Source organism: Alnus glutinosa, chromosome 9, assembly GCF_958979055.1.
Source record: "Alnus glutinosa chromosome 9, dhAlnGlut1.1, whole genome shotgun sequence".
NCBI classification, from domain to species: Eukaryota; Viridiplantae; Streptophyta; class Magnoliopsida; order Fagales; family Betulaceae; genus Alnus; species Alnus glutinosa.
The window spans coordinates 5,566,939-5,698,148 of NC_084894.1; the positions used below are offsets into that span (position 1 = coordinate 5,566,939).

The following is a 131,210-nucleotide window of genomic DNA, read 5'->3' on the forward strand; positions in this document are numbered from 1 at the left end:
CCACGATTTTTTTTTTTTTAACACCCTCCAATCACATGTAGGTATGTTCAGTAAGTTGTAAAAGAATTGTAAAACAGTTATAAGTCCAGCATTATTTGAGGAGATAATGAAAATATTAGTCATTCTTGCGTGCTTTCTGTTGGAAGTTGCTGATAAAATTAAGGTTATCCCTCATTCTTTTGGTGATGCCTTGTGATACCAGTTTGATGTTTCAATACTCTAGTTTGCTCTTTGATGTTTCATCCTGTAAATTGAATATAATCAAACACACATGATTTCTTCCTCAAGTCGGTACTTGTTTGAACATGTTTTTGTTTAACAGATTTGGAAACATAACTTTTTGATGAATGTAGGAGGACATGGTTTACAGCCTTCACTTAGAAATAAGAATTTGCGCTTCTCCTTCACTTAGAAACAGAATTTTCTTATTACTAAAAACTGTCCTCTTCAATTTATTTTTGTTTTTATTTTTAAAAATAAATAAAAAATAATAAAAACTTAAATTATAAAATAATAAAAAAAAAATTGAAAACTATAGGGTGGCCAACCACCACAATGGGTGGTCGGCCACCCACGAAATAGCCAGGGGGTGGCCAAACCACCCTCGTGTGACCCGCCACCCCGAAATCTCCCCGAGTGCACCACCCCCAAAACGCCTTGGGAGTCCACCACGATGCGTTCCAAGGGTGGTGCGACCACCCCCGGAGACATATGTGGCTGGCCGACCACTCATTCCCAGCCACTGTTAAGGGGGGGGGGGGGGGTTTCGTTTTTTCCCTTTTTTTTTTTGAAAAAAAAAATTGAAAGAAAATAAAAAATAATAGTGTTTTTTTTTAGAGAATCTAGTATATTCCCATTGGAATAGCTATTCCTCTCATTTTTTAGAGAAATATGTATTTTTCTTTGTAAGGAAATAGGTATTCCAATGGGAATAACTATTCCAAGGAATAGATCCCTACCAAACATAAGAATGACTATTCGTATGGAATAGTCATTCCATTCCAAGGGTCTGGAATTTTACTATCAAAAAAACCATAATTTTAGTTTTAATCCATATAAATTAAATCACATAAAATATTCCCAGATGTGTAGTTTAAAATGGAAAGAAATGTAAAGAGAAAAAAGTAGTAAGAATAAAACCTGGATTTTGATTATCAAAGCATTACTAGTAGGATTAATAGTAATAATCACTGCATGATATTGTTAGTGCGAACCAAGTTCAACGTCATCTCCCTCCCATCGAGTTTAAGGGGGCGTGTTAAGGATATTTCTGTTATATCATCTCATCTGGAGTCCAAGATAAGAACGGAGCAAATCAGAACATCCTTTGTTGAGTTGTTGTATAGTTTATCTTTTGTACATGATTATCCTTGTAACCGAATCATATATATATAAAAGCCGAGTTCTAACTTAGAGTTAGCATAAAATTATGACACGTGGCATGAATTCATAATTTTTAAACACTAAACTGATATTTTAAGTAAAAAAACCGGTAAATTATAAAGATTGAACCAGTTTTATCATGTTTTAATAAATTTATTGTACTTTAATGAAAAGATCATAGGTATGAATCTTCATGAGATCAAAATAAGGATTTTTTTTCGCATTATAACATTAAGTGTCGTTATAGCCGCATTAAGTGGTGAGGTTTTATAAAAAATTAAAAAATTAAAATTAAAAACAGACTACATTGAGTACCCATATTCGACCAAATAGGTATTGCATGCATTAATTCTAACTAGTGAGTTTTTTTTTCTCCAAAATTTTACTTAAAAAATCTTTATATGGGATTTTATTAAGTTCAAAATTTTAATATACAATATTATGAGTTTCAGAATTTACTACTCTCCAAAACTATAGAGAGAAAAATTTTAAAATTAAGAACATATTGCATGAACTACCCATAATTGACCATATAGGTATTGCATATGTTAATTATATATCTATATATAAGGATAATTGCACCACTGGTCTTAGGGTATGCCATAATTACGAATCACTCCCTATAATTTAAAAAGTTCATGGGAGGTCCTTGTGGTAAACTATAATTACAAATCGATCCCTGGAGTCAAATTTCATTAAAAATTTTGACAGATTCTGTTAAATGCCATATCAACGCCACATAAACCAATAAAATGGTGACACGTGTCCATCTTAATACTTAAATACTTAAAAGTAGTAATTTTCTCAGAGAGTAGAATACTCGCCTTAACTGCGTAGGACTCATGAGTCGAATATTCCCCCGTGTTCTAGTTACTTGAATTCTACATTGGAGAACAAGTTAAAGTCTCCAAACATGACACATGCCTGCAAACATTTATGACGTTAGGCTATGCTATTGAGCATTTATGACACATAAACTTCCCGCATGCTCACACATCGCATCACCTGCTTCTAAAGCTAGCTAGGTACCCTTAGTTACTATTAAGTTAATCATAGGTTATAGGTTCGTATCTTATCTCACTTATTACCCTTAAGACACGTTTACTATTTTATTAGCTTATTTATTATTATTGTATCACATCATCATTGTTAATCCATTTTTGTAGCTCGTTACTTATTTACTAAGTTAACAATATATTTAACTCATATGCATGCATATGTATATATATATATATATATATATATATATATATATATATATATATATATATATATATATATACACAAACACATATACAACTCTTAAACTTAATCTGATGATACACTTAAATACTATGTGTTCATGGATAGGTGAATTGGTTACTAAATTACTTCTTGTTGGATTCAAAATACATTTATGTATTTCTACATTTTTACTAATTACTAATCATCTAAGTAGTTTAGATTATAAAACCTTAATCTTATTCAACATATTAATTTAACAACTCTTATTAAACTAGATTACAATTACATTTGTAATATATCCATTTACCAAAGCTTGAAATCTATACAAAGACTCTAAGCTAAACATTATGCTAAGAATTGATTCATTAATAATCCATATTTCTTATGAACTATATTTCAATATCTAACTTATCTATGTTTATTTGACTAACTTGATTATCAATTCTTGTATTTCTTTTATATCCATTTATTCACTTATTACACTTTACCTATTTATTCTTTTCTTTAACTACTCCATTTTCAATTTATTCTATTAGACATCACAACAACCTATCCTCTATTTCATCTGCATTTTCCCTTTAAACTATGAGGATCTAAATACACCAACTTCAAGCTTTACACTTAACAACATTCCACAATCTAACACCAACATCATAAACCATTCCATATTAGCTCACCAAAACACTCCAAATCAGAATTTAACCAACCACAAGCATCAATCAAACACCCTTTCAAGATTACCTCCATACACGGCCACAAAAAGAGACTAACCAAACCCTTCCAAAACTCAAACCAATCGGTTCTAACTTTCATGGAACCTAATCCAAATTTCAGCACATATTCTAGAATTTTAACACAAAATAACACTACCAAAATTCCAACATCAACATGTTAATCAACCAACCCACAAATCCAACTCCAAATTCGAATTCAACAAAATACACCCATAAACTTCCAAAATTACAACTAAAAATCAAACCTTCCCTCGATCGGTAAACATCAAAATAGATGAACTAAATCAAGCTTCAAAACCCACGAAATCTATACCCATTTCGGGTAGAAACCAAAACAAGAGAGAGAACCCATAAATTTCCACCCAAACTGAACCATAAATTCGAACCCATACAATTTTCTAGTTCTAAGATCAATGGGTATGGTGAAATTACAAGAAAAAGCTAGAGATTTTACCTCACATACACCCCATGGCCGGAACCCATTTATTTCACCATTTTCTTCTTCTTTCTCTACGGTCTACAAGTCTTTCTCCCACGGCTTCGATCTCTATCTTGGCTCATCGTCTCTCTCTGCATCTCACTCTTTATGTGTCTCTCTCGGTCTTGCGTACGTGTGTGTGTGTGGGGGACAAAGGAGAAAAGAAGAGGGACGAAAGGGAAAGAAGGAAAAATAGAGGGGGCGTGAGGGAGAAAGGGAGAGAAAAGAAAGAGAAAGGGGAAGAGAGGGAGTGAGTGGGACACTTGTACAATTGTGGGTGGTTGGGAGGAAATAATATTATCTCTTCCTACCCAACCGTGTGCTGACACATGGCAAGGGAATCACCTTTTTATTTTAAAACCCCAACTTCTATTAATTACATCAGGACCCTCATTTCTAATAATTTTATCATTTAACAATTTAACCTTTGACCCCATATTTGATCTAATTATATTTTTACTAACACAGTTAATTATTTATTCAACTAGGACCATACCTATTATTATTATTTATTCATTTTAACTCCATTATTCTATCTTAAACTCACTATATTTCCATAATGTAAATATTATCACCTAAAATATAATTACTAGTCTCATTTATTTAATAAATATAATTTATTAATTGCTAAATTTTCTATTTGTTTTCTTGGTTTTTACAACATGAATCCATCATAATTAAAGTCGGTGGTACCATTACTTGTTTGTGTTGCTTTGAAGTTTCCTTGCAAATTTATGTGAGGAGTGTGAAGGGCGGCTCAATAGATTAAGATGCCTAAAGGCCAAAAGTTTGAATGGGGACTATTTATTTAAATAATAATTAGTTGTATTGATCGATCTAAAGTTTATTCACGAATAATTAGTTATACTCCCCATACATGAAAATCCAATAAATCATGAAATAATCATGGTGGGTGACTTTGAGTTCATACTTGATCGGGAGTATTAGAATGTTAATTTAAAATTATTGGATCCATCTTGACTTCATATTTTATCTTAATTTTAGTTAAATATTTTAGTTGTTGGCCAGGCCTTACTTATTGATAGAGAATTTGAGTCCACATATGAGGATGAGTGTTAGAATATTAATTTAGAATGATGGTGATTTAACATAGTTTAGTTCTCTCATTTCAAATTTGAGATATTTATCATATTGATAAATAAATGTGCATGTTAAATACTATCCAAATGAATCCATAACATGCACATGGAATATTTCAATGTCATGAGTAGGATTTTTCGAAGCAATCAGAATTGTTGATGCAGATCACCACATGTCAAAACCCCAATCGAGAATACCTATAAAAGAGTCGAAGGTAAGCATACGTGCTTGCCGGATATGTTGGCGAGGGATGTCTCCGATGCATAATTCAGTGGGGGTACTTTTTGAGAGTATAGAGCAAAAGGAGTTTTTTTTTTTGGAATAGATATTCAAAGAGTATCCTTACCTGCAATGGGTGGCTTTTTCCACTTATACAGGACATGACTTCCTTCTCAGATAATCATTTTGGCAAGGTGTCACCTTAAGATTGGGTAAGCTTTGGTTGTACGATGCTTGTCGAGTAATGAAACCATTTGCCACTAGTCATTTGCCAATCACCCGTTCTCGTGAGAGGGCAACAAAAATGCCCTTTACTCTCTAACATACTATAGCTGCCACCCTTGTCCTTTCGTGGACAATTATTTTGATGTGGCTAAGCGATGATTCACCACAAAAAGAAAACTTGTTTTTTAGCCATCTGCAGTTAGCCACGTGCATGAGGGTCATCCATGTGGCTAACTGCTAGCCACGTGTAGTTAGCTACGTGGGTTCCGCGTGGTGAATCTGATTGTTGCTAAATGTACATTTAGAGACGTGGCCTTTTATATATGTGGTTATTTAGCCACGTGACGTTTAGCCACATGCCACCCTAGTTGGCTAAATGCAATTTTATTTTTTAAAAAAATAGGCACTTTTAGCCATGTGCAATTAAAGCCACGTTGCTAAAATTCTTTATTTTTATTTTTTTTTAAAAAAAAAGGAACAGAATATCTGTTCTTTTTTTTTTCTCCCAATATCGTATATATATATATATATATATATATATATATATATATATATATATATGATATTTCTGGTGTACATCTAGGCCGAGACCGGCAATCGCCTAGTCCCCGGATTCGAACCCATCAAACCAAAAATACAAAAACCCAAAATGGGGAAAACCTAATGACATTAGATTCAAAAAACCAAAACAACAAAAACCCAATCGCCGGAAATCAAACCAAAAAAAAAAAAAAAAACCAATTCGCCGGCCATCAAACCTAAACAATAAAAACCCAGTCGCCCACTCGCCAGAAATCATCAAACCAAAACAACAAAAACCCAAAATAAGATTCAAAATCTGACCGGTCCTCCGATTCCTGCATCACCGAAACATCAAAGGATAAGAGAGAGAGAGATCAGCACAAGAGAGAGAGAGAGAGAGAGAGAGTGAGAGAGATAGAGACAGAGTACTTGTGGTCGACGGATCTCCTCCATCTCTGAGAGTCGTTCGATCTCGATCTCTACCTTTTTGAGTCGCCCGATCTCCTTGGGTGGTGGCGTGCTGCCAAGCCGGTGGGGGTGAGTGGTCGACGAGAGAGAGAAGAGAGTGAGAGTGAGACGGAATATCAGAGATTGACGAGAGAGAAGAGAGTTTTGGGTAGTTTTGGGGTGAGTAGTCGACAAGAGAGAGAAGAGAGGAGAGAGAGATAGCATTAAATGTGAGGTAGCCTTTTAGGAAGAAAACAAAAATTGAAAAAATTAATAGTAAAGTCGAATTTGAAATCTGAGGACACCACATATTATTCCATGCTGAGCATGTGACTTCTGTATAATGATTGGTGTTATAAAAAGTAGTGTGCAATAATGATTGAAATAATATTAATTTATTATAAAAAAATATTAAAAATTATTATTTAGTATAAATAAATATTATTTAATTGTTTAAAGGGTGGGACCCACATGTAGAATAATTTTTGGAATTGACGGGCTTTACACCTTTCCTTGGAGACCAGCTTTATGCGTGGAGTGGGACCTATGCGTAGAATCAAATTTCTCTTGAATTTGGGTGTAAATCCATGTTGAACTGGGTTAAAAAAAAAAAAAAAAAACACCAAATAGAATCATGATTCAACTCTTTTTCCAAACAGACCATTAAACCATTTGGTTTTTTTTTTCTCAAATAATATTTTTTTTATTATTCTTTTTGCATTCCTTTCTATTATGATTTTTTTTTTTTTTTTAAAAAAAAAAAAAAAAAAACTGTATTTTCAATTGTATTAATTTTTTTTTATTTTTTATTCTCATTTACCGATATATACAGCCCAAAGAGTTCCGGAGGTGACGTATTATTATTGATGTTATAGCTATAATGGTATTAATAACAAGTTAAAAACCCACCGAAATACAGAAATAACAACTTAATTGTTTTCTTGTCTTTTCTTCTATTTTCTTTTTCTTTTTCTTTTTTGCCAAGAAACTGATAATCATCGTGAGTCGGGAGGGCGGCGTTGAAATTCACGTGTTTACAGCATGCATTTCTTAATTTTCTTCTAATTAAGTTGTAGGGCGTGGAGTTTAGGCCCCGTTTAAGGCCCTTCCCCTCCCCCTCCCCCTTTTCTAACTGTTTATGTCAGTACGGATTTGAAATTTCAAACCAAATTCTTGACTTCTTGAAGAAGCCCACATGCATGTGTTGATTTTCAACTTTACCCTAGTCATTATTGGAAGGAATAACGTACGTTTACAGCATGGATCATGGATGTCATGAATTTGGCAAGCTATTTCGTGGTTGTTGACCTTTGGCCATGGTTTCCCACCCAAACTCTCGTTTGACATAGCTCTGACCCTTCAGAACCAAGACGGCGCCTCCCTGATAGTCCAGTACCAGTTCACAGATTTAGAAATTAGATCTATTGCCTAGCTTGTGCCTGCAATCCATTTTAATTATCTAATGCGCTCTGAAATACAAACAAATCAAAGATGGAAATCTTTGATGTCCTTCGTTTGGTTAGACCGGCCTATTTTGATCCCGTGCTTCCGTTGATGACCATCTCTTCTTCAGCTCAGTCGAGACTTTTGATACGATCTGTAAATTCGACACAAATCCAATACGAAATTAAACTTATCGAGTTAGAATTGACCTATATTGTTTTATACACATGCTTTGACATGACTCGAACCCAACACGCGGCCTGATGACAAACAATTTTTTACATAACCCGTGAACCCGGCCAATACGAACCCAATAAAAAAATTCGAATGTTAAGATTAAAGGGTTTAACTCGTTTAATTAAATGGGTCGGGTTATGGTTAATCTATATAATCTTATACCCATGCTTCGGCATGACTCGAAACCGACACACAAGAACAAATTGCCACTCCTAGCTGACACCAAAACCACCTTCCGCTTTTTTATTAGAATATTAATTAAAATAATTAAACATACTATTTTCTATCGGTTTATCTTTTGGAATAAGGGGTCACTTATCATAGTATCATAAAAAAAATGTCTTAAGTTTAAGCATTGTCTTCATAATTCACTTTTTATTTAAATAAATATTTTTCTATTGGACATCACTTATCAACAGAGAGTTTTAGACTTAACATCTCTATCCTTTTTTTCTTTTTCTTTTTCTTTTCTTCTTAATCTTTTTTTTTTTTTTTTTTTTTCCTTTTGGATGATATATTAACAATTATATAAAACCGCCAACCAATTACACAATCTAGCAAACCGCTAGGAAAGCAACTCAACTACAGATATATCGGGAAAAAAAGAATCTATTTTTTCTTGAGCATCTCTTACACGTTGTTCATAACAATTGCGAGTGTGTGACATGCATGCAGTGTAGACGTACCAAACAATTTTTCCGCCTACAAATTAGTGAGGACTGGTTTGTCACAATATATATATATATATATAGCTCCCAAGCCGTCATCTTCTTGCACTATCTCTTGTCGGCCTCTTCCCGCATCATTCTCTCTCAACTACTGCAATATTGTTTCCTTTCAACGCATAGCATGAATATTGAATCTCTAAGTCATAAAAATGGTGGACCTTTCACTCGTGCATGGGGATGGCTCAAGGCCTTGCCTGAGAAGTTATGGGCTAAGGCAGTCGATGTTGCAAAGAAGATGAAGAAACTCGGAGAAGATGATCCAAGAAGAATTATCCATTCGCTAAGAGTAGGACTGGCTCTCACCTTGGTTTCCTTATTCAACTATATCAGACCACTCTATGATGGTTTTGGTGACAATGCAATATGGGCTGTTCTGACAGTCATTCTTGTCCTCGAGTTTTCTGTTGGTAAGCTTGCAATTTGTTTCCAAAAATTCTGATTGATGAATTTATTTACTATGAGAAAAACTAATATACAATAGAAAACTTATGACATGGGGCTAACAATTCTGATTTTGGCATTTCCTTTGCATCTTTTAAAGGAGCAACACTGGGAAAAGGCTTGAACAGGATGCTGGCAACCTTATCAGGCGGTGCTCTAGGTGTTGGAGTCCATTACCTAGCAACTCTGTCGGGTGAGACAGGACAGCCCATAGTAATTGGGTTCTTTGTCTTTATGATAGGTACATATGTACGTAACAAGACATTGGCATTATTTAATATTTGGGAAACTACACTTGTCTCTTCAAATTGACACTTCATTTTTTAGTTATCGTAGCTACCAAAACTACAAAATGTGATTAAGTGACAATCGACCCCCTCAAACTAATAAGCACTGTCCATAGAGACTCATGGCCAGACCATGAGTCTCTGCCATTGAGACCCACAATCTGGCCAATTTGAGTCAGGTACGTACGGGTCACATGCATGATGCATTTTCCGTCAAGTTAACAGAAAATGCTAATAAAATGAACAACTTTAAAGTGTTTGATAATTTGAAGGGGTGTATTATCACTGTTTAAAGTTTAATGGGGGCATCATGATTGCAAATCGTGTGAGTGTAGTTTCACCTTAATGTTTAGTTCAAAATTTGTCAAACTCATTTGATTGTTGGAGGTGTACGTGATGCAGCTGCAACAGTAACATTTGTGAGATTCATTCCCGCAATGAAGGCAAGATACGATTATGGGCTATTGATATTCATATTGACCTTCTGCTTGATATCTATATCGAGTTACGGAGAGGATGAAGTGATAGAGATGGCCCATCAGAGGCTTACGACAATCATCATTGGTAGCTTTGTTGCTATAGTTATATGCATATGTATATGCCCTGTTTGGATTGGTGAGAATCTTCGCAATCGGGCAGCTACCAACATGGAAAAGCTTGGGACTTTCTTAGAAGGTGTATATATATTTATATATATATACTTCCAAAATAATATCGATCCGTATATACTACAAGCCATATATATAACTCCTTTCTATTTTATATATTTTACAGGATTTGGGGGTGAATACTTCAACATACCAGAAGAAGGGCTGTCGAATATGGATGATAAATCATTTCTTCAAGGATATAAAAGCATTCTCACTTCAAAAGACACTGAAGAAACTATGGTGGGTATAAATTATGTTGTCATCGTCATCCTCGTTATATCTCTCCAGTACCAAACATGCAAAAGAAAGCTAGATTTAAACTACCATCTTTTGTTTGCTGATATATATGGATCGATTTTAATGTCTCATCAGGCTAATCTAGCGAGATGGGAGCTGTGGAACTGTCGTTTTGGGTTCCGTCATCCTTGGAAACAGTACCTTAAAATTGGAGCCCTTAGTCGGGAATGTGCCTACAAAGTTGACGTTCTTAACAGCAACCTTAACTCTAAGATCCAAGTAAAATCAGCAATGCCCATTTCTAAATAGATCATCTCTTTGTAGACATGTCATGATGTATATCTATGACACTTTTCCCCACAGATCAAGTGGATTAAAATTTTATTTTCTTCCTTTCAGACACCCAGTGAGTTCCAAAGCAAAATCCAAGAGCCATGCGCTAAAATTTGCTCAGAATCTGGCAAAGCACTGAAGGAAATAGCAGCAGAGCTCAAAAAAATGACACAGACAACAGCAGTTAATCCCCATATTGTAAACTCAAAAATGACCGTGGAGAACCTGAAATCCTTGCTCAATACGACGTGGCTTTGGAAAAATGCCAATCTCCAGGAGACCATACCAACTGCTGCAGTAGTTTTGATTGTAATGGATATTGTACCATACATCGAGAAGATTTCAGAGGCGATTCAAGAATTAGCATTCCTTGCACGTTTCAAGAGGGAGGACGCCAGAGTGTCACCATAGTAATCACATGCGTATATATTTGCTCCATCGCAGAACAACACAGCCACTTTCCGATGATTCATCGATCCTATCGTACGTCTATAACAAGTGGTTGTGACAGGAAATAAGAAGGCTTCATTTAAAGTCATTTGTATTACCTTAAGAAAGTGAATGAGCTCTCTGTATATGTTGAAGTGTGACATGAATCCATCGTAATTAAAGTCGGTGGTACCATTACTTGTTTGTGTGTGAAGGGCAGCTCGATAGACTAAAATGCCTAAAGGGGAAAAATTTAATTAAATGAAATCTTTTTTATTTATTTAAATAATTATTATTTATATTGATCAATTAAATAAGGAAAAACTACAATTTACCCCCTCGATTTTTACACCAATTTGCAATCTTAGTACCAATGTTTAGATTGCTTCAATTGCACCCAAGAAAGTTTCAAAAATTTGCAATCCACCCCCTTTTGTCCAATTGTGCCGTCTGAAGAGACGAAAGTGACCTCACGTGCCGCACACATGCCTTTTTTGGATGAAGGTGGACAAAAATACCCTCATTTAAACGGCACCGTTTTGTCCAAAAAAACCCAAAAAATTCATCAAAACACTTTAGGCCTCCCCAAACCATAGGATATGAACCTGGAACACGTGTCCCTCCTCAGAGTCGTCCTCCTCTCTTCGTCTATTTTATGTTTAGAAATAGTTTTGTGTTTTCTTGTTATTCGGCCGGAGAAGCTTGAGCTTCTTCAATGGCGTCCCGTTCTCTCTAACAGGTTCACCATCTCCTCCGAGTTGTCTAGCTCAGTGGCGACGTGGAGGAGTACTGACTGGGCTTCAACGGGTTAGAAATCGACTAGGATAGGTCTTTGCCACTTTTCGACCGTCCCCTCGAACACGAAGCTCATCGTCATTGTCGGGAAGCTCGTTGGATGTCCCTGTTATTAGGGAATATAGTAATATACACATATACTGGCCCTTTATGAAAATTTGTGTCTATGTTTATAACTTTGTTGCACTAATTAAAATGATTCATTTCACTTGCCTCTCTTAATACCCACTCCATAATAGAGGCTCTGTTCTCCTCTGTTTTAACAAACAAAAACAGAGTCCCTACGATTCGCCCTTCTTTGACGCAAGTGATGGCTTCCACGTTTACTTCCCGTACGGCCTCGACGAGTCCATCATCAAGACATATAAGTTGGCATATACAGTAGTCGACGGTGTAAAGAAGGAGAAACCACCGTTGGCATATTCAGTGTAAGCCAAAACAAGACATATAAGTTGAAATCATTCGTACTATTGAGGTGGCTGCAACGTTCTCTAACTACAGCAAGATGTCTGCAACGTTCTCTAACTACAGTTAAGCAAACATGCTTCATCAGATATTCATATGCCCATTGTACCTCTGAATAAGGAAAGCTAAACAGCAATCTGGTATCAAAGGATTATGTTCATGTCACAAATGGCACTTGTGTTAAGTGGTTATTTTAGTGATTGCAGTAGAGTTTTTCAATAATGAGTGTAGCGTGATTATTTCAATGATTCCTATTGTAAGTTGAGAAGGAAGTCGTGGGTGTACGTCTTTGATCGTCTTCTGCTTGGAAGTTGGGGTGAACATTCCTCTATTCATCCATGTTTTACCCAACCAAAATAGAGGTTTGTTCACAATGGCATGGCAAAAAAGTTAGACTAGTCAGGATCACTTTCCATCTCTGCTCAGGACCCAACCAAGCGGTGGTCAGGTCTCTAAACGAGCTTGCATTGATTTGGTTAGATGTAGTGGGTGCCATTAGCGGATTTTTGGGTGACTTACTCCATTCCCTGAGGTATGGGTCGGAGTGATTTTTGGGCATGGCCAAGTTTTGAACTTGCTGGTTCTGTGGGTCGATTTCGGTGTAGAGAATGACTGGTTCGCCGGTGGGGAGGATTGTGGTGGAACCCGACCAGCAACCATTGAATAAGGTCATGCAATGGTTAATTAGTTTCAGAGACAAAGAAGACGACGGCGACGTGGACATGCATGGACGAGTTTCATTTTTTGGTGTTTTACACTAAATGTTGCCATTTAAATAAGGGCATATTTCTAACTTATAAATAAACGATTCGCCTTTTTTTTAGGGTATTTTCGTCCGATTATCTGCATATAAGTCACATGCCGCGCACGTGGGTGCATTTTCGTCTCATCAAACGGAGCAATTGGACAGAAGGGGGTGGATTGCAAATTTTTGCAACTTTCTTGGGTACAATTGAAGCGATCTAAACATTGGTATCAGGATTGCAAATTGGTGTAAACATCAGAGGGGTAAATTGTTGTTTTCCCTTTAAATAATTAGTTATGCTCCTAAAAACTCTAAGTTGTTTTCTTAGCCGGTCTAAGAGAAAAAAACTCTTAGAAAATAGATCTAAGAGGAGGGAGCAGTCCCTTTCCCTTTCTGCTCCCCGCTCCTATCCTCCCCCTCCTATTCTGATTTTTTTCTTTTGTTTGCAGGTGTTCTCCGACTATATCAACAATTTTGGCATTTCTGCTATGCATATATCCATCTACCTTTGTATTGTGCGGTTCATCTCCTCCATGACCACTGTTGCTGTTTGCGGGTTGTGTTTTTGCTTTGAATAAGAGTTTTCTTCTCCATAGATCTGCCATGGACGATCTATAGCATAAATGTTAGTCAAGTATAAGGGGTTATCCCTCATAGCCTGGATAGTTCGATGTGATGGGTTATCTCTCATGGCTAGTTTAAATAAATTTTTCTAGGATATTTGGCTACCGTTGTCTTAGATCTAGTTTCCTCGGAACAAATCTGCTCTTTAACTATTTTAGTACATAGATTAGATGGAGATGAAAGTCATAGATAGCACTTTATTGTAAAAATTTTGTTTGTATCTATGCCTATTTAACCCGCATGTGGCTATGATTTTGCAGAGCTTTATGCTTTGTAATGCAAGAGCTTTATACTCATGATCTTTGATCAATCAAATACTCAGATCTTTCATTAAAAATTAGTTATACTCTTCATACATGAAAATTCAATAAATCATGAAATAATCAAATCAAATCAATTAATAAAGCAAGTGGTTGAGTGAGTTTGAGTTCATATGTGAGAGGAGTATTAATTAGAATGAATGTTAATTTAAAATTATTAGATACACTTTGTATAATGTCCTAGAAAATATTTAATTGGTTTATTAGGATAAAATAAAAATAAGTCTATTTGGTGTGTTTTTATTTTGATCCTATAGACTTGTAAATTGTAGTTAAGAAAATAAAATGTAAGAGAATATTTTTAGTTTAAAAAGAATTAAGAATTTCAAAAGAAATTACAAAAGAAATAAGAATTGAATAAAAGAAGAGTAAATAATAATAAAAAAATGGGGGGGGGGGGGGAATATATATATATATATATATATATATATATATATATATATAATGGGCCGCACGGCCTTTCCTTTGAAAGGCCGTACGGCCACACAATGAAATGGCCATTCGGCCATTTCATGTACTGAAGGGCAAAGTTTAAAAAATAAATAAATAAATAAAAATAAAATAAAATAAGAACAACGTGAGGCGCATGTGCGCCTCACTTAAAGGGAGAAAACAGGGATGAGGCTCCTCTATGCGGCAAGAAGGAAAAAGGGAACAGGGAGGAATTCTCTTAAACACCTATTATACAAAATTTGTGATCTACGAAGATCCAACGGTCGGATTTTCAATCCGTTTTTGGAAACGTGATCCTTGCACTCGGATCTACGTTCTTACCGATTGTTTTAAGGTAAAACACTAAACTCATAATTTTGTAATTTTTAGGTAAAATCCTAAATATGAGTTTAATCATTTATATCCTTTAGGTGTTTGAGCTTATTGGAGCTTATTTGAGGCTAGCCAAACTTTGGGTTGGAGTTTGGTGAATTTGGGTAAGTTTTTCCTTGAGCCTTAATTTTTGGGTATTTGATATTTGTGGATTTTAAGAGATTAACTTTTAGTAAATATGATTGTGTTTAAAATATTGTTATTGGGGCTAAGTTTGGAAAACCCTAATTTGATGGACTAGATTAACTTGAAGTTTTTAATTATTTAAAATTAGATTGTTAATTTGTGGGTAAATTGTGGGAGATAGTGATGATTAATTTCAAATTAACCATGGGTTTTGTAATAATAAATATTTATGAGGTTAGGTTTTAATGTAGTAACTTATATAAAAATTAGGGTTTTATTTATAAGCCTAGGGATACTGTTAAGTATGAGTTTAGGCAACTGTCGAGTAAAATAGTCTTTAAACGATTCATGAGATAGTGTAATTATTGGATGGAAACTAAATGGGTGCAATATGTTGTATTCAGCGGCACTTTGGGGGAGTGAGCCTAGGACTTGTTAGTGTTGGTGTGCAAGCAGTCAAGGTGAGTATTCTACTCACTGAGAAAATATATTTTACGTTTTTATAGAAATGCAAATGATATATGATTTTCTTACTGAACTAACGATATGTTAACACGTATGTTTTGGATGTTTTAAGTAGATTCAATTATGTTGAAATATCAATGATGTTACGAAATGATGCATGAATGAAAGGTTTTGAATTGATTTGAAGTGTGTTGCAGTTGGGATTTAATTATGCAAAGTAGAATGATGAATTTTCATGTTGATTGGTTCATGGTATTTGAAGAAAGCATAATTTGCAAAGAATAGGAATATAGAGTTAGAAAGCATGATTTGCAAAGGATAGGAGTATAGAGTTTGAATTGTAAAGCATAAAGCATGAACACATAATAATGGAAGAGAGCCTAATGCTCATAATAACGAAGAGAGCATAAGGCTCATAATAATGGAAGAGAGCGTAAGGCTCATAATAATGAAAGAGAACGTAAGGCTCATAATAACGAAGAGAGCGTAGGGCTTATAATAATGGAAGAGAGCGTAAGGCTCATAATAACGAAGAGAGCGTAAGGCTCACAATGAATAAAAAGACTATCATGAGCATGCATAACATTGTCTAAATTGTATGATGTTTTCATGATAAGTATATTGTAGTTTTGCTAGACGTATTAGTATGCATAAGAGTCTTGATAGAAAAAGAACTTATGTATATTGGTATCGGATAGTTGCATGATTTAAATGCCATTGTTTTCTATAACGAATCTCCTACGAATAATATTAGCTGCCTAGTATGTTAAAATGCTTTTTATTTGTTAGTGTATGCTATATTAGCTATGGGGATTTTTAAAACAGAAGTTTATAAAATTGGTAGCTGATAAGCGTTGAATGTTTACATTCAAAGCCCCTTAATTTACATATGTTAAACCCTAGTTTGTGTTGTTAAATAACGTGTTAGTATGTTTTAGTGTTTCATCTCTTTTTTAGGTCTTAATTGAAAACAAGAAAAAATCAACAAGTTAAGCCTAATGAAGATATGTGAAGTTCAAGTGTTTCTGCCTAGAAGAGAAAAATCAATCAAGTATATTCGATCGATCGACATTTCCTTGAGAAAATAAATCGATCGATCTACATTCGATCGATCGAAATCTCCAAGGCAAAATAAATCGATCGATCGACTTCGGATATTTCAGAAAGATCTGCAGATGTCGGCAGCTTTTTGTGTGGCTCAAATTCATCCTCAAGTTGTGCGGTTCTAATCAGAAGTTGTCACCATCATTTTGTGCTGCTGAGAGTGATTGTTTAAGCTTGGTTTTTCGTACCAAATCCTCCATAAATAGAGGATGGACGTGTGGGTTAAGAATATAGTTAGTTTAGTTGATAAATTGTATTTTGAGCTTTTGTGCATTGAAGTGATGCACTCTTTTCTTCATGTTTTCCAGAGAGCTAGTTTCAAGGTATGTTTGTGCTGTAATTTATTCTAAACTCGTTTTTATAGTAAAGTGAAGTTGGAGTTTAATTTATTCAAGTGTTCTTATTATTTTCTTTATATTTCCAGCACTTCTTTCTTCTTCTTCCTTTTGTTTTATGTTATTTTATGTTGAAAACAATTCTGGAATCCTTAGATTCCAGAACCCGTAGCTTGTTCTTTAATGTTCTACTTAGAGTTTCTTTTCTTTAAAACTTGTTTTTGAGTATCTTTTTAGTTGATAAGGTAGATTCAATAATTAAAGTTAGTAGTTTTTACATCTTATTAGTGTGGGTTGTAGTTTTTATATCCTCTAGAGTAATGGGTTCTTCTTCTTCTATAAGAGAATTCCATAACTCCATGAGTAGCTAATTTAATTGTAGGGTGTTGATGAACTCTCTCTAAGGGCCATGGGGTAGATTGTGTTGTTCTTGGATTTCCATATAAGTGTGATGATTACATAACCTAAGGATGGTTGTGTAATGGTGCTTATGATATAATTTATGTGAATTTGATAAACTCATGCTAGGGAACACATATCTCTCCACACTCTTTTTAGTTTAATTATTGCTTAATTGTTTTTTCCATTCTAGTGTAAGTTTATGTGGAGATTATGTGTTTAACTAAGATGGTTTATGCTTTTTCCATGAATGTATATGCTTATTAATAGACCTTATAATCCATACTAGGAAGCATGAATCATTCAACCCTAGATTTGAGTTGAATGACTTGTGTATGAATAGATGGTTTATCATTGTCTTTAACTAAAGTAATTTCATGTTGAGGTCGTCGTGTGATTGACAATCATTACGCGCTCGTATTACATTTGTGAAAGAAATCCGGGAGGAATACAATATACCATGTGCTTAAGGATTGAGTGAAATCAATGCCCTACACTTTCCTTATTCTTAGACTTTTCATTATTACTTGTTTAGCTTAGTGTTAGAACAAAACAAATCATCTTTTTCATAATTAAATTAGGTAACGTTTTAGGTACTTCATAACTTGAACAACCTTCCAATCCTTGTGGTACGATACCCTCCTTAGTACTATACTACAAAGTCCCGTACTATTGCGAGTGGTTAAAAATATTAAAATCCACGTAGTTGTGAAAACCGATTAAGTGTAAAACCAAATTCCTATTTTTAAATCATCGGTTGGATCGCTACCAGTAGCTGTTATAGTGTACGCATGACTAAAAATGAGAAGTTGGTTCTTTGCGAAAACTCAGTGAATAATATACTTCTGAGGTCTTAATGTATTTATTTATGCTAAGACGGTGGGCTCATAATTCCACTTATACGGATGTGGCAAACCCCCACAACCGTATAGATGAAGTTCCTGTGACTGCAGGTACACTTGACTTGGAGGACCCCGTAGCTGCGTATTTGGGATACTACGACTGAAGCTCTCTGCGACAGTCATATTGTGTTGGACTATAGAGTTCACTCCTTTGGGGTATTTTGTATATGGCTAGTAAAGTAGGTGTCACATATTCTTTTGTGTAGCCATTCTTTTGTATTAATAGGTAACTGTAAGCCTTAAGCAGTTAGACAGATACACAGCTATTTTGTATGGACTACCAGTTATTTTAGATGTGCTTTCTGTTATAATTGTTATATTACAATTATTCCGCTTTAGAAATTACTCTGAATATCAGGTACATGGTGTAGAGCGTGTACGTATGTTGGTTGAGCGACATGTAGTTGTGTCACTGTGATGACTCGTTTAATGTTTTACATATGTTTTTTTGAAAGAAAAAAAAAAAAAAAAAAAAAAAAAAAAAAAAAAAAACGGGTCGTCACACTTTGACTTCACATTTTATCTTAATTTTAGTCAAATATTTCAAGTGTTGGCCGGGCTTTATTTATTGAGAGAGAATTTGAGTCCACGTATGAAGATGAGTATTGGAATATTAATTTAGGATGATGGTGATTTAACATATTTTAGTTCTTTCATTTCAAATTTGCTTAAGGTATTTATCCTATTGATAAATAAATGTGTTAAATACTATCCAAATGAATCCATAACATGCTCATGGAATATTTCAATGTCAAAGCGATGAGAATTGTTGATGTAGATGATCACCACATACATGTCGAGACCCCGATCGAGAATGCCAACGAAAGAGTCGAAGGTAAGCTTGGGTGCTTTCCGGGTATGCTGGTGAGGGATGTCTCCGATGCTTAATTTAGTGGGGGTACTTTTTAAGAGTATAGAGCAAAAAAAGATTTTTTTTTTTTTTTTTTTTTTTTTTTTTTGTGGAATAGATATTCAAAGAGTATTGTTACTTGCAATGCATGGGTGGCTTTTTCCTCTTATTCTGGACATGACTTCCTTCTCAGATAATCGTTTTGGCATGGTGTCACCTTAAGATTGGGTAAGCTTTGGTTGTACGATGCGTGTCGTGTAATAAGACTATTTGCCACTAGTCGTTTGCCAATCACCCGTACTCGTGAGAGGGCAACAAAAATGCCCTTTACTCCCTAACATACTACAGTTGCCATCCTCGTCATTTCGTGGACAATTATTTTGATGTGGCGAAGCGATGATCCTTTGTAGTACATCTGTTAGAATAAGTGGCTCATATTTCTTTTAAACATAAAGAGTAAAACAAAAAGTATTAATATAGTAGTCAGTTGGCGGAGCATCGCGACATATCTGTGGACGTACACATAGAATGGTACAATACAGGGTATTTTTGGAGTTTTCCATATCTGTCCATATAGTAAAATTTTGTTATAAATATGTTATACTGTAATCTTAAATCATTATTAAATATTTATTGAGAGAGAATTTGAGTCCACATATGAAGATGAGTGTTGGAATATTAATTTAGAATGATGGTGATTTAACATATTTTAGTTCTTTCATTTCAAATTTGCTTAAGATATTTATCCTATTGATAAATAAATCTGTTAAATACTATCCAAACGAATCCATAACATGCTCATGGAATATTTCAATGTCAAAGCGATGAGAATTGTTGATGCAAATGATCACCACATATATGTCGAGACCCCGATAAAGAATACCAACAAAAGACTCGAAGGTAAGCTTGGGTGCTTGTTGGGTATGCTGGCGAGGGATGTCTCCGATGCTTAATTTTGTAGGGGTACTTTTTGAGAGTATAGAGCGAAAGAAGAATTTTTTTTTTTTGTTTTTGGTGGAATAGATATTCAAAGAGTATAGTTACTTGCAATGCATGGGTGGCTTTTTCCTCTTATACTGGACATGACTTCCTTCTCAGATAATCGTTTTGGCATGGTGTCACCTTAAGATTGGGTAAGTTTTGGTTGTACGATGAGTGTTTTGTAATAAGACTATTTGCCACTAGTCGTTTGCCAATCACCCGTACTTGTGAGAGGGCAACAAAAATGCCATTTACTCCCTAACATACTACAGTTGCCACCCTCGTCAGTTCGTGGACAATTATTTTGATGTGGCAAAGCGATATGATGATCCTTTGTAATGCATCCGTTGAAATAAGTGGCTCATATTTCTTTTAAGCATAAAGAGTACGTAATACAAAAGTATTAATATAGTAGTCAGTTGGCGGAGCATCGCAACATATCTGTGGACGTACACATAGAATGGTACAGTACAGGGTATTTTTGGAGTTTTCCATATCTGTCCATATAGTAAAATTTTGTTATAAATATGTTATACTGTAATCTTAAATCATTATTAATATAGCTGCATTCCTGTGGATGTAGTTATATTGCTGAACCACGTAAATGTCTTGATTTCTTATTCTCTCTCTTTTTCATTCCATATTATTCATTATTATTGTACACGATAACAACTGCATCTCTTACTAATATCAAAATGGCAAAAGGGCCAATATACCTCGCTATTGGGCCATAGGGCCCAGGCCTTGTTTCTTGGCCCGACAAGCCTCTCGTAATTGGGTACACCAAGAATAATTGTACTAGAGATAACACTCAAGATCATCTAATTTTTAAGCGAGCAGGAATTTACGCCAAATTGACCGGGTTGGAGGAAATTCCTTCAACCCAGCCTATAAAATTGTCATGTGTCCACTACAAAAAAAGGCGTAAATCGCCGCGTGTCTACAGTAGATGTTACTGTAGACACGCGGCCAGATGGCAGCGTGTTTCTCTGGACACGCTGCCAGATGTAGCGTACAAACAATTGGCAGCGTGTATAAAATACGCGCTGCCATCTGGCCGTGTGTAGAAATTACACGCTGCCAGATGGCAGCGTGTATAAAATACACGCTGCCATCTGGCAGACACGTGTAATTTAATACACGTGGCTAACTGAAAAACACTTTTTTGGAATTCCCTTTTTTTTAAAAAAAAAAAAAAAACAAATAAATTGGAGTATAAAATTGCTATGTACCCTATACCAAATTAGAGTATATAAACTAATTAGTTTTATACAGTACTTGTATTTAAATTTTTTGGAATTTATTTATATTAAAAATTCCTATTATATACCCCAACAATAAATTTGTGCTACACATACTTATATAAGTATATATAGTTATGTTTTAGGATTTACATGCAAGTTGAGTTTCTTGAATATGGTTTATGCGTTAGGACTTAATTTATTGTATGTGTAGTACATACTCTCAGGGTTAGGGTTCGTTGAACATCCATCTGAATGTGTTCGCCTTGTGGTCCCGATCATTATGGCATACCTTACACAAGTATAAAATTGCATGCCTCTATCATTTGATCGAGTTCAATGTTCAAAACTTGGTCGAACTATATATCATTTGATCCTAGAGTTAGGGTTTATCACTATACATATAGTATATATATTTAGGGTTAGGGTTTATGGCTTACATATATATGGTACATACACTTAAGATTTGGGTTAAGATTATGGGTTTTAGGGTTCAATTTTATGGTCAGTGTTTAGTATAGTATATATATATAAAACTAAACCGTAAACTATAAATTAAAACTAAATCCTAACCCTAAGTATAGTATATATATATATATATATATATATATATATATATACTTAGGGTTAGGATTTAGTTTTAATTTATAGTTTACGGTTTAGTTTTATGACTTAGGGTTTAGCAAGAATGTACATTACATACACTTAAGGTTGCATGTGTCTGTGTTTGTATTTGTATTTGTATTTCAAAACTATCTTGTCATATTATGTACATACATATATATAATATATGCATGCATGCATGCATGCATGTAAACGGCGTGCCGAAACTATATACCTTTATAGTTACTTGTATACACCCTAACATTGGTGTTTATGGCTATATATATATATATAGTATACTTATATACCTATATTGTGTATAGCTATATATAGTATATATATACACTTAGGGTTAGAGTTTATAGATATATATAATAACGTTGTATATACCCAAATTTGGGCTACAAATATATGCATAATTATACGGCGAGGAACAAAAATAAAAATATGCAACATAACAAAGTACATACACTTAGGGTTAGGGTTTATGACTATATATAGTATATAGACATAGGGTTAGGGGTATGGGCTACGTGCAATATGTTTATAGTATATTTACGTTTTACGTGTTGAGTACTTTAAATATATATGGTATACTTATAAGTAAACCCTAACTCTAATTAGGATTTACGTTAATGGAATAGTAATCTAATAAAACCCTAACCCTATATATATATAGGACCTATATATATATATGAAACTTAACACAGACTTAAGGTTTAAGAATTAGTTTTAGGGTTACCGTTTAGGGTTTAGTTTTATGGGTTAGAGTTTACGTAAACCTTAACACTATATATATTACATACACTTAGGGTCGGATTAGGGTTTGTGTTTGTGTTTACAAATACAAAACTATATATATATATATATATATATATATATATATATATATATATATATATATATATATATAATCTATATATATATATATTTATATATATATACCATTTTTCGTTTTAAAAAAAAAAAAAAAAAAATTAAAAACAGATAGAGACGTGTATAATAATACACGTCCCTAATTGGCCGGGTGGCATTACGCCACGCGGCCAATTTTTGGCCAGGTGACCTGCGCGGGACATTTCCCGCGCGCCACCTGGCTAATATTTCAATTAATAAAAAAAAAAAAAAAAAAAAAAAAAAAAAAAGGGTAGCTTCCAGAGGAAGCTACCCTCGATCCCCGCATTTCCCTCTCTCTCCCTCAGCTCGATCTCTCTCAGCTCGCTCACTCATCTCTCACGCTCACTCAGCTCTCTCTCTCTCTCTCTCTCTCTCTCTCTCTCTCCCTCTCCGTCCACCGACCACCAGGATCTCCGGCCAGCTCCCTCTCCGGCCGTGACTGCACCACCCGTGTTCGGCAATTATTACGGTGCATGCTCTCTCTCTCTCTCGCTCTCTCTCTCTCTCTCTCTCTCTCTCTCTCTCTCTCTATCTCTCTCTCTCTTTATCTCTGTCTCTCTCTAGCTCTCTCTCTCTCTCTCTAACCGAACCAGCAACCCTAACCCTAGGTCCGGACCTATCTCTCTCTACACCTCCCTCTCACTCTCTCTCTCTCTCTCTGTCTCTCTCTCTAGCTCTCTCTCTCTCTCTAGCTCTCTCTCTCTCTCTCTCTCTAACCGAACCAGGAACCCTAACCCTAGGTCCGGACCTATCTCTCTCTACATCTCCCTCTCGCTCTCTCTCTCTCTCTCTCTCTCTCTCTCTTTCTCTCTGTCTCTCTCTAGCTTTCTCTCTCTCTAGCTCTCTCTCTCTCTCTCTCTCTCTCTCTAACCGAACCACAGACTAAACCCTAACCCTTTCTTTCTCTCTAGCTTTCTCTCTCTCTGACACTATCTCTCTCTACATCTCTCTCTCTCTCTGAAACCTCTCCCGGTCTCTCTCTCTCTCTCTCTCTCTCTCTATCTCTCTCTCTCTCTCTGCCTTGTACGTGATTAGTATTTTTTTAGTTGTTTTGGGATATTATTTTGGGACTAATATGTTTTAATGCAGGTACATTTTGGCAAAGGAGCATACAAATCACAAAAAAAAAAAAAAAAAAATTGTGAGTAATTTTAGCATTAAATTTTTTTCTGATATCTTTTGGCTATAATAAACTTGGTGCATTTAAATTAATTTGTTTAAAATCTGTTTCTAACTTTTTTAATAGTTTCATATAATAATTGTGGATTTAGCAATTAATAATGGTCTATGCAATGCTGTTAATTTTGTTGGGTTTGAATATCTATTGTTGTGTAATTTTATGTGTTTTGATGTGGTTGGTTGTTATGCATGAAAAATATTCTTACAGTTGTGGTATTTTTTTTTTTTTTTGTAATATGTTTTACTGTACTACGAATTTGTGTGTGGATTATTATTTGTCACAATTATTTTATTAACTTAATCATAAAATAAATTATCAAAACCAATAAAATATAAATAAGTATTCGGTACTACAAAAAACAATTTTTGGGTTTTTTAAGAACAAAGAAAAAAAGTTTAATTGTTCATTTCAGGTAATTTTTTTACAAACAAAAAAAAAAACCAATTCAAAGTAAACTCGCCATCATTTCACAATAAAATGATCGTATCTAACGATTATTGGATAGATACAGAAAATTAAATTTGGCCACCGTCTACCATTTATAATTATTTTTTTTATTATTCAATTTATAACAAAGGTGTAAACAATTTTCCCTAAACCCTAAATCAAAACCAATATAAAAATGCCTATGATCAAATCTCAAAACCAAACCCCTAAGCTTTATACTCTAAAAAACAAGCAAAAACCATAAACCCTAAACCCTAGCCCAAATTACCGTTCACCCTAAAAACCCTAAACCCTACAAAAGAGTGAAATTTTTTTATTACTTTTTAATTGTAGTTAAACCCTAAACCCTAACCTTAAAACCCTAACCCTAAAAACTAAACCCTAAAAACCTAAATCCTAACCTTAAAACCCTAACCCTAAAACCCTAAATCCTAAACCCTAAACCCTAAATTCTAACCTTAAAACCCTAACCCTAAAAACTAAACCCTAAACCCTAACCTTAAAACCCTAACCCTAAAACCCTAAACCCTAACCTTAAAACCCTAACCCTAAAATACTTAAAACCCTAAAACCCTAATCCTAACCTTAAAACCCTAAAACCTAAACCCTAAACCCTAAACCGTAAATTCTAACCTTAAAACCCTAACCCTAAAAACTAAACCCTAAACCCTAACCTTGAAACCCTAACCCTAAAACCCTAAACCCTAACCTTAAAACCCTAACCCTAAAATACTTTCTCCCTAAAAACCTAAATCCTAACCTTAAAACCCTAAAACCTAAACCCTAAACCCTAAATTCTAACCTTAAAACCCTAACTCTAAAAACTAAACCGTAAAAACTAAACCCTAAAAACCTAAATCCTAACCTTAAAACCCTAAAACCTAAACCCTAACCCTAAAAACCCTAAAACCTAAACCCTAAACCCTAAATTCTAACCTTAAAACCCTAACTCTAAAAACTAAACCGTAAAAACTAAACCCTAAAAACCTAAATCCTAACCTTAAAACCCTAAAACCTAAACCCTAACCCTAAAAACCCTAAAACCTAAACCCTAACCCTAAAAACCCTAAAACCTAAACCCTAAACCCTAAATTCTAACCTTAAAACACTAACCCTAAAAACTAAACCGTAAAAACTAAACCCTAAAACCTAAACCCTAACCCTAAAAACTAAACCTTCAAAACCTAAACCCTAACCCTAAAAACTAAACCTTCAAAACCTAAACCCTAACCCTGGCGACGCGTACGAGCAAGCGGTTGGGCGACCCGAGTATGCGGGTAGGGTTCGGCAGGTTGGGCCGAACGTTACTCCTGTTCGCGGGACTTGTTTCTCGTATAGGGGCCGCACACGGGGGGGACCGGCCGAGGGCACGTCTCAGGATTGGGCTGCTCACAAAATCGCGGAGTTGGAGGGCATAGTGCGGGCCGAGAGAGAGCGGGCTGACAGCATGGAGCAGCGCATACGACAGATTGATGATATGGAGCAGCGCATGCGACATTTTGAGGCCTTCATGTCCTCTACAGGATTATCGTTCGTATGCCCTGGTGCTCAGCAGTCTTCACCTGCACACGTCGGTAGTACGTCATCTGTTAGTAGTGCGCCTGCAGGTATGGTTCATATTATGTATACACTTAGGTTTATTTTTAATTTGTTCTCATTACTTGTTTAAATTTGCATATAATATTATGTAGGTTAATTATTTTTAGTACTTGCAGGTAATGCGACAACGGTTGGTCCGTTGTCGCCTTCTGGACAATTGCTGAGCCAACAATCCCCTCTCGGGACTCCTTCGCCCGTTACACCATCTCTTGCGGGACAATCGACAGTTGGCGAGCTCACGCCCGGGACTGCACCTCGTGATCCGCAGAGACGTCCTCCAGATTTGTAGATATTTTGTGTATTTTTTTTTTTTTTTAGTACCGAATAACTTTATTAAATTAAGAATCTCAAATTTGTTGATATTGTTGTGTAAGTAGTTATATATAGTAATGAATATATTTATTAGTACATGGTATTCAAATTTTTAAAAAAAGTTGTTTTGATTAATTTGTGCAATTTGATTTTGTGATATTTTTGGATAAAATAAATTTGGAGAATTTTAGTAAAATATATATATATATATATATATATATATATATATATATATATATATATATATATATATATATATATTTTAAATAAAAAGAAATTAAAAAACAGAATTAAAATATATATATATATATATATATATAAAATTTACTGCGGCCAACATCTGGCCGCGTGTATTAATGTACACGCGGCAAACATCTTGCCGCGTGTATTATTATACACGCGGCCAGATGGACGCGTGTATTAATGTACACGCGGCCAGATGTTGGCCGCGTGTACATTTACACACGCTGCCATTTGGCAGCGCGTATTAATGTACACGCGGCAAATTGGCCGCGTGTATTAAAATACACGCTGCCAAATGTGCAATTAGCATTGCCCAAGTTTGCCGCGTGTATCTACGCTGCTAATTACACGCGGCGAACTGTTTGCCACGTGTACAGTTACTGTACACGCGGCTAACTGCATGTGGCGATTTGCAATTTTTTTTGTAGTGGTCCCTTGAGCATGCGAGAATCACATTCTTTTAATAGTTCTATTATAAAATAAAATAAAAAAAAAATGTATTTCTTGCATGCTAACTAAAAAAGTATATATTTTTTACCTGCTAAGGGGGGTCGGGATACATGCTTTTCTGATAATTCTATTAAAAGACCATGCAATTCTCATAAGCTAATTAAAAAAGTATGTATTTTTTTATTGTTAAGGGACACGTAGCAAAATTATAGCTTGATCGATCAGTTGGAAAAAATTTCCTTAAACTCAATTTGAAAGAAATTTTTGTTCCATTTAAGCACGTACATATCTAATTATATTTTTTCCATATATTCTTCAATGGAATATCTTATGACGAACAGTTTATAATTAAGATATCTAATTCTCGAAATTATTTTGATAATGGGAAAATATTTAAAGAAGAAAAATGAAACTTCTAAGATCCAAATTAACGAGCTTGAGTAGGACGTACGTACTAGAAGGGTACGTTGGATGATAAACAATTAATATTATAAACGCGATCTGGTAAGCAAAGGATGTTTTTCTTTTGGTCAAATAACTATGTATGAAAATGACTTCAAAAAAATAAAAACACGTGTGAAAACGACAACGGTTATTCATTCTGATGAAATATTCTTTTATTCGAGTCAATTGTTTTTCTTTTCTTTTCCGATTCTTACAAAGAGATAATAATTAATCAATGAGAGTTTTGATGACCAAAGACCAAGTGAGAACACCACATATTCAAGGCTGAGCATGTGAATTCTGTATAATGATTATTATTGTAAAATGTTGTGTGGGATAATGATTGAAATAATATTTATTTATTATAAAAAAAATATTAAAAATTATTATTTAGTATAAATAAATATTATTTAATTATTTAAAGGGTGAGATCCTAGTGTAAAATAATTTTTGGAATTGATCGGCTTTACCCCTTTCCTTGGAGACCAGCTTTATGCGTGGAGTGAGACCCATGCGTAGAATCAAATTTCTCTTGAATTCGGGTGTAAATCAAGGTTGAACTGGGTTTAAAAAAAAAAAAAAAAAAAGAATTCAACTCTTTTTCTAAACAGACCATTAAACCATTTAGTTTTTTTTTTTTTTTGGTCAAATATTATTCTTTTTGCATTCCTTTCGATTATGTTTTTTTTTAAAAAAAAAAAAAACTGTATTTTCGATTATTTGAAGGATTATAACGCACGCATGATGCATGGATCATGGATGTCATGTCATGAATTTGGCAAGCTATTTCGTGGTTGTTGACCTTTGGCCATGGTTTCCCACCCAAACTCTCGTTTGACATAGCTCTGACCCTTCACAACCAAGACGGCGCCTCCCTGATAGTCCAGTCACAGTTCACAGATTTAGAAATTAGATCTAATGCCTAGCTTGTGCCTGCAATCCATTTTAATTATCTAATACGTACGCTCCGAAATACAAACAAATTAAAGTTGGAAATCTTTGATGTCATTGGTTTGGTTGGACCTATTTTGATCTCGTGCTTCCGCTAATTAACGACCATCTCCTCTTCAGTTCAGCTGGCATTTTTGATACAATCTACAAATTCGACACGAATCCAACAAGAAATTAAATTTGTTGAGTTAGGATTGGCCAGTATAATTTTATACACATTTGCAAATCCACCGAAAATCATTGGGTTCACCGTTCATCTTCCTCATTTGTAGCTCTAAATATCTCCCTCATTTGCAAACAAAACTTAGCACCGAAAATCTCTGGGTTCATCTCCCAAAAGAATCACTAGGTTCATCTCCGAAAATCACTGTCTCTTCAACTTCAACCGATTTCCCTTCCTCTTCATTCGATTTCCTTTCGTCTATAGCAGTCGTTGTCTTCGGTGTACATTTTTCTTCGTCTCGTCCGAAGCATCTGCCCAAAACTCAAAGCACAACAATGAAGACCCAAATATTTCACCCTATTTTAGTAACCCAAAGAAGACCCAAAAAACCAACAACGAAATCACACCCAGGAAGCAAACCCATGCTAAAAATAAGACCCGAAAATCAACAACAAGAATAAGGGAAAGATTTGGGGGAACCGGCCGGCGATTATACCAATCGCTGTCAATCTTCTTGAAACCTAGAAAGCAAACCCATTCGCTGTCAATCTGCTTCAATTTCTGATTTTGGACTCTTGAACAAGCAGAGTTGAAGAGGCTGGTTGAATGAAAATGAAAAGGAATGCGCAGATGTGTACAGTTAAGGGTTTTTAACGGAAGTGCACATATCAAAAGAAACAGACGGTTGTGATTTTGGTTGGGAAAAAAATTTGATGGATGTGATGAAATTTGGGGGCATCACACAGATTGATGACATGGCATGGAAAAAAAAAATTCAGACGGTTTTTTTTTTTTTTTTTGAAACCTTCTAGAACTGAAATTTATTATGGACGGTTTGGTAAAAACCGTCCATAAAACTTTAGACGGTTTCGGAAAAAAAAAAAGTCTATAAATTTATAGACGGTTTTTATAAAACTGTCTGGAAATATAAATTTCCAGACAGTTTTAACTAAACCGTCCATCATAAATTTTTTACAGACGGTTTCGGAAAAACCGTCTGCAAATTTTGTTTTCTAGAAGGTTTTAGAAACTGTCTAGAAAAAAACCGTCCATAAATGCCATTTTTTTTGTTCTGCATGAATTTTTTAAGCTGGAACTGCAGGGGGCTTGGAAAACCCCGGACAGTCAGAAGTCTTTGCCAATCGGTGAAGATCAAGAAGCCCTTTTTGGTGTTCCTAATGGAAACCAAAATCATGCAAAGCAAAGCTAGTTTCTTGAAATCAAAGTTAGGATTTGATAATATGTTTACTGTTGATAGCAAAGGTCTCAATGGTGGCTTGATGTTACTTTGGAAATCTGAATTGAGATTGGAGGTGCAAAATTTTAGCCAGAGACATGTAAACGCCATTATCCACCTTTCCGAGTTTGGGCCCCCGTGGAAATTTACGGGCTTCTATGGGAATCCGAAAACTGCAAAACGTATGGAATCTTGGTCTCTCCTGGGGTTTCTCTCTGGCTTTCAACCAGTTCCTTGGTTGTGTATTGGAGACTTCAATGAGATTGTTTCCCTTTCTGAAAAGTCTAGTTCTACTAGAAGATCAAATGGTCAGATGTATTTGTTCCAATCTGCTTTGATTGACTGCAATTTGCAAGACTTACGCTTTAAGGGATCGGCTTTCACTTGGTCTAATGGAAGAAGTGGCAAGGATCTTACCTAGAAAGACTGGATACGGCGGTTGCGAATTCTGAATGGAGTTTGATTTTTGATGTGGTGGAGGTGATAATTCTTCCCAGGTACCAGTTTGACCATAGCCCCTTACTCATTTCCTTTAATAATTCTAGTAATGTACCTTGGCCGAAAATTAAAAGGTTTCATTTGAAGCTAGCTGGGTGAAACATAAAGATTATAAAAAGCTAATCAAAAAGGTTTGGAGAGTTAAGGTTGATTCAAGAGATAAGTGAAAGGCTCTGTGGAGTAAGCTTGATTGCTGTAAAAAAGAACTGAAAAGTTGGGCGAGGATTAATAGTGATATGGGTGATATGAAAATCCAGAATTTACTGAAGGCTCTACAACATGTACAACAAGAGGTAGACCAGAGAAAGGCTGAGTTAGAGAAGGTTTTAAAGGAAGAACTGGATGCCCTCTTGGAGATTGAAGATTTGAAATGGAGGCAGAGAGTCAAAGAGAATTGGCTTAGATATGGAGACAGAAATACAAAGTGCGTTCATGCTTGTGCCTCCCATAGAAGTTGTCGAAATCATATTATGAAGGTTATTGATTTGGATGGGAAGCATTGTTTTACCCAGAGGGATATTGAAGGGACTTTCATCAACTATTTCCAAATGTTATTTACAGTTGGGAATGATCGGGATGTTGATTATTGTGTTAGAACTGTTGATCAAAAAGTCACTCCCCAAATGAACCAATCTCTGACTGCTCCTATTTCTTTGGAGGAAATTTATGCTGCTCTCAATCAGATGGCTCCCCTCAAATCCCCAGGCCTTGATGGTTTTCCAGCCTATTTCTTCCAACAAAATTGGGATATCTTGCATTAGGAGGTATGTGATGTAGTGTTGTATTTTTTTGAAACTGGTATGATGGATGAAAGGATAAATTCTACATGTATTGCTCTGATTCCTAAATGTCAAAACCCTCTTTCTGTGACTAACTTTAGGCCTATTAGTCTTTGTAATGTGACTTGTAAAATCATTTCTAAAATTCTTGCTAGTAGGCTTAAGAATATTTTGCCTACTATTATCTCTGGATGTCAAAGTGCCTTCATTCCTGGTCGTTTAATCATCGATAATATTATTGTTGCCTATGAGACCATGCATGCCATGCAAACTAGAATGTGAAGTAAAGCGGGTTATATGGGCATTAAGCTTGACATGAGTAAAGCTTATGACAGAGTTGAGTGGTCTTTTTTGGAAGCAGTTATGGGTAAGCTAGATTTTGCTAAATCTTGGATTAATTTAATTATGGCATGTGTTCCTTTAGTCAATTATTCTATTATTATCAATGGGAATGTAGTGGGGAAGATTTTTCCTTCTAGAGGGATTAGACAAGGGGACCCCATTTTCCCTTATTTGTTCATTATCTGTGCTGAAGCTTTTAGCTCACTCTTGCAACATGCAAAAGGGAAAGGTGCAATTTCTGGTGTTCCTACTTCCAAGAAGGGACCAAAGATCAGTCACTTATTTTTTGCTGGTGATAGTTTGATTTTTTGCAAGGCTAATCAGGTGGAATGGAGAAGAATTCTGCGTATTCTTGAAGTCAGTGAAAGAGGGTCGGGGCAAAAGATTAACTTGCACAAGACTACTGTATTTTTTAGCCGCAATACAAGTTTGGCTAGAAGACAGGAGATTTTCTCTCTCTGTGGTTTGTCTGAAGCCAACAGATATGACTCCTACTTGGGCTTGCCTACTTTGGTCGGTAAATCCCGGTTAAAAGCTTTCAAAGATATTAACGATAGAGTGTGGCAAAGACTTAATAATTGGAAGGCTAAATTTCTTTCATTTGCAGGCAAGGAGATTCTTTTAAAGGCGGTTGTCCAAGCCATTCCAACCTACAGCATGAGTGTTTTTCTTCTTCCAGTTTCCCTTTGCAAGGAATTGAACAGATTGATGCAAAATTTTTGGTGGGGGCACTTGGCTAATGATTCAAAGATTCATTGGATGAGTTGGACAAAAATGGGGAGATCAAAGACAGCTGGAGGCCTTGGTTTCAGGGATTTAGTCATGTCCAACAAAGCTCTTTTAGATAAGCAGTGTTGGAGATTAATTCAGAATCCTGATTCTTTAACTGCTCATATCATCAAAGCTAAATATTACCCTAAGTCTTCATTTCTAGATTTGGAGAAGTTTCAATTAATGCAGCAAAAGATCTTCTTTCTCAAGGTATTATTTGGAGAGTTGGTGATGGTCATTCTATTAATATTTGGGGTGATAAATGGCTTTCCAATTCTAGTTCTAACTATTCCCCGGTCTCTATCCTCCATAATGATGCAAAAGATTCTGATCTTATTGATCCTTCCTTGTCGGGTTGGAATAATACTTTAATCAATAATATTTTCTTTGTTACTGAGGCAAAGATCATCAAGGGTATTCCTATTTGTCCTTCTCTACCCCCTGATAAAATTATTTAGAATGTCACTTCTTCTGGTATCTTCTCTGTTAAAAGTGCTTATCACTTAGGGATGGATATGTTGAGAAGGTTGGAGGGAGAGTGTTCTAGTAGATTTGATAGAAGTGATTTTTGGTAGAAGCTTTGGTTTATTAAAGCTCCAAATTATGTAAAGTTTTTTCTGTGGAGAGCATGCCATAACTTACTTCCTACTAAACAAAATTTGTTTAGGAGAGGTGTGGTTGATGATAGTTGGTGTCCTTGCTGTAAAATTAAGGAAGAAACTACCATCCATGCTTTGTGGAGCTGTCCTAGTGCACAAGATGTGTGGAGTTGTGGCCCTATTCTATTTCAGAAATGTCCAAACAAATATTGCAAATTTGGTGGATTTATTGGTTCTGCTCTTAAACAGACTGGATGAAGGTTTGACTTGTTTGATGGCAATTTTGGCTCACCGTATATGGTGTAGAACAGTAGAAGGAATAGGGTGGTTTTTTAGGATAGTTTTTCACCTCCTTCTATGGTCTATTCAAAAGCCTCTAAGACTTTTGATGAATTTCTGCTTTGTTCTTGATAGGAGAAGGATGTTGTGGTCTTAAATGGTGAAAACTCTACTAGTAGCAAATCTTGGAAGGCCCCTGGTATGGGATTTTTTAAGGTTAATTGGGATGCCTCTCTTAATAGAAGGACTGGTTTCATTTGATTGGGGTGTGTTATTAGAAATTCTGAGGGTCAGGTTCTGGATGTGAAATGCAGTGCGTGTAAGGTGAAAGTGGATCCTACTTTGGTAGAGGCTATGGCGGCTCTTCGTGCTATTCTTTTTTGTAAGGAAGCAGGCTTTAGAAATATCATTTTTGAAGGTGATGGTTTACAGGTGATCCAAGAGATAAATGCTTCTCATTCTCTTCATGCACGTATTGGTCACTTTGTGGATGCTATTAAGCAAGAGCTGAGGTGATTTTCTTCTTGTTCTTGGGCTCATTGCTACAGAGAATCTAATTGTGGTGTCCATGTGATTGCTAAGGCGGCTTCTTCTGTGTGCTTTTCTAGGACTTGCTTAGAGGAGATGCCTTTATTCATATATCATGTTGTTTGTAAAGACCTTGCTTGTCTTTAAACTGTAATTTGATCATCTTTTATTGGAGAATGTATATATATATATATATAAACAGAGAAAAAAAAAGAAAAAGGTTAAGAGGAGATAATTAAGGTCAAAGGAGCCTGATTTAATTAGGGTGGTTGTAGCAATTAATGCCCATAATTGGGCAGCCCAATTGAAACAAAATAATAAATGGTGGAGTAATTAACCACTAACCACAACATTAGGCATAAATGTGTAACTCATGTAAGGTTTCAAGGTATATTTATATAATTATCATTGCAAGTGTGCAAATGGTTTCGAGTGTGTGCATAGAAAAGAAAACCTTGCAACATTGTGAGAATATATGAACGAAAGAAAAATCCCTATCTATCGTTTTCTAGCTTGCAAATGGTATTGGTTGGTGCAACGTGAATTTCAGTATTTGGTGATTTTTAAGCCGGATAAATTAAGCATCTAAATTATGATTTTGGTGGAGTCTAAGGTAGCTCTTTTCATATCAGCTACCTCAAAGGGTTATTTTTTATTTTTTAATAACTTCAAAGGTATTTTAGAGAGAAAAATATAAAAATGTCTAATTCGAAACACAATGATAGTTCATAGGCCTCAATGTCATTTTTTTAAAAATTTGAAGGTGTAAATAAAAATGTGATGGTAATTCAAGGGGTTAAAAGTATATTCCCCCCAATAAATAAATAGATAAAGTTTGGTCAATGTACACTGGTTTTCTTTTCTTTATTTTATTTTTTCAGATTGAGTTGAGACATTGGGCTTGTTTGGCAAATATTTTAAATTTTTTTTCTTAAAAACATTCAACTTTTCATATCACATTATTTACTTTTTAGAAATAACTTCACTTAAGAGTACCAAACTTTCACCATTTTTTACATAAGGTACATGAACTTCAAAACGTCTCAAATAAAGGTATCTATTTTTCAAAAAATCTCAATAACAGGTCATCTGTTAAGATTTTCCATTACATCTTGCCAAAATTTCTAAAATACTCATTTTTTTTTTTTAGAAAAAGAAAAAAAAATTGTTAGGATTTAGGTGTTGGTCAGAATTTAACGGAATTTGCAAAAATACCCATGTCTGAATCTTTGAAATTTTTTATAAGAAATAAACACAAGGGTATTTTAGAAATTTTGGCTGGATTTAATGGAAAATCCTAATAAAAAACCCATTATTGAGACTTTTTGAAAAATGGATACCATAGTTTGAGACGTTTTAATGTTCATATATCTTATGTATAAAAGAGTAAAAGTCCAGTACCCTTAAGTGAAGTTATCCATACTTTTTAACAAATTATTATTTTTTTAGATAACTTCACAGAATGGTATCGAACTATCGCACGTTTTGACGAATGGTATCAAACTCTCATTTCGATTGAACTGAGGTGTTAAACTATCAAAAATCATCACATAAGGGTATCCTGTCAAAATTCGATGTTAAATTCTGATAGAAGTTGAATCATGTGACTTTCACATGATTTTTTTAACCTCTTCTCCCCGTTTTGCCTCTCTTTTAAACATTTATGTTTTTCACTTAACTTAACTCGTACATGTGCCATGTTTTCTCCCTCTTTGTTCGTTTCCTTCATTTTTCTCCCATTTTTGCTTTGTTATTTTTCCTTTCCTTTTTGTTTTTTTTTTCTTCTCTTTCTGTTGACCGCTTGGTTTGCAAGGAAATGACAGAAGACCAAACGCCATGCCTTTTCTTGCTCTCTTTCTTTCTTTTCTCAGTAACCAAAAGGAGTTTTAACTTTGCAGTAACTTGAAATTGAGTTTCGAGATGGAGCTGAAAAGAGGAGTGGTGAAGATATAGTAGGGAGGACGACAAGCTCTCCTTGTTTGGCCGCCAACGAGTGAAGCGATATGTGAACGATGGCGATCAGCATGAAAGTAACGATATACATTTATGGAGAGGAGGACCTAGATTGTGCCAGCTCTGGTTGTGCAACCAAATCTTGCCGGAGGGGCAATACCGGCCGTTCATGCTGGAGGATAACTGTCCTAAGTGCATGCACACTGAGAAAGAGACTCTATTTCAACTATAACAATTCAACTAGACTGGAACAAATTAAGCAGAAATTCAATCAGAAATTGACACGAAATCCTAAGTAGCAAAACCTCTAGGGTTTGAATCGAGGCTTCGTTCATAGCCAATTCAACTTTGTGACCTTTAAACTCTTGCTCATTGGTTTCTTTTCAGTGCTTAGCGTCTTCAAGCCTTGCATTTGCTGTGTCAAGCTTAAACCGAAGCTCTTCGAATCACTTCTTTAAGCCAACTACTCCTTCTCTCCGAATATATCAAAACATGTACAGACAAAGATCAATGGTTACTTTTCAAAAAATTGAGAGAGAGAGAGAGGGAGGGAGGGATGCATCATAATAATCCAAACAAGAACCAGATGGGATTCACCTAGCTCTTGATCGGCCGGCGCACACAAAGAGAGGGAGGAGGGGGGGGGGGGGGGGGGGGGGGAGAGGGAGGAGGGGAGTGAGAGAGACAGAGAGGGACTGGGGGCAGTTTAGGTAGTTTTGGTTAAAAAAATCACGTGGAAGTCACGTGACTCGACTTCCGTCAGGATTTAACACCGAATCTTGACGGAATACCCTTATGTGATGATTTTTGATAGTTTAACACTCCGGTTCGATCAAAATGATCGTTTGATACCCTTCTATCAAAACGTATGATAGTTCGATACCCTTTTGCGAAATTATCCATTTTTTTTTTAAAAAAAAAAAAAAAAAAAAAAAAAAAATCAAAACATATTTTTAGTTTGAAAAAAATACAAGTTACTACTATCATTTCTCCAGATGGCCTCCCAAACTACCAAGGCTTGCACTCTAGCCTCCTAAACTACCCAAATCTTTGAAAAATGCCCCTTTTTGGCGAAATATCCCCATAATACCCATGCCACGTGTCATTTTTCAATTAAAAATTAAAAAAAAAAACTTAAAAAAAAACTAAAATTTTATTTTAAAAAAAATATTGCGATCGACCGGATGACGTACTATTTCTTTCCAGCATCATCGTTGGGCATGATGCAAGCCTGCAGCTCGGCGAATTCGTCCCCACCTCTTCAAACGCGGACATGACTAATTTTCTATCCTTTGATGTCTATGATATTGATCTTTTGAAGGTTATGAATGATTCCAATCTGAATTTTGTTTTGTTACAAATAACGAGCAAGTCTATCATCATTGTGGAAGATCTCGATTGGTTTCTGACAGAGAAATCAATGACCGTGAGCTTGTTTGTTGATGTTCATATCCATTTTCCTCTCTGTGATTTTTTGGCATTCAAAACGTTGGTTAATAGCTACCTAGAGCTCAAGGATCACAAGCTTTTCTCTCAAGTGGCTCGGCCGAAATCAGTGAGCTGATGATTGCAAATCGAAACTCGCCAAGCCGGCCTATAAAATCGGTCATCATGGCATTGTAAATGGACGGTGACCGGAAGGATGTTGGGAAAATCGAGTCTCGGTTAGAAAATAATGCCACCCCAAATACCCATGTTTTTTAAAAAAAATTAGAAATAAGAAATAAAAAATAAAAAATTTTAGTTTATAATTTTTTGAATTTTATTTTATTTTTTAATTAAAAAATGACATGTGGCAAGGGTATTATGGAGATATTTTTGCAAAATGGACATTTTTCAAAGGTTTTGGTAGTTTGGGGGGCTAGATTGCAAGCCTTGATATTATGGGGAGGCCCTCCGGAGAAAAGATGATACTTTGAGAAGCTAAATTGTATTTTTATCTTTTAGTTTATATCATATTAATCCATTTTTTATTATTATTAAAAAAAAAAATTCCTCAAAAAACTTGAGATGGACCGGCACCAGAGATCACACCAGCCGCGTTTGTCATCGTACAAATCGATTCCGATAATGTGCAGTTTACGCTTTTAGTTCAGTGTGCAGTTCGAGGGTGGCACAATCTTTTTACTTTCTCATCAAACTGGAATACTTCCATGCATGCTTCTCCTACTCCTACTCCTACTCCTACCCCAATGGACCGCATAGATGCCTTCTGGCACGAGGGGATGCTCACCCATGACAGCGGCAGTGGCGTATTCGACTCCGGAATGGACCCGGGCTTTCTTGACGTTCTGGAGAAGCACCCGGAGAACGCAGACAGGGTCAAGAACATGCTCTCCATCCTCAAACGAGGCCCCATCTCTCCCTACATCTCTTGGCACTGCGGCAGACCTGCTCGCATCCCCGAATTGCTCTCCTTCCACACTCAAGGTACGCGGGTAATACTTTGCTTGCTTACGATTACAGTTCAATCACTTTCAATTGCTCGATTCTTCTTCTTGTTTGATTTTTTAAAATTGTGTGAGCCCTGATTGTTTGATTGTTAATATTCGGCTGAGAATCGTAAACGTAAAAGCTAGGTGATGATTTTTGAATGTTAATTCATTATTAAAACTTGGGTTTTGGAGTGAACCTCTGTTCTGCTTTTTTTCTTAGTTGAATTTTATTTCCCTGATGTGCAAATTTAGTAGAAAAAAAAAAATTAATTAACAAGAGAAGCAAGATTTCCAAACTACACAGAAATGGATTTTTGCATTTCCTATAATTTGTAGGAAATTAAATAATATGTGGAAGAATTATTGGGGGAGGGATTATTTTGATTGATGAAAATTTGTGCAAGTTATTTCATTATAAAGAATGTTGGGTATGAGTTATATCAGAGTCTGATATGTTGATCTCCCAGAATACATAAATGAGCTAATCGAAGCTGATAGAAATGGAGGGAAGATGCTTTGTGCTGGAACTTTCTTGAACCCTGGATCATGGGATGCTGCGCTGCTTGCTGCTGGTACTACAATGTCGGCAATGAAGCATATACTTGATGGGCATGGGAAAATTGCATATGCATTGGTTAGGCCTCCAGGTCACCATGCTCAGCCTACTCAAGCTGATGGGTACTGCTTCCTTAACAATGCGGGTCTTGCTGTTCAATTGGCTTTAGATTCTGGGTGTCAAAAAGTTGCAGTTATTGATGTTGACGTTCACTACGGCAATGGAACAGCAGAGGGGTTTTACAAGTCAAATAATGTTCTTACCATCTCCCTTCACATGAATCATGGGTCGTGGGGTCCTTCTCATCCACAGAGTGGATCGGTTGATGAGATTGGTGAAGGACAAGGGTTTGGTTATAATATGAATATACCTCTACCAAATGGAACTGGTGACACAGGATATGCGTATGCCATGACCGAGTTGGTCGTTCCAGCTGTTCAAAAGTTTAAGGCTGATATGATGGTTTTGGTTGTTGGCCAAGATTCAAGTGCTGTAAGTTCCTCCTCTGTGTGTGTGTGTGTAGGTTTCTATTCAAAATATTTATCTTAACTACTGAATTGTATTTGAATAGTATATCCAGAATGAGACTTGCTACACAGGGGACGCTCATCCGTCCCCTGTGAGCATTTTATTATAAAAAAATAATTTTTTATTATATATGGGTGATGGGGGACGGATGAGTGTCCCCCATCCAGCATTTCCCATCCAGAATTGAGTGTTATTTGCTTATCTTTGAATTGAGCCAGCATAAGACCCATGGATTACTGATTATTCAGAAAAGGACTTGACATGAACCGTGGAATTTCATGGGGATAGACTGTTGAAAAGGGAGATTTGAAGTGCTAAAATGACCATCATACAAGAGATTGATGTCTATAATGACACCTAATTATGTTCTTTCTTTGGGGGGGGGGGGGGGGGGGGGGGAGAGTGTTCAAAATTGAATGTTATAAACAGTTAAGGATGGAAGCGTTGCTTTAAAGATCAGTAAATGGACTAAACTGTGGATATGTGATAGAAAAATATGCTATCATTGGTCTACTTGGTACTGCCATTTGCTGGGTTTGTGTATATTTCACTTATTTGAGGACTTTGGACCATTTCTGTGGTTAAGCTTCAGTACCTAATGTTTCTTGCTGTGATAATTCAGGTGTCTTCAGTACCTAACATTGCTTTAAAGAGCACATTTTAAGGAATATTACAAAATTAACTGACCAGATCATTCACATATAAGCCATATCAACTAAAATGTTATTCCTGATAGGCAATTCAGATCAAGGATCAGCTCATATCCTTTGCTTTGTGGCTGCAAAAAAGTTTTGAGTTTGAAGTAATTAACAATATAACACTTCTTTCAAAACAAAGAAATCTGAACATTCTTACTATTCTCTAGTTGCAGTGCGCTCAAGGCAAACAATGAGATGAATGTGGATTTCCTTGATTCAATAGTGGTTTGTATTTGGTCCTTGTTTTGTTTATCAGTTTGTCCTTTCTTTAGATGAAGCAAGAGAAGCTGTTTTGCAAGAATACATACAAAGATGACAAAGATGTTTGGATGAATTAAAGTATTCATAAATAGTCTCAGTTTATTTAATAGAAGTTGATGAGCTACCTTGAGCTTAAATGCTGTAGACAACAAATCCAGATACAATAAGCAGTGGTGAACTATTTAGGAGAAGAGTGGACTCTAAATTTAGGTTAATAATATGATCTATTCATATCTCATTTTGTCTTGCATACTTTGTTGAAGTCCTCAGAAAATGAACACATATGGTAATCTGTTGAAAATGTTGTAAGAGCAAATTAGACATTTAAGTTTTTCCAAGTGCATGTAACGGGTTTTCCTTGTTGTGAAGAGATAGAGTAATGCTAGACCTACAACTCTTTTATAATTTGTTGACGTGTCAGAATGTGAAGCCACTTTATTTATTTTTTTTTTTTTAACACCCTCCAATCACATTTAGATATGTTCGGTAAGTTGTAAAAGAATTGTAAAACAGTTATTGGTCCAGCATTATTCGAGGAGATAATGAAAATATTAGTCATTCTTGTGTGCTTTCTGTTGGAAGTTGCTGATAAAATTAAGGTTATCCCTCATCCTTTTGGTGATGCCTTGTGATACCAGTTTGATGTTTCAATACTCTAGTTTGCTCTTGAGGTCATCCAGTCATTGAATATAATCAGATACACATGATTTCTTCTTCAAGTCGGTACTTGTTTGAACATGTTTTTGTTTAACAGATTTGGAAATAGAACTTTTTGATGAATGTAGAAGGACATGGTTTACAGCCTTCACTTAGAAATAAGAATTTGTGCTTCTCCTTCACTTAGAAACAGAATTTTCTTCTTACTAAAAACTGTCCTCTTCAATTTATTTTTGTTTTTATTTTCTTTTTCTATAAAATCAATGGTGAAAACTCAGCTGCAATATCAACATCAAGAGGCAGCCTACCTCAACTATGATCTCTGTAAACAAAATTGCAAAAATTGAAATTTAAAATGGATCATTAAACTATTTTCTCCTTTTAAGTCTGGATTTTTAAATGTTCTTTCGTGTTAACTTTATAAGAGATTGACTGTTGATGTTGATAGAGGTTGGAGTTTCTTATACAGTAACACTGCTTGTGATTTAGTTTGATCCAAATGGAAGGCAATGCCTGACAATGGAGGGTTATCGAGAGATTGGACGGATAGTTCATAGCTTGGCAGCTAGGCAAAGTGGTGGTCGCCTTCTTATTGTCCAAGAGGGTGGATATCATGTTACATATTCAGCTTATTGTCTTCATGCAACACTTGAAGGTGTGCTCAACCAACCACTTCCTCTGTTATCTGATCCCATAGCTTATTACCCAGAGGATGAGGCCTTTGCTGTAAAAGTAATTGAATCCATTAAGCAGTACCAAAAGGACACCTTCCCATTTCTAAAAGGAGCTTAATTTGGAGGTATTTGCTTTACATTTTGTGCTTATAATTTGTTTTCCAGTGGTAAATTTGTGATATATGATATTCTATCAAAAGCTGCAGCTAAAATAATTCTTGATGTTTGTTATTTTAATTGAAATGTTGATTATTGACTGCTATGGCTTCATGTTTTTGGTTTGTGTATACTAAAAATTAGAAATTAATCATGAGGGGGGCCATAGCTAAATTTGAGAAATATTTAAGTATTGTAGTAAATATGTATTTTCTATGTATGTTACTATGTTTCAATTGTCTTTTATGAGACAATATCTAAATAATTCTTCATTAAAATGATTATTATAGTTGATTTAACAAGTCGAAAGGCTTTATCCTTCGGGGTTTCACCAAAACAAAGTTCAGTTTGGGGCCATAATTTAATAAATAATTTTTTGGGAGAGTGGGGCATACTTCAATTTTTATTTAAAGGAAGAATGATCTCCTTAATTATTGAGAATAGCTCATAATCCGCGCTATGCACGGGATTCTTCATTATAATTTAATTTAAGAACTTAAACACATCTTCATCGTACTTTTTATTATAAGTTAAAAAATGCATGTAAAAAAAAATATCACACATCCTTCAATAAAAAGACAATAAAAAGACATTAAAAGTTAAGACTCTTAATTTTATTTTAATCCATACAAAATAAAACTTTTTAAAATCTTTGTTCTCATAGGTGTAGAAAAAAACAGCAAGAAGAAGACATGTATATTATGATTATCAAAGCATTAATAAAAAATTAGCAGGAGTCTCTAATATTATTTAACGCAATCAAATAAATCATCACATCATGTTCAATGCTTAATATTTCTTTGGTGTTTCAAAAGTATTTATATTCCTTTTATGCACAACAATCAAATAAATTTTTGCCGTGTTTTGCTTTCAAAAGCATAAAAACACTTTCCAAAAATGGCTGAAAAATGGAGTAAATCAGATAAACGGAAAAAAAGAAAAAAAGAAAGAAAGAAGGAAAACATAAAGAGTCTTTATCTTAGTTTAATCGATACATTAAAACATGTTTAAATCTTTGTTCCAGTAAGTATACATGATTTAAAATGAAAATTATAATGAAAAAAAAAAATTAGCAAGAAGAATACATGGTTTAATCTATTTATCAAAGCATTAATACAAAATTATTCGGAATATCTTGGTGTGATACCTATTATATGTCAATACAAATAAAACAAATAATTTTCATAAGAAAAAAAAAATACAAAGAAAAGTAAACATTTTTTTTAATGAAAATTTATTCTCATAGGTATACATGGTTGAAAACGGAAAGTATAAAGAAAAAAAATATAGCAAGAAGAATATTTAGATTCTAATTATAAAAATGCATAGATCACAAAGATACAAAACAGAAACAAAGTTTTTGATTAAATAGAAACTCCAGACTGAATCAACGCCAAGTAAACAAAACAAAATAAAATTATGTACTTCAACACTCTGTTCTTCTCTTGAATGTCGCTGTTGGATGCTCTTGATTTCACAATTCAAGATCTTTCAAGCCCTAAAGAGAGAGAGGTAGAAATAACCAATCTAAGAGAATAATATGACTTTTCAGCTTACTTGTACGGTTTCTTTCTTCACTGTTTTGTTATATGTTGAAGCATTACTAATATGTCAAAAAAAATTTATAATTTTTTTTTTGATAAGTAAGATTTCATTAAAAAGCGCAGAGGGGCGCAACCCTAGTACACAGGAAGTATACAAAAGAAGCCCCTATACAGAGGAAATAAAAGAACAAGAAAGTAAAAAGTCAGCGAACAACATACTACCCGGGCTATGCGCTGACACCCAAAGATATAACATATTAAGCACATTTCTACAAAGAGCCCCAACCGAAACCTCCACATCCTCAAAAAGCCTAGAATTTCTCTCACGCCACAAGCCCCACAAAACACATAAATGAACTTGCTTCAAACCTGCTTCCAAATACGGAAACCAGGACCACGATCCAGCACAGTGCCCCAACCAGTCAATAAATCCAACACACTACTAGGCATAACCCACTCCACCCCAAACAAGCTATAAAAAAAACTTCAAACAACCCGTGCCACATCACAATGAAGAAGGAGGTGATCAACGGACTCCCCATGCTTCTTACACATAACACACCACTCTACCACCACTCTACCACGCCTACGTAAATTGTCATGAGTTAAGATCTTTCCTAAAGCCGCTGTCCAAACAAAAAACGCCACCCGCTTCGGAGCTTTAACACGCCAAATACCCTTCCAAGGAAAAGAGGCCGCCGAGTGACACACTAAAGCTTTGTAGAAAGTCTTCACCTCAAAATTCCTCCTCTTGGAAAGATTCCACACCACCCTATCAACCTCTCCATTCCGAACCCGAGTAGAGTATAACTGATCAAAGAAGGACATCACCATCTCCACCTCCCAATCCTGAGCATAGCGCGTAAAGAGAACATTCCAATGAATCACGCCTCCTACCACAGACAAATTATCCACCACCCAAGCATCTGGAGAACACGCAATAGAGTACAAAGCTGGATAACAGAGCTTGAGAGGCTTGTCCCCACACCAAAGATCATGCCAAAAGCGAATATGAGACCCATCACCCACCTCAAACCGCAAAAGCTTGGCAACACTATCCCACCCCCTTCGAATAAACTTCCAAACACTGACACCATAAGGCCCCGTAATTGGTAAGGAACATCAACCTCCTCTCACACTCCCATACTTCACCTCAATCACCGATCTCGACAAAGCATCGAGCTCCTGAGAGAACCTCCAAATCCATTTCCCCAATAAGGCTTGATTAAAATTAACAACATTACGAACACCCAATCCACCAGCCTTAATTGGAGTACAGACTCGATGCCAATTAACTAAATGAAATTTAGTCTCATCACCCAAACCACTCCACAGAAACTCCCTTTGAAGCCACTCCAGTTTCTTAGCTACACTCACAGGAATAGGGAACAGAGATAAGTAATAAGTAGGAATGCTAGATAGAGTACTGTGAATCAAAGTCACCCTTTCACCCTTGGAAAATAAAGTTTCTTCCAACTAGCCAACCTTCGTTCCACCTTCTCAATAACCCCATTCCAAATAGAAATAGATTTGAACGACGCCCCCAACGGCATACCCAAATAAGTCATCGGCAGAGACCCAATTCTACAACCCAGAATATGTGCCAAAGACTCTACATCTTCCACCTCGCCAATAGGGACCAATTCGGATTTGCCTTAATTGATCCTCAACCCTGACATTGCTTCGAAACATAAGAAGGTACACATCAAATTTCGAACATGCTCAACCTGTGCTCCACAAAAAATTAAGGTATCATCCGCAAACAATAAATGATTCACCACTAAAGCTTCATTACCCCTGAAGCCCACTGAGAAGCCTGAAAGTAAGCCTTGGAGCATAGCCGCATTCAACATCCTGCTAAGCGCTTCTATAACCACCACAAACAGTAGAGGAGAAAGAGGATCACCTTGCCTAATCCCCCGCGAGCTCTGAAAGAAACCAGAAGGGACGCCATTAACCAAAATGGAAAATTTTACCGTAGAAATGCAAAATTTTATCCATTCTCTCCACCTCTCCCCAAACCCACACCTCTGAAGCATGTAAAGGAGGAAATCCCAATTCACGTGATCATAAGCTTTCCCCAAATCCAGTTTGCACAATAATCCGGCCTCCCCTGACCGCCTTTGGCTATCTAGACATTCATTGGCTATAAGAACCGAATCCAAGATTTGCCTTCCACCAACAAAAGCATTCTGAGAGTTCGAAATAATTTTCCCCAGCACTGATTTGATTCTATTAGCAAGGACCTTAGAGATAATTTTATAAACCCCTCCCACCAAACTGATAGGCCTAAAATCCTTAACCTCCAAAGCATCAGCCTTCTTAGGAATAAGGGAAACAAATGTTGCATTCAAACTCCTCTCAAACTGGCAACTATTATGAAATTTTGAAAATACCGCCATAATATCTTTTTTGAAAACCCCCCAACATTTCTGAAAAAAAGCCATAGAAAAACCAACAGGCCCCGGTGCCTTATCCTCATTCATCTCCTGCACCACCTCCCACACCTCCTGCTCCTCAAAGTCTCGTTCTAACCAAAGACACTCATCCGCATCAATAGAGGAGAAAGAAATTCCATCCACCCTAGGACGCCACGAACTCTGCTCTGTGTACAGTGAGTCATAATAATTTACAATATGATCCTTAATTTCCCCCGGATCAGAAGACAAAGCCCCATTGATCCTCAAAACTCCCACATGATTGTACCTCTGATGCGAATTGGCCACCCTATGAAAGAATTTAGTGTTATTATCCCTTTCCTTCAGCCATAGAGCCCGAGATTTTTGCCTCCAATTAACCTCCTCGAACAGGAGAGTTTTTTCCAGCTCCTTGATCATGTCTGACTTCTGAATCCGCTCCTCCTCCACTAGCCCCCGAGCTTCTTCAAAACACTCTAGCTCTTTAATACCTTCTAATAATTCCTTCTTCTTCCCCACGTCACCGAAGACCTCAGCATTCCATATCTTCAAGTCCACTTTTAAAGCTTTCAACTTGCTAGCCAGCATAAAACTCGGCAGACCTCGAAAAACATAAGACTCCCACCAACGTTGCACTTGTTCTACAAAGCCAACAGATTTGAGCCACATGTTTTCAAATTTGAAGTATTTTTTCCCTTCTCTATGCGATCCACAATCCAACGTCAAAGGAAAATGGTCTGATAAAAGTCTAGGCAAACGACTTTGTGACACATCAGGGTAATGTTCTTCCCAATCCGGAGATAACAGAAACCTATCAATTTTAGACCATGCCTGATTATTGGACCAAGTGAACTGCCCACCTTGGAGAGGAATATCCACCAAACTCTGCCCACGTATGAACTCCGAGAAATCGTCCATAGCAGCAGAAAAACCACCACCTCCCGATCGCTCACTCGGAAACTGCACCACATTGAAATCACCCCCAAAGCACCACGGTCTATCCCACCAACTCATCAAGCCAGCCATCTCATTCCACAAAACCCTCCTCTCCCCATCATCATTAGGCCCATACACACCTCCAAAAGCCCACATAAAATTATCAACAGTGTTACGCAAAGAAACGGCTAGAGTATACCGACCCATGCATTCATCCACCTTCTCCACAACCCTCCTATCCCACATAATCAAAATCTCACCTGAAGCCCCACTAGCCCTCATATAACACCAATCCACATGATGGCAACCCCATAAACTTCGAACCACCTCTCTAGAAATGACTTCCATTTTTGTCTCCATCAAACACACCAAATCAACCTTCCATTCTCTAATGAGCCCTTTGATACGCAATCTTTTATCTAGCTCATTAATCCCCCTTACATTCCAAGAAAGAATTTTAAGCTTCATTAACACAAGACATACCCTTGCCCTTTCCTCTCCTTCTATAAGATTGCTCTCCCTTCTTTTCATAGTTAATGGAACAATCCAGCCGCTTAATCTCCCTCTGGCCTTTTCCTCCTGATACAGAGGTAACCAAAGCCAAATAATCAACCAAGGATTGGTCCCGCTTGGCTTCAACTTGTTCAAACAGAGCTAACAATTTATCTTCAAATTGGTCACAAGACACTCCTACTAGTTTGTAGTAACCCTTTACCCTCTCCATCACCCATCTAGGAGACACATTCGAAGCAGAATCCTTGTCCAACTCCACTGCCAAAGGCAAAATCAATAATGGGCCCAAACCCTCCACCTCATCCCCTACACCACCCTCCACATTTACAGACCTGAAATCAGAATGGAAAAAGGAGGAGGACAACTCCTTTGAGCCCTCCTTTTCTCTAGGAATGCCCACAGAAGACACACCCTCCCCCTCAGAAATAGAAACAGAAACCAGCCCATTCCTAGGCATCGAACCGAAAGGGTCAGAAACCAAAGAAGGAGCAGAGGGGGAAAAATCCGAAACAACCAAAGTGTCCGAACCAGCCCCGACCACCAACGCACCTTCTGCATTCATCGGAGAGTCGACCAAAGCAAGATTAGCCTCCGGACCCTCCAGACCAAGAACGGAAGACACAACCCCAGAAAAAAGTTCCGGATGAGAGACCAAGCTGGCCAAATCGTGAACACCCGTAGAAGAAGACGACCCACCGAAACCCTCTGGAGTCACCGGAAAAGTACCCATCCTTACCGACGAACCCACTCCATCCTCCCTAGCTGCTGCGACCGAATCAGGCCGATGGCCCAGCACGGGTCTGGAAGACTGGTTCTCCGGAGCAGAGAAACCGGACGTTCGAGACATGGGACACGACCCACCGAGAGGCTCAGAGACTGCCGGAGGATATTCTGAACCGCCGCAGTCCAACGCCGGCGACGGACCTACCTCAAGACGCCCTACAGATTCCGCTAAAAGGTCACAATAGCTGGGTTTCGGGCCTTTCGGAACCCAACGCAGTCTTCTCTTCCTATTCTTATTTTTTTTTCTTCCGCCCAACACACTTGGACTTAGAGCCAGGCCCAAACGAAGAAAGCCCATCACAAACCCTGCTAAGAGCTTGATCCACATCAGCCTTCAGCTTCTCCAGCTGGCTTTTCCACAACAAAAGAGAGGGAAACGTGTGCCCTTCTCCTGTCAGCAGATAATCTGCAGAAAGATCACCACAGAAGCTACCACCCTTGCCTCGAGCAGCAGATTTCATAGGCAACAGACTGACACCCATCCCATCCTTCACGTTCTCTGCGCCACAACGGTTACAAAAATTCTTCTCCAATGGCTTCTCTGATCGGGACAGCTCCTCCTCAGCCGAGTGATCACGGCACTTCTCACCTAACGGAGCCACCGGAAGAAACAACTTCTTCTCCACCTCCGGACCTTTGGCACCTCTACGCAGGACTTCCACGAAGGAAGAAACTCCGTTTTTGCCGGGAGAACCAACCGGAATAAAGGGGATAGAACCTTCATTATCCTCACCACCTGCTCTCCGAATCCTCTCTGGAACTGAAGCTAAACGACCCGTGCCATGCCCATTCGGGATATTGAGAAAATCTCTGACCTTACCCAGCTCAAGAACAAATTTGCTCCAACCCCTCCCCTCATATCCTTCAGGAATGCAAATAAACCCTCTCCGGCCACCCATAGCGTAGACTGCCACTTCGAGAAATCTACCAGCTGCATTACCACCTCGTCTAACAATGAGAACCTTTGACCCCTCCCTGAAAGATCAAACAAAATCCTTATCCCCCGGAAACCACAACAGACTCTCCATCGTCGAAGCTAGCCACCCAACACTTTGAGCACTAAGCAAAACCAGCCTGAAAAATTCCTCCTCCTTTCTTCCAATCTCACCACCGATGCTCCTTCTACCACTGAGAACACAAACGACTTCGCCTCCTCCTTTATAATTAATGCATGCAATAACTATATGGTCAATTATGGGCAGTTAATGGAAAATTTTCTTAATTTTAAATTTTGTCTTTCTATAGCTTTGGAGAGTAGTAAATTCTGAAACCATAATATTGTATATTAAAATTTTGAACTTAATAAAATCTCATACAAGGATTTTTGAAGTAAAATTTTGGAGAAAAAAAATCTCACCAGTTAGAATTAATGCATGCAATACCTATTTGGTCGAATATAGTTAATGTAGTCTGTTTTTAATTTTAATTTTTTTAAAAAAATCTTACCACTTAATGTGGCTATAATGCGAAAAAGTCCTTATTTTGGTCTCATGAAGATTCGCACCCATAATCTTTCTATTAAAGTATAATAAATTTATTAAAATCATGACAAAACTGGTTTAACCTTTAAAATTCACTGGTTTTTTTTACTTAAAAAGACCAGTTTAATGTTTAAAAATTATGAGTTCACGCCACATGTCATAATTTTATGCCAACTCTAAGTTGGAACTCGGCTTTTATATATATATATGATATGATATGATATGATTTTTTTTTTTTTTTTTGGGGGGGGGGGAGGGGCATGAAAGAAATATCTGCCTAGAAAGCCAATTTTTACTGTTATTTAATGAATAAATAGAAAAAGGTTTTTATTTCATGACATGGATACTTTTCATGGATAGATTATTTCATTATCATAAGATAAAATGGTATATCCATAAAGTAATTTTATTGTTAGTGATGGTGATTACAAGGAGATATATGCCCTAAATTCATTGTAATCTACAGAGCAGGAATGAAAACCTTGCTTGGTGGATCAACCTATTTGTTTGGCTAGCAAGGACAAACTAATTGTGAACGATAGTCGTGTTTTGTACTGTTATATGGGATGGGGTGGTCTCAGCCACCAGAGTAGGCTCTTAGTAAATATCGCATATATTTGGAAGAAGATAAATATTGAACTGGACCAATGTAAAGAACGCTGTTGGACCTCCTACTGTCATTCAGAATTCTAACCACAATTTATAAGAAGTATTATGATCAACCTGAGGATGTTACTAAGTCTTGGTTAGCTTTCTGAATGACTCTGTGAGTAGTTGGTAAAGTATGTCTGTGTCATGTAGGAATTGTCATTTACTGCATACGAATTTTATTTCTCGATTAAAACTGTTATGTAATGCAGGTCTTGGTGCAAATCCATATCCTATGTTGGCTTTGTAGGTTTTCTAGTAGTAGATGCTATCATCAGGTTAATTAATAGACAGCTTGTGCTTGACTCGGATCCTTGCCAAGTTGTGGATCTTTTCAACAGGGAGGAAGCCTCGTTATGTACTGCCTTGGCTCCTATTCCCCTGTTGTGGTGGGGAAATCTGGTCGTCTTAGGTCGGACTACTCAGATTGGGTTTTGCAAAGAGCAAAGGAAATCCATCGTGTTGTGGGGGTTCGTGTGTGGGCTTTGAGGAGCATTTATGGCGATGTTGACATTTATTGAGGTGGGTCGTCTTCAAAAGGTGTTGGGTTCCAATTCTAAACTTGGCAGCAAAGGAAATAGGGAGTTGAAAAGGTTGGAATGCTTTATTAATTATGATTCTAAATTTGAGACTTCTAGCCATGGAATTGGAAAGGAGAAGGGCCATTCAATTTTTAATGAAGTTGAAAATCTTATCTTCGAATGTGAGAGGGTTGAACGAGGGGAATAAATGCCTAAGGGTGAGAAACTTACTCAAAGAAGAAAGTTGACATTGTATGTTTTCAAGAAACTAAGCTGGAGGTAATGTCTCGTAGAGTAGTGCGTAACTTGTGGGGTTACCATCATGTGGATTGATGTTTGGATTCTAGAGGGGCTTTAGGTGACGTTTTGATTATGTAGGATAGAAGGGTGGTAGAAAGATCGATGAGTGTGTGGGAGAGTTTACCCTAGCTTTTGCATTCAAAAACGTTGAAAATCATTTCACTTGGGCCTTTGCTGGTGTCTATGGCCCTAATTCTTTTATGGACAAAACGCTTCTTTGGGATGAGTTAGTTGGCATGCTCAATTGGTGGAACTTGCCTTAGTGCATTGGAGTTGATTTTAGGTCACCCTATTCCCCAGTGAGAGATCAAAAGTAGCTCGCTTATGTCTCCAACTATGATAAAGTTATCTGACTTCATTTATGATCAAGGCTTGATGGACTTTCTTCTTATTGGTGGTACTTATACTTGATCAAACAATCGGGAGTCTCTCTCGTGGTCCAAGATTGATAGATTTCTTGTTTCTCTAGCTTAGGAAACTCAATATCCGAGTTTGTCCCAGAAAAAGCTTCCAAGACTTTGCTCGGATCATTTCTTGATTTGCTTTGATTGTGGTGACTTTCATAGGGGAGGTAAGTACATCAAATTTGAGAACATGTGGCTGAAGTTTGAGGGTTTTGTGGATAGGGTGAAACATTGGTGGGACTCTTATCAGTTCCAAGGCTCTTCAAGTTTTATTGTGGCTAACAAGCTCGATGCTTTGAAAGTTGATTTAAGGAGATGGAATGTAACGACCCACTCCCAATGATATAATATTGTCCGTATTTTTACTCCACCAAACCAAACTTTCCAGTAGGTTACCCATCTTGGTACTTAAAATGCATTGTGTCAAGAAAGGTGCGAATATAGATATAAGCACATCCTCATTCCCATACTCAAGCGATGTGGAACGTCACAATCACCCCCCTATTGGGACCCAACGTCCCCGTTGGTGACCTTCATGGGATCACCCCATTCTTGGCGTCCCAGTGAATGCACACTAACAACCCTCATGGGCTTGTGCAAGCTCCCTCCATATTAGGCTAGGCAATAACTTTGATATCATTTGTAACAACTCACCCCCAATAACACAATATTGTCTGCTTTTGGCTCCCCCGAACCAGACTTTCCAAGAGGTCACTCATCCTCGTACTACTCTCGCATAAGTACGCTTAACTGCGAAATTTTGATAGGTTCATGGCTATCACGGCTTTAAAATGCATTGTGTTAAGAATGGTGCGAATATACAGATAAGCACATTCCCATCCCCATACCCCAGGCGATGTGGAACGTCACATGGAATGAGTTGGTGTTTGGCAATGTAGGGAGAAAGAAAAAGATCCTTTGGGAAGAGCTATGTGCTTTTGATATTATTGAAGAAAGAGAGGGCATTAGGCAATGAGGAGAGAATGAAAAAGGCAGAAGTATTAAGCGAATTAGAGAGATCCACTCTCTTGGGGGAGGTAAGTCAAAGGTAGAAATCTAGGGCGCCGAATACAAAGCCCTTGCAAATGTTGCTGCTGAAATCACTTGGTTGAAGTCTTTTCTACATGAGGTCGGCATCACCAGTCCAAACCTCCCATTCTTTGGTGTGATAACATTGGAGCTACATTCCTTTCCTCCAACCTTGTCTTCCACACCCGCATCGAGCATGTGGAGATAAATTTTCATTTTGTCCATGGCATGGTTGCCAATCATTCTCTTGACATTAGGTCCTTATCTAGCCATGATCAATTGGCTGATATCTTCACTAAGCCTCTCTCTACATCAATATTTTCTCTCTTGTGAACCAAGCTCAACGTCATCTCCCTCCCATCAAGTTTAAGGGGGCGAGTTAAGGATATTTCTGTTATATCATCTCATCCAAGTAAAACAATTCAAATTACTCAGGATCATGCAGAACAAAGTGAAACCTCACCATCAGATAAACACAATCACGAAGGAGTCCAAGATAAGAATGGAGCAAATCAGAACATCCTTTGTTGAGTTGTTGTATAGTTTATCTTTTGTACTTGATTATCCTTGTATATATATATATATATATATATATATATATATATATAAGCTGAGTTTCAACTTGAGTTGGCATAAAATTATGACACGTGGCGTGAATCCATAATTTTTAAACACTTAACTGGTATTTTAAGTAAAAAAAACTGGTGAATTATAAAGGTTGAACCAGTTTTGTCATGTTTTAATAAATTTATTGTACTTTAATGAAAAGATCATGAATGTAATCTTCATGAGACTAAAATAAAGACTTTTTTGCATCATAGCATTAAGTGTTGTTATAGCTGCATTAAGTGGTGAGATTTTTTATTTTTTTATTTTTTTTAAAAAAAAAAATTAAAATTAAAAGCAGACTACATTAAGTACCCATATTCGACCAAATAGGTATTGCATGCATTAATTCTAACCGGTGAGATTTATTTTTTTTCTTCAAAATTTTACTTAAAAAATTCCTCATATGGGATTTGATGAAGTCAAAATTTTAATATACAATATTATGATTTCAGAATCTACTATTCTCCAAAACTATAGAGAGAAAAAATTAAAAATTAAAAACATTCTGAATGAACTACCCATAATTAATCATATAGGTATTGCATACAATAATTATTTAAAAAAAAAAAATTAGACATATTAGTAATGCCTTAACATATAATAAAACAATGAAGAAAGAAACCGTACAAGTAACTTGAAAAGTCATATTACTCTCTTAGATTAGTTATTTCTACCCCCCCCCCCCCCCCCCTCTCTCTCTCTCTCTCTCTCTCTCTCTTTAGGGTTTGAAAGATCTTGAATTAAGAAATCAAGAGCATCCAGCAGCGACATTCAAGAAAAGAACATAATGCTTTTGTACATAATTTTATTTATTTATTTTGAAGGACTTTGCTTTCTTTCTTTCTTTTTTCATTTTTTTTTCTTGGTTTTGTGGAGGTTGAATTTGGTGTTGATCCAGTCTGGGGTTTCTATTTAATCAAAAACTTTGTTGATTTTTTGTATCTTTGTGTTTTATGCATTTTTATAAGTAGAATCCAGATATTCTTCTTGTAATTTGTTTTTTCTTTGTACTTTCCATTTTCAACCATGTATATTTATGGGAATAAATTTTCATAAAAAAAAATGTTTACTTTTCTTTGTATATTTTTTCTTCTAATGTTCAGATTTATTAACATTTTATTTGTATTGAAATATAATAGGTATCACACTAAGAGATGCCTAATAATTTTGTATTAATGCTATGATGATTAGATTAAACCATGTATTCTTCTTGCTATTTTTTTTCTTTATAATTTTCATTTTATATCATCTATACATATGGGAACAAAGATTTAAACATGTTTTAATGTATATGTATTAAACTAATATAAAGACTCTTATGTTTTATGGGTTCTTTTCTTTTCTTATTCTTCTTCTTCTTTTTTTTTTTTTTTTTTTTTTTGTGATTTACTCTATTTTCAGCCATTTTTTGAAAGTGTTTTTATGCTTTTTAAAACAAAACAAGGCTAAAATTTATTTGTTTGTTGTGCATAAAAAGAATATAAATACTTTCAAAACACCAAAGAGATATTAAGCATTGAACATGAGTGATGATTTATTTGATTGCTTTAAATAATATTAGAGACTCCTGCTAATTTTTTGTTAATGCTTTGATAATCATAATATACATGTTTTCTTCTTGCTGTTTTTTTCTTTATGCTTCTTTTCATTTTAAACAACTCATATGGGAACAAAGATTTTAACATGTTTTAATTTATATGGATTAAAATAAAATTTAAGGTCTTATTTTTTAGATTTTCTTCTTGTAATTTATTTATTTATTTATTTTATTTTTTATAGGTCTTAATCTTTAATGTCTTTTTATTGAAGGATGTCTGATAGTTTTTTTTTTACACGCATTTTTTAACCTATAATAAAAAGTACAATGAATATTTGTTTTAATTTTTAAATTAAATTATAATGAAGAATCCCTCGCATAACGTGGATTATGAGCTAATACTCTATAAATACAAAGCCTTCACCTTGATTAGGTTAAGGCAGTCACAAGACATACATTCATAGTGTGAAAACTTCTTCACCTTTCAATGATACATGCCCATTATTTTTTGTCTTGCTTCAGTTCTCCACCTTCTCCTATCATATTGGCCAAGTGTCCTCTGCACCATAGGTTTTCTGGTGGCTATTCTATCACTGCTCATAAATTGTTTGATGAGAATTCTGCTGTCTGATTTGATGACTGCAGAATGCTGATTCTGAAGAACTTCTCCAAGGAGCCAATTAAAATGGGTTTATTGGTGTCAGCTTATTGTAAATATGATATTTATAAGAATTATTTTGATAATTAGATCAGGGTAATTTCTTTGTTCCAACCACTAAAATAAATTCTTAATTCTAATTAGTTCGTTCCATAGTAAAATGTGAGATTAGATTTTCTTTCTTTCAGTTGTTCCTATTATAAGAAAACATGTTGGATTTAATCTGTGATTCATTTCTTTCCCTTCAATTTATTGATTTGTTTGAACATTTTTATAATATTTTTTGGATTTTCTAATTATTATTTTTTTTTTCTTTTTGTTTAAGCTTTTTTATAGTAACAGTTTTAAAGAGTTAAATACCGTTTTACTATTTGTGGTTTGCAGCTTTATCAAAAGCTATCTGGGTTTTTAAAAATGACAATTTTACTACTTGGATTTTAAAAAAGTAATATTCTTTAATATTGTTAATCATTTTTTTTTTTTAACACTTCATCTTTTTAACCTTATTTCATTAATCCCATAAATTTAAACAAATTTCATGCTTTTATTGAATTGAACCTCAAATCTCATTCTGGAAAATGAAAACAAAGATCATTGATGAGCATGGCACATTAGTAATGTGATACAAATCTTATGTAAAACTTACAATTGAAACCGGCTCACAAGGAGTGGTGTCCAAGAGTTTATATACACATAGTTAAGATTGTACTTAAGCCATGTGAGAGGAATATCGCTACCAACATTCATGACGGCCAACTGTATCGACACTAACCCGATGATAACATTCTCTTTTGGCGGTTCCACTCATCTATCAATATTCAATGACTTAACACTGTGACTATACATAGTAGAAGACATTTTAATTCAACCTATATTATAAGTGGTCCCTTTCTGTGGCTCGACTATAAAGCTACAACTCAGCTCGACATAAAATCTGGCTATGATACCAAATGATACAAATATTGTGCAAAACTCACTTTTCAAAACCGGTTTACAAGAGAATGATGCCCGATAACTTATATACATACACGTAGTTAAGATTGCATTTATTAACATAACATAATGTTTCCTTTACATGGCTTTTGATTAAATCTGTCTCTCTAATCCATGTTTTCGTAAGACATATTCCGGCGTCACAACCAAGATGGTGAATTGCCGACGAGTGAAGATGGCTACTTTTAATTTTGACGAGATGGGGCCACTTAGGCTTTGTGTGGTTACCAAATGGACAAAGCAAATGACATCTTCATGCACATGTCCTGTCGATGATTGAAAATATAGTGATAGTGAGAGCCGTTCAAGACATAACAAGGCTTCATAGTAATGTGGATTTCATTTTTTTGTCGGTTGGTCCATTTAGACGCCTAATAGTTAGGTGCTACTTCTTTATTCTCATAGATAAAAGATATGAAGAGTATAACACATCAGTAAATGTGTGATTATGGGATCATGGCATACATTTTTGATTCATATTGAAAGAATCTGATTAGATTATCTTGAATTGGTAATTGATTGAATTGGATTCTAAAAATGTCTTTCTATTGGTAGGCTATTACAAAAACGGGAGATATCATTTTGCATTGGATTAGGAACTCTTACAATTTCAAATTACGTAATTTTGACTCTTTTTAAGGCATCGAAACGCTTGAAAAATGACACGTATTAAAAATGTGGCATGTTATAGTTCATAATTGAGTGCATTTTTATCAGATTCTTGCTCTTTATGTTGTACAAAAAATTTTGAACAAAAGACTGTCTTTTGATTTTACGAAAAACCATCTTTGCAAAAGTGAAGAGGAAGCCTTTTGGGAGGGAAATTCATTCTGGCTGCCTTAATAACATCCCAAATTTTTAATACGTGGCATATTTCAAATGTTTTGATGCTTAAAAATGGCTTAAATTGCGTAAGTTGAGAATCTACAATTTCTTTAAAATTGTAAGGAATCTTGATCCACTTGAATCAATGCTCGAGACCTACAAATGAAAAAGTATTATTTGACCATCAAGGATTTGTTTAGGAATAACTTTATTTACGGTTAGTAAATTAAACGGAGTGATTCAAGGGAGGAATCAAGCAATGGTCATATTTATGCCAAAACAGGGAAGCTTCATTGCGAGTTCATGTCCATGTTTGGTAGTTGGTGGCTGCGCCGGATAGAACTTCAAATTCCGGCCGCCCCCCTTGAGATCAAGTTGATCAACCATTGGATGAGATTAATTTTCTCTTTAATATCATGGTTTTTGTTTGGATGAGAGTTAACTCCATGGGTGGCTTCAAATCCTTCCCATGAGAATAAATGGCTAATCGGATTTTGGGGTATCTTGGAGGAGATGGGTCACTCTCTCTTATGGTTTTTCTGGGATATATTCCTAAGCTAGTATAATCCTTTTTATTTAATAAATGAACTCTTACCTACCCAAAAAAACATATAATGTTTCTTCCTTGTCTGGCTTAGGTGAACGATTAGGCGGATATTTATTTTTGCATCAATCCATTGAGATTGCATTACTCCAAACTTCAACCTTCAGATTATTTCCTAGAGTTATTATGGAGGTAATTATGCTTAGTAAACCGGTATACAACTGTTATATAATTGAAATGATATAATAGTTAAAGTTATATTTTTTATTTTATTTTTTACGATGATTAATTTTTACTATCATACCATCAAATTATATAGCAGTTGTATAAATTGCATTAATTTAATACAAATTTCAATTTTAGCTATATTCTCTTGATTCAAGACTTTAACTAATTAACAATGGCTTTGACAGTTGAATTTGATAAAAACGGATTGACCCAAATTTTTTTACTTATTATCTTAGTAGTTAGATTAGTACAGTTATCAACTTTAAAACCAAACACCACAAAAGATAATCACCAAAATTCAAACAAGTAGGAACACAAGAATTTTGGTAACCAAGTGGAAACTTTTGAAAAACTCTTCAAGAGAAAAACTATTGAGGAGCTAGCCAACCTCAAAATTATACGCTATAGAAAATTTGTATTACAACTAGTCAACGTACACCACCCTTATAAGCCTTAACTCAGCATGCAACCCCGACAAACGACTTGTTCACCTCCTACCGTAGTAGATCCAGGACCTCTAGCCTTCTTTTACATGAATTACCTTCACTAACTTTTTCGGTTGCAACCCAAAATTCTAGAGGCTAAAGGCTCTTTTTAGTGGTTTGATTTATGAAAAATTAGGAGAACAATAACATTTGTGTAGGCTTAATGGAGTTTAGAAATCTCTTAGAGAACAATGAATTGCACCCTCTCTCCCTATATGAAAATCATAGGTCATTAGGTTTATATAAGTAGGGAAAAAATTGAGATTTAATGGCTAAGTCAGCTAACAATTAATTTGTCTGCAGCCAGTTTAATCAATCGAACTTTAGAGTTTCAATTTCAATCAAACCAACTTCGAACGAAACTGCAATCGAGGTTCTCAGGTTTTTGTATTGCACACTTCTAACAACCAAGCTTTGGTCGAACTTGCGATCGAGCTTTTCTAAAAGTTATTTAAAACTGCTACATCACTTCGATCAAACCAAATGCCATTGAAGTTGCGATCGAAGTTTTCAAATCTTCAATTTCAACTTTTCTTGAATCCCAATTTATACGGAATCAACCCAAAACTAAAACCTAAAATATGAGTGATATGAAATTCTCAATATTAACAACATAAAATTCAAACTTCCTATAGAAAAACGGCCCAAGTTTGAAGTGTCGCATGGAGTTGGCGACTTCTTTTCTTTGACAAACTATTCTCAAGTCTTCTTTTCGGGCAGCCATCATGATCAGGAAGCTTAAAAAGGCCAATCAACGGGATTTTTGTGATGAAGAAAACGACCACAGCAACCTTTTTCCATATCTTCTTCACTTGATTGTCCGGCTGAAAAGGCAGTGATTAACTTCCAATTTCCTTTCAGCCTTTCAGGACCGGATTATAAGGATCCTCTAAAATTTCAAAAAAAAAAAAAAATTAAATTCTCAAATTATGTAAATTTATGTCATTTTTTACATCGAACGGCTTAAAAAATATTACGTATTAAAGATTGACATTTTATCGAGGCAACCAAAAACAAAAAAATCATTCCAAAAAGTTTTTTCTTCACTTTTGAATAGACTTTTTTTTTTTTTCTTTACTAAATAAAAAGACAGTTTTCTACTCCAAACTTTCATACGACATAAAGTGTAATAACCTGATAAAAATATATTCAATTCTCATTATTAACATGCCACATTTTTAATATATAGCATTTTTCATGCCGTTCAATGCATGAAACGACCTAAATTCACATAATTTGAGAATTTACAATTTTAAAAAAAATTGTAGGAATCCCGATCCAAAAGGACCTCATTCTTTTGGGTCCAAAATTATAAATGCTCCAAGTGTTTTGGGACACGCCGCTGTCAATGCCACATTAAAGCAATGAATCCTACCCTAGTGCATCATAATGTTTCTAACAAGACTATAGCAAGATGATGAATTTGATGAGTGAGCTTTACTTTAACTCAATGTCTCGTCTTTTTAAACCTAAAATGTTTTTTTGTAGTACGGAAAATCAACTAATATATATATATTTTTTTTTAATATTTTTATATTATTTAAGAAATTGCGAGAGAGAAAGTGTGCGAGTGTAAGACGCATTCGGAGGTGGGATTGAGATTCAGTGCGATTATTTGCCCAAATTGTAAGCTTGTTCGGGCAGGTAAGCCCCACAAAGAGCATCTTACTATTACCCGCTCTGAGGTTTGAGAGAACGGTAGAAAATAATTTATGTAGATGAGAAGCGTACAACTCATGAAATATGTATTTTTTATCAAATGAAAACATTTTTAAGTTTACTAATATTTTAAGAAGAATAGCACCACTATGATGTATGATAAGGGAGGTACTCAATAATAAAGGCGTGATTGACACTATATCTAGATCTGCAACTGAATTTAGAGATTTCCACTAATAAAAGTGGGAGTACCAACTATGATGATTGAAGATTTAAAGAAAAGGAGAAGAGATCGATTTAATTTGTATGTAACAACACTCAGTACCGTTTTCTCTTAACTTCATTCAACCAACGGAACACTTTTTGGTCTACCATTCCAAGTGGCGTTCAAACTTCAAACGGTGCTTTAATGGGACAACCTTTTGGTCTACCATTTAAACAAGCTTAATTAAATTAGAAAAATAAAAATAAAAATTATCCTCAACATAATAATAATAATAATAATAATAAGTTAATAATAATATTAAGTTTCTCACAATGGATTATGCGACTCTATTGATAGACGTTTTGGAGCAAAACTCTAAAGGGACTCTCTTTCAATCTTTTTTTCTCTTAAATTGCTTCATGGGGCATTTTATACGGGTCCGGAATTCGGGTTTTAGGAGTTAGTACACAAAGTGACCTTGCTTGGAACGTTTTTGGTCATTTAAAAAAAAAATAATAAAAAAAAACAAAAAAAAAAAACTGAACAGGAGTTTACCAAGCATGTAACCTTTTTGCCCTGCTCCATGTGAAGTGTACTCAAAGATATGAAGAACGTCTAAAAAGCCAAAGTTCTCATTGTGTTTAGGCATGAAATTGGAACTCCATAGCCTTCATTATTGGAGATATAACATTTTTTTTAGAGAAAATTCTGCTTGTATCCGTAGTTATTAATTATCTCCCCACCAATATCCTGGCAGGATCATTCCAGCCAGCATGTCTAGTGCATTAGATGAGGCACATAATTGTAGCAACTCGAGTGCAATTTATATACGTTGGGTTGGGATGTAGGTTGTTAATTAACTTAGAGATGGAAAAACTTTAGAGTAATTAAATTAGTACCGACCGGGTAGAAGTACTAGAAGCTGTTTTCTGTATCAAACAGCTTGAAAAATGCTTCCCACTAAAAAAGAGGGGCATGTTATCGAGGCATATATATATATATATATATATATATATATATATATATATATATATTTCAAAAGGTTTTTTTTTTTTGTTTTTTTTATTTTTTTTTTTTTTTGACTTTTGAAGAGACATTTTTTCTTTAGTAATCTTAAGGACAGTTTATTGCTTAAAGTATGCTCAATTCTCATTAGCAACACGCAACCGCCGTTTGAAATAAAATAAAAAATAAAAAATAAAAAAAACCTTTAATTCACATAATTTGAAGATTAGAAAAAAATACACATATCTCATTCAAATTACCACTTATCAATTGTCAATAACCTCCCAAACTACTGATTGTGTCAATATTTCCCCCTCAACCTACCAAAACATGTCAATGTTCTCCCCTAAGACCAACAAAAAGACAAAAATAACCATAAATTTTTTTCAATAAGACAAAAATGTCCTTATAATTTAGAAAAAAAAAATAAAAACTAAAAATAACTTTTTAAAAAACAAATTAAAAAAAATTAAGGAAAAAACAAAAAAGAACGAATTTTTTTTAAAAAAAAAAAAAAACCGAAAAATTATATAAAAAAAAAAAACGAAAAAAAAAGGAAAGAAAAACATGTTTTTGTTTTATTTTTAATTTTTTTTGTATAACTTTTTGTTATTTACGATTATTTAAAATAATTTTTTTTAGTTTTTTTTTTTAATTTTAATAATTTTGTGAATGGTATTTTTGTTATTAAGGAAATATTGACATTTTTTGATAGTTTAGAATGAGAGATTGCCACAATTGATAGTTTGAAGATGACATTGACAATAGGATAATAGTTTAAGGGAGTTATATGTACTTTTCCTTTAAAATTTTGTATGAAATATTTATCCATCTATGCCCTCTTTTAAGTTTATTTAAAGAAAAAAATGCTGAATAGTTAGGTTACAAACTTTTATTAATCAATAAAATGACAGGACAGTCGGGCCAAAATTTCAAGTCGCGGTAGAGAAATGCCTATCCAAGGTATTTAACTATTTATCATTTGTAGGGTTCAACCTTCAAATATTGTGTCAATTTTAAGGATTATGATCATTTATAATTACTTTGTTCGAATTTAAAAAAATTCGGGCAGATGATTGTGAGAGATCACTTATGGGATTACCTGACTAAATAAAAATTTGATTATCCAACCACTTATCCGATTAGGTGGGTTTCATAAGTGGTCTCTCACAATCACCTACTCGAATTCTCTCAGATTCAGATAAATAATCATAGAGAATCTTAATCTCAATTTTAATGCCCAGAATGAATGAATTTTTAGGTAGACAATAGAAACAAATAGACAAAAACATTTTAGCCTGTTGCATTTAGTGTTTCAATTAACACTAGTTGTGTTTTATCATTTAGTTTTTTGTCGGATAAAATCTTAAGAATATCAAACATTAATATTTTTTATTAGCTTCTTAATAATATTCATTCAAAAAGAAAAGCCTGTTGGAGCGAGAAAGACGAAAAATTAAAATAGAGAATTTTGAGAGACGTACCTTAGAAAAGAACTCAAGATTGAGGGTTTGGGAATCAAACACAACCATATTCCAAAGAAGATTGAGGAAAAAATTTAGAGAGTCGGAGAGAATTTTTTCTCCTGCAAAGCAAAGAGAGAAAGGAGAAATGGAATTATGCAAAGTGCGGATGCATTTGGAATTGCGTATTCGTAGGTAAAAAGTGTGATTTTAAACTAAATCGTTAAAAAAAAAAAAAAATTGTAAATTACTTTTTTTAAAAATTGCAATTTAAAAACGCATAAAATTACCTTTTTAAATAGTAGGCAAAAGGATTTTTTTTTTTAAAAAAACGCAAAATTTTAAAGGATAACCTGTGATTTTAAAGGCCAAACTGCGATTTTGTCAAACGCTTAATTACATTTTTAAAAAGCATTTTTTCAAATCGAACATTTTAAAATCGTGATTTTTAAATCGTATTTTTTGAAATTGCAAACCCAAATAAATCCTAAAAGGAAAAAGTGAAAGGGTTTCTAAAATTCGTTTATACATATATTATGTCATTGAAATATTTAAAATAACATGACACTAAATACATCATTAAATATAGGGAAAAGCTATGATAAATCCCTGGTAAAAGTGCAATTTGAAATCACTTCCTCACTTTTAAAAAATCAATTTTGCTGTTTAAGTTTTTCGCGAATTTAAAATCTATCCTTCCATAAGTTTTCCATTTATTTTTGCAACTTCTGTTAATGCTACGTCAGTCTTTACGGTGACAACCACACCCCTCGGGGAGGGGGTGACTTGCGAGCCACCTCGAAATGGATCTAGGGGTGGCCACGCCCCACCCTCCAGCCCTGCCCCCTCCCCATAACCCCCACCTTCATTTTTTTAAAAAAAAAAATAATAATAATAATAAAATCTTAAGTTTTTAAAAAATAATATAATAAAGAAAATATTTTAAGATGGTATAGCAAAAAAGCTAACGTGATATTAACGAAAGTTGCGAAAATAGACAAAAAACTTACAGAGGGATCAATTTCAAATCTGTGAAAAATTGAAGCAGTAAAAATTGATTTTTAAAAAGTAAGTGAATGATTTCAAATCACGCTTTTACTCGAAATTTATCATAGATTTTTCCTTAAATATAACAAAATAAAATAGAATTCCAACAAAATTCTCTAATTACATTGAAAAAAAAAAAAAAAAAAAAGAGAAAAGAAAAAGCATTTCGCAAATTCTTTTGAAAAAGTTCTACCATGGCAAGCAGTCTGGAGCAGAAAGCAACTTCTTAACCGAAATTAGCGGAGCACCATCCTCAAGAAGCCGCCATCAGACACTGTAGTCTGAGCGGGACCCACAGTTTCAGCTGATTTAGGATTATATCAAATCTTTCTTTGGGATAAACAAAAAGCTGATGATAACTCCACTGTAGGAGGAGCATATCTCTGTCGCTGTCTAGGGGTCCCCACCTAGTCCGGGGTAGTACAGTCATTTTGTTATTTCTTTTTATCAAATAAAATAAATGTGTAATTGGATTAGAAACAAAAAGAAGATCGACGAAAGAGAAAGAAAAGCAAGCGATAGTGAGAGAGTCATGGAGGACTACTATATTCTTTTGGGTTCGTTCCCTCAGGAAATGGATAAAAACCTCCTAAAGTAGAAGCTGATCTCTATATGCCCACCCGTCTCTCTCTCAGCTTGCCACCTCCATTTTTCCAAACCAAATCTGGGTCTTTCACCATTTTCCATGAAACCTGTCCTTTTCCGTGCCTATTTCCTGGTAAGTCGAAGAAAATAATAATAGCTCTCAGTTCACTCCGAGTTATCTTTTCCATTCACTCTGTTTTTCTTTTTCTGAATCTGGGTCTTGGTTTTTATTTCGGATTTTGGTGATATGAATGGGTTAGCTTTAGCAGTCATGTGGGTTTTAAGAGGTACATTGGGATTTGCTCTGTTCTTGATTTCATTCTCTAAAAAGAGAGTAGTCATGGAAGGTGGCCAGAGGAGCCTGTGCCTTTTTGTTGCTTTGTGCCTGTTCACTGTGGCTTTTGGTGCCACAGACCCTAATGACCTCAAAATTCTGAATGATTTCAGAGAAGGGTTGGATAATCCAGAGCTTCTCAAATGGCCTGCCAATGGGGACGATGACCCTTGTGGCCCGCCTTCTTGGCCTAAAGTGTTCTGTTCTGGGGATAGAGTGTCACAAATTCAGGTTGAGGGTGTTGGTCTCAAGGGTCCTCTGCCTCGTAACTTTAACCAGCTGTCGAGGCTCTCCAATGTCGGCCTTCAAAGAAACAAGTTCAATGGGGCATTGCCGACATTTAGCGGGTTATCAGAGTTGGAATTTGCATACTTGGATTTCAATGAATTCGATTCCATCCCATCTGATTTCTTTGATGGACTTAGCAGTATTCGCGTCTTGGCTTTGGATTACAACCCGTTTAATGCGAGTACTGGATGGTCTCTTCCTGATGAGTTAGCAAAATCAGTTCAATTGACAAATCTTTCTTTGGTGAATTGTAATTTGGCTGGACCATTGCCAGAATTTCTAGGCACGTTTTCATCTCTCTCAGCATTGAAGCTTTCCTATAACCGATTATCCGGTGAGATTCCAGCGAGTTTTGGACAGTCTTTGATGCAGATTTTATGGCTTAATGATCAAGATGGTGGCGGGATGGCAGGTTCAATTGACGTAGTTGCGTCAATGACTTCGCTGACACAGCTTTGGCTACATGGAAACAAGTTCATAGGGCCTATTCCAGAAGGCATAGGAAATCTGACATCTTTGAAAGATCTCAACCTCAACGGAAACCAATTTGTTGGTCCGATTCCTGAGAGTTTAGCAAGTATGGAGCTTGAGATCTTGAACTTGAACAATAACCGGCTAATGGGTCCAATACCAAAGTTTAAAGCCGGTAACGTTTCTTATGCTTACAATTCCTTCTGTCAACCTGCTCCCGGGCTTCAATGTGCCCCAGAAGTTACTGCACTTTTGGATTTTGTTGGTGCTCTGAATTATCCCTTGAGCCTTGCTTCTGAATGGTCTGGTAATGAACCGTGTAAAGGGCCATGGCTGGGGTTGAGCTGCAATTCGGATTCCCAGGTTTCTATTATAAATTTGCCAAGACGTATGCTTAATGGTACTCTGAGTCCTTCAATTGCAAAGTTAGATTCCCTGATTGAAATTAGGCTTGCAGGAAACAATTTAAATGGTACAATCCCTGATAATTTTACAGACTTGAAATCCTTGAGATTGTTGGATTTGAGTGGAAACAATCTTGAACCACCACTACCGAAATTTCGTCAAAGTGTGAAGGTTTTAACTGAGGGAAATCCTCTGCTTGTTGCTAATCAGACTAGGGTGCCTCTAGTACCTGATAAAAACCCACCACCTATGATTCCACAACCTCCCTCAAACAACCCACCATCAAGTTCGAGACAACAACCTTCATCCTATAGACCACCTCCCCCAGTTAATCCTTCTAGTGTCCCAGTGCAATCCCAACCCAAAAGCTCCAAAAGAATGAAAATGGTAACGATTATGGGTGGAACTTCTGTTATTGCAGTTGTGGTTCTCAGCCTTTTTCTATATATATGCTGCTGTAAAAAGCGGAAACGCGCTGCTGATGCTCCTAGTTCCATTGTTGTTCATCCTAGAGATCCATCTGATCCAGAAAATATGGTTAAGATTGCGGTTTTGAATAACACAACAGGTAGCGTATCAACTCAAACTGGGACTAGTTCTACGAGTAACACCAGTGGTGGAACTGAAAATTCTCACGTGATTGAGGCTGGGAACGTGATCATATCTGTTCAAGTTCTCCGCAAGGCGACTAAGGATTTTGCACCGGAAAATGAACTTGGCCATGGTGGATTTGGAACTGTTTATAAGGGTGAATTAGAATCTGGGACAAAAATAGCAGTTAAGAGAATGGAGTGTGGGACAATTGGCAACAAAGGATTAGATGAATTTCAGGCTGAAATTGCTGTTCTTTCTAAGGTCAGGCACCGCCATTTGGTATCCCTGTTGGGGTACGCTACTGAAGGCTATGAAAGGCTTCTGGTGTATGAGTATATGCCTCAGGGTGCTTTAAGCAGGCATCTTTTCCATTGGAAGAGCCTGACACTGGAACCATTATCTTGGACTAGGAGGCTCTCAATTGCCTTGGATGTTGCTAGAGGGATGGAATATCTTCATAATCTGGCACGCCAAACCTTTATACACAGAGATCTCAAGTCTTCTAATATTCTTCTGGATGATGACTTTCGGGCAAAAGTGGCCGACTTTGGGTTGGTTAAACTTGCTCCGGATGGAGAGAAATCTGTTGCTACAAAGCTTGCTGGGACATTTGGATACCTTGCACCTGAATATGCTGGTAAATTTTCTTTTTCTTTTTGCTTTTTTTGAATCCCCTGTAAATTCTTAGTTCTAGCGTTGATAAGAAAGTAGTTCTGGGATATTTAGAATGCCAAAAACTGCATTTGCTATGATTTATTATTACTGTAAATATGATCTTTCCAACCTTATTGCGTTTTGCGTATATTTTTTTAGTCAGTATGTGTACACCTTATAATCTATCAATTCCCCCTTTTAAACAGAAAGATAAAGTAATTTTTGGTGTGAGTTGTATATTGTTTTTAAATTTGTTGATCCTGAGTAGTTGTCACTAAAACTTCGTTGAGTTGAATTTGTTGCAACTTAGTAAAGAGGTACTGTTACCAAAAGATATGGAAGCTGATGCTGAAAATTCACTACCTGCTGAGTACTTGGGCCGTCTTCAACTCAACAACTCTGAGTACTTTGAATGAGTATTAAAGTTGCAAGCCATAGAGGAACATGGTGCAAAATGTTACGTGAATTTAAAACTATGTGCATCTGATGAGCCCTAATAGAATGCTTTGAGTTCTGTTGCTAAAGTTTAGATGCAGGTTTTACTCTTGCATTTTGCACTAAATGCAAAGATCCTGTTTGCTGCCTCTTCTTGTTAGTTACGCCTATCTATGTTTTATTTAACCAAGAAAAACCTTTCTTTGTAATATGCTTCATTTCTGAAAAATCTCCAAGGTGATTGACAACCTGCAGATCATACTCGTTCCAAGCTTCTGTTTTCTGCCAAACTGTGTTGAAGTAGAGATGACAATTAAACTAAAGATTGCATGGAACACGATTTTACACAAATATGTAGTGTAGAAAAGTGATCTACCACCAGTGAGTATGATCTAGTCATAGAGTTGTGACTTTGTGATCCTTGGTGTATGTATAAACTAAACTGTTCAATTGTATTTGAATTCCAAAATCAATTTTCTTGATCACCTAATTGTGGGAATCTTTGGATGTCCTTAAGATGAACGTATTTTTTGGAATTTTCATGTCTTTTATATACAAACAATCCGATGCATTTAAGTCTCTTTTTCAATTCTCTGTGTTTCAGTGATGGGGAAAATCACCACTAAGGTTGATGTGTTCAGCTTTGGAGTGGTGTTGATGGAACTTTTGACCGGATTAATGGCGCTTGATGAGGGACGCTCAGAGGAAAGCCGGTACTTGGCGGAGTGGTTTTGGCGAATCAAGTCAAACAAACAGAAGCTTATGGCTGCCCTTGATCCAGCTCTTGATGCAAATGAAGAGACCTTTGAGAGCATCTCCCTCATTGCTGAACTTGCTGGACATTGTACTGCAAGGGAGCCAAACCATCGACCTGATATGGGCCATGCAGTGAATGTGCTTTCTCTACTGGTTGAGAAATGGAAACCAATTAACAACGAATCAGATTGTTTCTCTGGAATTGATTACAGTCTACCCCTTCCACAGATGTTGAAGGTTTGGCAGGAAACAGAATGTAATGTCAGTCATACTAGCCTTGATGACAGCAAGGGAAGTATTCCAGCAAGGCCTACTGGATTTGCACAGTCCTTCACTTCTGCTGATGGTCGATAAGTAAACCAAACTCCAGTGCAAGGTTTTGTTGAATTCTTCTTAAAAAGCTGGTTGTCTAGTTGCTCCCAATGGATCTATCTTGTCTTTCGAGGAGCATCTCCATTGATTGTTGCATACAATGAGGTCATTGTCAGAATTCTAGGGCGTGCCCATGCACTCTTTCTTGGTGTTTCAGGATTTGTTTCTTGAGCTTCTGAGAACTGGCGAAGTGATATACGTAGAAAGCAGTTGATTATATACTTCTTTGTTTGTCATTCCTTGAATTACGAAGTCTGTTTTTCATACTTAATTGATGTTTCTGTGTAAAGAATTGATGTCATTTTAAAATGTATCAATTTATACCATATCCTTATTATAACTCCTTGGTTTTTCCTTTAATGCTCAGTTTCTTTTCCCCCTTAGCCAGTTGTGGGAGGCTGGGAGACCATACAGCAACATGGTCACCAAATCATATTTTGCTGTTTCTTGAGCCAACCCATTACAGACAAGATTAACATGGACATGAGTGAATAGATGCGTGGTTTTAGCAATGTTTGTCATCAATTGTTTCAGTTTGGGATATGAATAGATAATTTGATTAATATAAGCATGCAGAGATATATTTATGGCTCTGAACAATGCAACAAGCTGGTAGAGAAACATCTAAACCAGAGTTTTGAGAGGGATAAATACAGAAAAGCCATGAATATTGTCACCAGTTGAGCAACTTACTTGAAAAACGGATTTTGAGAACTGTCTTTACCACTTCGCCTACTCTTCTGAAGTAATTGATCATTCCAAATTCTGTGATTATTTTATTGTCCTTCCTAAAGAGTTTAGTGATAGAATTGATGGATATGCTTCCCGCTATCAATATGTGGGAGCTGTTACTTGTATTTATAATGAGATTGTACAGTATAACTTTAGTTACACCAGTTACAAATTTAAATATGAATTACATGATCTTATCTTCTGCTAACACGTTGTTATCAGTATCTTGTATTTGAGTTGATGGCTTCTTATCTTTATCATCTTCCTTCTTGATTTGAGTTGATGGCTTCTTATCTTTATCTTTCCTTCTTTGAATTGTTCTGTTGGTTGATCTTATCAGAAGCTGTCTCAATACTTCCTATGATCCATTCACTGATAAGCTTTGACTGTTTTTAAAAGAGAAATGATATTTTTGCATTCTCTCAACATACCCGGTTGACGTGACATGATCAATCCACCCTTAAATTTGTTTATTTCATTTCTAATTAAGATTGATCTAAAGGTAAATTGACCATGTCATGTCAGCTGAGTACACTGGAAGAATGCAAAATAGCATTTCTCTTTTCAAAAACGTAGTTAGCATTTAAGAAAATTTGTGAAAGAGTACAAGCATAGGGCCAATTAAGAGTTTGTGTACTTTAAAATCTGGTGTGTTTAAAAATGCACTCCTTGCTTATTGTGTGAAAACGTGAACTTTTTCACGTTTCAAAACGCACTTTCAAATAAGGCATTTTCGGTGATTTTGTTTAAAAATACGTGTTGGTGTGCGAAAGAACAAGGTCAAAAGCACTCATTGTCTTTAATATCCCCACCATTTTTCTTTTCAATTTCCTATTTATTGTGCAAACCCTTTTTGGTTGTTTAATTTAGAAAGAAGAGATGGCAGGGGCACGAAGTTCTTTTAAAAACCCTAGTGCTAAAAGAAAAGCATCCACCACAATCAAAGATTGAATATTCTAATTACAGTTATTATATAAATTCGCATCATAATTAAGGTATAAAATGAGTAATACTAGAAGTATTTCTTGTGTCTCTCTAATAATGATGTGACTTTTAAAATTATCATTGAACTTGCGAGTGATTATTATTAAATTTTAATTAAATAGTAATTTTAAAAGCCACCTTATTATTAGAGAGAGACTTATAGAATTACTCGTATAAGATCATAGCGCACAAGTATTGTTAATAATATTTCAAGTGAATCAGTATCAACCATCCAAAAACCAGATTTAAACAATAAAATATCTTAAGATATTACAAGCCTTATTCTATACAATATAAACTTCAAATAAAATAACCATTACAATTTCTCCAAAAATGTTATATACAAAATTTCTATGTCACAATTATTCCACAAAGTTGATGTGGTATTTCCAACAAACACTTGTAAATTTTCTTCTTTTAACAAAGACTAATCCAAAAGTTAGGTAAAACTATCACGTTATTTTTGTAGGATAGTTGTAAAATAAAAATGAAATTTTTTTACAAACTAATTTGTAAAACATTTATGTAAAAATAAATAAATAAGAAATTTAGAAAAATGCCATTTTGTATCTTCCTCTTTCTCTCATCTTCTTTTTTTTTTTCTTTTTTTTTTAAATCAACATTTGTTACTTTTCACTTGTAAAATAATAATAATAATAATAAATAAATAAATAAATAAAGGATAAGAGAAAAACTGGAGCATACAAAATAGCAGGTCTATACTTTGATTCGTGTTAGTGTGTTACTACCGTGCATGAGGCAAATGGTGGCATGGTGCTTCTTCTGTCTCTAGACGGTATTTTGAACAATGAACATTCCTGCGTGCACAGCCGCTCCAAGTCCGACCCAACTCTCTCAACCTCCCAAAGGACCCAAACCGCCACCACTCCCAAACCCAACCCAACCTTTCTTCCCTAACTCAAAGCGTTCTGTCTCCCTCAGACAGAGCAACAAACACGTAGACCCTGTTGTCTTGTGGACCTCTTCCATAGCGCGGTCCTGCCGGAATGGCCGAATAGCCGAGGGCGTGGCAAAGTTTGCACGCATGAGACTTGCCGACGTCGAACCCAACCATATCACATTCGTTGCGCTTCTTTCGGGTTGTGCTGATTTTCCACTCGAGAGTGTGATTTTTGGGGCTTCGGTTCATGGGTATGTTCGTAAATTGGGCTTGGATAAGAACGATGTGATGGTTGGTACAGCACTCGTTAATATGTACGCAAAATGCGGCCGTGTGCATCTTGCGAGAATGGTTTTCGATGGGATGGGTGAGAAGAATTCGGTGTCCTGGAATACGATGGTTGATGGGTATATGAGGAATGGGGAAGTTGAGGTTGCCATCGAGCTGTTTGATCAAATGCCTAAGAGGGATGCGATTTCCTGGACCGCTTTGATGGGTGGGTTTGTCAAGAAAGGTCACGTTGAGCAAGCGTTGGTATGGTTCCGAGAAATGCAGCTCTCCGGTGTGGAACCAGATTATGTCTCCATTATTGCAGTCCTTTCGGCGTGTGCCAATTTAGGAACACTTGCTTTGGGGTTGTGGATAAATCGATTTGTTATGAAGCAAGACTATGGAGATAATATTAGAATAAGTAACTCGTTGATAGACATGTATTCCCGATGTGGGTGTATCCAATTTGCTCGTCAAGTCTTCGAGAATATGCAGAGGCGATCGTTGGTATCGTGGAATTCAATCATTGTGGGCTTTGCTGTTAATGGCCATGCAGAAGAAGCTCTGGAGTTTTTCAATTTGATGCAGAAGGAAGGGTTCAAGCCAGATGGAGTCAGCTTCACGGGAGCTCTCACAGCATGTAGCCATGCTGGATTAGTTGATGAGGGGCTCCAATTCTTTGATGACATGAAGAGTGTTCATAGACTTGCCCCTAGAATTGAGCACTTTGGTTGCATAGTGGATCTTTATGGCCGTGCAGGGAGGTTGGACGACGCGTTTAATGTGATAGAAAGCATGCCGATGAAGCCGAATGAAGTTGTCTTGGGGTCGTTGCTGGCTGCCTGTAAGACTTGTGGAAATGTCAGTTTTGCTGAAAGATTAATGAATTATCTTTCTGAATTGGACCCTGATGGCGATTCCAATTATGTTCTCCTTGCTAATATATATGCAGCCGTTGGTAGGTGGGATGGTGCAGGCAAGATTAGAAGGACAATGAAAGCCCGTGGCATACAAAAGAAACCGGGATTTAGTTCAATTGAGGTTGATTGTAGCATTCACGAATTTGTGGCTGGTGACAAGTCCCATGCTGAAAAAGATCGTGTTTATACAATGTTAGAGCTTCTATTCCTTGACCTGAAACAAAGTGGTTATGTTCCTGAAACTGTAGAAAAAGAAACTTACGAAGATGATTGAAACGTCTTATTGAGGTCTATCGAAAAGAAACCTGTTCTTGGTAGATAGAAGAATGTAATATGTCTTGAAACTAATGAATTATGAAGCTAAAGAAATCAATTTTTTCGTTCTGTTTTAGATGAATTGCATGTGAAACTTCGATAGCTTTTGTAATTTAAGACCATAACGATAACGATTGTAACTAATCGAAAATACAATATTCCCAAGTACATTAACCAACTTTGGTTTATGCAACCGTAAATGATCTTTTGGCATTGAAAATAGCTCCTTACAGAGCTTGCTTAGACACAATAGTTTTATGACGTTAATAATTGCCATTATCTCATATCAATCATTAAAATGCAAATGAAAAGGTTGGAGTCACAACATTCAATCCTTAAAAAGCATCAGCATCCAACATAACATCTTTATAAGTAAATAAATGTGTCACCTTAAAATTTAAAATGTATTCGTTACAAGTATCCCTGTATCTATTTTGTTGGCTTTGCATCAGTTGACCGTAGCTAAACTCTCCTGACACTTCCTTTGCCCAACTTTCGATATTTTTGTTCTAAATTCAGTACAGCTATTCTAGTATCCACGGAATGTCAACCTTTTTTATTTTCTGGGCAACACAACAACTTGTAGCATGTTATCACCTTCTCAGTGATCAATTTCGCAAAGCATAGATAGCAAGACCATCAAGAGACAGTTGGACAGCGGAAAAGAAGAGCAGAAAAGTTGTCTTTATGGTGTACTACTGCATGACATTTCCAACACTGCCACAAGGAAAGGCTTCTGTTCCTTGGCTAAATTCTTTAGCTCCAGAATTATCTTGATTTCCCTGGTTACTTCTGGATTTCATAGTAACTGCTTGCACATATGGTATTCTCCTTTTCCTTTGAGACAGTTTTCTATCGAGTTCCTGCTTGTCCAAACTTGATCATTAATTTCGCATGGTATATTCAAACAACCCATCATGCCACCAAGAAGCAACAATCTCAAGTCCATATTATGGCAAAGTAATGGTGCGTTTGGGAATTAAATTTTTTGAACTTAGAATAGAATTCTAATTCATTGCGCGAATTTCAAAGTTTGACTTTGTGAGATAAAATTTGAAAAAATTTGAAAGAATTAAATAAAATATAATTTATTTTTGAAAAAAGTAGAGATAAATAGAGAAGAATTCTGATTCAACTCTGTTGACAAAAACAATCTCAAGTCCACAAAAATAATTCACACAGATGCTACACCCAGTCTCTTCTCAAAATCATTTTCTGTAGATGCTAGACTCGGTCTCTTGCCAAAAACCTTCTCTGCCACCCTCTCAGCTACATCCACCTTCCCATGAATCTTACAAGCCCCCAGCAAGGCCCCAAACAAAGCTTCGTCAGGCTCCACCTCCATTCCCAAAATCAACTTCTCTGCTTCCTCCACCTGCCCCGCCCTTCCCAACATATCCACCATAGAAGTATAATGCTCCAGCCCTGGTCTCACGCCAAACGTCCCTTCCATCATCTCAAAATATTGCTTACCCTTGTCCATCAACCCCCCATGACTACATGCTGTCAGAACCACAGTAAAAGTGGCAGGATCTGGCGTCTCTCCCGCCCCCACCATTCTATCAAACAACTGAAACACCTCACCAAAATCTCCATGCATTCCATACCCCGCCATCATTGCTGTCCACGAAATCTCATTCCTAACCAGCATTCCATCAAACACTTTACGTGCATTAACCAAATCGCCACACTTCGCATACATTGACACCAAAGCATTTGAATTCGCCAAATCTAAGGCAAACCCATTAATCAAAACCGCTCCATGAAGTTGCCGACCCAATCGTAGAGCCGATAACCCGGCACAAGATTTTAGAACAACGGGCAAGGTGTGGCGGTCAATGGGTTTGCCGGCAACGAGCATTTGGCGGAAGATGGAAAGGGAGTCAGAGAACAAATTGAGAGACACATAGGCTCTGATAAGGACATTGAAGAGGAAGGTTGGTCGACGAGTGGCGAAGGAGAAGAGCACGTTGGCTTTGTGCAGTTGGGCACACGAGGCATAGGATGAGATGAGCTTGGTTCGGATGAAGTCATAGGGGGAAATGCCGAGTCTTATGGTTCGGGCGTGAACCCGTTTGAGTTTTTGGAGGTTCTTGGTGGAGGAGCAGGCGTCAAGGAGAGAGGCGTACAAGGGTATGATGTCACGGGTGGTGGCCATTTTGCAAACTGTCCCGTCCTCAGCCCAAAACAGTCTTGATGCCGATCCTATTTATCTTCCTTTATATATATATATATATATATATATATATATATATATATATATATATATATATATATTTCTCTTTTTCTGTTTTTTTTTTTCTTTTTCAAAAACAAAGCTACTCCTAATTTACAGAAAAACCGGAATAAGGATTGCCTTACTCCCCTAGCCAAACAGCCCCAAGTGTAACCCCAAACCAAATGTATGAATATCCTATTCCTATTGCGAAACACCCTTTAATTTGGATAAGAACAAAATTGTCCACCAACCTAGATAAGAAATTTGTGTAGCCAAACAGCACTTGTCTTCTTCCTCCTTCAACAGACTGCCTTCCTCCTTGCGCCGCCACACACGGCCTTCCAACACTCTAGTCACCTAGTGCCACCAAGCACGACTTGTGCCTTGCACGGCCAACACTTTGCACAACTACTGCAAACAGCCTACCTTTCCGTATAGCCACCACTACACCACCCTCAGGCGGCCATCATCAATCTACTAAGCCCAACGTCATTACCGCACACTACCACGCAACCGCTCCCACCATTGAAGACGAAAACCCCTATGGGCAGCCCTTGGGGTTGCCAAAACACCCCCCAAATGGCCCCTATATAGGGTTGTCGTAGCCACATTCTTTTCTTTTTTCTTTCACTTTCGTTGTTTTTTTAGAAAGAAAAAAATAAAAATTTGAGTATTTTAGACTTTTCATCCCCTAAAATCGCATATGCGATGCACGTGAGTCATCTTTTGTCAAAGAACACAAATTTTGTTAATGGAATGTTTACATTGACCATTTCAGAAATTTGGTGTGAGTACATTGCCAATTTTTAAACACTTGAAGCAAAATCAAAAAAAATTGTACAACTTCGGGGATAGAATGTATTTTTCCCTAAATCATTCCAATGAAATGTGCACTAGCATCATTTACCTGGAGACAAAGCAAAGTCATCCAAATGACATTCAAAATAAGCAGGCAGAACAATAGTCACTGAAAAATACATGGTACGTAGAATCTAAGACAAAAATCAAAGGAGACAAACTTTGACTTGTTTGCAAAGGGCGTCCCATGAGTTCGGCACATCCATCATAGAAACAGAACTTTTATGCACAAAGAGAGAGTTTCTAACATGAGTTAGTTTGGGGAAGTAATAGAGAGCTCAATGCATGAGTTTTTGAGAACTTTCTCTAATATTTGGTGAAAAGTTTAAAATGAAGAGTTTGATACAGATGCTATAAACCATTGTAGACTTTGTGCTCATACTTTGGTTTTACTCTTGCCATTCTTGCCTTAATTATTCACAAAATCAATGCCATAAGTTTTCGTTCACCAAAACAACCAAACATATGTCCATTACCATTTCTCGGGAAACAAACACAGCAAACATGTAAAATTCTCAAAAAAACCCTTATATACCAAATACTCATGAAAGCCGACAATTTTACCAGCAACCAAACAGGCAAAGAGGTAATCACTGTTTCTCAGAAAACAAACCCAAGAAACTCGTAAAATTCTCGTAAACACTTATACCATATACTCATGCAGGACGACGCCGTTTACTAACAACCAAACAGGTAACTTGTACAAATAAAAAATACAAAGCCAAACAGATAATCATAGTTTGCCTGAAAACAAACATGATAAACTCGTAAAATTCTCAGAAAGAATCATAGAAAGTTGAGGCCTTTCTTGTTGTCTTCGTTTTTGTACGAACTCTTTGGTGGCCTCTCTTGACCACGACATTCTTTCATGGCTGGTACGTACTATTTTTGTAAGTAATCCTTTTGAAAAAGGAAAAAACTTCTTATCGCCTGCCGCAAAGACTTAATGAGAAAGTTAGGGTGAAAAATAGTGATAAGATACTATATAGAGAATAATAATAATCCATGTCATATATGGAGTGGAAGTGTACGTTCTCTTCCAAATTAATGTTGGTTTCCAACTACATTGGATACTTAAAATACAAGGCCTATAATTTTATAATTTTTTTGGAAATTATCAAATTGGCTAGGTTAAATCAAACCATGTTTGTGACATTACTTACCTATTATCCTACTCAATATACTTATGTGATTTTCCACATTGATAATAAAATTAAAAAAGCAACTTAAGAATATATTTTAATTTTAAATTACAAAATATTTACTGAATTTTGAAATGATGTAATAGTGCACAAGACAAGTGATTTGTGATTAGTTAGAAAGAATCATATAATAATGACAAAAACATGTACCCATGTCTCCTTACGATGAGCTTTTATTAAAATTTCGATGATAATAAGCTCCTACTCATAGCTAATAGCATATTCCTAATGATAAGCTCTTGCTCATAGCACCATAAAAATTTTGTACTAGCTAATAATCATATTCAATGTGCATTTGGTATTTTATTTTTACTAAAATCTTGATATAATGAGCATTATTCTTCCTGAGATCTCATTGGTGATGAGCTCTATCCTAAACCATTGTGTACTTTGTGATCATACTATGGTATTCCTCTTGCGATTCTTGCCTGAATTATTCACAAAATCATGCATTGTTTCTATGTGACATGTATTTTTTAGTGACTATTGTTCTCCGTGCTTATTTTGAATGTCATTTGGTTGACTTTGCTTTGTCTCTAGGTAAAAATGCTAGTACACGTATCATTGAAATGATTTAGGGAAAAATATATTTTACCCCCGAAGTTCTACCATTTTTTTTGGCTTCCAATGTTTAAAAATTAGCAGTGTATCACACCAAATTTTTGAAATGGTCAATGTAAACATTCCATTAACAAAATTTGTCTTCTTTGACAGGACCTCATCATTCTAACAGCTTATATGACATTTTGCATGTCTTGAAAATGGCATTCATCATAGATGTTTTGCGTGCATTTTATTTTCTTGATCCTTTATAAAGCTGGCATATATGCATGTCATATGAGACAATATCTCATTTGACATGCTTTTTTAAAACTCTTATATATATATATATACACACACACATATAAATAAGTGAAATTAGTAATGAGATATGAGCAAGAGCTTATTACCAATGCGATCTTAATAAGAGCTCATCACCAATGAGATATCAGGAACACTACAAAAAAATTACTAATTATGGAAGGTTTTTAAAAAACCTTCTATAAAGAAATAAATATGGACAGTTTACAAAAACTGTCCAGAAAATTATTTTTAAAAAAGATATCGATCGCGATCTGATATTTCCTCACCGCTCTCTCTCTCTAACCCAGCCAACCCCTTCCTCACCTACCTCAGCAAGCTCTCAGGTTCTGACACTCTCTCTCACTCAGTCCGGCTCTCTCTCTCTCTCTCTCTCTCTGTGTCAACCCCACCCCCGATGTCTCTCAAACCTGGAGACCCACCCCCGACGCCCAGTAAAGGTAATTTTTTTTTTCTTTTTTGTCATGTAAAAGAAGTTTCCTTTGGAATAAAATGTTGGAAAAACCATTCATCCTTTAATTTGAATTCATGGGCGAAGGCGAGAAAACAAAAGGAAAATTTCTAGGGCTAGGGCTTACGTTGTTGGCTGCTCCTCGGTTTAATTAAGATTTAAAAGTAGTAGGTGGTATAAGGAAAAAAAAATTACAAAAAAAAAAAAAAAAAAAAAAAAAAAAAAAAAAAAAGCTGTCTTTATCAAAAATCTGCTTCTTTTATTGATTGCCCTTTTAAATCCCATACCTACGCCAGTGTGTTTTCGTTCTAAATATGATGGTCTTGTAGTAAGAACCTTAGATTTCAGCAAGAAATCTATGGGAATTTGCGGATATGGAAACTGGTGGAAAAAAAAAAAAAAAAAAAAAAAAAAGAAGCCCATTTTTAACCCCAAAACGTGCTTTTGTGTTTATATTTTGTTTTCTGCTTGAATATTCTTTTTAGTTTTGGAATCAAAAACCTAAAGACGTGTTGATCTATTAACAATATTCTCCAATATTTAGATGATAAATTACAAGTATTATGGAAATTCTTTAACTTCTTGAGACCCATATATACAACTTTGATATTTTTTTGTATATATATATTTTTTTGATGATAGAGACACAGCTAACATTCCTATCGATTTTATGTAAGGACAAAGTCTTGTTAATTTATTTGTTTATCTTGGAGATATTTCTATTTTTATACGTGTTTTAGGCTTTGGCTATGTCAATGGATCATTGTTTCATTCCTATCCATTATGGGAATAAATAAAGGCCTTGCATAGTCCTTTTATATAATCATATTTATATCTTACACAAGAAGGTTTTGATAATATGAGAGAATTTTCAACACTGTTGTTGTTTACCCATCTAATCTGCATCTTCTACTCTGTTCCAATTTGCGTATACTTAGCGTGTGGCTTTTGCTTTCTAGAAAGTATATGAAAAGAAAAAAAAAAATGTGATGTAGTTTTGGATGGTAGACAAAAAAGTTGAGTAGAAATCAGCTCTCCCTTGCTATTCTTGTTAGCCTTGATCATCATCATCTATAGATGAACACCCATAATGTTTCTTTGAATATTGCATGGGAGTTAACATAAATGAAGATTGAAGGTTGTAAAGGAAACTCAAGAAGAAGAGATAAAATAGCAATTAAGAAGAAAAAAAATTCTTAATCACTTTAAAGAAAACATAAAATAACTTTGAAATTAAAGGGAACAAGCGATGGCTGCTGAGATGGAATGTTTGAAAACTTTGTACGAAGCGCAAAACGTCCAACTTCAAGAGCAAAACAACAAGTATGAAGCGGAACAAGAAGAGCTAGCAACCGTCAAACGTATGGTAGCCATGATTATGACGGGGAAACAACCATCAATGGTAAACAACCAAGAATGTGATGTTTTGGTTTAGTCTTAATTTTTCATTAATCAGTCATTAAGTGGCAAAGAAGCATAAAAATTTCATTGTTGTACTCTTTGAAGAGATTTGAAGACAAACCTTAGACTCTGTAATGTACTAATGCAAGGGAAGCCGATGATGATGATGAGATAGGACAAGGTGGCGCATAAAAGGGATGGTGTTTGTTGGCTATGAGTATGTTTTCTCACAATCCCATTTATGCTCATTATGTTCCATTGTTTTAGGACCCATGAATAATATAAAAAACCCATATATAAATTAATGTTTTAGGTTAAGGTGGTGAGCCAAACCCAAGTGACTTTTTATCTACATTAGCAAATGATTGAGAATTACTCAATAGTTTTTGTTTAATTCTATGCTCATTATGTTTCATTGTTTTAGGTTTTGATGGGTAGCTTCTTGGATGCAAAATAAATTTCAATTTGTATACAAAATCTTTTGGTTTACTAGAGAGACGTTGTTTTTATTGAATGCGACTATTTTGACATGTATTTGGATCAATTGTGAAATGTATTTGGATTTTAATTATGTATTTGGATTTGAATTATATAATAGGTAAGTCAGTAGACTGTTGTTGTGAAGAAGTGCGCATTTTGAACCTTGATTTGGATTGTGCAAGTTAATATAAAAAAATTTGTATTAAGGATTTTCTTGTGAAAATGAGATTAATATTAAAAAAAAAAATTATTTATTCTTGATGGTTTTGCCCAAACCGTGCAGACATTATTCTAAACAGTTTGGCCGAATTCTGAACGGTTTGACCCAAACCGTCAAGAATAAACTGTCTGGACTTTATTCCAGACGTTTTTTTACCATTTTTGGATGATTTCAAACAATTTAAACCGGCCAGAAATCGTGAATCTTTTGTAGAAGAACAATGCTCATCGCATCAAGATTTGAGTAAAAATAAAATATCCAAATGCTCATTAGATATGATGTTTAATTAACTGGTATAGAAATTGTGTGATGTTATGAACAAGAGCTTATCATTAGGAAGATGCTACTAGCTATGAGCAAGAACTTATCACTACTGAGATATCAATAAGAGCTCATCATTAAAGGACATGGGTACTTGTACAACAAAAATATGGCAAAATGAAAATTGAAAGGCCTCAGCCAAAAGAGGAAATTCAAACAAATATGACTGATACACTAGCCCTTATGGCTTCTTGTATGAATTTAGCCAAGGAGACACCAGGGATGTTAAAGCCAAAACAGAACAATTCCAAACTATTCAATTATTTTATAAATGGATACTTTGCTTCTTAAAAGCTAAATAGTACAACATTTTTTTTTCTCCATTAGCCACATTTTACCAGCATCCAAATAGGTAAAATTGATGTTCGTCACCATTTTTCGGAAAACAAACGAGAAATGCGATATAATTGATTTTTTTAAATGAATAAATTTCATTACTAAATAAACAAGAACAATACAATTAACCACAGCAGTCATATCCTATAGATTTAATTGATGATTTAAACTGAAAGTACATTCACTCGCCACATGCATAATCTCATAGGCATAGTGTACGTATGCAATGACTTAGGAAAAAGTGCTAGCAACACCAGTATTATCACTCTAAAAGACTAGTCAATTTGAAGTCAATTTAAAGCTTTTCTAAAATTCTTTATAAAGCTCAATTTCACCTAATAACTACGCAATGTGGGACTTAGTACTCATAACTATCTTTATAAACCATCCATTTTACGTGGGTTACGCATCTTCCCAATATGGAATCAGGGTGTTACAAACTCTTCCTCTTAAACTCATGACGTCTTCGTCAGGGTTACGTCATGTAGCACTCCAATATCATATGGCTAGACATTACTAGGTGGCTCTAATACCATTTGTGACGACATACGAAAAAGCGCTAGACATATTTACGCTATCACCCTAAAAGAACTAGTCAACTTGAAACTTTCCTATAATTTTTTATAAATTTTAATTTCACCTAATAATTAGACAATGTAATCTTAACACTCATAATTATTTTTATAAATCATGTACCAATTCTACGTGAGCTAATCATCTTTCATATACGCAATGTTCCACGTAAGCATTCCGTATAACATTAAAGGATGACAACTGGATCCCATCACGTACTCTGGCTTTCACTTTCTACTCTCTCCCTCCTTGGAGTTGCAGTCACACCATGACTTCCTCAGCAAGAAACTCGTCGGACCTGTAGAGCCGACTGGGCTCCACGGACCGAGCAGTCTTGTTGAACGCGTTCAAGGAAGTCAAGAGCGCTGAACACCGCCTCCACTTAAGCTCAGCGTTGTCCCCGCCTTGGTCGACGCTCTACACCACGCCCGTGCCGAAGCCGAAGCCGAAGCCGACCTCTTAGCCTAGTGCGCGAAGGCTCTCCTTCCAAGCCGTCACCGAAGCTCGCCTCTTGCTGAAGCTCATCGCCCTCCTCTCCCTCCTCTCCTATCTAGATGAGAGGGTATGACAAGTATTATAGGATTATTTTCTAGAATTTTACGTGTTTATTGTGTTTTTATTTCAGAGAAAATGGAAATTTTACGGTTTTTTGTGTTACTTGAAAAGATATAATAATCCATCGTAGCATGGAAAGGAAAATGGCAAGCAGTTGCGTGCAGGAAAATGGTACAGATAGTTCTCAAATTTTTTGTTTTATATTTTTGTTAAAAAAAAAAAATTATCTTTTGCTTTTTTAACTAAAAACATAAAACACTCGTAAATATACAAACAAAAATAACAAAACACACAAAACAACCCTCCCCATTTTTGGCCCAGCTTGACCAAATCTAATTCGCTTTCAAGCACAGTTTTATTCTCCAATATTCTTCCTTCTCAGCAGAGACCAGTTATTTTTCTTATTTTCCATATTTTTTTATAAATCTAATGGTTGAGTTGAATAATGTAGGTCTAACAGTTGATTTGAATAATGTAAATCTTACATATTCATTGATTTTTTTTTTTTAAAAAAAAATTACATATATATTTAATGGTTGATTGAAAAATAAAAAAAAAAAGAAAAAAAAAAAAAAAAAAAAAGAGAGAAAAAGGATGGAGATCGAGGAGAATTAAATAACCATTGTTACTAATATCTTTTCAGTTTTCAACGTTTGAGATGAACCGCATTAATGTCCTATCTTAATATTCACCGTTTACCGTAGCACTAGCGTCAGCACCGTCCCATCGGCTCTCCATCATGCATAGATTTGGAAGGTTGAGGTTAGTTATTGCAAAACATGAACCGCATTAATATTCACCGTTTACCGTAGCACTAGTGTCAGCACCGTCACATCGGCTCTCCATCATGCATAGATTTGGAAGGTTGAGGTTAGTTATTGCAAAACACTTTGATTAATTCTGTAATTCCATTCCAATCCAGAAAAAGGGTGCATGAGAGCATAAACGGTCATGTTTTACTGCATGTCATGATGTCTGTATCCCCAGCCCAAAAAGAATCACATCCATCCCATTGATATTTTTACCTTTATCTTTAATTCCTTGTCGTTGGTCTTGTTCATGGCAAACCAGTTTTAGCCAAAAGTTTATTTATTTTCAAAACAAAGAGAAACAGCTTGAGGAAAGTTCAAGCAAAAGAAAAAGAAGATATATATACTAGCAGAAACCATATATATATATATATATACATATATATATATATATATATATATATATATATATATATATATATATATATATGTCCTCCAGAAAGAAAGAGGTAGTAGAGCTTAGTATTCCTCTATGACAGCTAGGCATGCTTGAAAAAACATATTTCTAAGTACAAGCAAAATGCGATCTTCCGTTGAGATCGAGCGAGGACAGGCTTTGTTATGCGATATTTAAGGAGTTCTAGGCTTTTTGGGGCTACCACCGTTGTGGTGCAAGGGGTCCGGGCCGGAAGGAACTTTCCTTAACTCCCAACCGACAAAGCTCCGACCATTTCTACTGGTTGCTGATCCTTGCTGGCCACCCTTCACAGCCTCTTTCTTCTCCTTCAAACCAGCCAGCAGCTACACAAACGGAGTGGAAATTTCAGATCAAACATCAACAACATGTAGGCAAAGAAGTTCAAAGCATATATGTGTTAAAACGGACCTTTCTGTTCTCAGTCTTCAAGGAAGCTGCGGCCTTTGAGTAAAAGCACCCATACCCAGCACCGCAATCTGCCAAATAAAGCCATTTCAATCACTAAAGCAAAAATACGCAGCTATCAAAATATTGCTCACTTCCGTTCCACATTCCTCGTAAAGAAGCGTTAAAAATGGATATATATATATATATATATATATATATATATATATATATATATATATATATATATATATATATATATATATATTTGACAAAAAACTTAAAAAAGCTGATCGAAAACTAAAAAAAAAAATGAGGCTTTTAATTGAAGGCTCTATTTTTTCTATTAAAAAAAAGTACTATTATTTTCATGCAATTCCAAACAGGTCCTTAGAAGATATGTGGGTGCCTGTGTAGGTGTGTTTGTCTGAGAGAGGGCGTGTAAATGAGAGAGAGGAAATGAGACAGACCCGAAGGTTCCTCCATGAACACCAGACACAAAACCACAACGCAAGCCACACACAAAAAAACCGACTTGGAGAACATCTTGGGGAAGTGAAAGTAGGTTAGAATTTTTAATTTCTACGAAGAGTAATGCAACTTTCTTAAGGGTAGTGTTTGTGAAGCCATACTGCGGGGATAACCCAATTTATAGAAGCTCCACAAATGATTGCCCATGCAGCCATTTGTGGAGAAATGATTGACTTTTTTATCAGATTAATTATATGTGACACGATCACCCCCTCAGTCGAAGCAAATATTTATTATAAACCTCTCAGATGAATGACAGCGCCGTCTTCAGTGACGTGACTGTCTGAGTGACGTCGTCCGTCACAGACGTCTCTCTAGGCACGTGCCAAACCCTGACCCTCCCACCTGGAACCCATTGTTGCAGAAACTGGCGTCATGGTTTTGACACAGGAACTAGGAAGCGCAGTACGTCGACCGTATGTTTTCCGTTATGCCTTTGATTCCCCTACGGCTAGTCCTTGTGCTGCCTATCTGGGATTTTTTCTCTTCTTTTCGAGCAGCAGAAAAGCCTCGCATGATCAGGGAGAGATTCCTTTTACACTTGCCAGTCTCACAAGGCAGAACCAACAGGGGTTGGGGACGACGGACCAGCTGGGAAGGGGATGATGGGTACATAACTAATTGGTGCAATCGAGGAGAAGATTTTGCATGATGGAATAAGATACTGATTGATTTGGTGTTTTGCTTCCGTATCATTTGCTTTTATTCGACTTAATAAACGCATAGACGCGGTGGCCAAGTTTCTTTTCTCTTTTTTGTCTTTTTTTGAAATAAAAAAATAAAATAAAATTATTAGATCAAAACAAACAAAACATCTCCTTAATATATATATATATATATATATATAAGAGTTCTTAAATTAGGACAGGGTACAAATCCATCGTAAATTAGGACAGGCTATTATGAGGTTACTAGCCATTTACCTTTCCAACAGACCCTTTAAAATAAAGGTTATCATCTAATTTGCTGCGGTAAATTTCCACATATAAAAGTTTACTGTAGCAATTTCTACTAATGTAATTTAAATTTTATCTTTTTTCTCTCTCTCCCTTCCTCCCTCTAGTCCTTCTTTCTCTCCTTCCCTCCCGTCCTTCTCTCTCTCTCTCTACTGGAGATGATCTGCGCTATTTAACACACTTACACACTAGCTTGCAAGCTTGGGAACAAGCGTTGGCTGGAAAGCCTGGAATGTGTAAAATGGTTAATTAGCATATAGGGTAGATTCAGTATATCAATAAAGGGTATCAAAACAGGCGAGAGAAGAGTCAGTCAACCATACATGCATGGACGCGATTCATGTCATTCTTTGTAAACTGAATCATGTTACAAAGATGAATCACCTAACATGGTAGTAATATTAAATAATGTTAGAAGTTTATCTTCTGTCACTTTAAAAATTGTATAACTTTTAAAATTATCAATTAATTTATAAAAGATCGTTATTAAATTTAATAATAATTTTAAAAATTAAGTTATTTTTTAAAAGACACAAGAAAAAAAAAAAAGAGCTCACGTGTATATATATATATATATAAAAAGAATTTTGTATGAGTAATATATACGAATCCCTTAAGAATAATACCAGAATATATATACTACCATATGCATACGTACGTACGTAAAGAAGCATATATATATATATATATATATATATATATATATATATATATATATATTATACGTGAAAGAAAACGCCGCATATGGAAAGGAATTTTGTTGGGGCAGGCCAAGATGGAGGCGAAGGAGCTAGCCCGACGTCATAGTTGAGTATAGTAACGTTAACATAGATTTGAAAGTGGAGCCGCCCAGGCAGCCAAATGAAGAGCATGATGTCATGTCAAACTATTACTGCAACCACATCTTCTGCGTTAATAAAAAAACCCAGAGTCGTAAAAGCAGAAGGGGATATGGCAATTATTTATTATGGAACAAAAACTACGTCAATCACTCACTCCGTCACTTCCGTCATGCAAAATCGTCCATAAAACCCAGTAATACCGTCATCAATTAACCACATTTCATCACCACCTGTCGCAGCTGTACTCTCTCACCCCATTAATGTTCAAAAAAACAAAAAACAATTATGAGAGAGAATTATAAATGAACGATAGCTACGTTAGACAGGGGGGATACGGTAGCTAGGTCTCCAATATTTTAAAATTTTAAATACTTCTTGAAATTTAGGGAATTAATTAATTTCATTTCTTTTAGTGCATATATATATATATATTCCTTGTTATATATTGATAATTCAGATTTTTCAGATTTTTTTTTTTTAATAATATGAACCATCACATCACATGCAATGTTATATTTGCCTACTAACATATATTTAGAATATACGTATACATATATGCACATATATATACAGATATACTTATAAATATAATAGTTTAGAGAAATTATCTATTAAAATATATGCGTATTGTCTTTTTAGTATAATAGTAGCAATCTATAGGGGATTTATAGTCTTATCTTTATAACATAATACGTGGTAAAACAAGAGATCAAAGAAAAGAAAAGAAAACGTTAGCTTGAAAAGATATTACATATATTAGTTCTTCTTTTACTTAATATAATATCTCTATAAATTAATGTTTAGTAAAACAATACGTGTTAACACCTCTAATCCATTAAAATTCATTGACACAGTTTGTATGCGGAATAGATTCCTACGTAAAATGGTTATTTTTAAAAAATAACTATTTTTTTTTCGGCTGCATAAGGGCCATTCCAAATAATAGTTATTCTCATATTCCTCTAAAAAAATAAAAAAAAATAACTATTTCTCGAGGAATAAATAAATTTTTTTTCACATAAACTCCTCCAAAAGAGGGCCGGTTACTTCATGTATCCACTCCGATCAAATAAACTTTGGATCAATACAATAAAGCAATTTCTCTACATAGATTAAGTGGAGATTTGAACCTTAGACTTAATAGATGCCACCAACATCAAGGCACTCACCACCTGAGTCAATCTTTTGTGCTTATTACCTATTATTTTTCTTATTGGAATAGCCATTTCAAGCACCAAACTTGCCCTTAGCTAGATTTATTATCATATATAGACCCTCGTAAGCACGAAAATAAGACATGAAGCTATATGATCCAAGATCGTATGAGTACCAGATCCTGGACGAATGATCATGATTTAAAATAATAAGAGCTAGCTAGCGTGTAGTCGATCACCACCAATTATTCATGAAATTCTATGTGTGATTCGATGATCACGTATATCAATAGCTAAGATTAAAAAGATTTCTACGGTCACATCTCTTAATTTCTTAAAGCTATACAATCGATATTTTCAAACCATATATATATATATAGCTTAGATTAAAAAGATTTCTTCGGTCACATCTCTTAATTTCTTAAAGCTATACAATCGATATTTTCAAACCATATATATATATATATATATATGAGATCAAGGGGTTCAATAATGCGTACGTGGAAAATATGTTATGTACCCAAAGATCACGTATCATTATAATATAATTCTAGAAATTATGTTTATGTTACTCTAAAATTGATGCGCCTTTTAAAATTACTATGTAATCAAAATTCACTAATGCATTATCATAAATCAAATTGTAATTTTAAAAATTACATCATTTTTAGAGGGATACAAAAAAGACATGAATATGACATATAGAATTAATTATCATTGTGTGATTCCACATCATTCAGTGTGATCAATTTCATAAGGAATATTTATTGCTCAGAAAAAAAAAATTTAAAAAAAAAATTAATTAATTAATACTTGTTGTTTGTAGCTTTGTCAAAAAGCTAGGTTTCAAAAATAACAATTTTACAATTTTATACGACTTTACCCAAATTATTACTTTCATCAACTTTTCATCCAAAAAAAAAAAAAAAAATTAATGCTAAGGATCATTTTTTTATCGTATTTTTATCTTCTTAAAGTTGACTCAACTTTTAAAATCACCATTAGATTTGAGATGGACCACTATTAAATTTTGATCAAATGATAATTATTTTAAAAGATATATCAACTTTAAAAGGATATAAAGATAGTTTCTAGCATTACTAAAAAAAAAAAAAAAAAACGGTTATGTTCCTGAGTGGGCAAAGAACTACGTCATCTTCTATAAAATTTGTGTTGCATGTACACCATGCCATTTCATACTTAATATGTCAATTACATGAGGGAAATGTGCTGGCATTCGTGTGTTGTTCAAAACCTCATATTTTTTATTCAATCATATATAGCCGAAGCTTTTAATTTGTAGCTTGGAAAGGTTGTGGAACTTCAATAGAGATTTGAGACTTCAACACATCATAGTTGAGGGAGATGCACCTGAGGTAGCTAGTAAATTGAGGAAGGAAGGAAGGATGTTGCTAGAGTCGGTAAGGGGAGCTAGCTGATTGATGACACAATGATGGTGCTGAACTGTTTTGAATTATGTTATGTGGGGCACAGGATACATGCATCCACAAGGAAGCAAACTCTGCACCGCCTAGCAAATGCGGCTATTCAGTTAATCTTTGGAGCAAATTTAGATGAAAGAATATTATCCTATTTTTATTCGTGATATTTTACTTCTTCATCGAGTAAGTTGTTTAATTCTCTTTGATTTTTAGTGAAAGTCTGAAAGCTTTAATTTACTTCAAAAATAAAAAAATAAAATTCAATTACATCACTCACGAGATCAATATTTAACATATTAATTAAGTATGTAATAAGTGGCCTTATGTTTAAAAAAAATGGACATATATTGAGCCTTGGATAGTTGGATCTCCTCTCATTTATTCACACCCTTTTATATATAAGCTAGGGGTTGGCCGGAGGTGCGTTGCACTGCTTGAAGATCGATGGCCTCATTGGTTTCATTTCATATATATATTTCATCAATTCCTATGGGGTTTGCTTTGCATTGCTTGACGACCGATCGGCCTCATTGGTGGCTGGCCGGGTTTGATGTTTTAAGGGGTACGGTACCGGTAGAGATGCTGATTCCGGTGATTTGTGGTGGCTAATTAATTGTGTGGCATCTGAGTTTCAATCCCAAAATGTTCTAGCCCAAAGGTAATTTGTTACTAATTTTATACGTAGGAATTAATTGATAAAATCAAAAGTTCATATGATCGAACTTGGTATGAATTAATAATATGGAAAAAATACAAAATCAGTCCACGTGGTTGCATTTATTTGCAACAAGTATCATATGGTTTAAAAAGTGATTTAAAACTCATGTGATAAGTATAAATAATAATTAAACAGCTCCTTATATTGGCTTATTGTTTAAAATCATAACGGAACCGTTAGTATGTCACGTCAACCCTCATCATAGTTTGACACATGTCTTCTCTAATAAAAATATAAAAATATCAACATTCATATTAAAATAAATAAATAAATAAACAAGGGAGTAGTTCACCCCTAGAGGGAGCCATGGGCCGGGGTTGGTTTGGCCACCCCCACTGGGTAAATCGGGGGTGACCAAACCACTCCTTGTGGCCAAAAATGGGGGATGATTTGGGTTGGTTTGGCCACCTTCACTGAGTGAATCAAGGGGTGACCAAACCACTCTTTTTGGCCAAAAATGGGGTTGGCCAAACCACTCCCATAGACTTGAGGGTGGTTCGCCCCCTTCCCCCCTTAAAGGAGAACAAGAACCTATTACCTAGGGGTAGGAATTCGTGTTTGCGTGTCAGATTCAGACCTCCCAACCCTAACCTGCTAATTTTGTATTGGGTTTATTCCGGATTTATGGATCGTGTAAAAAATTGTCAGCCTTACATATTTTCCTCCCTTTTTTCCTTCTTTTTTTTTTTTTCCTTTTATTTTTTAATATTTATATTTATATATTTCTTAATTAGAATAGACATGTGTCAAATTCTAATTGGTAATAACGTGCCATACTAACGATTTCCATTATGATTTTAAACGGCAAGTCAACATAGAGAAATATTGGGTCATTTATGCTTACCACATCCCTAAAGAATTTAGTGCAAATCAATGCGATCTGCACGCAAAGACTAATTTTGCTTCTTTTTTTTTTTTTTTCCTAATAACAAACTCAAACGGTGATATTATAATCTAACAAAAAAGATGCAAACCTAATCACGAGCTTGGCAGCCCAGTATCAATATGTCAAAAATTATATTCGAAGTCTTGTAGCAACAAGAATACAAATAAAAATAAATAAATAAAATAAAATAAAATAAAGGCTCCGCATTTTGGCTGAGAGATTCAATTTTTTTTTTTTTTTTTTAAGCAATAATTTTGAGTCCTAAATTTAATTCACACCATCACACTCTTTGAACATAATCATGTTCAACAAAAGAGGTTCTTGTTTTGCATGTATAAAATACAAAGCCATTCACACACTCATTGAACTTCAATCATGTGCAACATGAGGATCTAGACCCATTTCCTTTCTTGTTTTTCCCACAAACAGATCCCCAGACTTGATCCAGCCAGGGACTCTTCCTATGATCGTCGTGAATGGGAACTGCGCCACCCCGTCTTTCCTTCCAAGCGAAACAAGTGCAATTGTTGAACCAGGCTTATAAGTTGCCATTTTGCTTTCTTTTCCTCCCGCCATCAATAGCTTCAAGTTCTTCGCAGCCACATGAGCATGTTTATGCGCCAAAAAGCCTTGTTTGATTTCCTGAAGTACCAATTTTCATGAAACAATATTACACAAGATTGGTTGCAAATTATTCAATGATACTTCTCTTATTAGAAGATCCATTTGTTTAACGCACAGAACCAATATTTTTTCTGCAAGAATACATTAAAATGAATAAAAAGAAAAAAGAAAAAAAAAAAAGGAGCATCTTCCATTAATAGAATCAGGATGCATGTTTTTGAGATTATGCACATCAAATGAAACACAAATGAGTACTTCATCCTTAGAATTGTAACCCTCTCCTAGCGCCTCGTATTTTTTAAATTCTAATCCATAATGTATCCATACTATTTTTATCTAGGCCTTTTTTTTTTTTCATTTCATTACTGCTTTTTCTGCCGAATTTCTAATCAAATGAAACACTTAAAACTGCCCCGCATTGTGTAAATTCTGTTCCATACATTATCAATTGTCTCACATGATATAAATTTGAACAAAGACATGTAAATTTGTACTGGATATGACAATCCTATGGTGTTGCTGAATATACCAAAACAGACCATAACATACCAAAAATATGGGCATACAAGTTCCAGCCAACATGGAGCATCTCAGCCAAACAAGGCATGAACAGCACAAGATTAACAAACTTCCTCATATAGTGAATGATAGATATTTTAGTTAAGGATGCAATGATGTGATTAGGTAGTTTCTTAATCATAATTATCAAAATTTCACAAGCTAGTGTCATTACGTCAACAAATACCATTTAACTCAGCTAGATTGGGTAGCAAGTCAGCAGGAACCAAATTATTATGGACATCGCAGACTTGCCGTATGGCACACTTCATTCGCCTGGTTCAAATTCTTGCTTCGTTCACTTTTATTGTACGTTTCAAGACTATTTGTGGGAAATAAAACTATTTCAAGATTAACTGTATTCTTCTTACCTTATATGTCTTTCGTGTGTGTGGCCACACTATCAGTTTGAGTGCAGAACAACTAGAATTTTAAAAAGATTACCCATAACAAAACTTAAACAAAGCCAAATAATAACAGTGTGATAATTGGCACTTACCGGAATATCAGTAATATCTCCAATCGCAAATATGTTCTTTCGACCCTTGACTCTCAAATTCTCATCAACCATCAACCTTCCACGACTATCTATGTTATTCTTCAACATAGTTTCCTTAAGCCATACTGAACCAAGTGGTGTCCCTGTGCACAGAAAATGGCAATCTGCACTGATAATTTCTCCTTCTGAAGTTTCATAAGTTTTTCTTTCCTCTGAAACAGAGTCCAAATTCACTCTTTGCTCCAATTTCACTTCAACTTGCTTTGATTTCAACCAATGCAGAGTCTTGTTAGCAGCTTTTGGTCCAATGAATTCCAGCAACCTTGATCCATTATGCACCAGAGTAACCTTCTTATCTGGGAAATCAACAGCAATTTCTCCAGCAAGTTCAACACCAGTGGGGCCACCTCCAACAATTAAAATGGAACCAGCTGAATTTATCTTTTGATTTTCTGCAGGTACAAAAATTACATCGTTAAGCATAGGTTCAGAGTAGTATACACTATACAGATGCTCCTTTTTCTTAGCCCACTATAATTGAAGTTAGTTTTAAACAAGTTAGAATTCCATTGACTAGTTATTCTGAACTTAAGAATTTCCTTTTCAAGGTTGTTTGAGGGTTATCAATTCCCTTTATAGTCCAATAGTACTCCTCGTTTCAAATGGCATAGGATTAGATTAAAAAGAGGGGGCTGGTACAAGAGTTTTTGTGTTCATTTTTTCTTTCTATTCTAATGGAATGCTTAGCAACATCGGGAACATTAATAATTTAACCACTACTCTAATATTCTTCCCTACGTATGGACTTAGACTCTGCCTCAATGAGTGGAGCCCAACATATGAAATTTTTTTAATTTTAAATAAGAGGTAAAGTAATGTCAAAGATTAAGATTTTGATATCACAATAAATCACCATTTATTTCAAAAGTCTAAACTGATGTGAAATAATGAATTTAATTACTTAATCATTATTCTAACAGTGAAGTTCATTACTTAACAGTTAACAGCATTAGTTTGCACCTTAGCAAGCAAGTTGCCGCAACCTCTTCTACGATATAGACACCATTAAGAGAACACATTTGATGAAACAACTTTGATTCAATTTCTTCTAAGTTTGAACTTAGATAAGATAGTGCTCAATTTTTAGTTATATAAAATGACTGAATAATTTTAGAAGTCCCTCATATATCACTTCTGTATCCCTCTAAAAATAAAGTGACTTTTAAAATTACTATTTGATCAAAATTCAATAGTGATCAATTACAAACCCAATGGTAATTTTAAAAGCCACTTCAATTTTTAGAGGGATACAAGAGTGACACAAGGGACTTCTAGCATTACTCTCAATGGCTTGGTAGTTAATTGCAACAAGACAATGTGGTTCTGCACTAATGGTAGCCATTGGCTAACCTGTTTCCCAAGTATCTTGCTTATAAACTCTAATAATACTGGAAATTCTCACTAGATAATACAGACATCATCAAAACAAATATATGCAATCTGCCATTTGTCTCAGCACTCAGTATAGCAGTTGATAAAAATGAAGATAATGTTTCAGTTCCTATATAGATTTACAGTTTACCTGCTTTGAATTGATTGAGTCTATCAGTCCTAGATTCCGGAACAGGATAAGAATGGCCAGTGGCAATGACGAGAAAATCATAGGGAATCAGCTGGCCGTCTGCAGTCAACACTTCAGTTTCAGTGATATTGACTGCACTGGATGCAACAATACGGCCATTGGTGAGGTATTCTCTATGGTTGATCACTGACCTTTTTGCAAACGATGGCTCCACCATTGCCCTCAAGCTTGCCCATGGAATCTCAAAATACTCCTTCCTGAATTCAATTTTGTTTTCACTTAGCAACCAAAATGATGACAGCTCTGTACATGGAAAATTCTACAAGGTGCCTCATGCAATGATATAAGCCAACAACATTTTAGAGTCATGAAACACATTTCAATTTGACATAAAAAAACAAAACCCAAAAGCCCTAAAAAAAAAAAGAAAAAAAAAAGAAGAAGAGAAGAATGGAACTTAAAAACGTAAGGCAAGTGATAGAGACATAAGGATGACAATATCAACGATTATGTCATGTAACTTTCCCATAAGGTGAAACAAATTAATCAAATTGTTAGAAATGGGATTGGCTGTATATTTTTGGGCTTCATGTACGCTAGAGCTTTGACTAATTTTCTGCAAGAAATTCATGTATTACTACTTGTTACACAAAGAAGCATATCACTACACATCTAGATCATGAATATATAGTATCCATATTATGCAAGGAGGCATTGATTTCCACTAATTCGAATTGAATATAAGTATTCACAGCAGCATAAGGTAATTTCGACCCCAAATGATTAAATTCATATTTTCCCATTATAGCTTAGGTTTTTAAGATTACTAGGATTCGTCATAATATCAGAATTTAACAGATAATACTAGAAAAGAGGAGAAATTTCTTCAAATTCAAGAGAGAAAGAGTACGCGTCAATAAGAGTGACATCGGCGTGGAATTGGAGGGATCTAGCGAGGGTGGAACCAGCAACGCCTCCTCCGATGACGACCAACTTCCTCCTCGCCGCTTCCAATTCTTGCGTCTTCATCTTTTGCTGTGCCTTCTGGATCACGGGATTTAGCGATACCGATTTCTGGTCTAAATGTCAGAGTATTACGTTAAGGTTCCGAATTGAGAGAGAGAGAGAGAAAGAGAGGGATTTTAAAGGGTTTTTGGCGCAGAATTGTCAACGTTTTCTGTTTGATTTAATTTATTTTTATTTTATTTTAAGTTTCTGTTTAATTTTATTTAATTTTGGTGTTGGTCAGCTTGAAGAATAAGCCAGGAGGGTAACGGTATTTAGTATTGGCTCGCAGGTTGGTGTTCCCAACTACCACGTCTTCAGCCTTCAGGAATCCCCAGGACGACCCTACGACGGAAAAGATAGAAATAAAAAGAAAAAGGTCAGCTCGGTAATAAACAGAATCCTGAAAACAGTGAAAAGGGTACTGGTCTTTTTTCTTCTTCTTCTCTTTTTATTTTTTTTTTATTTTTATTTTTATTTTTTTATTATTATTATTATTTTATTAAAAAGGTGGAAAAAGGCGACCAGTGAAAAGGGTGCTGGTTGAGTACTTGAGTGTGCTAAATTTTAGCTTAAAATTCTGCTTTTGTTGCTTTAGCTAATTAATTTAAATATATTTTTTTTATTAATTTTAGTTGGTTGAAACTAACTGCTATAGTGGGGTGGTATTTTGCAAAATATTTTAATCCAATCGAATAAACGCCCAGAAAAATAAACCCAAAATCAAATCAAATTGCAAAGAAATCTCAGCTAGAAATTAAAAACCAGAACACCTAGATCTCCAAAAAGAGAGAAAAAGCAGCAAAAGAAAAAGAAAAAGGAAATAGGATTTTTTTTTTTTTTTTTTTTTGGGGGAATCTATGATGCCAGGTATGAAGTGGGTGGCCTGTTTGAGAATCCTAATGAGCTTCTATATATGCACACAAAGAGAGTGAGGAAGAAATAGAAAAAAAAAAAAAAAATGAAGAGATGAGGGGAAAGTGAGGGAAAGTGAAGGCGAGAAGAGGTTTCAATGAAAAGAAATAATATTAAAAAATTCAATAGCTAAAAGAAGTTGTGAGCAAAATTTGGAGTGGGAATTTGACAATAGCCAATTTGAAGAAACGAGAGAGAGTTTAATAAATTGTACTTTTTGAGGATATTCTCCAAACTTCAGTGAAAACTTTAAAATGGAAAACTTGTTGGAGATGCTCGCGATTTTACGGAACACTTAACTATATTTGAAATCTTTATCATGTCAAAAAAAAAAAAAAAATCGTTATTTTTTTAAACAGCACGTTTTGGAAACGTTAAACTAAATGGACACTTGGTGTCAATTTGGTTAAACAATTTCAAAACGAATGGTTTGAAAAAAAAATATCAAATTCAAAGTGCTATTAATAAAAGTTTGATTTTTTAAAAACGTAGTTAACTGTAGAGTAAAATTTATAAAAAAAATGTTGACATGGGCTTTTGATTGGTTACTGGCAATGGCAGCTGCAATCAGCAGAGGAAACGGCCGTTAGTTTGTTGGTCCTCCATTTCTGAAAAAATTGTTTTTTTTTAAAAAAAAATCACATTGTGGCCATGCCATGTTACCAGTGTGATTGCTACTCTTCACATCAGAGTGAAGAGTAGCATTACTCTGAATTAATTACTCAAATCAAAAGTTCGGGATCAACTTGTTATTAATTACCAAATAAAACGGTGACATTTATAATCTCAAAAAAGAAGGAAAAATAAAAAATACAAATTGAGTCCTAGAATTTATTCACACTATCACTCCTTGAACTTATTCATGTTTAACATACGAGGTTCTTGTGTTCTTGTTTTGCATGTATAAAATACAAAGCCACTCACACACTCTTTGAACTTTAATCATCTACAACATGAGGTTCTAGACCCATTTGCTTTCTTGTTCTTCCCACAACCAGATCCCCAGATTTTATCCAGCCAGGGATTCTTCCGATGATTGTCGCAAATGGGAGTTGTGCCACCGCATCTCTCCTTCCAAGCGAAACAACTGCCATTGCTGAACTTGGCTTATAAGTTGCCATTTTGCTTTCATTTCCTCCCGTCATCAATAGCTTCAAGTTCTTCGCAGCCACATCAGCATGTTTTTGGGCCAAGAACCCTTCTTTGATTTCCTAAAGTACCAATTTTCAAGAAACAATATTACATAAGATTTGGTTACAAATTACACAATGATACTTCTCTTATTAGAAGATCCATTTGATTAGCATCCTTAGAATTGTAACCCTCCCAATGCGTCTTGCATTTTTCTTTCAAATCCTTAATATATCACGCACTATTTCTATCTAGGCTTTTTCTTTTTCATTTCTGCTTTTTCTACCGAATTTCTATTCTTTTTATTAAACATTGAATCAAATGAAACACACGTAACCTGCCCCTTACCGTATAGATTGTGTTCCATATACTATCAATTGTCTTGCATGATATAAATTTGAACAAAGACATTTAACTTTGTACTGGATATGACAATCCTATGGTGTTGCTGAACAGACCAAAAATATGGGCATACCGGTTAAAGCCAACATGTAGCATCTCAGCCAAACCAAACATGAACAGCACAAGATTGACAAACTTCCTCATATAATGAATGATAATTATAGTTCAGAATGAAATGATGTAATCAGGTGGTTTCTTAATCATAATTATCAAAATTTCACAAGCTAGTGCCATTCAGTCAACAAATACCATTTAACTCAGCTCGGTTGGGTAGCAAGTCAGCAGAAACCATATTATCGTGAACATCCCAGACTTGCCGTATGGCACACTTCTTTGGCCTGGTTCAAACTCTTGATCTATTCGCTTTTATTGTATGTATCAAGACTATTTGTATTAACTTATAATAGCTAGACTTGTGGGAAATACAACTACTTCAAGATTGACTATCTTTTTGTTACCTTATATGTCTTTCATGTGTGTGGCCACACTATCAATTTGAGTTCAGAACAGCTAGAATTGTGAAAAGATAAACCCATAACAAACACTAAACAAAGCCAAATAATAACAGTGTGACAAATGGCACTTACCGGGATATCAGTAATATCTCCAATCGCAAATATGTTCTTTTGACCCTTAACTCTCAAATTCTCATCAACCATCAACCTTCCATGAGTATCTATGTTATTCTTCAACATAGTTTCCTTAAGCCATGCTGAACCCAGTGGTGTCCCTGTGCACAGAAAATGGCAATCTGCATTGATAATTTCTCCTGCTGAAGTTTGATAAGTTTTGCTTTCATCTGAAACAGAGTCCAAATTCACTCTTTGCTCCAATTTCACTTCAACTTTCTTTGATTTCAACCAATGCAGAGTCTTGTCAGAAGCTTTTGTTCCAATGAATTCCAGCAACCTTGATCCACTATGCACCAGAGTAACCTTCTTATCCGGGAAATCAAAAGCAATTTCTCCAGCAAGTTCAACACCAGTGGGGCCTCCTCCAACAATTAAAATGGAACCAGCTGAATTTATCTTTTGACTTTCTGCCGGTGCAAAAATTACATCGTTAAGCATAGGTTCAGAGTAGTATACAGATGCTCATTTTTCTTAGCCCAATATAACTGAAGTTAGTTTTGAACAAGTAAGAATTCCATTGATTAGTAATTATGAACTTTAAGAATTTCCTTCTCAAGCTTGTTTGAGGGTTATCAACGCCCTTTACAGTTCAATTGTACTCCTCGTTTCAAATGGTATAGGTTTAGATTAAAAAAGAGGGGGCTAGTATAAAAGTTTTTGTGTTCATTTTTTCTTTCTATTCTAATGGAATGCTTGGCGACATCAAGAACATTAATAATTTAACCACTACTCCAATATTCTTCCATACACATGGACTTATTCTCTCTCTCAATGAGTTGGGTATAACACATAAAATATTTCACTTTTAAATAGGAGGTAAAGTAAAGTCAGAGATTACGGTTTTGATGTCATGATAAATCATCATTTATTAAAAAGTCTAAACTAATGTGAAATAATGAATTTAATTACTTAATCATTATTCTAACAATAAGTTTATTTACTTAACATCATTACGAGAACATATTTACACAATTAAGAGAACATATTTGATGAAACAACTTTGATTCATTTTCTTCGAAGTTTGAACTTAGATAAGGTAATGCTCAATTTTTAGTTATATAAAATGGCTTGGTAGTTAATTGCAACAAGACAATGTGGTTCAGCACTAATGGTAGCCATTGGCTAACCTGTTTCCCAAGTATCTTGCTTATAAACTCTAATAATACTGGAAATTCTCACTAAATAATGCAGCCATCATCAAAACAAATAAATGCAATCTGCCAATTGTCTCAGCACTCAGTATAGCAGTTGATGAAAATGAATATAATGCTTCAGTTGCTACATAGATTTACCTGCTTTGTATTGATTGAGTCTCTCAGTCTTAGATTCCGGTACAGGATCAGAATGGCCAGTGGCAATAACAAGAAAATCATAGGGAATCAGCTGGCCGTCTGCAGTCGACACTTCAGTTTCAGTGACATTGACTGCACTGGATGTAATAACTTGGCCATTGGTGAAGTACTCTCTATGGTTGATCACCGACCTTTTCGCAATCGATGGCTCCACCATTGCCCTCATGCTTGCCCATGGAATCTCAAAATACTCCTTCCTGAATTCAATTTTGTTTTCACTTAGCAACAAAAATGATGACAGCTCTGTTCATGGAAAATTCTACAAGGTGCCTCATGTAATGATATAAGCCATCAACATTTTAGAATCAAGAAACACATTTCAATTTGACATTATTAAAAATTAATTTTTTTTAAAAAAAAAAAAAAAAAAACCCGAATGTCCTAAGAAAAAGAGAGGGTAAGGCAAGCGATAGAGATATAAGGATGACAATATCAACGATTATGTCATGTTGATTCAAATTTCAACATGATATGGGAGCAGCGGTTGAATTGCTGGTGATTCAACAAATAAAATTAGAGAATAACAATCATGCATTATGTATAGCTCTACTCTAAACATAAATTTGTACAAGAATCATGTTTAGCATAGTTGTTATTAAGTCTCACATAGAAAAGAGGCGTAATTTCTTTAAATTCAAGAGAGAAAGAGTACGGGTCAATGAGAGTGACATCGGCCTTGAATTGGAAGGATTTAGCGAGGTAGGAACCGGCAACGCCTCCTCCGATGATGACCAACCTCCTGCTCGCCGCTTCCAAGTCTTGCTTCTCCATTTTTTGCTGTGTCTTCTGGATCACAGGACTTGGCGATATGCAGAGCATTACGTTTAGGTTCCAAATTGAGAGAGAGAGAGAGAGAGAGAGAGAGAGAGGGGGGGGGGGGGGGGGGGGGGGGTTTGGGCGCAAAACAGTCAAAGACGTCTGTTTAATTTTGGGTGGAGGGCAACGGTCAAACCGGAATCGGAGACTATTATGGCTGGAAGAATTTAAAGGGGTTTTGGGGGCAAAACAGTCAAAGACGTCTGTTTAATTTTGGGTGGAGGGCAACGGTCAAACCGGAATCGGAGACTATTATGGCTAGAAGAATTTAAAGGGGTTTTGGGGGCAAAACAGTCAAAGACGTCTGTTTAATTTTGGGTGGAGGGCAACGGTCAAACCGGAATCGGAGACTATTATGGCTAGAAGAATTTAAAGGGGTTTTGGGGGCAAAACAGTCAAAGACGTCTGTTTAATTTTGGGTGGAGGGCAACGGTCAAACCGGAATCGGAGACTATTATTTATGGCTACTTCTAGAAGAGGATGTGGTCTTATCTGAACGGCAGGGAGTGCCTCTGAGAACAATCCAACGGCGTAACCACCCCCATCAGCGTTTTTAAAGGAGTTAAATTATCTACGAATTTAGGTAGCTCTTATATGGGATTAAGATTACTTATAATTTTTAGAATATAATTTTTTTAAAAGGAAAAAAAAATCTTATCAATTGGTTTTATAATTCAATAATGAGATGTTGCCATATCAACCGTTAAAAAAATATTTGTCATATAAAAAAAATATATATATATGAAGTAATTAATTTTCACATGTTAAGAGATACATGCCATTTTTATATTTGTATTGTAAAAAAATTTATACAAACTGATTTGTAGGAAATTTATGTCCTAAATAACAATATCATGTTATCAACAGCATGGCTAATGAGGTGTTTACCAATCAGATTTATTTTTATAAAGTAAATATTTATTTTAAAAAAATATTCCTATTAAAATGTAGACATTTTATTTATACTTTATTTAATTTTATTTTAAAAAGTTTTTTGTATTTTATTATTTTTTTAAAAAAATTATTTACAAAAAAAAAATTTAAATTTTATTTTTGAAAAGTGAATCGTTTATTAAATATTTTCAAAAAAAAAAAAAGTGTATTTTTGTATAAATTGAAAATATAAATTTTCAATTCATTTTAATGACGACTTTTCATATGCCCTCTTTAAATTTGACATGTTTATTTTTTTACAAGAAAAAAGTATATTAACTAAAAAAATAGAGTTAATTGGCAAATATAGTATGATCATTGTTTGGGTGAATTCACAAATTGGACTAGTAAAATATAGCCCACGGGCCACGAGTACCCTCAGCAAGGAATTGGGCTTGGGTTGAATGCATTGGAGGTTGGATCTGTCATTAAGCTTGGACATACTGGGTCTATAATGTAGCGGAACTACATGGTGGCTTTTGGGGGCTTAGTTTTCCCTAATATTTTTTTTTATTTATTTATTTTTTCAAAGTACACCTATAACTCCTTTAAAATTAAATTTTTATCCCCCCAAATTTCAAATGCTAGTCCCACCCCTCATGAGAAGCATATGTATTTTTTAATAGCATGTGAGAAGTACATGTTTTTTAGATAAAATTTCTTCAAACTTTACTAATACTATTATAGATTGGATTTGAGAAAACTCCTTACTCTTCCAACCCAATTTGAAAGAAATTAAACTTTTAATTTGCACAATGTCTTCCCCTCCCAACTACCAAAAATTGTCGATATTCTCCCAATGACAAAAATAATCTTAATAAAATAAAATAAAGTACTAAAAATTTCAACAAAAAAAAAAAAAAAAAAAAAAACTAAAACTGAAAAATAAAATAAAATAAAGAAATACATAAAAACCAAGGTGGCCAAATTTAAAAATTAAAAAGTTTTTCCTAAAAATAAAAAATTAAAATTAAAAGAAATTAAAATTTTTCGTTTTTTTTTTAAATATAATTTTCGTTTTTTTTTTAAATAAAAATTTTTGTTTTTTCAATTTTTTTTGTTTTTTCAAATTTATAGTGATATTTATGTTTTATTGAAAAAGTTATAAGGTCATTTTTGTCTTTTTTTTCTTGTTTGGGGGACATTAATTGACAATTTTTTATAATTTAAGAGAGACATTATCAATTGAGTAGTAGTTTGAAGTGATATGTAGACTTTTCACTAAGACTGTTAATACAATTTATGGTTAATTTTTTGAAGAACTTAAACCAAACTAAACATGTTTTGATTGTAAGACCCTAACATTTATTATAATGGACATATTATATTTTTAGAGACTAAATTTAATAAATTTTTACGATCTAGTCAGCAAGAAATTTATATTCATTTATTATTATTATTATTATTATTAGAATCAAGCACATTTTATAAATAAATCTTTTAAATACAATGCTCAACAATAATAATATTCGAAATACATGGAGGGTTTCCTCAAGAAATTATTGCTCATGATCACTAAGGTAATGCTTCTCTAACGAACCGGTAAGCCGAATCATTTAAATTACGTCTAACATAATTAACTTGCTGCCTTTATAAGCTATTCAATATCTTTGGCACTATTTCATTCATCCTTATTACGTGTTTGGAGAATATCGCCTCCTTTATTATAATGGTGAGCGTTATAGCTAATTAATGCTCATATTTTCCTTGTGAGGCCATGTGCATGGAAAAGGGGTGAGATCGATGCAACTATGATTAATGAATTACTTTTCAGTTTATTTAGTACAAAGAATAGAGAATAAAAATAAGAACAATGTACGTGTGGGCACGTGCTAATCCAGGTAGAGAGGTAGTTGCAAGCAGTGGTTTCAGCTTGGGGGGAAGAAAGGGATCAAAGGACCACCACGTTTGTGATATCACACCATATCCGCGTTTTGTTTGGAAAAGCAACATGGCTTAGCGTGAGTGAGCAGTGACCACTCACTCCCTCCTCCATGCGCATCATAATGAAATTCCTTTTCTTTGGCCGCTGTCAATGATAGTGAAACTCTATTGCCCTAAGTTTTAATTTCGCTTTATCAAAGTGAGGCTACTTGAGCAATGCTATTTAGTAGACTGTTATACGATTGGGACGGTACGACAGTGAGAATCAATTTTTTATTTTTTTATTTTTTTTTCCTATCACATCTGCATCGTCAAGTTGTATGATAGTTGTATAGGAGTTTAGCATTACTCTTGTTTAGTGAGTATGATTTGTTTTTTTAGTCCTATGGTTTGTCTAAATTGTTGTGGATCCAACCCAATCACTTTGTTCATCCATAACAAGTGCCATGATGCGGGACAAGACGAGTTTATTGGGTCATCTAATTTTGTTTTAGTTCTATTAATTTGTAGTACTTAATTTTATGCTTTATTTGATTTTTTTTAAGAGTTTGTTATTTGTTATTCAATGATGGACTTGGCCCAAAGTCAGTCAATTAGGGTTAAGCTTAGTCTTGAACTATTGTACTCTAATTGAGACATTATAATTGATAAATAATTAAACAGATTTTGTTTGAGTTGCATGTGACTCATCTTCTTTCCGGTAGTGAGACCTCACCAAATTTTTATTTTCTTTGGATTGTGTGGCTCAATCCCTTTTTCTATTTCCCCATTCCTATGTTCTTAATTCTTCTTCTAAATTCATTTTTCTTGCAATTTTTATCATTCATTGAGACTCAAATTAATTTGAAATATATCTTTATTTTGTTTATCTTTCTTTTGTCGTGCATCAATTTGGTATCGGAGCATAATGAGATTATTTTCCATCAACAATTGTGAGATCCTAGAGCCTTTAGCACCATCTTCTTCTTTCTAATTGGGTTGTGCGACTCGCTCCGTTCTTTCTCTACGTACGCCTCTGTTTATATATATAGGATTTAAGATCTTTGTCCAATGTAACATGGCTTTTAAAATCACAATTTTATTAACATTTAATAATAATCCATCTCAAATTTAATAGTAATTTTAAAAATCATGCCACATTTAAAGGATAGTAATCTCACATATAGTATTACTCGTTTCATCTCTATGCCGTGTGCTCCATATATATTTACTGTTGAGAAGGTAGTTCAATGTTAGCTCAAGCGCGAGTACGAAAAATTAACGCAATTAGGTTAACTTTGTTTGATTCTTTGCATAATTCTTGCTTAAAAAGGAGAACAAATTAAATTTCTTTGGCAGTAGTTAACCATCTTAAGGAAATTGATTAACTTCCATCTAACTACCCTCTACTTTCAATGACCATCCACTGATTATGATTTCATTAAAATAATCAATGGGATGTTGTTATTATGCTCATAAATCATAATCACGATCTTAATGCGCATTGAAACGTACTGGAAAGTATGTTACGAAAATGAGGTCGTACCTTTTTTCCTTAATTCTTCACCAACTTGCAACCTAACTTTATTCCCATGAGTCATGACTACAAATTTCATTATCTCCACTTATATATATATATATAATCATTATCTCCTATGGTGATTGAACTAAAAATTTGGTAATAAATGTTGGAGATTGTCAAAACTATGTCATTAGTGAAAAGAAAGATTATAATAAGCAAAAAATTTATGAATATGCTTAGATTTCCAACCATTTTTTTTTATATTTAAGGAACAAAAGTATTTTTTTACTTCCTTAATTATAAAAAAAAATATTTTACAATAGATTCCTTTATCTTTATCTATACCAATTAATTTTTTTTTTTACTCTTATTTTATTATTTTTCTCTCTTTTCTACTTTTTCTCTCTTCCTTATATCAATTAAATATATATTTTTTATATTAAAATAATACATAGGGAATGTACAATGCCCATGTATATTTAGGGAATCACTGTACATTTCCAAGGCCCTCATGTATATTTAGGGCATCGGTTGTGAGATTTTTTTGTGTTTAATTTTCATGAAATTCTTCCTAAACATAGGGAATTGAAGGGAACCAATATAGGGAATCTGTTTACTAGTACTCTAACAAAGCCGCTCATTGCATGGTTAAGTTAGCAATCTCCTAACTGGTAGATGAGGTTTGGATAGAGGAGTGCTCTCTTTTCCTACAGAATATTGCTCTTGCTTAGCAAGAGGCTATTGCCTGATCAATGAATTCTCCATTTTCCCAAAAAAAAAAAAAATTTAATTTTTCATTGTGTCAACAAAAAATGTGACACTATATATATGTATATTGTTCCCAGTTAAAACTCTAATTCAATTTAACTTATAGTCTTTATGGGTTATGTTGCTTGTTAGAAAATAAGCCTACATCTTTAACGATAACGGTAATATACACGCAATTTATCAATATTTTTTTAACCAAATGATTGGTTTTATTATTTTACATAATTTTTGTTTATTTCCGTATAAGAGATTGTGTAAACCCACGTGTAAATTTAACAAATTTAATAGTGGATTTACAAAAAATATGTACAAGAAAATGACTCCAAACATATATCATTTTTAACAAGGCAGTGATATATAACTTATTAATTACTTACCTGCCTTAAACAAAGTTTAATTAGGGGTGGTAATTCGTGTTCGCATGTCGGGTTCAGATCATATCAAGATATAGGTATAAGACTATGCAAGTCAAACATAATTCGAATCATTTAACTAAATGGGTTAAACTCTTCGACCCTAACCCACTAATTTTACGTTGAGTTTGAAGTTCGTGCCAAAAAAATTGACAACAGTAAATGTCAGTATTGGGTTCGGATCGTGTAGAGCCATGCATATAAGATTATATATGTCAATACTAATTCAACTAAATTAATTAAACAAGTTAGACCTCTCAATCTTAACCCACCATTTATATGTTGAGTTCTTATAAATTTGTGAATAGTGTAAAAAATATGTATCCTCAATTTGATGGGTCCATGCAATATTATTTGGATCCTCTCTAGCTCAAATGAACCGCAAATGAGAGAAGTCGGTAAGTTGAAATGAAGAGATAAATTTATCCAAAATAATAATAATAATAATAAATTTATCTTACCTTAAACTAACCGCTCCTCTCCTTGTCCATGCAATAAGGGTGGATTGCTGTACCCTTTTCCCCAGGTGTCTGCGTCCTTTTCCGCAGCTGCATGTGCGCAAGTTAGCGGAGTGGAGAGAATAATCCAGGAGCCCCGGACCCGGAGTGAGAGTAGGTAGCCAATTTCCAAGCCAATCAGCGATCGTGGCATTATAGTCTCTTATTGCAAAACCAGAACAAAAGGCTAAATGGCATTTAGCTTGTGGCGTCACACAAATGGGTTGAAAAATGGGAAAAATTCTTGTGCTGTGATTGAAAGCAACACCTACCTGGCGCACGTTAGGATTTAGGGGCCTGAGGTATGCAAGGCACATGGTCCTGAAAACAAAGAGAGGGCACTGACAGCTTGGTGCTTTAATGCACCGTATTATATATATATATATATATATATATATATATATATATATATATATATATATATATATATGCATGAGCTTATCTTTGCAACCGTATAATACACTAATCATTGTTTCCAATTGTCAACTCATAGCACAGGATTGTGTGTCTTCTTTCTTTGTGGGTCAAATTTATGCAACTTCATTGTTGACGCTCGGAATTAAGATATCTCAAATTATTTGATCGAAGGTGATAGAATTTAGACATATAATTGTGAAAATTATTTATAAAACTCAACTATATAAATAGTTTCACATAATCATTTACCCAATTTTTATCAAATTCAAAAAAATAATTATAGAGAATTTTAATTTGTATTCTATATAGATTAAGATTTGCATTAATTTGTTGTTTTAGCGATTTGAGCATTATTACAGAGGAATTTGGATTAGGGGTCATAAAAAATTTATAACTTTTTTAACTACTTAGATTTAATTTCAAATGTTTTATGAGAAATAAAAGATAGTGAAAGTTCAATGTGGACAATTAAAAAAATTATAAACATACAGCGTGGCTTTTTTAACGCACCCTAATCAAAATCCTTATGAGAGAATTCGTTTGGGATTTAGTTGTTTAGGTAGGTGGCAGTACAACTCAAAATTTATTTGGGTAGAAGCTCTTTCATAATTAATTGTCCGAAAAACTAATTATTGTGAATCTCCATCTATGTTGCTTATTAACAAAGAATCTCAAGAGGGTGAGTGTTCATTGGAATAAATTAAGAAGGTTGATCCTATGTTTTATATTTCTTAAACTTTATCACTAAACATCTTTAAACTTTTTCTCAGGAATAGAAAAATTTCCTATAAATTAGTTTGCAGAAAATTTATATAAACCAGTATTTAAAAGCGACATGTGTTATTTAAACTATTAACATGCAGGAATTTATAAAAAATTATGTATTTTCTTTCATTCTATCACTTATTTTAATAAAAATAAAAAAAATGAATAAAAAAAGAGAAAATCCAGGAAGATTATGTAGAATGGGATTCATTCTTTCTTTTTCTTTTTTTCTTTTTTTTTTTCTTTTTTTTTTTTCTTTTTTTTTGAAGGTAGAACGGTATTCATTCTTGACTTGACATAACGTGACTAAAATTAAAAATCATGAGTACTGACTTCATACTGAAGAAAACGATGAATTTTATATAACTTACGAATTACGGGTATACAAGTAATTAAATCCACTGAAACTTTATTGAACCAAACAGAACTTGCAAGCGCAAAGACTACGAAGGAGAGAGAGTGTGTGTCGGCGTGGAGGCGAGCATGCCCATGAGGCCTCGTTTCTCTCCGCGAAGTGAATAAGAGAGAGAGAGAGATACAGATTATTAGTTAACCGCTAACCACACTCCCCAGTTAAATAACCACCTCTCTCTCTCTCTCTCTCTCATAATTTTCAGAAAATAAATAAATGTAGGCTTTCAGTAGAGTGAACAGCAAGGCCACATTGAAGCGGCAGTGAGATGGATAGGTATAGAAGATGACGAGATTCGAATCTACAGGTCTGTGCTCGCTGTTTTTTCAAACGAAGCAAATCAAAATGATTAGATTCAAGTAGGACTGTACAAGACTAGCTAGCATTTGCGTGAGGAGTTCAGAGAGAGCACTGTCGGTGGCTTTGGCAAATCCGGCCTTGTGATGCGCAAATGAGCAGGAATCGTCGTTGGAGGTCCAAGAATTGAGGCATTTGGTGCTGGATGCTGAGAAAATGGTTTGAAAGTACTACTAGGAGGAGTTTGATTGGGTGGAGCGACGATCTGCTTTTTGGTTTGTTCTCTTTTTGGTTGATTTTTTGGGGGCGTTCGTGGAATTGATTCTCAATCGGCATGGATCAGTACGAGATCATGGAGCAGATCGGTCGCGGCGCTTTTGGAGCCGCCATTCTTGTCCATCACAAGGCCGAGAAGAAGAAGTAATGCCTCTCTCTCTCTCTCTCTCTCTCTCACTCAGTGTTCTGTGTAAATATGGCGTGTTCTTATACTGTGCATTTTCCTGGACTGGTTGGAATTTATGAATCTGTTTATTTCAGGTATGTTTTGAAGAAGATCCGGCTTGCGAGGCAGACCGAGCGATGCAGAAGATCTGCTCATCAAGAGGTAGCTTCAATTCTGATTTGGCTTTGTCTAGAAAAATTATTTATTGAAAATTTGGCTTTGGATAATTACTTCGTTTCTGCATTTTTGGAAAATTTGGAATTGTAGATGGCTCTCATTGCAAGAATTCAACACCCTTACATCGTCGAGTTTAAGGAGGCGTGGGTGGAGAAGGTGAGGGGCTTCCTTTTTTGGTTCACAATTATCGAATTCTTGATTGTTTGATGAAGTAGTTCTGCATTTGCGGTATTTGTCCTGAATTAGAAAGTCCATGTTTCAATGTAGGGTTGCTATGTTTGCATTGTTACCGGATATTGTGAAGGTGGAGACATGTGAGTGTTCTCTTGCAATGCTTACAAACTTGAAATTGAGGGTTTTGATTCATAATCATGTAGATATAAATTTGCCACATTTTTGTCATTTAAACCTTTAACAGGGCCGAAATGATGAAAAAGTCCAATGGGGTTTATTTTCCAGAGGAGGTAATGTTATTTCTCTTTTATGTATATTTTATTGTAAAGAAAAAAAGAAAAAAAAATTCCTTTCCTTAATTTTCATATTACTAGTCAATATCTTTGGATTATGACTAATGGTAATGCTGATAAAACATTGCTTAGAAACTCTGCAAGTGGTTCACACAGCTACTTCTGGCAGTTGAATATCTACATGCAAATTTCGTTCTACATCGCGATCTAAAAGTATGTCTACAAACTAGTCATTTTCTCTTTCCCCATCGCATATAGAAGTTTAATAACTAATTTGTTTGTTGCCTTCTTGGCAGTGTTCCAACATCTTTCTAACCAAAGACCAGGATGTTCGTCTTGGTTAGTTTGCCTATGTTGTTATTTGAGTTCTAATCAATTTTACACTGATTAAGGATTTAATTTTGTTATGCATGTTTGCTGATTTCCTTGTTCTCTTGTCTGGATTTTGTATAGGGGATTTTGGACTTGCTAAAACTCTGAAGGCAGATGACTTGGCCTCTTCGGTATGTGCTCTATGTGGAATTTCTTTTGTTTGTCATGCAAAAGATTTGGGGCAGGAAACTCAGAATTTAAATTTTACACCCATGCCATGAAGATCAAGACCATATACTTTTAAACAAGTGTAGAAGTAAAATTCTTCCCTTATTTCTTTATTACTAATAAAAAAAGAAATGTTATTATTGCCAAGCCTATACAATACCTAGTAGCTAAAGCTAGCTACACCATTTCAATTTGTACCACATTTCATAGACTATAATTAGCCTTATAATGAGATATCTTCATATCCATATCAAATACTCTCTTCCCCACCACCCCCCGGTTTTAATGAAGTTTGATAACTTAAATTGCTGACTTTCTATATAGTACCATATGATTTTAGAGGTTGATAAATGACAAGAACATATTGTCCAAAATCTCAGTTATATTTTTATCATGGTTAGAAATTAGAATTTATATTTTTTTTTTAAGTTTCTGTAAATGTTTTAAATTTTTAATACCGCTTCCTGAAAACAGCTGAAAATTTCTGCATAATAACTCAGCCTCTATTATTGAGCACTCATCCATAATTTCCCATTTGTTAACTACGATAAATTCTCTCTTAATGCTTATATCCCGTAAATTCAAAGTTAGTTACGTCTTATATGATAGCATTGCTTAATCTTCTTCTCTTTAACTTGCAACAACATAATAATAGCAGGAAAGTAAAAGGATTTTTACTGGCGTTAATAAATGTTCTGTACCTTCATGTGCAGGTAGTTGGAACTCCCAATTACATGTGTCCTGAACTGCTTGCAGATATTCCTTATGGCTTTAAATCTGATATTTGGTCTCTAGGTATGTGTTTTAGATTCTATTACTTGTGATGTTTTTATCTCTTTTTTGCCTATGGCTTAAATAGTTCCTTGTTGCCCAGGATGCTGTATGTATGAGATGGCTGCTCATCGTCCTGCTTTCAAAGCTTTTGTAAGTCTTAAGATCAATTCTTGTATTTTGACATATTTTATAGGAATGACTTTTGTTGTTCCAGACATTGTTTAATATCTATATTAGGGTTTCTCTTTGGATATCATACTTAACAAGAACTTATTGTATAATTTCTATTGTTGTGTTGCCGATTCTAGTTTAAGTATATTTCTTTTAGAGAAGTAAATTGAGCCCTGCCATTACTTTTTCTCTTGTTTTCTTTGTTGGTAAATTTCGTGCTTCTTTCTGCAACACAACAGAATGTCACGACAATAATTTTGTTAGTGCTCAAGAATGACTATTTGGTAATGAAGATTCTAAAACCATCAGAATCACTACGATGACCTACGATCAGCTTTTGCCTTCTCTCTCTCTCTCTCTCTCTCTAAATTGTTGTGTTGGAAGGTTTCATAGAATCAAGTAGTTGGCAGACCAGCTGATCTGCTGTTTAATGGGACAAAGTATAGATGCTGGGCATGCCTATCCATGTTTTATCCTGGACATACATACCTATATATGATATGTATAATGTGAATATAATTTTTTGATAAGCAGAGTCAACTCATGCACCTATATGGGATTGAATCCTCCACACTTTAATTGTGAGAGAAGAAGATTCCATTTGTTCTAAACACCACTGGCCTTTGCTTTCTGAATGTTTTATATTTTTGGAAAGAGAAATGCTTTAGACTATGAATTATTTTTCCGAATGAACTTCATTTATTTGAATTTTATCCCTTTGGAAGTGCTTAATGGTGTAACATATGATCTTCTATGCTTTTTCACCCTTTGGAAAGGCTTTCTGTAACTAATTATCTTCATGCTATCACTTACAGTCTTAGTTTCACGACTTCATGTTAGTTGTTGTTATTAGATGTTTGATGTTGGCATTATACATCTGATTTCAGGATATGGCAGGATTAATTAGCAAGATAAATCGTTCCTCTATGGGCCCTTTGCCTTCTTGCTATTCCCCATCCTTGTAAGTTCCAATCTCCTGTTGTCAAGCTTATTTTACTTGAATTTGATGATATGCTACATCATCATAAATTACATGAGTGTTGTCAATGCTTTACTTGGGCCCTGTGCATTGATTATCCTATTGCTTTACCTGGATGTGTCTACAGGCCCTGGACGAGAGCCTAGGTGGCTTTGATAGCAAGTTAGATTGCGTTTTTAATTGGGTAGTGACTAGGCTGTGGCTTTACCTCGCTATTCCTTCAGGCCCCTGCAGTGGGGTGCTAGACTGAATATATTTATATAAGCTATGTATATGTAAGTGTTATGAATGTTATATTGCCATTTAGAATTGTCATGAGGAAAATAAGCATCCCTCGATTTTGCTGCCGTAACTATGTGACCTTTAAAAGTTTGTCGTTGATTTTTTGCCTTTTTGTATGTGACTATACATTTTATTTTCTTCTTTCCTGAATACAAGTATTGGAGATTGAGTGCAAACATTCGATATATATGTCATGAGTAATGCTACTCTTCACACCCATTTCATACCAACTGATGTGGCATGTTTTAAGTGGCTTGCATTTATTTTTAAGTGGCTAACATGAGAAGCCACTTAAAACACGTAATGTTAGCCAGTGCGAAATGGATGTGAAAAGTATCATTACTCATATGTCATGATTAACATTTTAGCTCCATTTGTTGCATGTCTCAGACATGCATGCATGCATTATATACAGCTTTTGGAACATAACTAACTGTAACATTTTTGGTTGTATCTAATATTAAAAAGTAAATTTTTAAGTTCTCATCTAAGCACCTCACATAGACCTCTACAGTGGATGGTTTTGGCAAATTTATGTGGTTTCATTTAGAGTTTAATGGATCTTATTTGAGCCCGGTAACTCAATTATGCAAGGAAAGTTGGATAGTGAGTTCACAAAACAGGTCATGTATTTTCTTTGATTTCCGGGTCAGTCTAAGCATTGTACAAATCATGTATGCCAACTTAATTTTCTGCTATCATCTCAAGACCTATATAGGATTTGTTATTAACATCAAATTATTAGGCTCCATTCGAGTGCGAAAAGCCGGCTCAATTTGAGTGCAAAAAGCCATTTCTGTGCTGTTAGGTCAAAAGAAATAGCTGGGTGAGAATTCTTGCGCACAGCTTGAAGTTTTGGTGTTAGTTTAATAATGTAGAATAGCATGCTCATATACGGACAGAGCTTTGTGTAAAGTAGAATGAATATACATTTTGGGGGTTGACCAACTATTTAAGGGGCTAGAGATGGGAATTGGTATGCTGTTCAGAGAGATAGAGTGGCAGAGTCATTGGCATTGGTGGTTAAACCTGAAAGTTCTCTGATGAGAGAAAGAGAGAAGATTTAGGGATATTTATGAATGTAGAGAGAGTGATTACCAACCCTTGAAAAAGTCCCAATAATAACTTGAATAACTAACTTCAGGACTTAATTTATACTTCTTGTGTTATGCGTGCAATTTCTACTTACCCAAACAAAGTGTTATTCACACAAACTTCACGTACTTTATATATGCTATTAAATATCAAACACTGAAAAGCGTGATAAATAATTTATTTTACATTGCATGCACAGGAAAACACTTATCAAGGGCATGCTGAGAAAAAACCCTGAGCATCGGCCAAGTGTAAGCTTCTCTACCAAATTCGCTGTGTTACATTAAATTTTTTTCACCTGCAGTACCTCATCTTAACATTTTGGATTTGTACCTTGGCCAGGCATCTGATGTTCTGAAGCACCCATATTTGCAGCCTTTTGTTGATCAATATCGTCCATCCTTCAGTCCTCCAACAGCACATTCCCCAGAGAAGCCTATTTCTGCCGCTCGTAATTCTCGGAGAAATATGGCTGAAAGCCAAAACAGTACTAGTTCTAGCAGTGACAAAGATAGTTTGCTTTCAAATGAAAAAAGCATTCCAGTGATGGTCTCAAACTGTAATAATAAAGGCACTAACACAGATTTGGCTTCTATTGATGACGAAGATGGCACTGAGAAGCTTCTGCTTAGTGAAGAAGAACATCGGCTCAACATGTGCACAGTCAAAATGAATGAGCAAGAGGTGATGAAACCCACTCATAATGAACATATGCCCAGTATTGAGTCGAGGCAGTCAAAAACCATTAAAAATATAATGATGGCTTTAAAAGAAGGGAAAGTTAGAGAAAATAGTTCTCCAATGAGGGGCCATCAAACAAAGTCTGGAGGTGCATTGACCCAAAGAACAAACACAGAAGCGTTGCCTAAAGTGCCCAAACCTAGTGCTGTTGTTCATGGTTTTAAGTCTAATGCAGATACACTGACGATTGCACCAGCAAAGGCATCCTTCGATTCTGCAAAGCGGATTCAGGGATCGCATCCTTTAAAGCATCAGGTACAACTGCGATTCATATTTTCTGTTATAGTTTCATTACGTGCATTGACCTGATCACTGAATAGATTTTGAATTGTCTCTGCAGTTACCTATAATTGAGTCTTCACCTAAAACTAAACCGAAACACGATGTGACTCCACTATCTGGTCCTGTTAAACAAGTTGTTGAAGAAGGATCTCCTGCTAAGCCAAGGCAACGAACCCCTCCTAATATAGTTAGACGATCACCATTTCCAGGACGGATGAAGCAAGTGGGGGTTGAAGCTCCAAATGCGGTGAGCAGTACTGTCAAGTGTGGTCTGAGTGAGATGCCCCGTGAAGCTGAAAAGAATCCTCTGCAAGTGCCTAACAGTTGCCTAACACATGCTTCTAAGCAGAATATACAAGAGTCCCAGAAGGCTCAAGTAAGAGACTCAAAACAAATGCGAACAGAAAATAGCCATTCTGTCTCATCTTCAATGTCAATGCAAGGATTTGAGCTTTGTGATGATGCAACAACTCCTTTTATCGACATGAAAGAACACATACTTCCTGATAATACGGGTATCACTCATTCTGAATGTTTAGAATCACATCAACCCAGTTGCTCATCTACTACCCAGTTGCATACTGAGATGTCTGAAAATATGGCTGGAGAAAACCATGGATATGACACTAGACCTGTAATGTGCTCAGTCCAAGCCTCTGGAGCCATCTTAGGTCTTCAGAATACCTCTGTTGCTGACGAGAAAATGAGTTCCAGTGTGGTTCAAGAACTCCCACTCCTGGGCTGTGAAGAAAGATCTGTGTGTAAAGATGATACGGCTGGAAGCAGGCCGAGTAGTAGGCCTGATATAGTGAACCAGCCAAACCTTACATATGCATCCAGTGGTGATGACAAGTTCACTGTAAGGGAACTTCTATCATCAGTTTCAGATAGTACCCCTTCCATTGTGTCTCCCATTTTGTCAAGCCAAAAGAGTTTGCAGCCGGACAAAGGAACCATTTTTGAAAAGCCAGGTGCCACCCATCTTTCACCAGCTTTCGATGACATCATACATGTTATACGGCATAGTAGTTTCCGAGTTGGGAGTGAACAGCCAGTGCTGGAAACCGTAGAGATGGGGGTTCAGAATGTGGATGTTGGTAAGCTCATAAATGCAGTAAGGGATGAAATAGGGATGAGAAACGTGACTGCGTCTACGAATCTTATATCATCAAGTGACTCCGAAACCTTGAGTTTAAAATCAAATGTTTCTGATCAATCCAGTCTCAAGGAATTGGATGTGAGAGATCCTGTCCCTTCAGTTCCAAAATCTGATACCTCGGACCCAACAAAACCTAACCCTTCTGTGATTGAAGAGGAAACACCAGTAAAAGAAATTTTGGATGTTAAGTCTTTTAGGCAGAGGGCAGATGCACTTGAAGGGCTACTAGAATTGTCTGCAGATTTGCTCCAGCAAAATCGATTCGAAGAGCTTGCAGTTGTTTTGAAGCCTTTTGGGAAAGACAAGGTCTCCCCAAGGGAGACAGCTATTTGGTTAGCAAAGAGTCTTAAAGGAATGATGATTGAGGACATAGGGAGGAGTTCATGAAGTAACATATCTGCGGTAAGCTTGCTCTGATTTGATATTATTTGTAATTGCTCTAATTGCTCTTAGCTCTTTGTCATGCTTTTCTCTTCTTCTTTTTTTTTTCTTCCTTTTTTATCCATATTCAAGCTCGGTTTGGATTTTAAAGAGAACAACCAGGCCTTGTCTTCTTTCTTTTTGGTCTCATTATGTAATTCTTTCAATGCCTTCTGTTGTTGTACATAGTGACCATACAAATTAAATAACATTGTGTTCCTTCCAAACGTATAGTAAAACCATGTTTGGTTCATTCTCTTATAACTAAGCAGCAAGGTAAGTTGTTAGATGTGAATTATACTCATCTTATTATTCATATGGAGTACTGAAAAATTGTTAATACATGTTTTAGTTTTAAAACTCTGAAAGCGGTTCAAGAAATTTTGGATGTAAAGGTCAATTGTTGGGACTTCTGTAAAAGGTCATCTAGGTTTAATTGCAAATGTGAACTCCTTGGGACTTTTGCTGGGTGATTTTTCAATTTAACAAATTGTTCATTGTATTTTGCATTTTTTGGGCCTCTTTTCTAGTAGGAGGAAAGAAAATGCAGGAGTCAAGTAAAGGTCGAAGTCACCGTGACGACGAGGCGAAGTGCAGCACATATTTTTGTCATCGTCCTCTCTATGTTTGAGTCTCAAAAGAAATTGCTTCTACCGTGCTTGGAAAGAACTTCCCATTTCAGAAATATCACTACACATTTTCTAGAACTTGGAAGAGAAATGTTAGATATCCTAACACTTTTTTCCAAAATTTGGTTCCAACTTGATGTGTCACAATCTTATGAGATTATGGCACATTTTTCAAAATGATAGATCTCATGGGATTGTGACACATCAAGTTGAAACTTTATGAGAAAAAGTGTTTGGATGTCTAGCATTCCTCTTTTTGGAAACCTACCTGGATTGTTCCCCGGAAAGGAGTGACAGTAAGCTAATTTTCACGCGCTTGTTTCTCTTCTCGCTATTGCCATCATTTCCACCATAACATTAGCTCAATCAACCTGCTCAATGCCAGTACTTTTCCTACGGTTCAACTTCCAACGGCCATGCTTACTCAAGCACTCCAGCCCCACACACCAACCAGCTGGCTGGCGATGGATCACAGTCGAGCAACTTCATGAATTCCAATGCCCTCCGCCATTTTGCCTCGGTGCTTTTTTTCTTTTTTCTTTTTCTTTTTTTTTAATGGTTAATCCTTTTTGGCTCGATCTTCTCCATTAAATGGCTTATTCTCAAACCGCAACCTCCCTATTTCAGAGTCAACTCCCTCAATGTCTCCAACTTTAATCTTTCTGGCGTACAGATAAAGGAAAACTATGACAACGAAATCTTCGTCAGAAACCCCAACAAGAAACTAAACCTAAACTTGAGCAATTTTGATATCTGGGTGTCTTACAGGAGAATCCATCTTTCTCCTCTATCTGCGTGTCTTACAGGATATCTGGTTCGTTGAAGTTTGCGTTTTCAAAATGTGAAATTTAAAATAACAATTTTAAAATGTGCAATATGAAAAAGGGATCCGACTTCAATGCTCTGTTGTAAAAAAAATGAACGGTTCAGATTCTTTCTTACATAAACTACCTCGTGGAAAAAGTTGACGTTAAAGCCAAACAAACGGCGTTTGGCTTTTGCTCAACCTACACTGTTTCGTGAAAATCCATTGGTTTTTGTCTCCCCCTAATCCAAAGACCCCAATCCCTTTCTGGTTACGCTCTTCTCCCCTGAATCGCAAATGGGTCGCAAGCAAAATGACTCACAAGTCAGAACCTACCTACTACACATTTTTATCCTCCTCTTGGGCCTGATTTCTTGTGCTATGGTCTATACATTCCTCTCTGTCTTTTTTTTTTTTTTTTTTTTTTTTTATATATATATATAAAAAAAACTGGGACTTCATTACCTGTTGTTCGTAGAGGGACCACGCCCGCTTTCATGGAATTTGATCAGAGAAAACTTTATTTTTTAATCTGCCAAATATTTTACCCATCTTCAAAAAAATTTGTTCGATTTTTAAGCTCTGGATGTGATTGGGCGTAAATTTAATAGCGAGTGGGTATTTCTTACTTTTATGAAAATTATTATATTTTCCAAGAAAACAATAATAATAATGATGAAAATATAGGGTTTGGGCGTGTGGGTAGTTCTTGATGTGCTAAAATTGGATTAGTTGGTTTGGACTTATTTGGCAATTTGAGGATGGAATTGTGTTGACTTTGTACCTGGTGAAGGCAAAGTCGACTAAGGGACATAGTCGGGGAAGAAGGCGGTGTCAATGAGAAAATTGGTGGTCAAGCTAAAGAGCGTAAAGTCGCCAGTGAAGAAAAATGCTTCGGCAAATAAGGCAAAGAGGTAGAAGAGTTTTGTTTTAGAATGGCAGCCAACGCCGAAGCTCTCCCCCTGGGACCGAGTGTACTGCCCCTTGGATTGCAGTCGCCGCGGGTACTGGGAGCTACTCGTGTGACAGCGCGGCGATGGACTTGGGCTCGGCGAGCTGCTGTTTCTTGTTTCCGTTGGATTGAAAGTCAGATCCATCTTCCTCAAATGGTGGATGGATGTTGTTTCCACCTGCTTGAAACAGCAAACAGGAAGATGGTGGATGGATGTTGTTTCCTGTTTCAAGCAAAACAAACGTCCCCACTTCCTCAAACGACGTCAAGTAGAAAACGTCAGCTACCGTGCCTGTTTTATTTTTCAGCGACTGTTTACATAACTGAAGGACAGTATTGTGGGAAACTAAATCTGGGTCGTTCAATTTTTTACAGCAAAAACTACAGCACTGAAACCAGATTCTTGAAAAAGTGATTTTTAGAAATGTAGTTAAACTTATGACAAAATCGCTGTTTAGCCTTTAAAATCGCTAATTAATCTTTAAAATTTTGTATTTTCAAAACAACACAATCTTACTTGTGATTTGAAAAGACAAATTTTTTATTTTTTCAAATATCAGTTCCCTAACGATTTATGTTTTGTGATTTGGTTTAAAATCGCATTTATTATCTACGAAATCGCAATCTCAAACATACCCTTAAACTTCCTACTAACTTATAGTGGGAGCATTTCTTGATTGTTGCAAATTACAACATGTTTGTCTCTTTATTGTTTTAGTGAGTTCGTTCATTCGTCGTATGATTGTGATCTCGTAGTTTAGTGGTATTTTTCCCCCTACACACCTATGAAATTCATAAAATTAAAAATTCTTTTATTATGGATGAAGAAAAAATATAATAATAAATCATTTATTCTCTTGACTCTTAGAGTCTTATTAAGGAATTCTTTACTGTAGTTTAAAACGAGTACTATAGAGAGCGTGGTTCGACCACTCCAAAAGCTTGTGAGGAAGTGGTCCGTTGTACTTGCACTCCCTCAAGGTGAGGAAATTGTTGACAATCACCATAAAACCCTATGAGGGGGTAAATGGGTAATCGTATCACCCTCAAAACAGTACAACAGCTAATAGAGGGACCTGATTTTGGTCGTTTTTTGATGACGTTAAAGAAAATAAACATGAAATAAATTAAATAGCACTTATTATATATATATATATATATATATATATATATATATATATATATATATAACACACCTTTAAGCGCACATATATATATATATATATATAACACACCTTTAAGCGCACAGCATATATTATATCGATCATACGTTCGGAGAGGGAGGAACAGGAGCGTCATGGCACCTATTTAATTTGGCGCAAACGCGTTGATTCGGATTAGCCGGGTCGAGCCAAGGATCAGCAGCTGCCGCCACATGGTTTTGTAAATGTACAGCCATGCATGGTAATCATCAAACCCAGAAACATGATCCACCACGACCTCATCATCATCATGCTGGAGACTGCCATAGCTTAATATTTATACATGTTAAAGAATTTTTGAGATTGGTGACGTGTTATCCCATATTGCTCCTGTACATCGAGGCTCCCAGGGCTGACAAAAGCGGAATAAGGCTTCTCCAAGGATTCTGCAAAATAAAGGACCGTCGGGGGTGTCCCGGCAACGCCTCCTCTGACGGTCAAATTAGAGTGGATTCAATGAAAGAAAGAAAGACTTTTTTGTGTTTAAGCAGATAGAACATTACTTTTTTTGTTGTTTCAGAAAAGAAAAAAATACTTTCTCTTATATGTCTGTCTTCTTCAATATTTTTCACATCACCATTTATTATCTTCACATCACCATTTATTATATGTAGGTGCCTTTCTTTTCTTTCATTAATTTTTGCCACGGACCCAGGTGCTCATCGCCGGCTTATTCTCACTTTCTCTGAATGGTGGCAGATGGCCATCAATTAATAAGACAAAAATATTAAATGGAGCGAATCTCTCCCTTGGCTCAACCCAATCTGCTCATTAGCCGTGGACCCTAGTTCGACTCCTCAGCTTTTCATAGTGTTGGCGGGAAATTCCCTAACAATACATACTCACTCTCGATCGATATATCTCCCAATGTTCTTTTCCACGATCGATATATCTTGTTCCATAATATTATATATAGATGACAATTAGATTGTGTGAGGGTTCCAATGGTAATCATCAAACCCATATGATTTCGCATATTTTTCGCAAGAGAAATGATAATAATTCATGCACCTCCTAAACGTGCATATATTTCATTTTCAAACCTATCATTAAATTTATGGGACTTATATGACAAATTCAATGATAGATTTGAAATTTAGTTGTATGGAAATATGTATATAAGATATGTATGTATATCATTTCTTTTTTTGCAATGCCGTAATAAAAGGTAGACAAACCAAATTATATATGGTTTCATGAGCCAAATTAAGTTAATTATGCCAAGGTAATGAAGATGATCATATCAAGACAAATAGCAAAGCCTACTAATTATTTTTAGAAAAATACCAAGATGATCATCATATCTGTACATATCTACTTTACCGTAGATAGCATTTCTTAATTTTGAATTACAAAATAGAGCATTTTCCTTTGAATTATTATTTATTATACGAGGAAATTAAATATCGGATTTCTTTTGAACGAGGAAACAAAGGTTACGGGAGATTCTCACTCTTAATCCGAAGTGGACGAGATAATGGGTGATTTTATAGGAATGCTTTAAAAAATAAGATGGAAAGCGGCCACGTCAAAGCTAAAACAATAAAATAAAATAAATTATTTTTGCTCCAAAAAATGATTGAAAAACACAAAACAGATTGGAGATATATTATATGCACAATAATGCTGATGTGTCAAACATTTTCAATTTTATATTTTCCATTTTATATTTAAAAAAAAAAAAAAATTGCTAGACACATCAGTATTATTGTGCAAGAGGTTTGATATTTTGCGACCCCAAGATATAACTCTTGACCACCTTACTTACATGACAACTTTTCCCTCCAACTAGTTTAAGATATGATTCTTTGCCAACTTTTCACACAACTATCGTATGTGGCAGGGAATCATAGGATAGTTATGATTTTTATTTTTATTTTTTTTTATTATTTTTTTTTAAAGAGCCTATGATTCCCTGCCACATAAAATAATTGTGTGAAAAATTGGCAGTGAATCATATATATCTCAACTAGTTTTAGGGTTTTTTAATTTTTAAAAAATAAAAATTGACACACGGGTAAGGTGGCCAAGAATTGTATCTTGGGGTGGCAATGTATCATATCTTATTGTGCAATTATTGTGTAAAAGTTGTGCAAATAACATATCTCAACAGATTCAATATATATATATATATATATATATATATATATATATATATATATATATTTTCAAATTAAATCAATGATCATGAGCCCTTCATTAATTTTTGGTGCAAAACGTACAATAGAACAGCCGCTATCCCTACATCAAGGCTTTAATTGGTTTCCAAGTATGATTTTAATCCCCACTAAATTTGGCTTACATATATCAAGAATTCCTCTCAATTAATTAAATAAATTCAAATTTCCTCCTATCATTTATCACTTGCCTTTTTCTTTTGTTATATCATTCGAATTGAATTAATTAGTACTTATCATATATATATATATATATATATATATATATATATATATATATATATATATATAAGTTTAGTTCTTCCTTAGAATGGCATAGAATAGTGACACTTGGCATGAACCCGTATTTTTTAGTGACTAAACCGGTCATTTAAGTACTGAACCGGCCTTTTAAATAAAATTAAACCGGTCTATTTAATCTTTCTCTCTCTTTCTCTCTCTCTCTCACTCTCTCTATTAATGATACAAGTAGTCTCTCTCTCTCAATTAATGATATAATTAAGTATGATTCTTTGGTATTTTTATATTTTTAGTTTAAATCTAAATATGTTTCCATTTTGTTTGTGAATTGTGGTTGAGCAATTCTTTATTTGAATGTTTATGAGATTTTTTTTTGTTTATTTGTTTTTTCGAATGTTCATAATTATATAGGATTGAAATATAATAGGTATCACATCGACATTAAAAAAAATTTCTGCTAATTTTTTATTTTTTATTTTGATAATCAAAATCGTGGTTTTCTTCTTGCTATTTTAATGTTCAAAATTATATAGATTTTATTTTTATTGAAACATATCATATATCATATATATATATAAGCCAAGTTCCAACTTAGAGTTGGCCTAAAATTAGGACACGTGGCATGAATCCATACTTTTTAAACATTGAACCAGTCATTTGAGTAAAAAACTAATAATTTAAGTAAAACTAAACCAGTCTATGTATTTCAAGTAAAATAAACGGTGCATTTAATATGACTAATTAACTCTCTTATATTGAATAAAAAATGAATAGAAACGTCAAATTTTTTTTTTTGTCATTAAATTCTCACTAATTTCTACATTTCTATTTGATTATTTGATTATTGTGCACAAAATGAATATAAATGTTTTTAAAACACTAAAGAGTTAATTAAGCATTAAATTTGAAATGCTTTTTTTTTTCTTTTTCTTTTTTTAATGTTCAAAATTATATGAATTTTATTTTTATTGAAACATATCATATATCATATATATATATAAGACGAGATTTGATTCTTGCACTACATCATCACAACAACTGCACAACAACCCCTCACATGAGGGTGAGCCCCATACAATGGGGCCCACCCTCATGTGAGGGGTTGTTGTGCAGTTGTTGTATTAGTGTTGTAAATCTAACATTTTCCTTTAAGTAAAGGAAAATGATGGATTTACAACACCACCACAACAATTACACAACACCCTCTTACATGGGGTGGAGCCAAGTGTGTGGAGCCCACCCCCATGTGAGGGGGTGTTGTGCAATTGTTGTACTGGTGAAGTGTAGGAATCAAACCCCTTAAGTAAAACTAAACCAGTCTATTTATTTCAAGTAAAATAAACGGTACATTTAATATGACTAATTAACTCTCTTATATTAGCCTGCATTGAACTCAAATTTCAATGCCATAAATGCCATCTCAAAAACAATAGCTTTTTCTAGTGAGAGAGAGTAAACCCAGTTTGAGTTCCGTTTCGCTGGGGGGGTAGGCTCCTCGTCTCCCCCTCCTGGTGCTAGTGTTCCCCTAGCCGTTAGGGCATGGGGTTTTTGTCTCCTAGCCTTTAGGTTGTAGGAGTTTTGTTCCTCCCGGTGTTTGTACCGGTGGAGGTTGTGGCTTTCTTCCTTTTTTTCTGTTTCTGTTTCTGTAGTTTCTTGTGGCAAACAGTGATTCCAGGCGTTGGCCCGTGAAGAACGGTGGGAGTTGGAGGATTTCCGGCGGAGTTTTGTTCAACGTCAGATCTATTAGCCTCGGCTGGTCTTTCTTCAGCTAGAACCTTCCATATGCGATGGCCGACCTCTTCTGGTCAGGATGGACTTTTTTCGAGGCTGTGCTGTTCGTCCATGGTCGGTCGTGACCCGCACGCGCCGACGTTTCAATTCTTATGCTTTAGCGTGTGTGGGCTACAACTGTTTTCTCCGGTCTCGGAAGATGCCAATCTCAGCTTGTGGAAGTCGACTGCTGCCAAGAAAGTTCCCGGCGAGGGGGCGTGTTTTACACGCGCCGTCTCCGGCAGTCGTTTCTTGCCGGTGTTTGCTGTCTGGGTTTCTGTTTTCTGTTTGTGTTGGTGTTTGTTTGTATATTCCAGCTTATAATCACAGTCTACCGGTGGATAGCTGCTTCAAACCAGGTTTTCCTGGTTTTGTGAGCAGAGATTCTTCATCTTTGTTTACTCCGACGGGCTTCCGGCCCTGTTTCTCGCCTTTGGGCGTTAGATTTGTCATTGGTGCCTTGATTGTAATGTTTTCTTCCCTGGTTTGTACCCCTTTCGGGGAGTTGTTCATCTGGTTTGAATGGAAGACGACGGCACTTTGTTCAAAAAAAAAAAAAATTAACTCTCTTATATTGAATAAAAAATGAATAGAAACGTCAATTTTTTTTTTTTGTCATTAAATTCTCACCATGTATTTCAAGTTAAATAAACGGTGCGTTTAATATTCATAATCAAATCTCTTCCATTTAATAGAAAATGAATAGAAACATCTAATTTTGTTGTCTTTAAATTCTCACTAATTTCTACCTCTCTCTCTCTCTTCCTTTAAGTAAAATCTTTTACTCAAACACCGCTTCCCCTCCCACTAAATGTCCGTTACAAACTAAACTTCAAAGAGTCAAACGTCAGTTTTTTTTTTTCTTTGGGAAATGTCAAAAGTCACTACAATATCTCTCTCGCTTTCTCAAATAAATATGTGGAGAAGTAATAGTTTGTGGCTATGCAAAACTACAATGTTGTTTACATTACCGGAGAGTGGTGCTCAAAGCAAAGAGAGCAAAGTTTTTGCTATTGTTATAACCTTTTTGTTTGTAATACTGTTATAGCCTTTGTTTTTTTAGTTTGCCTTTTAAGTTTGTCGGGGCTGTGTTCATTAGAATTGTAAATAATATGTTTGTATTTATTTTATGTGCTTCTGTCTTTCTGGTTTGATTTTCTATCCTTATTTTGCATTGATAATTTATATTATTTTTTTTTTATTTCTGTTGAAAAAGTAGTTTATTTTACGCTATATATAAGAATGATGGTCAAATTAAAAAATATCTATTTGACCGTAGTTTCTTTCTATACCTATAAATTTCTTTGGAACTGAAAAAAGTATATAAAAAAAAAAATAGTTATTTTCTATTATATTAGTGGTTATCTTTTTACATTTTTTTTTGTCCCTATTTCCTAATTTATATTATTTTTTTGTTCAAATTGCTTCTTTTTTTTTTCTTTTTTTTTTTTTTTTTTTTTTCTAAATTTTACATTGAATTCAAGGAAACCATGGAGAGAGAGAGTTTACATTAATTGTTGTTTTGGTACAAGGTATGCCGATTTTTTAATTTACATTGTTTATTGATTTTTTTTCCCTGTATAATGCACATTGTTAACGTGCTTAATTGATAGACAATATTGATTTTCAAGGTTTCATATGAACCGGAAAAGTATATGGAAAAGAAAACTATATTCTATTCTATTAGTATTTTTTATTTTTTGTCTATATTTTCTATGGTTCTCTTATTTCGTTTTCTCTTCTTTTTCTTTTCCCCTATTTTTTATGTAATTAATATATTATTTTTCATTCAAATTGCTTATTTTATCTTTTGTAAATTTTACACTAAATTCAAGAAAATAATGGTGAGAGAGTTTCCTATGGTTGTTTTTTGTACGGGGTATGATGATTTTTTAGTATATTATGTTTATTGAGTAGTTTTTTATTACTTTGTGTAATACAGAAAAGATAACACTATTATATTATATTAGTATTTTTCAGTTTTCATTTTTTATATATATTTTCTATGCTTCTCTTCTTTCATTTTTATTTTTTATTTTTTATTATGAAACTAAATTATAAGGAAGAATTCCGCGCATAGCACGGATTATAAGCTTGTTACTATAACAGCGCAGTAGTACTACTTCTTCAGACAACTATGCCAAAGATCAAGCTGTCCTATAATAATTAATTAAACATGGAATTATATATCCTCATTTAATAAATACATAAATTTTCCAAACTTACGTACCTAATTAATGGACAGCTAAATCTAAGAATCGATATAATTATCGTATCAATTATATGTATGGAAATTAAGTAATATTCCAAATAAACATGTTAATTAATTTCCATATATATTAATTATCGTATATATCAAATTGTATATGATATTAATTTCCATGGCCGGCCGGCCGGCCTATATAAACTGATCTCCTTTTCAACTATTGCATGTTGAAGAAGAGATATATATATATATATATATATATATATATATATATATATATATATATATATATATATATTACTGAATATATATTAATTGAGGTAGCTATGAAGAAGTCGTTGTTGTTGGTTTTGGCTTTGATGATGATGATCAGCATGGTTGTAGTAAAGCATGTGGATGGTTCTTCGCTCCGCCATGTCTTCCCTGACCCATGCACTTCTCCCGGAGGTCCATACCCTGGCTGTGAAAAAGGTGCTCCACGCCCGGCTAATCCATATAAACGCGGTTGCTACAAAATCAATAGGTGCCGTGGCGGTACTTAAATTAAGGCGGCATGCATAATTAAGTATTATTCTACTAATAAGTGATAATTTAATATTAATGTTTTTTCAAGTTTAATTTAATTATATGGTTTAGCATTAGGCCTTCGCAAGTCATGTAATATCAGAGGAGATGCACGGTTCGTAGTATTAATTAATAAGCAATAAATTAGTCCTTGAGGAATGCTAGAGCACCTTCTTGTGTTCTCCGTCCTAGTATTCTCCTGGAATGGCATAGATGTAATTTTTTTGATTAAAAAATTGTATCTATGCCATCCGAAAAGACATAGATGTAATTTTTTAATTACATCTATGCCATTCCAGGAGAACACAAGGAAAACACTGGGAGATATTCTAGCATTTCTCTTAATCCTTTTGTTGTTATTGTTATATATTCTTATATTGATTCGTGTATGCATGCATAACCTATCTTTCGTAAAACCTTTAATTAACATATACATATAGAGAAATTCTATATACTACAATTATAAATAACAAGGCTGAATGAGACACTTCTAACGTACTAATAATTGAGTTAAAAATTGTTAAATTAAATTAAAAAAAAAATTAATAATTAATTTGGAATGTCACATCAACATTATTGGGCCATGGTAAGTAGGATAAAAAAAAATGAATCTGGCTACAGTACCGCATATCTGCAGTAGTAGCTGGAACGGTTGGGATCCGTAGCCAGCATGTTTTTAGTTTTTTTTCGTATTTAGCTTCTTCTTTTTTTTTCTTTTAACTCTGTGACCTTTGTTAAAGCCAAACAGAAGCCTTTTGCCTCCACTTAGCCAACGTCCACAATTGGCGCTAGTCCGAGACAAACTGCATCCAGTGGTCTAGAAACCTTCTGTCCAAGCTCCTCTCGGATCTCACCGTCCTCAACGGCGAGGAGAACCTCTACATCAAAACCAAGAAGGTAGACAAGGTCGAGGGCGAGGCCTACGCCAACGTGCGCAAGGGGAAGATCACCTCCCGCTACGAGATTAGCATCACAAGAGCAACAAGCCTCCATCGTCCGCTGCCAACCAACCAACAGGAACCCCAGTCACGCTGCCGGCATCGAAAACACAAACCCAACCCATCGACCACGCTTATTGCAAGAAACTCACCCCATCGGAGACACAGGCACCTAACCAACCGGAAGACAGCAAATTGCAACTGCCAAAATACCCAAAAACAAACCCACCCCTAACAGGAAATCCAAATCCAAAGCACCACTGCCCCAAAATCAGCCCTCACCACCGACCTTTCAGCTGGGGCCACGGAAACAACAGGTCATGTTCCACCGCCTAACGACAGATCGTGGAGTTACCAACCTCCGTGCCGCCTCCCTATGGGGTCGACCCACGGCAAAGGACGCCGGCAGCACTGCAAAAGCCCACGCCGGCATCGCCACCAACCACCGAGCCGGCCCTGTTGCGCGCATTTGCCGCCCTCTCTGGTGAAAGCGCCGACCAGTTCCGCACCAGGCTCAGCAGCACCAAGCTCCATGGATTCCACTTTGCTATCATGGTGCTAGAGGGACAAAGAGCACTGTTTTTGTCTGGCTTATTAAAAAAAACCGTTTAACGGAGATCACATAGTTAAAAGAAAAAGATTAAAAAAAAAAAAAAAAAAAAAAAAAGAAGTAGAAGAAGAAGAAGCCAAATACGCAAAAAAAAAAAAAAAAAAATGTTGGCAATGAATCCCAGCCGTTCCGGCTACTACCGCAGATATGCGGTACTTTTAGTAGGATCCAAAAAAAAATATAGTATCCAACTATCTATCATTACTCTAACATAAAACATGATAATTCAAAACATTAATTATCATTTTTATCATAAAATTAAACATCATAATCTTTAGGGAAAAATATTCTTAAGCCTCCTAATTAAACTACTACCCGTTTTAATATGGCCCAATGATTAATTGCCAAGTGTGATATTAGGATACGTCAAACTATCAAATTGTGACCAAAAAAGCCCATATACGCATTCATCAGCATCAGATGTTAAAATAGATAGAAAAGTGGTCATCAGTTCGAATCCCCCATTCCCCTCTTGTATGGATATGTTTAAAAAAAATAAAAATAAAAATAAAATAGAAAAGTGGTTAAGTGCATTACTTTTTTACTTTCTTCCTAAAACATCCCATTTTTCTAAAAATAAAAATAATTAATTAATAAAATAAAAGTAAAACTAAAATAATTAATTTTTTTTTATGAAAATTATAATAATAAACTAATTTTTTAATTTTTTTTTTTTTTTAAAAAAAAAAAAAAAAACTAAAGGTTGGCTTAACCGCCACCCCATACACTGTAGCTATGGAGGCTCATGAGCTATGCATGGCAATCTCCATGGCTCTATATGGACTATGGAGGCTATTGTGCCTCAATCTCTATGGCCATGGAGGGGAAAAAAAAAATAGAGGAGAGAGAAACGGGAAGATATTAATATATAGCAAGAAAATTTGTTCTATTTAAAAATTGATGGAGATACTAACTAGGGGCGGACCTGCATAGGGGCAAGGGGCCTGGCCCCCCAAGCCCCAAAAGTTTCCCAAAAAAAAAAATTCAAATTTTACACTCTAATTTTTTAATTTTCTTTAGTTTTACCCCTCAATTTTTTTCTTTTTTTTTTTTTTTAATTCGGCCCCTTTATTTTTACAAGCTTGGGTCCGCCGCTGCCCACTAATACTAACAGAAGTTTTGGATTGAAAGCTGTTAAAAGTAATAATTAAATGAATTTAATTTATCTCTTCCTAATAGCTTAAAATTTTGAAATAAATGGTAATTTAGCATAATATCATAATAGAGGTCCTGAGTTTGAACATTGTGTCTTTCATTCACCTCCGATTTTTATTAAATATTTCACGTAAAAGATACATATGCACTTCATTTTAGTAGATTTTTTTTTTTCTTTTTTATATTACGTCTCATTAAAAATTAATAGACATATTTATATATGGACAATTAATAACAATTTTAAAATTTTGATCAACTATTTTCTACATTCATAACCTTACTCTATATATCTTTTGTGATAATTTTTCGCATACTGCAAAAACCCCTTTAAATTAAAAGTGACCTTACAGTAACCCTAAAAGCAAAATATCTTGGCAATGTGATCTTAAACTAGCCCCCAAAAAGAAAATGATATGCGATTTGTAAAGAAAAGCAAAAGTGTTAAGAGAAGGATGTATAGAAAGAGAGGGTGACGTGGCTACCAAAACTCTAATACCTTTGTTGATGTTACAATTCGGACAAATGATATTTGTACATTTTATATATATATATATATTACTCATATTAAATATAAATATGTGCACAAAGTATATATTAAAAAAAATGTGTACAAATAACATATTTTTGCGGTGAAATAATGTATGGTGCAATTGTGAGGAGGTGATACATACACTACAAGTGCACAACTCTAAGACACATTAAGGTGGGACTCATACACGTGGATCTCCTTCATTGAAACAAGCATTATTCTGGTATTAATTAAGGATAGATTTGAATTAATGAAGAACAGGTCATCTGGTTATTATAATAAATAGTTTCTGCTTTTAATTAATGGGTATTAAACTTGGGGCTTTTATGAGCGCCACCAAAGGCGAAAATTAGGCAGACCTCCTTCATTATTTTACTTCTTGTTTTAGTCAGGCTTGGATAAGTACGTATTTATATCGGCCATCTATACCATACAAATATGTGACGAACTTTCATTCAAAATATTTAGATTATTGAGCCAAAAATAAGCAATAAAAAAATAGTCCCTACTTTCCAAAAAATAAAAATAAAATTAATTAGTATAGAACTCAAAACATAACAAAAGGGCGAAATTATATATATATATATATAAAGGAATTAAAGATAAAGGATAAAAAAAAAAATCAGAAAATCTTTTGCAGGTTTTCTTGCGGCGCAATGTTTGAACATTGAAGGTAGGCAGCTCAATCTGTGGAGGCCGTGCACATAAACACAATTAAGAGGCCTCCTGGTAAGAGGCTGGTGAGAGAAAATAACGTCTTAGATATCTTTCATACTTTACTTTGAGAATAGTGTGGACACGTGTTCCCTTTGAGGCATATACAAAGTTGTTACGCTAAATCAATGTTTGCTATTCCATTTTCTTCCTCGCGCAGGAGGTGAGGAAGTGGGTTTTTGTATGCCTAGAAACGGTCTCAAGGAAAATATCAAGAGAAATTTTTTTATTTAGATTAAAGTCGTTTGTACGGTAAAACGATAGTAAATTATTTACAACATTTAGTCCTCAACTACACTATTTGGCATCATTTGAATAGTAAACGTCGCGAATGCAAAATTCTCGACCCCATTTTTAATGACGATTAGCAAACGTTACTAACTAAACGTCATAAAACGGTTAGTGACGTTTTCTAAGCATTAAACATCACTAAAAAAAAGTGTGTCTTCTTAAATGTCACGTGACTTTAAAATTACAATTGGATAAAAAAAATCAATAATAATCATGTCAAATTTAATGGTGATTTTAAAAATCACGTGACCTTTATGAAAATACAAGAAAAACTTTAGTCCTCCTTATAGATTGTGGCTAACTTCCAAAATGTTCCTACTAGTTAAAGAAGATAGATATGTCATGTTTACCATTAAATTTTAGATGATCATTAATGAATTTTGATTCAATAGTAATTTTAAAAACCACATAACTTTTGAAAGAATACAAAAAAGACTATAGTTTTTCTTATAGAATTACCTCATATTTACTACCATTCAAGGCATTTCTATTAACTTCCATCTATCTTTAAATTTCTAATGGTTTAAGCCGCGGGTATGTATTGAAGAAGAATCCTCTCTATTTTACTTAGACGGGAGATGGGTTATTGTCTAGTAAAGATTTTAGTTTGTTTTACTTTTTTTTTTTTTTTTTTTTTTTACATGTCTACACAATAGGGAGAGAGGAATTCGAACTAGTGACATTTGCTTCATGAGGCATGGTCTTCAGCCGATTGAGTTTTCCCTTAGAGACTTTATTTAACCGTATATGTGGTGTCACGTCATTTAAAAATATTAAATGACGTGGGATCATATATAAAATCTATTGGAGATTTGTCATAATTTTTTCAATGATCTAGATTTAATTCCACCATCTCTCTATTTCTTATGAAAAACTTGAAATTAAATTTGAACCATTGAAAAAACTACAAAAAATTTCCTATAATTTTTTTAAGCCTCTAAGCCAAATCTGGTGATTGTTGTAGTGTATTACGAGAAATGCTATTTCCTAACCTAACATTTTTAATCCATCTTTGATTTTTTTTTTTTTTTTGTAAAGTTGATATAGCCCTCTCAAACTACCACCCAATTGATAATATTTCCCTCCAAATTTTCAATTTAGACAATGTCCCCCTAACCTAGCAAAAATTGTCGATGTTCACCTTTTAAAAAAAAAAAAAAACTAAAACTAAAAAATAAAATAAAAAGAGAGATACATAAAAATCAAGGGTGGCCAAATTTTAAAATTAAACAATTTTATTTTTATTTAATCAAATAAATTTTATAATTCTTTTTTTTTTTTTTTAAACCAAACCAAATTTTATTAAACTGAGGATAAATCCCCCATATCCAAACGTACAAGATCACAGACAGAGTCCGAAAAAGACTCGACCTACACCTCGAAAACAAAATTAAACACACCCAATCAGGCTAAATGATGCGCCACGGCATTACCTCCCCCTTCTATTTGAATTCTTTTAAATATGGACAAATAATTATTTGTAAGGATTCTAATT

At 35.1% G+C, this 131,210-nt stretch overlaps 10 protein-coding genes and 2 long non-coding RNA genes across 13 annotated transcripts; 7 read left to right on the top strand and 5 right to left on the bottom strand.

Moving 5' to 3' along the window:
* The first annotated feature begins 8,862 nt into the window (after positions 1-8,862).
* On the top strand, positions 8,863-12,345 carry LOC133876693 (aluminum-activated malate transporter 2-like). Its single transcript, XM_062314950.1, has 7 exons — positions 8,863-9,148; positions 9,283-9,423; positions 9,872-10,144; positions 10,244-10,359; positions 10,492-10,635; positions 10,756-11,088; positions 12,190-12,345. Exons 1-7 carry the CDS (start codon positions 8,863-8,865, stop codon positions 12,343-12,345), a joined length of 1,449 nt encoding a protein of 482 aa, XP_062170934.1.
* Positions 12,346-14,735: 2,390 nt separating this feature from the next.
* LOC133877077 (uncharacterized) lies at positions 14,736-16,235 on the top strand. The gene is made up of 3 exons (XR_009901651.1): positions 14,736-14,854; positions 14,931-14,996; positions 15,423-16,235. It is a non-coding gene; the product is annotated as an uncharacterized LOC133877077 (long non-coding RNA).
* Positions 16,236-25,674: 9,439 nt separating this feature from the next.
* On the top strand, positions 25,675-26,358 carry LOC133877166 (uncharacterized). The gene is made up of 2 exons (XM_062315408.1): positions 25,675-26,029; positions 26,138-26,358. The coding sequence occupies exons 1-2, from the start codon at positions 25,870-25,872 to the stop codon at positions 26,308-26,310; spliced, it is 333 nt and encodes a 110-aa protein (XP_062171392.1). The 5' UTR covers positions 25,675-25,869; the 3' UTR covers positions 26,311-26,358.
* An 11,239-nt stretch (positions 26,359-37,597) lies between these two features.
* Positions 37,598-55,137, top strand: LOC133877948 (histone deacetylase 8-like). 2 transcript variants are annotated; one of them, XM_062316408.1, is made up of 4 exons: positions 37,598-38,000; positions 38,473-39,053; positions 41,195-41,504; positions 54,903-55,137. In XM_062316408.1, the coding sequence occupies exons 1-3, from the start codon at positions 37,724-37,726 to the stop codon at positions 41,495-41,497; spliced, it is 1,161 nt and encodes a 386-aa protein (XP_062172392.1). In that variant the 5' UTR covers positions 37,598-37,723; the 3' UTR covers positions 41,498-41,504; positions 54,903-55,137. The 2 variants fall into 2 exon arrangements, with proteins under 2 accessions (XP_062172392.1, XP_062172393.1); XM_062316409.1 differs by having other exon boundaries at positions 54,780-54,914.
* An 8,730-nt stretch (positions 55,138-63,867) lies between these two features.
* Positions 63,868-68,623, top strand: LOC133877587 (receptor protein kinase TMK1-like). The gene is made up of 2 exons (XM_062315957.1): positions 63,868-66,683; positions 67,740-68,623. Exons 1-2 carry the CDS (start codon positions 64,202-64,204, stop codon positions 68,243-68,245), a joined length of 2,988 nt encoding a protein of 995 aa, XP_062171941.1. The 5' UTR covers positions 63,868-64,201; the 3' UTR covers positions 68,246-68,623.
* On the bottom strand, positions 67,547-69,082 carry LOC133877588 (uncharacterized). Its single transcript, XR_009901768.1, has 2 exons — positions 68,957-69,082; positions 67,547-68,445 (listed from the first exon to the last, which is right to left on the bottom strand). It is a non-coding gene; the product is annotated as an uncharacterized LOC133877588 (long non-coding RNA).
* Positions 69,083-70,717: 1,635 nt separating this feature from the next.
* On the top strand, positions 70,718-72,461 carry LOC133877791 (pentatricopeptide repeat-containing protein At1g05750, chloroplastic). The gene has a single exon (XM_062316204.1). It carries the CDS (start codon positions 70,788-70,790, stop codon positions 72,342-72,344), a length of 1,557 nt encoding a protein of 518 aa, XP_062172188.1. The 5' UTR covers positions 70,718-70,787; the 3' UTR covers positions 72,345-72,461.
* A 996-nt stretch (positions 72,462-73,457) lies between these two features.
* Positions 73,458-74,581, bottom strand: LOC133877956 (putative pentatricopeptide repeat-containing protein At3g11460, mitochondrial). Its single transcript, XM_062316421.1, has one exon. It carries the CDS (start codon positions 74,541-74,543, stop codon positions 73,560-73,562), a length of 984 nt encoding a protein of 327 aa, XP_062172405.1. The 5' UTR covers positions 74,544-74,581; the 3' UTR covers positions 73,458-73,559.
* An 8,659-nt stretch (positions 74,582-83,240) lies between these two features.
* On the bottom strand, positions 83,241-84,018 carry LOC133876695 (protein CLAVATA 3). Its single transcript, XM_062314951.1, has 3 exons — positions 83,943-84,018; positions 83,497-83,564; positions 83,241-83,411 (listed from the first exon to the last, which is right to left on the bottom strand). The coding sequence occupies exons 1-3, from the start codon at positions 84,016-84,018 to the stop codon at positions 83,241-83,243; spliced, it is 315 nt and encodes a 104-aa protein (XP_062170935.1).
* A 6,066-nt stretch (positions 84,019-90,084) lies between these two features.
* LOC133878485 (uncharacterized) lies at positions 90,085-94,393 on the bottom strand. Its single transcript, XM_062317045.1, has 4 exons — positions 94,175-94,393; positions 93,265-93,521; positions 91,683-92,134; positions 90,085-90,643 (listed from the first exon to the last, which is right to left on the bottom strand). The coding sequence occupies exons 1-4, from the start codon at positions 94,291-94,293 to the stop codon at positions 90,371-90,373; spliced, it is 1,101 nt and encodes a 366-aa protein (XP_062173029.1). The 5' UTR covers positions 94,294-94,393; the 3' UTR covers positions 90,085-90,370.
* A 1,595-nt stretch (positions 94,394-95,988) lies between these two features.
* Positions 95,989-99,573, bottom strand: LOC133877810 (uncharacterized). Its single transcript, XM_062316228.1, has 4 exons — positions 99,354-99,573; positions 98,642-98,898; positions 97,305-97,756; positions 95,989-96,395 (listed from the first exon to the last, which is right to left on the bottom strand). The coding sequence occupies exons 1-4, from the start codon at positions 99,518-99,520 to the stop codon at positions 96,123-96,125; spliced, it is 1,149 nt and encodes a 382-aa protein (XP_062172212.1). The 5' UTR covers positions 99,521-99,573; the 3' UTR covers positions 95,989-96,122.
* A 7,545-nt stretch (positions 99,574-107,118) lies between these two features.
* LOC133877413 (serine/threonine-protein kinase Nek5) lies at positions 107,119-115,160 on the top strand. Its single transcript, XM_062315695.1, has 14 exons — positions 107,119-107,824; positions 107,942-108,008; positions 108,114-108,179; positions 108,291-108,337; positions 108,442-108,487; positions 108,623-108,703; positions 108,787-108,829; positions 108,944-108,993; positions 109,744-109,825; positions 109,905-109,954; positions 110,863-110,936; positions 112,531-112,582; positions 112,674-113,327; positions 113,413-115,160. The coding sequence occupies exons 1-14, from the start codon at positions 107,739-107,741 to the stop codon at positions 114,898-114,900; spliced, it is 2,886 nt and encodes a 961-aa protein (XP_062171679.1). The 5' UTR covers positions 107,119-107,738; the 3' UTR covers positions 114,901-115,160.
* Positions 115,161-131,210: the final 16,050 nt, after the last annotated feature.

Coding starts and splice junctions, on each gene's coding strand:
- LOC133877166 (XM_062315408.1), top strand. CDS start 25,870: ATGGAGCAGCGCATACGACAGATTGATGATATGGAGCAGCGCATGCGA. Junction 26,030..26,137: donor TGTTAGTAGTGCGCCTGCAG/GTATGGTTCATA, acceptor TAGTACTTGCAG/GTAATGCGACAACGGTTGGT.
- LOC133877587 (XM_062315957.1), top strand. CDS start 64,202: ATGAATGGGTTAGCTTTAGCAGTCATGTGGGTTTTAAGAGGTACATTG. Junction 66,684..67,739: donor CCTTGCACCTGAATATGCTG/GTAAATTTTCTT, acceptor TCTGTGTTTCAG/TGATGGGGAAAATCACCACT.
- LOC133877810 (XM_062316228.1), bottom strand. CDS start 99,520: ATGCTCTGCATATCGCCAAGTCCTGTGATCCAGAAGACACAGCAAAAA. Junction 98,899..99,353: donor GATGTCACTCTCATTGACCC/GTACTCTTTCTC, acceptor AATTGAATTCAG/GAAGGAGTATTTTGAGATTC. Junction 97,757..98,641: donor ACTCAATCAATACAAAGCAG/GTAAATCTATGT, acceptor TTGCACCGGCAG/AAAGTCAAAAGATAAATTCA.
- LOC133877948 (XM_062316408.1), top strand. CDS start 37,724: ATGCATGCTTCTCCTACTCCTACTCCTACTCCTACCCCAATGGACCGC. Junction 38,001..38,472: donor GCTCTCCTTCCACACTCAAG/GTACGCGGGTAA, acceptor TTGATCTCCCAG/AATACATAAATGAGCTAATC. Junction 39,054..41,194: donor TTGGCCAAGATTCAAGTGCT/GTAAGTTCCTCC, acceptor CTTGTGATTTAG/TTTGATCCAAATGGAAGGCA.
- LOC133876693 (XM_062314950.1), top strand. CDS start 8,863: ATGAATATTGAATCTCTAAGTCATAAAAATGGTGGACCTTTCACTCGT. Junction 10,145..10,243: donor GCTTGGGACTTTCTTAGAAG/GTGTATATATAT, acceptor TATATTTTACAG/GATTTGGGGGTGAATACTTC. Junction 10,636..10,755: donor ACCTTAACTCTAAGATCCAA/GTAAAATCAGCA, acceptor TCTTCCTTTCAG/ACACCCAGTGAGTTCCAAAG.
- LOC133877956 (XM_062316421.1), bottom strand. CDS start 74,543: ATGGCCACCACCCGTGACATCATACCCTTGTACGCCTCTCTCCTTGAC.
- LOC133877413 (XM_062315695.1), top strand. CDS start 107,739: ATGGATCAGTACGAGATCATGGAGCAGATCGGTCGCGGCGCTTTTGGA. Junction 107,825..107,941: donor CACAAGGCCGAGAAGAAGAA/GTAATGCCTCTC, acceptor TGTTTATTTCAG/GTATGTTTTGAAGAAGATCC. Junction 108,009..108,113: donor GAAGATCTGCTCATCAAGAG/GTAGCTTCAATT, acceptor TTGGAATTGTAG/ATGGCTCTCATTGCAAGAAT.
- LOC133876695 (XM_062314951.1), bottom strand. CDS start 84,018: ATGTTCTCCAAGTCGGTTTTTTTGTGTGTGGCTTGCGTTGTGGTTTTG. Junction 83,565..83,942: donor GTTCATGGAGGAACCTTCGG/GTCTGTCTCATT, acceptor TTTATTTGGCAG/ATTGCGGTGCTGGGTATGGG. Junction 83,412..83,496: donor TGAAGACTGAGAACAGAAAG/GTCCGTTTTAAC, acceptor CCGTTTGTGTAG/CTGCTGGCTGGTTTGAAGGA.
- LOC133878485 (XM_062317045.1), bottom strand. CDS start 94,293: ATGAAGACGCAAGAATTGGAAGCGGCGAGGAGGAAGTTGGTCGTCATC. Junction 93,522..94,174: donor GATGTCACTCTTATTGACGC/GTACTCTTTCTC, acceptor AATTGAATTCAG/GAAGGAGTATTTTGAGATTC. Junction 92,135..93,264: donor ACTCAATCAATTCAAAGCAG/GTAAACTGTAAA, acceptor TTGTACCTGCAG/AAAATCAAAAGATAAATTCA.
- LOC133877791 (XM_062316204.1), top strand. CDS start 70,788: ATGAACATTCCTGCGTGCACAGCCGCTCCAAGTCCGACCCAACTCTCT.